Below are 108,395 nucleotides of genomic sequence, written 5' to 3' on the forward strand. Positions count from 1 at the left end.
ACATTATTAGCCCTCTGACATACACAGTGGCACAGTCGATCTCCGGGGCGTCATTGTAACCCATAATTTTTAACACTGTCATCTCATCAGTTCCCCAGATGTAAATTTGTACTTTCAAATGAAGGATATCACAGATCGACTCGGTGATCATTTCTAGATTGACCTTGTAGATTAACACGAGAGAGGGAAGAAAACATTTCTAAATAAGCGAAATAAATGTCCATGGCGATTGCATGGATGCCACGCCACTTTTCAGGGGGTAAGACCCATAGGGAAAGCAAAAATGTTTTTTTGGATGAACAAATTCCTGTGTAAAGTTTAAATGAACAGTCCTCATACATGTCCCAGGAAATATCATCAAGGTAGCAAGCACAACTAGTAAGCAATTATTCCAGATGATGATAAAATGGTGCATTTATTAGGAAATGTTATTAGAGACCATGAGATTATACGAGAGAAGATTACGACATTTCCGAAGAATGATTCGTTTTAACCCGTTCGTGAACATAAGGCAGAAATAATCATGTATGAGGGACATTCACAGTTATCTGAATGGGATATTTACAAAAGTCCAAGAAACATCAACGTTTTATGTTTTTTCATTTTACAAGTATAGGTAATTGGTGAGAGTTTGTTTTTCTTATGCATAGTTACCTAATTTGATGTACTACGTCAGGAAAACGAAAATTTCTCATTGTATTTCATATAATTGCTCATTGTAAGGTTTTCATATTATATGAGTCTTTCTGGGTTTATGATCTTGTCAAAAATGAAATTATATATTGTTATGGTTTTAGAAAATGTACCCCGGGGGAGCACATTCATGTACACTTAGGAATCCCCAGATAGTTATTGCCATCGTTTGTGTGAAGGTAGTCCTTTGCCCATTGTCTCGGGGTTTGGGTACGTTGTTAGAATAGTCCGGATATTCCCGGTGTGATGTCCCCGCATTTGCTGCTTTTAATCGCTCTCTCAATCCACCATCGGTCCACTTCACCAAACCTCAATTAATCAAACCTCAATTCACCATCCTCTCATTCACCCTATTGGTCCGTCCTTCAACCCCACGATCGGTTTATTCTCGTCCTTTAGTCCGTCTGTATATTTGATCCACTCATTCTTTTATTCCCTCACATTCAATTCATCCGTTCATCCTTCCCGTGCTGACCAACCTTCGTGGAACACATACGGGTGAACGAGTCTCATACCATAGAAACAATTAATCCTCCGGACCAGTTGAGTTACCTTCCCTCATTCCTCCCTCCTTGCACTTCTGCATTTGTCACACGGGCCAATGCTTCTGAAATACGTACTGTACAGTGTAGCATTTGGGTGCACGAAAGGCGGGGCGAGGGTGCTCTTCACTGGCTGGTTCCAGGACAAGTCTCCGGGCTGGTTCCAGGGCTTTGTGAATTTCAAAACAGCTGTTCACCATCATCTCATATCTATCGTCATTCAAAACCTTGATCTTTTCTATGCCCATTAATCCACTCCAAATCCATCTCCTTAAAATTCTCTGTTTTCTTTCCTGAAAGCCCTTGTAGTGTCCATCTTGTTTATCCCATGTACCCCGCCCCAGCGCTCTCCCATCCACAGATGTCCCTGTTCTGCTCTGTTATTGTGCTTCTCTCTCTCCCCCTCTTGTCTCCCGCTCCCTTTATTATATGTTTTATGTGTTAGCTCTCATACGAGCCTCAACAAAGTTTTTTTTTTTCTTTTTAAAGTCGCACTGGACCTACGACGGCACCACACTTACATCACACACTTCTGACACCACACATCGACACTCCCCCACCCATCCTCCCTATTCTTTACCCCTCCTCCCCCGCTTATATTATTTGGCCTGACATAACCCCGCCTCGTTGTGAGGTAAGCGAGGAGTCAGCCCCACACCCCACACTCCAAGCTGCCCCCACAGTCATCCCCACACTTATGTTGCTCTCTTCTTCTTCCTCTTCTTCTTCTTCTTCATGGAATGAAGGATAGCACCATGACCTGTGTGTGTTGGCAAGATTGTATAAGAATACGTGTTGAGGGTAAGTCTACTCTTTTTTGCCTTTTGACTTTGCTTGCTTTTGCTATAAAAACATGCCCTTTCACCTTTGATTTCGCCACAGCCAATAAACCGAAGGGCAGGCTGCAAAAAGTCTGGTGCATGCGGCAAAAGAGTTTGAGGTGGTGAAGGATTTCAAAGATGGAGGAGAACGTCTGCCGGAGATGGAGGAGTTCATATCAGAGTCTCACCTTTAGTTCTGAAATACTTTGGGAGATGGGGCTTGAGGGCAGAAAAATTTCTGCAGGGACGATCTCAGCTTTCCAGAGACCCACTCTGATGGCCCAATCCTGCAGAGTTCCTTATATTATGACAGGTGGATGAGCATCCAGCAGCAAATGCCAATGTGCTGGAGCATAAAGCACCCCAATAGGCAGGAGACGTCCCAGAATGGGTTGCCGTACAGGGAATGGCAGTCCAAGCCATGCACCACTGAATCTCAATGCAGGATCGGGTTTTGAGTCCATTCCACATCCAATCTCGTGACTGCACTTTTCGATTTCATGGTTACACTAATATCCTGGTTGTCTTTTTGTCTGAACTCATGTTTTTGTGTTGCCTAATCTCATGTTTTTGCATTTTGTACTGTTAGGTTTCACGTTTTCACAATTTCATGAACATCTATCTATAATTCCAGTAATCTCTGTTTGTACGTCTGTACGTTTGTACGTCTGTTTGTCTGTGACCGCTGTTTCTCGACAACCACGGGTCCGATATACTTTTAACTTGCCAGGTATATTGCTGGGGACCCGAGGATGTGCCTTTTCAAGGTTTCATATTAATCGGACAATTACTTACCGAGCTATGTCCAAAAAACGATTCAACCAATCAGAGAGCAGCGAACGATCGCGTGTGCCGAACGTGGAGGACACACTCTGCCTCGGATGGCACATTTGAGAGCGTATTCATTTATTTCACGTTTGCAAACTATGTTGGCGTTAAACTATGTTTTAAAACTAATAAAACCGAATTTGCGATTCATTCGCTTTCCTGCGCGTTTGTGCACGCGATGGCGATTTCTTTACCAAACTCCGGAAGCCGTTCGCTTTGGACCAAACCATTGCATGTAAATAGAGGGGGGGGATTGTCACCGTACTCGCAAGCCGTTCGCTTTGGACCAAACCATTTCATGTAAATAGAGGGGGGGGATATAATTTTAGATATAGATATAGTACGGGCAATGCCCTAGTTCTATTAATGCATATACCGATTATGCCATTTGTAAACTAAGGTTGTGAAATTGCTGTTCGGAGAGGTTCTGGGTTTGAAGGGTCCAAACCTTCACGGTGGATGATCTGTATGGCCATTTAATCAGGCAGTCAGTAAGCTGGAGGATTTATTAAGATCTCTCTCACTCCCACCCACCTGTGTAAGGATCAATAGAGGCTGGTAAACGAGGGCGATGAAAGTGCCAGGTTCTTCTTGTGGCTCCTCCGTCTGTCCCTGGCTCTTCAAGGCTGGGGGCTGTTGGGACCTGTCGAGCTTGTTTGGTTGGAGATTCTTCCTTAATCACTGGTTTTATCTTTTTCACAGTACCTGGAGACAAGAATCAAACAACGAAACAAATGCAGTATATCTAAAATATTGAGTTCTTTCGACACAATAGAATATTATGCACTTGCAAAGCATTGAGCCAATATTTAAGTTGTTAGTCATTTGTTTTGCCTATGGATATAGCAATGTATGTAATCGGCGTCTCTTCCAGAAATACGTATGTAGGAAGCATTCTCCAATCTAGAAAATATCCTCCATAAACACAAATCCCTGTTTTGTTGAAACATGGAAGGAAGACATCAATTGCAGGCAGTTGGTCTTCTCAGATTCCTAAGAAACAAGAAGAACCACCTTTAGAGGCCATTTTCCCCCGCAGAGCAGGGGTTGGCCTTTTTTCGGGCACCGTGGTCCCCTTTTTGAAGCAATGTTTTACAGCCGGATGCTCTTCCTGCCACCAACCCTGTTAGTCACCTTTGAGCACACATAGGGAATCACCAGTGAACTGGTACTCAATTTGTCGACCTCGGAAGGATGACAGGCTGAGTCAACCACCCTGGTGTTGAATTCAGCAATCGACTGGGATTCGAACCCAGGATCCTAGGATCCCAAGCCAGCACCCTAACCGCTAAGCCAACACCAGGCTCAGATTCCTAAGCAACGTTAGTCACTATTTGCCGGGTATTAAAATGACATTGAAAAAGATCTAGAATAACGAATGCTATATCGACCATTTTAGGCCAAGAAGCACAAATCCAATAATTGGCAAAAACTGACACAGATTATTAAAACAAGTACTGTACATTTTTGTGTGCAGTTGCATGCACAATTGCAATTGTTTTCTTATTATTACCCTGCGCTCGCGAAGCGCAAAGTGGGGTAAAGCATTCAGTTACGTACGTACGTGTGTGTGCCGTGTCTGCATTTTAAAAATTCATTTTCTCGGCAGCCGTTGGTCCGATTGACATGAAATTTTCACCTTAGGAGGGCCTACCCCTTTAGAATATTTTAATGATTATTATGACGTCATAGGTCACGTGGTACAGGCGCCATCTTGGAAAAACTTCACACTTCTATATCTCTGAAACTACTCCATGGAAAAAATTGAGACCTGGCTCATTGTCAACTACTCCCCATGGGGAATAAGATATGTTAATGATGATGTCTTTGGTGCCTTCGTTATGACGTCATAATTCGACAAATACAACACTTATCCATCCGATCATTATTTTAAAAATTTCAGCAACTGTTGGTCTGATGTGCACAAAATTTTCACCATAGGAACGCCTCCTCCTTTAGAATATTTTAATGACAATCATGACGTCATAGGTTATGTGGTACAGGCGCCATCTTGGAAAAACCGAAAAATGTTGCACCTCTATATCTCCAAAACCGCTGCATGGAAAAAATTGAAACATGGCTCATTGTAAAGAACTCCATATGGGGAATAGGTGTTAACGATGACGTTGTTGGTGCCATAATTATGACGTCATAATTCGACAGGGACAACGCTTAGTCTGATCAGTTTGAAATGTATTGAGCATGATCTATGCAACAATTATATTAGAGAATATAAATTTATGATGTCATCGCTCACGTGGTCTGGCAGCCATATTGGATCAAAGGAAAAAGAATGTTCAAAAACAGAAGAGTTGGCTCGTGCCAAGTTGACTGTGCAGGGTAAGTATTCTATGAATACCATCTTGTTTTATTTGCAGAAGAAGCCTGGTGTTGTCTTAACAGTTAAGGTGGCTTATAATCTCAGGTTTGAGCCCCTGTCGTGCCATTACATAACACCAGGTGGGTTGACTCAACCTGTCATCCTTCCAAGGTTGGAAAAATCAGTACCAGCTGACTGGGAATAGGGAGCACTGCATCAGCAGCACCTCCAGAAAATGATGCAACCAGCAGCCACAGGCTGTATATAAAACATTTGCAGAAGAAACAGCTGACATGGGCATACAGCATGTCTGATAGACCAACAGCCTCTTATTGTGTTTGATCTTCTTTGATTGCATTTTATTGTTTTTGGAAAACCAATATTCTTTCATTATTTACTTTCACGTGAAGTGCTCGTTGGTTGTTATTGTCTTTATCAAAGGATATGAGGCAGAAATAACATTTGGCTGGTCTAGGTGTTTCGAGTCAAGGTAAACCTGACAATAAGTGATCAAGATGAAGTTTAACTGAATACCCCTTCCCGCAATACTCCCTCACATTCCCCTCTGTCCCCCACCACTAATGAAAAACTGACAATATTCCCAAAATTCTAATGTATTGTATAAGAAGTATGATAGGAGGGCGTAGCAGTAGCACACTATCCTCTGAACTGTCTCATCTGGGTTCAATTCTCGACCTGACTATAAACTGTTACCATGGTGATTTGAAAGCCAAATGCTTATTCGTGTCTCATGATGGTCCTTCCCCATTGGGAATATACTTAATACACATGGCTGCGCTATACGACTAGTTTGGAATGGGCTGGTCCATCAGAACTTATGGGAGTGGAGGAAAGTCCCCAAGTTGGTCACTGTTTTTTTTAAACGTTTTTTTCATTTGTGGATCCATTTTTTCTCAATATGGATTTAACATTTTATTTTGTCAGACAGTGTTCTGTAATTGAAATAAAACCTTATAATAGTCTTTCATTGAGGATTAATTGTTTGGTAGATGGAGTGTGGATGACAGAGAGGTAGGGGTTTGAGGTCAGAAAAGAAAATATTCAAATATCAATGCAAATGTCAAGAATGAAAAACTCTGCCTTACGACAAGATTAGAAGTGCTTACTTGCTTGCTTATTATCCAATCATGTCGCCTGGCATACGGAGCTTCTTATGAACCCTCCCAATTTTGTCGGTCTTGGGCCCATGTTGTAATTTTATTTCAGGCGACCTTCATTCCTTTCATTTCCTTCTCAACGGTACGTCGCCAGGTGTCTCTTGGCCATCCAACCCTTCTCTTCCTGTCAGGTGCCCAGCATATTGCTCTTTTCCAGCATATTTCTCGATTAGAAGTGCAAGTATCTTCAAATTATTTATATATTATGCTTGGACAATTTCTGTTATCTTCATAATGCTATTGTTACACGATCATACACTGCTTCAAGGGCATTAATTCTGCAGAAGGTGTTTCATGGCTGCAGAGGACCAACCCTTTACAGGTCGCCACTCTGTCACAGGGTGTTACAGGTTTGGACAGAAATTTTGAATTTGGCCAAGGTGCTGGTACGTCATTTTATACTCTTTTCGAAAAGTACTACGGGATCACCAGTGAAAGCAAGCAGACAGGACACCAACTTAACATCCCATTTAATGATGGCACACTCAGATACAACACCCTGCCTAGGAAGCACCAGGATGGTAGTTTATAATTTGGTCGTGAATCTAACTATGGTTTGACATTCAAAAGTAAGAATGCCACCACTGAACTATGTCAGATCCATAATGTTATCTATCTATAATTCCAGTAATCTCTGTGTGTTTGTTTGTTTGTACGTTTGTACGTTTGTCTGTGACCGCTGTTTCTCGACAACCACGGGTCCGATATACTTTAAACTTGCCAGGTATATTGCTGGGGACCCGAGGATGTGCCTTTTCAAGGTTTCATATTAATCGGACAATTACTTACCGAGCTATGTCCAAAAAACGATTCAACCAATCAGAGAGCAGCGAGCTATCGCGTGTGCCGAACGTGGCGGACACACTCTGCCTCGGATGGCACATTTGAGAGCGTATTCATTTATTTCACGTTTGCAAACTATGTTGGCGCTATGTTGGCGTTAAACTATGTTTTAAAACTAATAAAAACCCCGGGGGGATTGTCACTGTACTCGCAAGCCGTTCGCCGTTCGCTTTGGCGTTGCGAATGGACCAAAACATTTCATGCACCAAACCATTTCATGTAAAGCGTTCGCCGTTCGCTTTGGCGTTGCGAATGGACCAAAACATTTCATGGACCAAACCATTTCATGTAAATAGAGGGGGGGATATAATTTTAGATATAGATATAGTACGGGCATGCCCTAGTAATTAATAATTTTGATTAAAAGTGCCCTCTTAAAGACCATAACAGTGAGCCGTCCATCAACTCGCATCCTTCTCCCTCACATCACAGTACTGCTTCCATGTCATATCCCATTCCTTCTGCAGCTCTATGTCGTGAGTGAATTGAATGTGGTGTATTATGTTGTAGTGCAATGAGGTGCCATACTGTCACTGTCGCTGCTCTCTGTGGACGATTCATCCGAGTGGAAGATTCTCTGCTTCACTCTAGCTGTGCGAGATCGCAGCCGCTGGGTCAACTTGCTCAATTGGTGGGTGACCTGTGCTGGAGTTGCACTGTTGTTGAAGCAGTAAAAATAATGTTTTCATATTAAACAGTGAAGAAATGCAACAAAAAATAGAAAATAGTATAATGAAAACAAGTACTGAACAAAAACAAATCCTTACACAGTTCATTTCGTACATTATCACGAGGAAGAACCTAATAAAAAGCTAGCATATAGAATTTATGGCTCTGATACAAATCTTAATCATTGAAGACAGATATAAATGGGAAAGAGACTAGAAGGGAAAGAAAATAAGGAAAAGGGGGAAAAAAGGTTGCAGATTCATCACAATATTTCACACATTAGTTGTAATACAAGGTGTTTCATAAGAAAAACGCAACCCCATTAAATTTACGTGAAATTTTTATTTTTTGATACAAATTCTTTTCTATTGCATGTTTGTATGAAGCATCATTTGGAGGAAAAACTGCAAACATCATAGAGTCATACTGTTAATTTCAAAGATGACATGGACAATTGAACAAAGGATCTTGATTGTAGAGTCTTACTTTGCCACAAAGTCATTTTAAACAGACTCAAACACGATTCAGAAAGAAGTTCAAGACCAGATTAGCCCCAGATAAGTCTGCTATTTCTCGATTGATGTCGTTGTTGCTTTGTATGCAGCCTGCGGCTGCTGGTTCGCATCATTTTTCTGGAAGCGCGTTTGTTCCGTTAATGCATTGTCCCAATTGCCAGTGAGTTGGTACTCAATTTGCCGACCTCGGAAGGATGACAGGCCGAGTCAACCCCCCTGACGTTAATTCAACGATCGACCGGGATTCGAACTCAGGATCCTAGGATCCCAAGCCAACACCAGGCTTTTTCGATTGATAGAGGTTTCAGTCCCACGGGACAGTACAAAATTAAATTGCTCAAAGTCTGGTCGCCCGAGGACTGAAAGATCACGAGAAAACATTGAAGCGGTCCATGAAGCAGTTTTGAGGAGCCCAATAAATCGCTGTCGTCAATCTCAATAATTGAACTTATCTTTATCAAGTACACTGATAATCCTGAAGCACTAAACGTGTACATGTATCGCATACGATACAAGTGAAGCAAAACCTAACAGACAATGATAAACAACTTCGTGTGACGATGTGTGAATGGTTTGAGGAAAAAAATCATAGGGATCCAAATCTAGTAATGTGTGATTTTCTGATGAGGCCTACTTTATTTTAAGTGGTCATGTTAACTCTAAAACGTGTTTTGGGGTTCTACTTCTCCTGATTAAGTTATTGAAAGGCCATTGCATAGCCAGAAATGCCCTGCTTGGTTTGCCATAAGCAAATCTGGCATCATTGGACCTTTCTAATTCCAAGGTGAAGAAGAGAAATCAGCAACTGTAACCACTGAACGGTACTTGAAAGTTATCCCGAAGTTCTGGGTTGCATTAGCGAGGAAGCGCCACATCGACAGGGCTGTGCAATGGTTTCAGCAAGATGGGGCAACACCTCACACTTCCAACAGATCGATACAGCAGGTACAACAGAAATTCAGTGATCGATTCATCTCTAGAAGGACAGATGTTGAATGGATGCCCCATTTTTGGAACCTCCACCCACCTCACTTCTATATTTTCAACCCACCTCACTTTCTCACTTCTTTATCTAATTTTGGGTGTTACCTGAAGGATGGAGTGTACCTGGGGAGACCTCAGATTATTGTTGACTTCAAAAATGCAATTGTCACCAACAATCAAAGCTATTCCTGTTCAGGAATGTAGCCGAGTTATCGACAACTTCACCAGGAGGATCCATTTGAGCCTTCTGCAGCAGGGCGGATATTTAGGACATGTTTTGTGAACTGTCTTCTGAAATCACTCGATTCGTTTTTGCGTGTTACTTTATTCTACATATTACAAAGATTCTTATGTACAAGTTTCATGTCGTTTCAATGGAAATATAAAAAGTGGAAAAACAACTTTGGGTTGCGTTTTCTATGAAACACCCTGTATATTCCAAATATGTACATGGAATGCGAGGTATTAAGTGAATTATATTGTTTCAATAACTCAGTGATTGCCTCCGCTCCTGAAGGTGGACGGAGTTATGTTTTCATCCCTGTTTGTCTGTGTTTGTTTGTCTGTTTGTCTGTGTGCAGGATATCTCAAAAAGTTGTGCACGGATTCAGACAAAACTTGGTGGACAGGTTGGGTTTGTGACAAGGATGAATTGATTAGATTTACATCCGAGAATGTTTAAAGTGATTTTTCACCATTGAGAAGATGGGGCCAAAAATGATATATAGCACAATATCTCAAAGAGTTGTGCACGGATTCAGACAAAACCTGGTGGATAAGTTGGGTAGGTGACAATAAGAAGCCGATTAGATTTTGGTTCAGGTACGGATCTAGATCTGGCCTATCAGAGGTATACAAAACGTAAATTGTTCAACCTGTTCAGCCTATTAGTGGGATGCCTGAAGGTAGGGGCTCTCCCAAGTGTTCTTATGGTTTGATATGCATTTGGTTTATTTATTTGTGATTCAAGCATACGCCTTTATTGTTACCTTCGCAAGAGGAGAGGGTATTGCATTTGAGTCTGTTTGTTTGTCCGCACAGAATAAATATGATTTTCTCTACAACTGTTGGTCCGATTGCAGGAAATTTTCACCATAGGTGCACCTCCACCTTAGATTTTTAAATGATAATTATGATGTCATCGGTTACGTGGTTCGGCCGCCACCTTGGAAAAACCGTAAAAATTTGCACCTCTTTCATCTCCGAAAGTGCTGCATAGAAAAAAATTGAAACATGGCTCATTATAAAGAACTCTCCATGTGGAATAACATATGTTAATGATGATGCTATTTGTTTTAACACAAAAGCCTTAAAAACCACTGAAAACACGTCCTGGCGAGGGCCTGCAATCTCTGATTGCACTTTCTAGTTTGTTATTTAGTTACACTCCATCAAGGTAGACAAGACTATGATCTTGATGAATTTCCAGTGATAAGTTAATTCAGCAGTTCACTTTTGAGGGGGGGAATACATAGAGGAAATTGTATGCATAGCATGTGATTGGGAGCAAACTGGTTAATAGGGTCCTGTTCAGTTATTCCCAAAGCGAAACAGGTGCCATTAAACTGGTCGTCCCACCGGCCGGCATTAGTTTGTGGATGTTACAGACCCCATGGTGTCCTTCGCGAAGAATAGGCGATCTATTGCCACCATCATGAACAAACTACAAATTCCTGCCTGAACTACTGCTGGGAAGTCAATGGCAAACCACCCAGACGCAGTATAAACCTTGCCAAGAAACTGCTTTGGCAGCACCGACGCTCTGTAACAGACTATCATACATCAGAATAGGCTACTCGCCTGCGGAATGAGTTTTCATTTGATTCGCTGTTATTCATTGAAGCTTCTGATTCCTGTTGGCTGTCAACGACAATCATTCGTAGTAAAACAAACAAATGTTTGCATGAAAATAGATTGTTTTTTTTATTCAAACAGTTTCTGACCAAAGTTGTTTTTTTTTCTGACCAAAGGACGATATAAATTGCTGTTATGTATTCCTACCTGTTTGCCTGTGGGGTCTGGCTTGGCACTGTGAGACATTGCCGAGCAGTGTTGGAGCTCTGTGAAGCATGAATCAGATTTAGAGCACCATCCGATTCAGCTTCAGCACCAACCTCGCCCTCCGAGTCCACATTCTTCACACTCACAGAGGGCTGTGTGACTATGGTGATCAGAAAATAAAGGATGTGCAATCATCAGCCTCTCCGATTCTCATTTCCCTGTTTTTCAAGGATGTGTAGTGTACAAAAAACAATGTTTATGAGGTATATAGTAGTATACCCATGCTGCTATCAAAATGAATGAAGAAGTCATTTTTTTTTTTTTTTTTTTTTTTGTATACTGAATCTAGGCTCGTGAAAGAGCTAACATTTATTTCACAAACAAATCAACCAGACAAACAAAATATACAAAAAGAGGGAGCGGAAGACAAGATGGGGAGAGAAGGGGAAGCACACAACCACAACATTTGACAGCAGGGAGAAGTGTGGGAGGGAGAGGGCTTGGGGGCAGGAGGCGTGGGAAGGGGAGGGGGGGTGGGGGGGGGGTGAGAGGTATAAAACACAAGGGGACCGAAATTAGCGGGGGTAGAAAAGATCAAGGTTTTGGATGGGGGTGCCAAGTAGGATAAGAGATGGTGGTGAACAGCTGTTTTAAAGACCTGGAGGGTGGAGTGGGATTGAAGAGAGTGAGGGAGTTTGTTCCAGAGGTGGGAGAAAAGAGGAATGAAGGAGTGAAGGTGAGCAATAACAATAACATATAATTAGCAAAATTATAATTACTAGGGCATGCCCGTACTATATATAAGCTAGGACGTGCCCGTACGTGGGTGCCCGTTCCTTGCCAAAAAAAAAAAAAAAAAAAAATTTGTGTAGGGGTGTGTGTGTGTAAACATCCTAGGGCGTGCCCGTACGTGGGTGCAAAAAAACATGCGTGCAAACAACAACAACAAAAAAAAACTTTGAAACCACGTGGCAGTAACGACCACAGAACCCCCCCCCCTCTATTTACATGAATGGTTTGGTCCATTCGCAACGACCACAGAACCCCCCCCTCTATTTACATGCAATGGTTTGGTCCAAAGCGAACGGCTTGCAGTGTTTGGTAAAGAAATCGCCATAGCTCGGTAAGTACTTGTCCGATTAATATGAAACCTTGAAAAGGCACATCCTCGGGTCCCCAGCAATATACCTGGCAAGTTTAAAGTATATCGGACCCGTGGTTGTCGAGAAACAGCGGTCACAGACAAACATACACACATACACACATACACACATACAAACACACAGAGATTAATGGAATTATAGATAGACTAGGGCATGCCCGTACTATATATAAGCTAGGACGTGCCCGTACGTGGGTGCCCGTTCCTTGCCAAAAAAAAAAAAAATTTGTGTAGGGGTGTGTGTGTGTAAACATCCTAGGGCGTGCCCGTACGTGGGTGCAAAAAAACATGCGTGCAAACAACAACAACAAAAAAAAACTTTGAAACCACGTGGCAGTAACGACCACAGAACCCCCCCCCCCCCTCTATTTACATGAATGGTTTGGTCCATTCGCAACGACCACAGAACCCCCCCCCTCTATTTACATGCAATGGTTTGGTCCAAAGCGAACGGCTTGCAGTGTTTGGTAAAGAAATCGCCATAGCTCGGTAAGTACTTGTCCGATTAATATGAAACCTTGAAAAGGCACATCCTCGGGTCCCCAGCAATATACCTGGCAAGTTTAAAGTATATCGGACCCGTGGTTGTCGAGAAACAGCGGTCACAGACAAACATACACACATACACACATACACACATACAAACACACAGAGATTAATGGAATTATAGATAGATTACACTAATATCAAAAAGAAAAATGCAGTATTTGGGGTATGTCAGTCCAAGGGAGATAATTTCACATTTTCTGCACTTTGTGCAACCATTACCTGAAGTCCTCCTTTGGTATGCAACTACTGGATTAGACAACTGTGAAAATGTATCTGTCATGCAAAGGCCTCTGTGAAAGCAAAACTGAAGTGCAGTAAAACCCTGACATTCGTGGATTCGACATTCTGCAGATTCAACATATTGGTGGTTCGTAAAATGTGACGTGCTCCTACATTCGTGGCCCTGTGCTTCGCGTATTCGCAGGTGCAAAAACTCCCCCCACCAGCCGTGCCCATGCCCATGACACTTCTAAAAGCATCTTGCATGCGTCATGCATAAAACCATCTCCAGCCACGCATTAGCCATTTCCCACCAGCCATGCAAATCATACTTCTAAAAGCATTTTGCATGCGTCACACATAAAGCAGCTGAACGTGTGCATACAACATCCCCACCCACCATCTCCCACATCTTAATGTAGCGAATCTTAAATAAAAATTGGAAACAGCAGCTGCTGTTTTTGTTCTTGTAAAATGTATTTTTAAATGAAACTAATGATGTGCATTCGTGTTCGTATGATTTTAAAATTTTCACTTATGAATCACGAACCGCCGGGAACCTACCCCCTTTTCCCCATTGAAACGATGCCCCAACATTCACGGATTCAACATTCGCGGTATTTTTCAGGAATGTATCCCCTGCGAATGTTGGGGTTCGGAGTAGAGGCTAACTGTCAATAATGGCTGAAGGAAAAAAAAAAGATAAAAGCCTATATTATAGTTGAGGCACTCTGACCATGAGGTGGTAGTTGTGATCACTGTGATAATGATAGCAAAGGACTGAGAGATTAAATAAATGTTTTTTTCTTCAGCTAAGTCTTCACCTGATTCTGATGAGAGGCAATTAAGGATAAATTGTGTGCATGATGAGCTGTGATATGGCTATAGATGCAGTATCACAACCAAGAGGCCACAACTCTCACAGAACAGGCCATAGTGGTTTCCCACTTAAACGAAGAAAGAAATTTATATAAATCCTGGAAGAGCATGTGCTGAAGCATGCGGTACATTGAATTAAAACAAGATTAATGCGAGCACAGCCAAATAAGTTAAACAGTGAGAAAGACATCACAAAGAGGCATGGAACATGACAGACTTGATATTTTATTGAATGCCATAAACATCACACCTATGACATATTTCTTTAAAAGGTTGTTATTTGGCAGCACTTTGCTGCTAAGTGTCTAACTACTTGAAGATCCTAGCAGCCCACCTGCTGTGAGTCCCAAGTTTCAAATGGACCTGGGATCATGAAAACTTGCTAAAGCACAGCAATCAGTGTATTACACCGTTGTACAGCAAGTGTTTGTAATGTGCACCTTGTTGGACAGGAGCGTCGGGCGAAAAGGCTGGATTAAAGAATCCATCCTGAGAACTTCCAGGTGGCAGATGGATGGATCGAGGAAAAGCAGGAGGCTGAAGGGTGCCAGGTGATTCTAGAGATTGTGCAGAGTATGTTGAAGTGGCGAGTGGAAGAGGCCGGATTGATTTTGGAGGGCGTGTGATGCGGGTTGATGGAACATGCAGGGTAGTATGGGTTGATTCAGAAGGTGGGGAATTGAGACTTGATGTAGCTGGTGGTGTATCATGTGTTAATTGTTTAATTCCGGTGTGTGCAGCAGCCACTTTGATTTGGGTTGATATGACTGGCAGTGTAGTGCGGGTTGATCCATATGGTGACTTAGTAAGATTTGATGCAGCTGCCTGTTTAGTGTGCGTTGATGCAGCTGGTGGTGTAGTGCGTACTGTTGCAGCTGCCTGTTTAGTGCGCGTTGATGCAGCTGGTGGTGTAATGCGTACTGTTGCAGATGCCTGTTTAGTGCGCGTTGATGCAGCTGGTGGTATAGTGTGTACTGTTGCAGCTGCCTGCTTTGTGGGTGTTGATGCAGCTGGCGGTGTAGTGCGTGCTGTTGCAGCTGCCTGTTTAGTGGGTGTTGATGCAGCTGGCGGTGTAGTGCGTACTGTTGCAGCTCCGTGTTTAGTGGGTGTTGATGCAGCTGGTGGTGTAGTGCGTACTGTAGCAGCTGCCTGTTTTGTGGGTGTTGATGCAGCTGGCGGTGTAGTGTGTGCTGTTGCAGCTGCGTGTTTAGTGGGTGTTGATGCAGCTGGCGGTGTAGTGCGTACTGTTGCAGCTCCGTGTTTAGTGGGTGTTGATGTAGCTGGTGGTGTAGTGCGTGCTGTTGTTGTCGTTGGTGTAGTGCGTGCTGATGCAGCTGTTGGTGTAGTGTGCGTTGATGCAGCTGGTTGCGTGGTGGGTGTTGATGCAGCTGGCGGTGTAGTGTGTGCTGTTGCAGCTGCGTGTTTAGTGGGTGTTGATGTAGCTGGTGGTGTAGTGCGTGCTGTTGTTGTCGTTGGTGTAGTGCGTGCTGATGCAGCTGTTGGTGTAGTGTGCGTTGATGCAGCTGGTTGCGTGGTGTGTGTTGATGCGACTGACGGTGTGCTACGGCTCAATGCAGGCTCTTTCGTGTGACGAACAGACGTTGGCTGCTTTTTGTCCATCGTTCATACTGTAGGAGGGAGGGGTGGTAGAGTGGTAGATAAAAATTAATTAATGCTGAAAATGAATTGGTATTAAAGAATCAAGAATGAACACCCCATTATTTGATGCATAAATAAATAAATGACAATTACCATCTCATGGGAGATGAAGAGATGAAAAAAAAGAAAAGACACTCTGCCTCGTTCCTTTCCTTCCTGGGGTAAAATGCAGCCAATTAATAATGCTAATACAGTAATCAAATGTGAACATGTTGAGATATTATTTGTATTACAAATCAGATGCAAAATATCGGTTGCAGTTGGGAAGAATCTGATCCATATTCAAGAAAATAAATTAAATAATCACCAAGTAGCACAGCGACCCAGCAAGAAAAAAAAATATGGGCAATGCCCCTGGGCTCACCTCATAAAACCAGGTAACCACTGGTAGGTGTGGACGAAATATGTAACGCAGAAGAAAGTAAATACCTATTTTGGGAAGCAAACCCCTGATTTTTTTTTTTTTTAATGCTGTGAATGAACTTTGGTAAATCACAGGTGATGAAGGTTGTGGTCAAGTTTAATCAAAATTGTGTGTGTAGTTTCAGAGAAGAGGTTCCGAGTGTTTACACGCAGCCGATTTACTCACTGCCTGACCAACGGACCCCACGTGATGCTGATACCTCACATGAACAATTTTTGTTCGAGGTGAGCTAAAAACTCAGGTAGGACATCTCGACTACTATGTGGTCTTCATGGAGGACGAGCTGAAGACCACGTGGTGGCTGTGCTCATTGGTGGTATTCTAATATAATTACTTTTAACTTTGGAACGTTTTATTTTTAACTTTGGAGATTATTTTTAACCGAATCCGTCCAAACTTTTTTGAAATATCATGCGATATATAGTTTTTGCCCATATATCTCAATGGTGAAGAATCACTTTTAAAATTCTCAGATCCAGATCTGGATTCGGATCTGAACCAGAATCTAATCGGCTTGTTCTTGTCACCTAACCAACTCATTCAACGAGTTTGCTCATAAGTCATCCACAACTTCTCGAAATATCGTGCTATTGATCGTTTTGGTCCTAATCACAAAATGGTGAAGAATCACTTAAAAAAAAATTTTTTTATTGTATCCGGATTTGGATTTTCACCAACATCGAATCGATTTGTCCTTGTCACACACCCAAGCAGTCCACCCAGTTTCGTCCGAATCAATCTTTAACTTTTTCAGATATCCTGCTCACAAACAGACACACAGGGGTGAAAACATAACCTACATCCAACTTCGATGGCGGAGGTATGATAACTTAGTGTTACATAACACAAATCGATGGGCAACAAACGTATAGCATTGTTAAATATGGTAAAGCACTTAATGAACTCGGCAAATAAACATTCTTACTAGTTCTAAATTATAATTGCAGCACAGTATTTATACATGATATATATATGGTACAGCGTATCTGAGTTATGACGCGCCACACTCTCACCTGACCAAGGCCTTCAACCTCAATCCGTTGCTATAGAGACGAGGTCCGCCGTTGCTATAACATCAAGCAGCACCCACGTTGCATCGCTCAACCAATCAGCGCTCGGCATTATACACGGCCCGCGGTGTTGTGGTTGTTGCAATACGTCTGTGGTTTATAATCAATGGAATAAATTTAAAACTGTATTTTTCTTTCCGAAATTTGGTAAATTATTTTTTGGTGTTGGGGATCCACACAGAATTCAGATTTATATATTTAACTTGAAACAACACCCTGTTGTTTGGAGGATCCGTGAGCCGGATGTGTCGTATGAAGTCGTGTAAACATGGAGGGTTGACGACGTGTTTTAATTTTTATTAAACCCGATTACATGATAAATAAGACATAGTGACTTAATGGTATAAATTATACTGGGAAATAGCGTCTTTACTATTCAGCATAAATTATTTTTTAGATACCTTTGCATTGATATTACAGCACGAACAACAACAGCAACAACAACAACAACAACAACAACTGTAACTGTAACTGTATTTCCGCATTGAAGGTATTGCTGGACTGAGTTTAATATCCTTTACTGTATTCGGTATTTTGCCGTTGTCGTTCGTGCAACTGGTGCTGTATACGATTTACGTGGTACTGGTAAATATTTCGCCTCAGGTAGTGTTATATCCATGTTGAAGTCTATATAAAGGGTTGTTTTCTTTGCGCGGTAATTAGGGGTGGCGTAGCTGCTGTTTAATACTTATTGGTGGAAATATCGTCGTTGCGCGGTCGCCATCTTGCACTGCGTCGAGCTGAGACATTTTTGAGCATCGTGATCTTGCATTATGCCAGTGAGATTCGATCTGAATGGAATATGCAAGTTAGTATGTAAGTAAGTTATTTGTAAAGTTGATAGGATTTTTCAAGTTAACTAAATGAGACGCTAAATAGCTACAAACGATTATAGTTTATATAGAGCTTCGTAGATCTGACAATGAAGTAGATCTGCGTTTTCTGATCGACATTTTAAACAACCTTTAAGTTTAACTTTGGAACGACAGTAAATTTAACAACGGCAAATGGCTTTTTAAAGTCAAAGACGGAAGTTATTTTACGTTGAAATTTTGTGAAATGATTTTGTGTGATCTCAAAAGGGATGGAGATGATACAGTATACCTGTATCATTTTCAAAAGGTGGACGCAATTTTGGGTTACTTTGAGTCAGCGACTGCCGCCGCCATTTTAGCGCGGTGAAACCAACTCTTTAGCAATGATTCAAATGCCGTTGCTTTTTGAGATGCTGTTCGTAATTGATGTTGTCTCGTCCGCCTAAAATATCGTTCAGTTACCTGGAAAATCGTAGCCACGATGACGAACATCGTTATGAGGTGTAATTGAATGTGATTGGGCCAGAAAAGTATCCTTGTAATCATCTAACATATAGGTTCTCAAAGTGGTCCCTACCGCCCCCCCACCCCCAGTGGGCGCTGGGAACTTTCAGTTTCAGGGGGCGCTCGAGAGTCCACGGGCGGCAGGGGGGCGCTGGCAATGATTTGGGGGGCACTGGCGATTTAGAGGAGCAGCGGCGATTTGGAGCGCTCATTGGGCTTCCTGCAGTCTGAACAGGTTACCCGTCGCCATTCGACAAATTGGCCATCCAATCAACGACCACATTCTTTCCCCCTTCGCATGGTTTTTATGATCACATATTCGCTGATGTCGTGTAGCCGTAGGTATTTTCTTGTCCATACATGCTCACACAACAAACATGATAGTGTATGACACCAGCGAAATACTATTGGCCGCCAATGCGGCCAATAGTACAACACTAATTTTTGTCACGTGGTGCCATTTCAACCAATCGGCTTGCAAGAATCTTTTTATGCGGGATATAATACACTCTATTCGTGCTGGACTATTCAACGTGCCCGGTTCAACTTTACAGCCTGGTCTGGCCAGCACAGACATTGGGCAAGGTATGAACAGTCAGTGTTAGTGCTGGTGTTAGTCTTTCGACATTTTGGCGTGTTGATTTCGTTATTCAAAAAAGCTTCACGTCCGGTCGGCTTCAAGATGTCGGCCTCAAAGAAAAAGTGTCGTCAGTATTCCGTTGAATACATCAAGTATGGATTCATTCCATCTCCGACGAACAAACAGTTACCGATGTGTTTGTTGTGTGGTATCACGCTGTCCAATGAAGCAATGAAACCATCTCGACTGAGCGAGCACCTGAGTAAAAAGCACAGTGATGAGGCCCGCGCAGAGGTCAGCTATTTCCAATCGCTGAAAGAGAAATTTGAGAAGCGATCCACGGTAACGACGATGTTCAAAGCCAGCCAAAAGCTCGTGGATAAAGGACTGGAAGCGTCGTATAAGCTGTCGTTGCTCATCGCCAGATCTGGAAAACCGTATTCAATCGGCGAACAGTTGATCAAACCAGCTGTTGGGGAAGTGATAAAAACCGTTATGGGCCAGGATCCGAATCCAGTTCTCTCGTCGATTGCGCTCAGCAATGATTCCGTGGCCAGGCGGATTGATGAAATGTCATCGGATGTAGAAGATAAGCGGTGTAGTGAGCTGGGAAGCGCACACTTCGCCATCCAGCTGGATGAGTCCACTTTGCGTGACAGTGAAGCTCTGTTACTCTGCTACTTTCGCTTCATCCGTGATCAGGAAATGGTGGAAGAAATGTTGTTTGCCCGCTCTCTCCAGACCGATACGAAGGGTTCTTCCATCTTCCAAACGTTGGAGAAGTACTTTACTGATAAGAACATACCGATGGAGAACATTCTCGCTTGCGCGACGGACGGGGCACCAGTGATGGTTGGCCGCCAGCGTGGTTTTATTGCGCTTCTGAAGAACCAGGTACCGTCCGTGTTCGCCATTCACTGTGTCGTGCACCGCCAGCATCTTGTAGCAAAAGCTCTCAGCACCAGACTTCATACATCACTCCAAACAGTAATCAAAGCAGTGAATAAAATCAAGGTGTCGTCTCTGCATGATCGGCTGTTTCGTCAGCTTTGCCAGGAGAACGATGAGGCATTCGAACGGCTCCTGTTGCATACCGAAGTTCGATGATTGTCCAAAGGCGCTTATTTGACCCGTTTCCATGCCCTCTTCTCAACAGTGGTCGAGTTTCTGTCGGAAATTGATACGGAGCTATCGGAGAAAGTGAATGCGATTGAGCATGATGTGGCTTACCTCACGGACATATTCAGTATACTGAATGATGTCAACAAACAACTCCAGGGTGACCATATGACGCTGATTAAAGCAAAGAAAGTGATTGGCGCGTTCGTAACCAAAGCGACTCTGCACAGGGAAACCCTCGGCCGCAGAGATATGTACCACTTTCCCCGGTTGGCAAAGGAAACTGCTGTTTCTGATGAAGAGCTGCTCGTTTATTGCAATCACCTTGAGAAGATTCGTGGAGATATGGAGCAGCGTTTCAGAGACATGCTAGAACTGTCGGTGCCAGCATGGGTGATAAACCCATTCAAATGTGACATTCCAGATGTGAAGCGTGAATTACAGGACGAAATTATCAACCTCCACAATGATGATGAGGCGAAGGCAAGATTCTCGCAGCATGAATACGGCAAATTCTGGATTCTGGAGCGGGGCGAATACCCCGCAATGTGGACAGAGGCAGAACTGCTGCTGATGGCGTTCCCCACATCATACCTCGTTGAAAGAGGGGTCAGCGCCGTGATGGTGCTGCTGACCAAGTATCGAAACCGCCTTGACATTACCAAGAGGGGCGATCTGCGTCTCTACCTCACCGAGATGGAGCCAGACGTTCGTAATCTCGCAGCGAGTCACCAGGCCCACCCTTCACACTAACTGTGTTTGGGCCTGTGATAACAGATTCCCAGTTTCCCTCACCTGGACCTGTTCTGCTGAAACATTGTAAGTCATGCAAAATAAAATAAAACGTAAAGTAAAATATTATTCAGAAAATATTTGGCTTCTGTTATTTTTGCTTCCTATCTACATAAATTCTGGGTGTCCGACCACGAACGATAGGACAAGGGGGGCATTGGGCCGGTCCAAGAGGGCAGAAGGGGGCGGTAGTCCAAAAAAGTTTGAGAACCACTGATAACAAATGTTTGGATTGACGATCCCAAGTCATGGCCACCATTGCTGGCAAGAATCTGTAATTCAAATCGTCTTTTTAAAATTATTTTTCAGCATTTAGATGTATGAAATGACCAATTCAAGATGGTTAACCACAATTGTGTCCCCAAATGCAAATCGGACTCACGGAAATACAGCAATATCATAAATATCCGTGGATGAGAGTTGTCGAGTTCATACCATTTCCTGTCATATATGGGGAGCCACAACAGTGGATATCTCACGTGTACACACATGCACACACCCACACATACACACCTGCACACACCCACACACACACGTGTGCACACACACACACGCGCACACATACACACACGCGCACACATACACACACATACACACACGCGCACACATACACACACGCGCACACATACACACACACGTGCGCACACATACACACACACACACATACACACACATACACTCACACACACTCGCACACATACACAAACGTGCACACACCCACACATACATACACGTACACATACACACACGTGCACACACATACAACACGTGCACACATACACACACACACACACACACACACACACACACACACACACACACACACACACACACACATATGCATGCACACACAGGCACACACATACACATACAACACGTGCGCACACACACACACACACACACACACACACACACACACACACACACACACACACACATACACACACACACACACACACACACACACACACACACACACACACACATACACACATGCTCTTGGGATGCAAAAACCATTATCAGAACAACTTCACACACAACAGCACAACAAAGTATGCAAAGTGATTCATTGAAACATCCCAGTACCAGAAAACTCATGCAAACACAAACCAAGGGCAATCATTGAAAATGAGTATGTCATGCTCATGTACGACCTGATGATTCAATTGAGCATAAACATAGAAAACAAAGCATTGAATCGGGACATTGTACTCAGGAACAAAATGGAAAAGACAGCATTGATGATTGAGATATCAGTACCCACCGATTTTGGCCTAAAGAATATAGAAATCAAGAAAATCACCAAATACCAGGACCTCAAAAATGAGGTCAAGAGATCTTGGAAGCTGAAGAGCATCCAAATTGTACCAGTGATAATTGGAGCAACAGGAATGATAAAGAAGAACCTCACTGAGATTTAAAAAACATCCCCAGGAATATTACCACAAATGAACTCCAACTGGAGGCAATCCCGGGTTCAGTGATTATTCCCTTGGAGCAAAACTCTGAAAAAGTTGGTCTATGAACCGTGACCCGTTACCGCAGCGAAGATGGATGCTTTGGGTCCTGGGGGGATTCTGTTCCACCTCCTGATACCCGCAAATGGAGATAACAACCAATGACACACAGATACACATGCATACACGCACACACACACAAATACACGCACACACAAACACAGACACGCACACACAAACACAGACACGCACACGCACTTCTCCTTTTACCAATAGATGCAAAAATTTAGAAAATATATCTTGTGGCCCTGCCACCAAATAAAATATGGACTTGTAATGGCACCCACAGCCAATGCAGCTCCCACTCCCACCTTCTATCCCCATCCCAAACATTATTAAAAGTACCATTTTTTGGGGCATATATGTCAATACTTTTTCCTGGAAGGCCAGGCCTCGACTTTTACTCGGAATAGACTTATCAATGGTTTCGGACATTGAATTGCATGAATGAATTTTTTTTTGCCAAGTGTGATATTTTCTGAAATATACTGTATAATTGTTAATTTTAAACACAATACAACAAATTCCCACTTAAAATCGTGGATTTGTTCCTAGAAAGTGCAATGTTAAGCAAAACGATGTTAAGCATACAAGATAATCCCATGGACGTAATGTTATAATGGGGGGATGCATTCCTAGGGCATATTTTCGGTCATCCTAACGTAACTTTAACCTCACTTAACTACAAAGAGAGAAATATTAAGCCAATCAAGCTTTGTTGTTGGCTTCACCACGTGGTGCCAATTTGATTCTTACAGATGCATGAAGAAGTAAATGTATTTTATTTGCCAGATGTAGGGCGCCCCTTTATATTAACTTTTTGAGAGCATTACTTGGTTCCTCCTAAGAACACAAGGGTAGTCCAGCATGCACACGAGATTTTTTTTTTTGAATGTCCTTTCTTTTCTATACTTTGCCACATACCATATATAAAGGGGCCTTTTCTACCCCCCAGGCATTTTTCCCAAGATGCATTTTAAATACGAACTAAATGCCTTTGTTCATTGTACAAGACTTTATTGAAAACGATATAAAAGACTTGAAAAAGTAAGATGAAGAAAAATATTCAACCCAGACAGGATTCGAACTCGCAATCCCCCGGTTGGGAGTCAGATTTTTTTAATTTTTTTTTTGTATACAGAATCGAGGCTTGTGTAAGAACGAACACATTGAACATGAAAACATGCACAGACACATAAAACATACAATTATGATGATGCCTTATTGATGACATACAAATGATGCCTTATTGATGACATACAAATGATGCCTTATTTATCCATTAGGCCATTGGGCCAGCACATTGGAATTAAAAAAAAATGTTTTAAAGTGATATAAAGTGTGTATATATGTATATATAATATACCAGTAGAAGCCGAGAAACAAATTTTCAGTCCCCATGTTAAAGTTGCATACAGAGAAACTATCCCATATAAAGGGAGGAGCGCTTTGCGCCTCCCTTTGATTATTCAAGACGATATAAAAGACCATGAAGTAAGAAGAACAAAAAATGATTCAACCCAGATGGGACTTGAACCTACACTCCTCCCCAGCTTGGGAGTCTGACGCCTTATCCATTAGGCCATTAATCCAGCATATTAGATTTGGGTAATAATATTTTGAAGAGTTATAAAGTGTGTGTGTATATATATATATATATATATATATATATATATATATATATATATACGTAGTGTGTTCAAAATGTATCCGACCTTTATTTTTTGTGCGTAAAAAACAAGAAGCTAGGGAGGCGTTGATTGGTGCACGTATGTAGGCGATCCTAATGCGCACGCGTGAATTTTTTCCCACCTGCAGAAGCTGTCATTCGACGGCAGACCGCCGATGAGTGAGGACATGTAAGTGAACGCCGTCGGATTTTCGTTTTTGACAGAATGACGGAAAAACTTGAACAACGCTACTGCATCAAATTTTGTGTTTCATCAAACTTGCATCAAAACTGTAACATGGTTTCTGGGTCGTACCCATAAACCCAGGACTCATCGCCAGTGATCACTGTGTTGAGGAAGCTGGGATCGCTGTTCACAGTCTCCAGCATGTCCTGTGCGATCTCCAAATGGAGTTGCTTCTGCTCAATCGTTAGCAGCTTTGGTACGAACTTCGCTGAGATTCTCCTGAAGCCCAAATCCTCCTTCATAATGGAATGAACGGTGTTGAATCTTGCGGATCGTTTCCACTTGGGAATCGCCAAGCTTTACACAAAATTTGATGCAGTAGCGTTGTTCAGGTTTTTCCGTCATTTTGTCAAAAACGAAAATCCGACGGCGCTCACTTACATGTCCTCGCTCATCGGCGGTCTGCCGTCGAATGACAGCTTCTGCAGGTGGGAAAAAATTCACGCGTGCGCATTAGGATCGCCTACATACGTGCACCAATCAACGCCTCCCTAGCGTCTTGTTTTTTACGCACGAAAAATAAAGGTCGGATACTTTTTGAACACAGTAATATATATATATATATATATATATATATATATATATATATATATATATATATATATATATATATATATACAGTGGAACCTTGACTTACGAGTTTAATTCGTTCCGTGACCGAGCTCGTAACTCAAATTGCTCGTATCTCAAATCAAATTTCCCCATTGAAATGCATTGAAATGCTATTAATCCGTTCCAGCCCGCCAAAAACCACACCAATTTTTTTTTAAATATACAGTATATATAAAAATATCTCGCGCTTTATATTTCACCTGTATGCAGCATACAAGTTGGCAGGATGGCCTGGACTGGAGGTACGCACACTTGACTCTAAAGTCTAAACTGTCCAGCCTGGGTTTGAATCCCGACCCAGCTATAACCTGTCATGGGTGAATCACAGGCAGGGTGATTCATCAATGTGTGTACCGCTAAACTGGGCGCCCCGTTTGCGTCCCATTAGTTGTTGGATGTTAAGGATCTCACCGTGTTTTCCACAAAGAGAAGGCGAGCTATCGCCGGCACTCTGAACAAGTTGTGGCCTGGCATGGCATGAACATGAAAACATGAACATGAACATGAAATGTTCGACATGAACATGAAATTTTCCGAAATAACCAAAATGCGAAAACTAAAATGCATCGCTATACGACAGAGATACGTACTGTACTTGAACGGCAAGATAACCACGTGACCAGAACCTACCTGGCGGCGTAAACTCGAAATAACCAAAATGCGAAAACTAAAATGCATCGCTATACGACAGAGATACGTACTGTACTTGAACGGCAAGATAACCACGTGACCAGAACCCACCTGGCGGCGTGAACTCGAAATAACCAAAATGCGAAAAAAAAAAATGCAGCGCTATACGACAGAGATACGTACTTGAACGGCAAGATAACCACGTGACCGGGTGGCGAAAGCTCGTAACTCGGATCTCGGCTCGCATCTCAAAGCAATAAACTATTTGTTTCAAAAGCCATTAACTAGACCTATTGGCCGATGTATATTCCAAGTTTCAGCTCGTTACAATGTATAGCCCTTGAGATATGAGCACCAACACATTTTGGGTGGATGGATGGATGGACGGACGGACAGACCACCAACGTGATTTTGAGGGTTTTGTAAATAAAACTCAAGAATGCATAAACGGACGTTGCTGAAATTTGGAACATATTACCTCGATGCACAAAGCATTTACTTCTGAAATTTGCAGCTAATTTTGTTCAATAGAAGCCGAGAAACGTATTTTCAGTCCCCACGTTAAAGCTGCATTCAGAGAAACGATCCCTTATATAAAGGGAGGAGCGTTTTGCTCCTTCCTTTGATTAGCCAATTGATTAAGAAATTAATTATTTTATGATTATTCTTTATTTATTTTAATTATGCAATTGATCAATTAATCAATCAATTATTATACAACGCTCTCTACCAAATCCGAAATTCATGTGCTGCACTGCGGCACTGCCGGGCACCGTTGTGTGCTGGAGGATATGTTTTTATTTATTTGTCATGGGGCGGTGTACTTTGAATGTAGCTCTACTTGTTTTAATTCCCTTTACAATTTCTTCTTTTTTTTGCAGATATCAAGGTAATAAAGCAAAATATAAAAGGTTTTAGTGATTGACTAAGTTTGTAGAAAACAAGCAACCTGACGTAGAGTGAAGAACAAGTCTTCCTTATGAAAGCTAGTGTCGATCACCAAACCTGATATTTAATTTCGCTTGAACATTGTTTATGTCTGCAGGTCATCATGGAGGGAAGAACATTGAATTGACAAAGGGAGGTGATCGTATGGATAAGAGAAAAGGATGACAGTTTTGCAGGTGAGGACAAATTTTAGACTTGCCTGGATGAAATATCAACTGAAGTTAAAAGTTTGTTTATTTATTTATCTTACCAAACTCGCTCTTCAGATCCTTGTTTTCCAGATGTGTGCAGCCAAAAATGCCTTTCAACAAAGGGACTTGTGATCATCTTGAAGAATGAAGATTTAAGGCCAGATGAGGTATACATAGTTTAGTCGAGTTTGGGTATACGTGAAGAATGTTTTTGTTCGATGTCTTTCTTGCATCATAATTTGGTGCCTTTCAAAATTTCATTATTCCAACAACCAAGAACAATTATTGCCGACTTGCTGATTTCCCTCGCTGTACTTGCTTTTTCAGCTGTCACAAAGTGTTTGTGGCGTTTTTCCAGGAGTTTTTCGGAATGTTGCGATGGGGTTGAGAAACAGGATTTTCTTGTATTTCTTAACTTGGAAAAAACAAAGAAAGGAATCCACTTGCACTTCATTTGATTGAAAGGCAACCATGTCATGAAACATTGATCTCGGTTTAACCCAGGTTTGTTACATGTGTAATCTTACGCATTTAAAATGATGGTTGCTAATTTTTCTCTTCTTATGTGTAAGGCCTTCACAAGGCTAACCTCCGCTCTAGCAGGGAAAATGGCCTTAAAATGCCTGTTGTTGTTGTTTATGTGTAAGGCCTTCGCATTTGTGTAAATATGCTTACATCATAGGAACTGCTTGCTTTGAATCTTGTAGCACATGGAAGCTTATGACACTCTCTGCAGGTGAACACAACATTGAGGAGTGATGCAAGAATGGCATCAAAAAGGTGGAAGATGAATGAGAAGGTGGAAAAGAGGACAGGGGTGGATTGGACAGCCATTGTACTCACCTGCCATAGAAAAGAAAATGTGGAGATCTATCAAAAGGGTATGTTTACCTGTCACATTACCCGATATGATGGTGCAGACGTATCGCACTTGCCTTTGACCTGATTTTAAACGAGCAGGCTGGTGCTTCACAGGCAGGGTATTACATCAATGAGCACCCTGTCCCTCAGATGGACGTTAAGCTGGGGACCCATCTGCTAGCATTACTTGGACATGAAACCAAATCACTTCAGATCCACATTGTAGATGGAATAGTGAATGGCCAGCTTGATGTCACCATCAAAGGTGATGTGCTTTACGATGTAGTAACCTCTGCTGGAAGTGCACCTATTATTATCAGTTATACTTCTCAATTAGCCTGGTGTTGGGCTAGCGGCTAGGGTGCCAGCTTAGGATCCTAGGATCCTGGGTTCGAATCCCGGTCGATCGCTGAATTAACGCCAGGGGGGTTGACTCAGCCTGTCATCCTTCCGAGGTCGGCTAATTGAGTACCAGTTCACTGGTAATTCCCTGTTTGTCATAAAAAGCCGACAAAAAAGGGTTGGCGGCAGGAAGGGCATCCGGCTGTAAGGCTGTAAAACATTGCTTCAAAAAGGGGACCAAAAAACAACAACAACCACGGTCCCCGAAAAAGGCCAACCCCCGCTTGCGGGGAAAAATGGCCTCTAAAGGTGTTTTTTTAAAAATACTTCTCAATTCAATAACTATGTTTTTTTCATGTAGTACTTCAAAACTTCCACCTTTTTGATGCCACAGCCTTGCCAGTCATAATTATGACTAGCATGGCTGTAAGAAGAGACAACCCCCCCCCCCCCCCTAAATCAAATAGTGTAAATATAATAATAATTGTCATAGGGTTCATAATATTTGATTGGATATGTCAAATTCTGAAGTTATTTCGTTTGATTCTGATGTGCCCAAGCAATGCTCTTTAATGCCATCTTATTGAATTGTTCCCTAGAACTGGAGGAGAGACAGGAGGCAGGTGCTATCCCCGCATCTGCACTGATACTGGCTGTCGAAGACCCGCCGGGAGGAGTGGGCAGTGGGGGTGCCACTCTGAATGCACTGCTTGTCACTGCTGAACACCTGAGCGTGCTTGCTGGACACACGGTAGACATATATGCAATAATAATATAATTGAATAGAACAACATATAGGTGGTAGTGGACAAAAAATATCTAAGCACCTGGGTAAATGAGGGACACCAAGCAACGGTTTCTACACAGGCGTGGCCCAAGTATTAATTCAGCAAATAACATACCAGCATGCTTCGGGTCATATATAAAAATGCTGCACATGTCTGATTTCCTATAATTATGACAAGCATGGCTGCAAGAAGAGACCCCGCCCCCCCCCCAATTCCGCTGCAAGAAGCGACCTCCTTCCCCCCCCCACCCCCCCAATTCCCCCAATTCCCCCATCCACAAAGCATGTGTGGCCGTCCAATGTTTTGATGAGCATATGACACTGATGTTATCCATATGTCACAGCCTTCTCAGTCACTAGATATGAACCCAATCGAGCATTTATGGGATATTCTGGAACAACGCCTGAGACAGCGTTTTCCACTTCCATCAATCAGGTGTGATTTGAATGACTTTCTTGTGGAAGAATGGTGCCGCATCCCTCCTGCGGAATTCCAGACTCTGGTGGACTCTATGCCACAGCCCCTACAGGCTGTACCGACCACATGTGGTGGCCTAATGTCCTATTAAGTGACTTTACATTGGTGTTTCCGTTTTTTTGTCCACTACCTGTATGCTCCCTTTCAAATAACTTCAACACTAGAGAAAGCCATTGGCCCATCAAAGCCTGTGCTATGGTTGCCATCCTATGATTGTTTGTTTATACTGTACTCTATCCTTTTTAAATGCTGAGAATCGAGCACGGAAAGCGCACGTCTTTGGTATGACTCGACCGGGGTTCGAACCGCTGACAACCCGGACTCAGAGCGGACGCTCCAACCATTACACCACCGAGTGTGGTTGTGGAACTACTGTATGCTGTTTGTTCCTGAATGTTAACCAAAAACACATTGCTCTCGGTCGGAGAAGCATATTTTGAGGACAAGATATGGTATTTTGACCAAGCATTTGCATAACAGCCACCATGAATTTTTGTGGTATGTTCAAATATGTCATTTATTAAGTTCAAAATGGTGATTTGATTTGTTCATTTAATGATTGCTGACGGTAATGTGGTTGTTTTGCAGTGCGTTATATGTTGGTATGTTACTGTGTCGTATGTTCTGACATTGCACAGGTTGTGTCTCCTGATATACTCGCATCTGCCCACATCCTAATCTTCCACACGGTTAGTCAGTGACAATGTTTCCCCTTTCTATTCGCTGCAGTTAATACAATTTTGAATGTAATGAAGAGATGTGCATTTCAGTATGTATGGATGTGCTTTGCGCTATCTTGTAGGGACGAGATTACCCGTTTGAAGTGCTCGGCCGCCCATTTACATGCCTCCCTTTACGTCGGCCATCACATGAAACACAGCACCTCATATGTAATTTGGACCATCTCCATCACACCTTAACCTACCAGGTAAGGAGCCTCAGCAATGAATTTCCACTTCTCTTTTATGTACCTTCACATCCCCTCGTATCTAAATTTTCCACCACATTATAACTTGTGCAATGTTTCTCCTTGCTCTTTCAGTTGGCTTCAGGCAGTCCTCCTGGAGTATGGGTGTGCAGCACAGATATGCTTCTATCTATCCCTCCTGACATTGGTACGTATTGGAGCTTCAATAGGAAGGGTTGGATGGTAGATGGTGACAGGTGACTTTGAGACTGCAGAAAGATGACTGCATGATGGCTTTGACTTTGAAAGATGAACTTGAAGCTTAAACCCCAAAAATGCTTTGCAAATTCCCTGTTGCACATCATTAAGTTACTTTAAAATCTCCTCGAAAGTTGTTGGGGGTGGAAGAAGGGCTAGTATCTAACACGTAATGGGATTTCAAATTCGTTGTCCACAAAATATTTTGGGGATAAATAATGGTTTGAAAGGAAATCGATGAAATACATGCTTGGTGGGATAGATTGCTCATATGTACATACAGGTTATTCTTGTATTGAGCTTCATTGTATTTCCTTAGCAAATCCATCCTGTTGGTTTAGAGTTTTCTTGGGAAGGCTCAGAAGGAGTGCAAGTGCTGGCTGTCCCAGCCTCTGCCGAGTACGCGCAGCACCATGGTTTGTACCATGCAGATAATGAGGTAAGTTGCTTATCTGTAACGACATTAAAAATGAACGAATCACAATGAAAAATGAATGCCACAGATCATTTGGTTAATGAATTTTGCCTTTTATTTCCTTTTACTGCAACATCTATTTTGCTTTTCCTTTGTCCGTATGCAACAGAATAGGGTCCTGGATATTATCTATAAAGGTACTGCTGCAGACATGGACAGGTGTCGTTTGCCAGATGGAAAACTTCCACTGGTGAGTAATTTTTCTGCTCTTGTTTTTTTGTGCTCAAACTATGGTAGGTAAACTGGTTGTAGATAATTACAATGGTGATGATAACTCATCAGAGCCCCTAAAGAAGAACCACAATGACTGTGTGTGTGTGTGTGTGTGTGTGTGTGTGTGTGTGTGTGTGTGTGTGTGTGTGTGTGTGTGTGTGTGTGTGTGTGTGTGTGTGTGTGTGTGTGTGTGTGTGTGTGTGTGTGTGTGTGTGTGTGGTGTGGTGTGGTGTGTGTGTGTGACTACTTACTTTTTTTTTACTTTTTCCTCATGCGAAATTTGCATTTATGTTTATTTAAATTATACAATGGACCACAAAATGTAAATGTTTCATGATATTTGTTATATTATATCACCTTTATCTATCAATATTGTTGAAATGAAGATCAAATAGCTGTATGTTGAAAAAGTCAAAACTTTACATGGGGTGTACTTACTTTTTCACGTGACTGCATATATATATATATATATATACTAGCTGAGGTACCCGGCTTCGCCCGGGTTGAATAAGAATAAGACAAATATATGATGAAAAGAACATGTATATTTTAGAGCAATATCACAGTACATTTCCTACATGACGTTTTTTCAATTTTCAATTTCTCAAAACCTCTGGGTATACAACATTTCTGGTTTTCTTACGTGGTGCCAAGACATAAAGATTGCTTGGTTTTCCAACCCTCGAGCAGCCCACGTACAGCTGGCCATAGGCAAACACAAAACCGTTTATTCGTTCTTGGCGCGATAAAATGGCGCGAAAAATATATTCCAACAGTTGAAATCATCCAATCCACATTGATCACGTGGATCAGTAATTTTATCCACGCCTATGTTTTATCCACGTTCACACGTCACGTGACGTTTTGTTAACTTCGTTCTTTTAAAACGTTGTTGTTTTAAATCTCAACTCCAAAAACAAACCAAAAAAATATTTTCAACAGTTGAAATAATTATTGTTTCCAACAGTTGAAATTTAATGAAATTTGAATTGGAATAAAATCTCAACTAAAAAAAAAAACCGTTTATTCGTTCTTGGCACGAAAAAAGGCACGCATTTTGTCATTATGTGCGACTTTACGTCACTCCTACGGACGGACGTGAAAACATTTGTTTTCCTTAAAATATATATTTAAAATAAATAAAATAGTACATAAATTAACAATAAAAGAAGCTAAAAAAACAATTTAAAATACAATAAAAAGCACATTAAAAATAATATAAATATGTACGTACAGTATACTGTACATACGCGCAACCGCTGATTCGCATTCAAAACAGAGGCGACGTACAGTATTCCTTTACTGTGTCTGTGTTAGCCATGGGTCCGAAGAAGGATAATGCTAGTGTTTCCAAGCGTAATGTGGTTACGATGGACGATAAGGTAAATCTGATTAAAAGGTATGGAAAAGGTGGAAAAGTGTCGGTGATAGCGCATAGACCTTATCGCGAATCGGAACCGCAATGCGTCATGGGATCGGAAAGGGGCAAATACGCCGCCACAAACTACGCCATGGAATTGCAGCTGGCCCGGTTTTTTAAACCATTGATATTAAAATAAAAAGTAGCCTATAACCACCGGAATTTTATGCTGATTCCGAATCTGTGTCTAAAACTTTTCTCCGATGTGTAGTTCTTGAGTTATAAGCGGACATCCAGACAGACAGATATAATCCTGTTTTTTTTCCTGTAGACAGACAGACAGAATCCGTACATTTTGCCATGCCACCTGTGATATAATCCTGTTGTTGACTTCTTGCTGCGACAATCAGTGACATGGTTCTTTTAACAAATAAATCACCAAAGTGTAAAAGAAACTCACCAGATTGATATACTGTGTTAAGAAAGTAAACCCAAGTCAAGAAGAAAAAAATATTCCATATTAAATGCCAAGTCTGTATATATATGGCGTGGCAATATATATATATATATGGCATGGCAAAATGTACGGACAGGTGCATTTGATGATTGGCTTCACAGTCGGGTATACAAGGGTTGTTGCGTTCTGTATTAGTGGAAAACAACTGCTGCACGTCTCCAAAAGTTATTGCCGCTTCCTCTGGAGATGGTCCATCAACTCGACAATTCTGTTTGTCATGGAGTGGTGGCTTTACGAAATTCCGGCATGAAACAGCGTGCTACTGAGCGGCAGTATGGCATCACTCAAGGTCAGGTGTCAAATATCCTGAAACGAAATGCTCAGAGGGGTGTTGCTACTCCAATACCGAGGTCAGGACGTCCCCGCAGAACCACAAGGAGGGATGATCGCCAGCTTCACCGGTTAGTCCGCAATGGCCGTACCAAGTCAGCTAATCGGCTTAGGGCTGAGTGGCAGCAATTGACAAATGTGCCTGTATCCAGAAGGCTAGTCAACCAACGACTGGTTCAAGCAGGCTATCGTGCCAGGCGTCCCCTGAGAAAGCCACGCCTGACCAGACAACACCGCCAGTGCCGATTGCAGTGGGCCAGAGAGCACCGTCAATGGCAGCCAGGACACTGGAATCATGTGATCTTCAGTGACGAGTCTATATTTCTGGTCTATCGTCAAGATGGCCGCGTCCGAGTGCGCAGACAAGTGCATGAAGCCTACAATAAAGATTGTATAGTGCCAAGAGTCCAAGCTGGAGGTGGTGGGGTGACCGTTTGGGCTGCTTTTCATGCAAGGGGGCAAAACTGACCTGGTTGTTCTGAATGGAAGCCTGAACCAGTTCAAGTACAGGGCCATTCTGGAAGAAACATTGCTTTCATTTGCTCGTGCAGCCTTTCGAGGAAACTTTGTCTTCCAAGATGACAATGCACGGCCTCATCGTGCTCGCATGATCCAACACTTTCTTGCTGACCGTGGTGTAGAGCATATGGAGTGGCCTGCCATGTCCCCGGATATGAATCCAATAGAGAACTTGTGGGCAGAATTAACGCGTCAAATTGACCACTTGGACCAGCAGCCCACCTCTGTGCGTGAATTGCAGCAGGCTATTGTCACTGCATGGCAAGCGATTCCTGTCCAAACCTTGGCAAATCTCGTGAACAGCATGCCTCAACGTGTACGTGCTCTTCTGAATGCTCGTGGGGGTTACACGAAGTACTGAACTGTAATTTTACTGTCCGTAATCCCAGTCGTAATTTAACTTTTGTTTTTGTTAAAAAAAATTTTGGCTAATGTGCAAAATAAAGAGATACTTCTGGAAAACGTACAGAAGTTTAACACAGTACTGTCCATGAATTGAGTTCGATATCAGTTTACATCACTTTCAAGGATCAATTTATTTGTTTCGAAATGTCAAATGTGGTTTTTGTTTCTTTTAAAGGTCACATTCACAAAATCTAGAATAATTTCAACATAATTCCAATGAACTTTTGGTTCTAAGACATCTTGAAAAGTAAGTTCACCCCCACAAAAAAAAATTCCATATTAAATGCCAAGTCTGTGTGTGTGTATATATATATATATATATATATATATATATATATATATATATATATATATATATATATATATATATATATATATATATATATATATATATATATATATTGTTACAGACGCGGTTGTGGATGTTAGTTTACCGAGCGGTTTGGTATGGCCGCGTCTGCACAGTTTACCCGATTATACTCGAACCTTGGCCGAGTCGCGCTACGCTAAATCAATTGAGGAAAGGACACAGCGGCTGGGTTAAAATGACACGACACCAGGGGTACGGTTCTCAAGACCTCCGGAGGAGGTTATAATATTGCGGAAGGTTAGATTACAGGGATGAGAGAGACAGCATAGAAAGGTGGGCACTTAAACACGGTCTTATCTTAGCCCCGACAGACGACAGATAAACGGGACAAGACTGACTCACACGGGGATTGATGGCAAGGAAGGCGGGTAGTCGATGGCTCAAGGTGCACTCTTGGCTCAGGGGCAGAATCGACCCGGTCCGGTCCAGAGATGCGGGAGGTCTCTCAGCGCTCGGAGGTTGCGACTTGTCTTTCCAAGCTGGGGCGCATCTGACGTCACGTCCGGTAAGTGGCTGCGCATATCCGGCGGGGAGTGACACGCCCTCGGCTCGTTAGCTCCGCCCCAGATGGAATCGGCCTGTTGCTTCTTATTGGGTGCGGGGGTTACCCGGCTCCGCCCTTGACGAGGAGCTGACAGCCAGCCCCTTCGTGGTAACCCCGTGGGCGCACATGGCAATGGCGGCTAACCAAGCCGGTGTGAGGACGCACACTCCCCGCACCGCGGCCGCGCCGCCCCCCGCTGTGGTTGTAGTTGTTGTTATTGTTTCATGAGGAAGATGGGAGGAGGTATGGGGAGGTCCTAAACTCACTACTGGTGCCATACAATCACATTCTGGTGCAACGAAGAGTCAGAATTAATGGAAACGAGTCCTTAACTGACATAGACTAAGAATAACTAGCAAGATGTCCGAAAGTTGTCTACGTGAGATGCGGTGGACCTGGGCACGACATTTAATGGGGGAAAAAGGGGAAGGTCGGTTCTACAGAGTGTTGTTTACAGACAATGGGACTAGGGAATGGGGGATTGGGGATAGTTGGGGAGTATTGGGGAAATAGGGGAATATTTACAAGCGGATATGGAGGCCAAATCCCATATCCGCAACAATATATATATATATATATATATATATATATATATATATATATATATATATATATATATATATATATATATATATATATATATGTATGTATGTATTGTTACGGAATCGGGCGACGGCACTCCCCTTACCGAGGGGGGTTTAATCCCCTCGTTTTTTTTATGCTGGCCGTCTCCGTTCCTGGACCCACCCCGCTCCTTTGTGGGATAGGATTGGCCAAGGTGATTGGTCAAGGGATTCCCGGACACCTCCGCCAATCCCTCCACAAAGCAGGTGGGTGGTCCCGCTCGAATCCCGGACAAGATGGTAATTGCCGAGCGGTTTAGCAATCCAGAATCTGAGCCATTAGCAAAGACTAACCTGATTGTAAAGCGGTTCTGCCAAAATCGTGCCACAGGTACTCGATCAAGAAATCACGAAAGCGATCGTATAAGAGAGGAAACCAAAGTAAAGGGAGAACAAAGATTTATTAACTACGTACAAAAACCCGAAGAGGAAACAAAAGAAGGGGGCATATACAAGGGAAGAAGAAGAAGCAGACACAGGGCAAGCTTATGCAGGCTTAACTTATCAAACGCCCAGCACAGAACAAACACACTTACACGAAAGGATGGAATGGCAGGGATGGTATGGGAAGGCAGAGAAGGGTCCCGGCAGATGGTAGGCGTCGAGGTCCGGCTCCAAGCGCGCGCTCTGGTCCACGCTTTGGGGTCGAGGCGAAACCCGGCAAACAGCTCCGCGTATCGTTGGACGCGACCGGACAATTATATAGCGGGGGAAAGCTGGTATGTTGCATACGCAATTCAAATCTCTGCCGGTCAATCTCTCCGTGGCTCTCTTTCTGCCGCTCACCTCTGCTCGCTCCACTCGACCTTGACCTTGACCTCGTAAGTAGTCCGCGGCGGCGCTTATATTGGCCGCCCGCGTATCGAGCCGCCTGCCTTTTGGAAACGCCCACCGGTGAGCTTGCCTCGGCCTTGGTTTGTCGCGAGGGCTCACCGGTCCCGCCCCTTGATGAGGCGTTGGCAGAGCCACGCCTTGTTCCTGGCGCTTGGCTAACTCCTCCCCCTTCTTCTCCAAGACGACCGTGTGCGTAATGGCGGCGCACGGGTTAGAAAATCACTCGCACCCTTTTGAAGGGAAAATGGGCCTACTCTTATTTGATTGATGCAAAGCAGATTCAACTATTGGAAACACATGGCCTTACCTGAAACACAGAATAACGATATAACTATAGAGAGGTCCTATGATTTTCTACGTGTTGCAATGTGGACTAACTAAGGTGCGATTATTTCAGTTAACAGCCAATTAAGGGGAAATGTACACAGGGGTTATTTATAAGGAAATTTAATACTAAATTTACATGTGAAGGTTCTAAAAACCGCAACACAGCACCCTCATTCCTCACGGCACGGCTCGGGCCGAAAAAAACTTTACTTAATGTGACACGCAGGTGTAATTTCCCTCTACAATTAATCTGACCCTGAGTGCGACAGTTTTAAAACACAATTAAATATGTCCCGCTACTACGTTGCATCCTACCTAACAGATTCACGCCCACAGTTAACCGAATTGCGGAATTAATTCTCAAACTATACATTTAGCCGGTGAGGAGCATTATTTACAAGTGACATTATTACATTATTTACAAAACGCAACCCAGGACCTGTCATTTTTGGAAACAAGGAGAATCCTGTGGGAGGGAGCAGACAGCATGCACTGCATCGACACACCACCTCACATGCCCGTGGGATGCAGAATTGAGATTCTGTCATACATCCCCGAGCATGCAAACACCAAAGCACCAATCAAGAGCACCAATCAAAGCACCAATAATAAGCACCAATCGGTGCTACATTGCACAACACAAAAAAAAAAACACAACTGGTTGTCTTCTTTCTGCTCCTGCTCTGCTGGTCCGTCATTCTTGATGTTGTTCTTGCTCCTGCTGTTCTTGCTTGCGGCCTATTTGATTGTAATAAATAAAAAAAGAAAGGCACACAACGCGTCTGTTTTTTTTTTTAAATTATGGCCAGCAGGGGGCCAACTATGGTGGTCCACCTGCATGGCTTGGTGCCACCTCACCAAGGTCCGCAAGCGAAGATTTCTGGCCGCAATGGCCGGTCCTAGCAGAGGGGCCAGGCCCCAACACGTGGGGTTCATAAGTGGTGCTCGGCCACAGAACCGTGGTCCATAGGGTGGTGCATGGCCGCAAAACGTGCGGTCCATAAGTGGTGCATGGATGCAGACAGCTGGCAGCGGGAATTCGGGCACACAATTGCGGGCTCCCGCACGCTCCCCCTCAGTGCCCAGAGAGCACGATCCATGGGTGGGGAAGGAAGACAAATCAGCAGCGTTAGCGAGGGGTAAGGTCACAAGGGTACATATCAATCAAGGTAAAGCAGAGCAAGGTGCACACGAAGAGCGAGCGGAGAAAGCTCGTCCCTAACGTACGCCACCCCACCTGTCACGTACTCTACCCTCGCCCCTTACCCCGTATTTACAAAATCATTTACAAATTCGTCACTATCGTCACGTCTTCCCCATATCTCCCCGAATCCAAATTCGTACCAATCCCAATGTCTAACCAAATTTGCCATCACCAATTCATCATCAATCCCTCTTAAGGAGGAAGAGATGGAACAACCAGCACAATGTCTCACCCACGTCATGATGCGTCTCACATTTCCAAAAACATTTGCACAAAAACAACAAAACAGCCATGGCATGGTGGGGAGTTCTGTCACCTCAGGTGAGTGGGTGTAGATGGTGCGAGGAGATTCTTAATCCTAACTACTTCCTAAATGACATTAACACACTTTACACTACCCGAGGTCTTTCCCTGCAAAACCATTGGCCATCTTACTCTATGCGGTTTTAAAAACCAAACTCCCATTGACCAAACTGTGGTGCTCATCAATTTGGGGTCTCACTCCCCCGATTCAACTCCGTGTGCCTTCGCACAATTTCAGGACTGGGTCGTGTGGCTCCCCTAACAGGTCTACCTACCTGTGCGCCTCCGCTACTGAAGTTGCCACCCGAGCTTACCTGCTCCTCACTAACCTACCTGGGGAAGGCCCTCCCTAGCGTTTACCCCCTCGGTGCCCTCCCTGGCACTGGGCTACCCGGGTCCTTCCTCTGGATCCTCGGGCCCCATTGAACTCTAACTGGCTCCCAGAGCCTACCTGCGGCCTCACCTGGCCGACGGACTAACAGTGGCGGAGCGCTCAACCAACCATACCTCCAACAGGCCACACGCCCAGCCATTTCCACGTCACTAATGCACCCATCCAAACACCATTCTTCCACACGCACCACGGATGCCAATATCCAACCACAATTTACCTATACCCTCTCCCTAACTCTTAAACTACCCTCCCCGGGTATTTGTGATGGGGGCCCATCTTCCCCATCCACTCCCTTCGCACCAACCACTCCACTCCACGTTTTCCACACTACTCACTCCACACCACGTTTTCCACACTACTCACTCCACACCATCCATTCCATACTCCATGTATCCCAGACCATTCATTTCATCCAACCATTCTCACCTGTATTGGCACACCTGTGCCCACACACCTGGTACCACCTGCACCCTCCTTCCTCCCAGGCTTCTTCATTCACTCAATACAATGCACAATCACAATTATTCACTCATACACTGCTCCATACACTTTCACGCTCAATACAACTCACAATCACCTCACACATTTCACAATTCGCTGCTCCATACACTTCCAATTCACACACACAGCATCATCTGATCTACCTGGTGCCCTTCTAAAACTCGCGCTTCCCCGTCACCCCTTATACTATTGCGCTCCCTCGTCGTTATAATCCACCTAATCTATTCTACGTCCCCTCTACAGGTATCATGTCGCTACTTAACTCTACAGTTACCTATGGTCAATTCTAAGTCCCTATACATTTATCCAAGCCCTCCCTCGACGAGCTTACACTGCCAAAAACCCCATAACTAGTGCTCATGTGCCCGGGGATGTGAGGGATGGCAGAGTTGCCATCCCACCACATCGGGCATCTTCCACTATCAATTTTGCCATCAAATTCCAATTCTGCCCATCAAATTTGCCAATCTTTACCAATCATGCCAATCAAATTTTGCCGATCAAATTTCACTACCCCTACCATCGTCCTTTATTCTGAGCCTCGGTGCGTCGTTACATGCTCAAAGCTCGGCTTCGCCAAGCCGAGCAATGAACGCGGGTGGTTTGCTTACCTCGGTTGGGTCCGTCCGGCACTTGGTTCAGGGAAGGAGGTTTACTCGGGCCGAGATTCCAAGGTCCACCTCGGCGCGGAACCTTTCGGTCTCCCGCTCGATGGCCCAATCTCGCCCGGCCGGAACGCCGCAACCACAAGGGGTCGCCGTCCCGACCCTTCCTACCTGCCCTCGAACCGGGCCGCCCGCCCCGCTTATACCCCCATTCCACTTATGCCGATCGACCCCGATCTGCACAACGGGAACGATCCTATTTGGAACGGGATCAATCGGCATGATCGTAAACGGAACGTCTTCGATCTTTGTCGATCAGGACAAAAAAATAGATCGGGGCGATTTTTTTAACATGTTTAAAATTTCCATCCCGATCTGAAATAGCGGGACTGATCGTGATTACAGCGTGAATGCAACGTAGTCCATCGGAATGATCGTCGTTAGAACGGCTTGATCGTAGTTAGAACGGCTTGATCGTGATTACAGCGTCGTTGCAGCGGGAGGATTATCTTGTGCCGTTTCGACGACGATCGTTACCTATCCGTCCCGCTCCAATGCCGATCAAAGCCGCTGTATATAAATCGGTCCGGATTGCATCAGCCTCACCCGATCAAGTATTTCGACACGACAATTTTTGTCAACGTTGTTAAGTGGAATTGATAACTGCATGAGCCAAATGGCATTGCCCAATAACCCCATGGTCTAAAATTAAAAGCGGTACAAGTTAAACAAATATTATTAATGATCAATTTTACCGCTTTTAATTTTATGACCTTTTAATTAAGTGAATGCAAACTTTGATCCCCTCTACCCAGCAAAAACTTGTCAAATTTTTAGCTTTTATTTTGAAGACCTTTCATTTTGCAATGCATTTTCATCCCCTCAACCCAGCAATAATAACTTCTCCCTTTCCAACCAACACAAGGCAAACATTGAATATCAAGTTTCATAATGTTTATTGTCACATGAATATCAATACAAATCATTATCAATGCAATACATAACAATACAACAATGTCCTCCAAAATGTCTTTCAACTCCTTCCCATAGTGTCTCTAATGATGTCTCACCATCCTCTCCTGCCATGGAACTGCACCAGCAGGGCTGTTAAAATAGTCTCAGTACCTCCCTCTGACGCTTGGCCTCTACACTGTCCCTGTTGCCTCGAACTGCCTGCTCCACCTCTAACATGTTGGCTTGATCTCTCCATTCACCAGGGATGATGTTGTGTCGATAATCCTCCTGGTCCACCTCGGCATGCTGAATACTTGGGAACCGGATGCGGAGCATGTTGTGCAGACAGATAGCAGTTTCGACCAGGTCACGCACCACCTCAGGATACTGTTGTAGTGTCTTGAGCAAGCATTGCCAACGGTTTGCCAAGATGCCAAAGGCGTTCTCCACCACTCGTCGACCCCTTGAGATGCGGTAGTTGTAGACGAGTTGTTCAGGAGAGAGTCCACGTCTGGCATAGGGTTTCATCAAGTAGGTGCGGAGAGCAAAGGCATCATCTCCAAGGATGAAGAATGGCATCTCTTCATCATCGTTCCGCATGGCCAGGGGGTCGGGGAATCCAATGGTTTCATTCTCTATGCACTCTTTGAGCTCCGAAGCATTGAAAATCTGAGCATCTGACATGTGTCCCATTCCACCAACGTCCAGCCACAAGAACTTATAGTCGGCGTCCACCAGTGCCATCAACACGATCGAGAAGAAGCCCTTGTAGTTGTGGTAGAGGCTGCCTGAGTTGGGTGCGCATCTGAGGGCGACGTGTTTGCCATCAAGAGCTCCGAGCACATGAGGGATGTTCCATTTACTTTCGAAATCATCAGCGACTTCTGTCCATTCTTCTGGGGTGGTAGGGCACTTCACCATTTCTTCTTTGAACTCTGCAACGATGGCTTGACACACCTCCGGAATGAACTTGACGATGGTGTTTCTGCTGACCCTGAAGTCGTAGGAGAGAGTTGGGTAGAGGTCTCCTGTAGCCAGATGCCTCAGGGTGATGGCGAGCTTCATTCCAGGTTGTAGGGCCTTTCTCAGCCTGGTATCTTCTTTCTCAATCCTGGGGGTGATTCTGTGGAGGATTTCATCAAAGAGAGCAGGTGGCATCCTCACAAAGTTCTGGAGAGAGTTGATGTCCTCCAGCCTCAGTTCATTCATCAGGCGGTCGTAGTGCCCAAACTGCAATCTTCTTTCTTCTGTCAACCATGGCCGGACCCAGAACTGAGGGGCTCTTCTTCTTCTTCTCATTCTTCTTCTCACTTGAGCAGCTCTTCTTTCATTAATTGCATATTGTTGGAGAAGTAGAGCGAGCTGCAGACGGCCATTTCTCTGATGTTGATCCATGGCTGTCTTCGACGATACTGATGATCGGCAAGCAAATCGGGCCCTATTTATATGGATCGGGACCTGAAATCTGCTTTTTAGTCGGCTTAAAGGCGGGAATAGAGCGTAGTTAGATCGGTTTGGTCGGGAATGACGTAGTTGAAACGGCAATAGATCGGCAGCATCGGCGTTGGATCAGTTTTAGATCGGCGGCGATCGGGAATGCATCGTGTCAGAGCGGCGGCAATCGCGAATGCAGCGTGGTTACAGCGTACGCGAGCGGGAACACAGCGGCTCTAAACGGCTTCGATCGGGTCTTCAGGGACCCGATCTACCCACGATGAGCGTGGTTACAGCGTAGTGATCGTAATCGGAGCGTACTTAGGACGTAGATACAGCATAGATGACCAGTTTTTTCCCAAAGTGTCCCGATCGCTCCCGACCTGGAGATCGGGGCTAATCGGGGCCAATCGGCATAAGTGGAATGGGGGCATTAGCAGAACGCGGATGCGACCGTGCAGGGCGGGGCCCGGCGTGTATCGCGCACGGCAGTTCTTTTGAAACCGCCGTGATTGCGATCCCCGCCGGTTCCCGCAGTACCCAAAGCCCGGCACGGACCGAGGGCTCGCGTCGGCTAACCGTCGGTCTAACCGCTGTCCCGTTTAGCGTCGATGCTCCCCGTACATACTCACACCACTCGTTCCTCTTCCTCATCACACATCCAAGTGTCTCCATACTCTTCGCTATTGTACTTCCTCTTACACACCACCCAGGTACACTCATTCCACTCACAGACTTCGGTACACACCTGACCACCGCACACCTTGGCACACACTCGTCGTTCGCGCACTTCATCAACACACCTCCTCGCGCCCACTCCTCGGTTACATCCTCTGTGACAACCAGGGGTGTGCACTCTTTTGCACACCCAATCACGCGCTCCAATGTGCCCTCTCACACCCGCGCCACCACCAACTCAGGTGTACATTCCCGCACATGCTCGACCATTCCAGGTGTGCATTCTTTCATTCCAGGTGTGCATTCTTTCATTCCAGGTGTGCATTCCTTCTCACCTGCCACAACCAACTCGTACTCCGTGTCACTCTCACCACCACACTCTGTCGTGCATTTACCCTCACTCTCGACAGCACACTCACTCCTCGGCACGCACTTTTCCCTCACACACACCTCTGTTCCACACCTTTCTTCCCCCGTAACGTCCTCCGTAACACTCACCACAGGTGTGCACTGTTCTGCACACCCCATCATCACAGCACACCCTTGCTCACCAATACCCCTCGCATTCCCCATAGTCGGACCTCCTTGCACACCTCCTCTTTCCACACACTCTGCACCTGTCGCACACCTCACCAGCGGCCTCTCACGAACGCCCGGGTCTAAACCAACACCCAAGCTCACTGAATCTCCCCTCACACCATATACATTTCCGAGTATATCGCCACTCACCTCGGCACCTCTTCTTCGCTCCTCCTCCGGAAATGCAAACTCTTTATTTGGTCAGTAAGCACATCATCATGCTGTGAGCACAGACCTTGCACCAATTCCATCACTTCCTCCTTCAGCTCCTTTTTAGTCTCCCTCCGTCTCTTTTTAATTTCACTTACCCCTTCTTCCACTTCCTCTAATTTTTGTCTCACCTCCTTTATTTCCCGGTGCGCCCCCTCAATTTCTTCCTCTAAGGCCACCTTGGTCGTTTCTATGTGCGTCCTTACCTCCCGTTCTTTTGTCTCTATTGCCTCTGTCACCTCGTCCAACCTCTTTGTCAACCCCTCGTGTACCATCTGACATTCCTTCTTCGTCGCTATCGGTTCTTTTTTTATCTCTTTTTGTGTCGCTTTCAACCCTCCTATCACCGCTGTGTTCTTTTCCACCTGCTCCCCTAACTCCTTTTGTCCCACCGTCAGCTGCTCTACTCACCGCGTCAGGTCCTCTATGCCCCCCTGTAACCTAGCCGTACTATTCCTCACCTCTTTCTCCATGCGCTCCTCACCCCGCTTTACCTCCTCGCGTACCCCCGCGACCTCTTCGCCCACTCCACGCCTTATCTCCTCCCCCATCTCTCCCATCTCTTTGGTAGATGCCGCCCTCATCTGCTCCAAATCATTCCTCTGGGCATCCAATTTGGTTTCCAACCCGATTTTCACCTCCTCTAGCTGATTCCCCATCTGTTTAATTTCCCGGGCAGATTGCTCCCCTATTGCTCCCCTATAGGCCTGGTGTTGGTTTAGCGGCTAGGGTGCCGGCTTAGGATCCTAGGATCCTGGGTTTGAATCCCGGTCGATCGCTGAATTAACACCAGGGGGGTTGACTCAGCCTGTCATCCTTCCGAGGTCGGCTAATTGAGTACCAGTTCACTGGTAATTCCCTGTTTGTCGTTAAAGGCGGCAAAAAGGGTTGGCGTCAGGAAGGGCATCCGGCCGTAAAACATTGCTTCAAAAAGGGGACCGAAAAAACAACAACAACCACGGTTCCCGAAAAAGGCCAACCCCCGCTTTGCGGGGAAAAAATGGCCTCTAAAGGTGGTTTAAAAAAAAAATTTATTGCTCCCCTATGTCCCTCAATTTGCCTTCCATCTTGTCTTCTAGCCCCGTTAACCCATTCTTCACCCCTTTCATCCCGTTGTCTAACCCCTCAAATTTGTTGTCTAACCCCTCAAATTTATTGTCTAACCCCTCAAATTTATTGTCCAACCCCTCAAATTTATTGTCTAACTTCCCAATTTGGGCACTGGTACCCCTTGCTTCATCCCTCATTGCTCCCATCATTCTGCTTTCCATTCCCTCACCCGTCTCGACCATAAAGGCCCTTATTTGCTGCATGAATAGGCCCCAGTCCATCGGCGCCGCTGCTGCGGTCACGTGCGCGGCGCCATTTGGCGCTGCTGCAACCTCGTGCGCGACGCCGCCATCTTGTGTGCCTGAAATCCCCGCTACCGAACCCTCATTGCCTTCTTCTTCCCATTCCACCCCGGGATCCTGGGTTGCCTCTAACCCTTCTTCTAACTCCCCTACCGGCATCCGGTCGCCTTGATTATCCATGGCACGATTTTAATTTGGATGTTAAAATTAAAAATTTCAGCCGCTCGTAATTTCGGGTGCGTTAAGCGCACTTCGGGTCCAAATCTCACTCTCGGACACCAATTGTTACGGAATCGGGTTATTGTTACGGAATTGTACGGTCGGACACTGGGACCCACTGTGAGGTTCCTTCAGATAAATAACATAAAAACACATAGCTGTATTTGGTTCGATGTGGACGATAAAACAAAAGTTGGACAGGGAAAAACAAACATCTCTGTGCACGTTATAGCAACGCATTTTTAACCATCATGCATACCAATTAATTAACATATATTAAGGAGATAACTGAACGATACTAAGCAGTTTTATTCACCCCATAGGATCATTCCTACAACACTATGATAATTAATAAATGAAAGCATTTATCAAAGAAGGTAAATATCTATAGGTAAAGCGTTAAGTGGAGAGGTTGCATTGCCAGGTTGGCCGACTGTCTGGACAGCTGAGGTCATGCATCTACTGATGTAGACCCAAGGCTGAGGTTGTTGACTCTGTTTGGAGAGGTTCTGTTCTGAAAGGGTCGAAACCTCTGAATATTGGAGCCAAGTTGATTATCCTGGCAGTTGGAAAATCGGTCAATTTATCATATATCACCAAAGTTCTTCCGTAACCCTTCCTCTACAATATTGAGGCGTACGAGAGGAGCAACGTGACAGAGGGTGTAAACTAACAGTGCATGGAGCAGCAGGGCAACACACTTTAGGCATCCACAGCTATTTTGTGGTTTGAGATGAAAACAAAGTTAACCATAGTGTGTTGTGTGTGCATGGAATTAGTATCGTTTTAAATGTTCATGTAATGCTTTAGGAATAGCTGTTACTGTTAAATAAATCATTTTAATTGTTATGAGGAGGAGCTTTATGGAAAAGAACTGTGCATGTTTTATTTTATTTTATTTGTACTTGCAGGTAGCGGGGGTTGCTTTTTGGGAAGCAAGAGCTGCTGAACGCTTGCTTTCACTGCACGTTTCTTCCCCACTGGATGGCTGTACATATCAAGGCATTGATTCGGGAGCTCAACCATTCTCCGTAAGGTTTTGGTTTTGTTTGCACCAAGCTTCGCATTACTTTCTATATGCGAGTTAGGGTGCATCAAACGCCCTTAGGTTCTTGGATTTTAATGTCTATTCTCTCAAATGTTACACTTGTTGGTAGAAGTATGTATGCAAAAAATAAATGAAATCAGAGGTGGTCCTGGGTGGCCACCGGCCACTTTTATATATTTAGGGCCATTTTCGGGGCCGCACTATGTAAAAATGTTTGATTTTGTTATTTTACACCCAAACCTAGTCATGTTTGGTATCAAATTGAAGGTCTTGATGAGAGGAATACAAATATAACAATTTTATGCAAAAAACGATGGTTTGATAATTAGTTTGTATTTTTACATGAATGAAATCGGAGGTCTAATCGTGGGTCCCATACTAGTAGTCTAATAATATCCTTTATTTTCTTTCAGATGGCAGATAAGAAGACCAGATTAGCAAGTGCCATTTTTGGTCTTGGCAATGCTTTTACAGAAGCAGATGGTACATTGACAGGAGTCCGCCTCCCAACTTGCCGGCAGGTTCTTCGATGCGTGATGTGGTACATCCAGAAAGAAATATGTGAAGGCAAACAAACTCAGCCACTGAAATGGAAATCTGCCAGCATCGTCCTTATCCAGCTGAAAAAATTCTACACTAAAGCAAATATTCCTATGCTTTCAGACCATCAATGCTGCAAACTAATACTTGACCTTCTTAATGACAATAACAAATTGCGTCAAATACCTGTTTCTCGCCGAGAATCTCCAAGCACTTTGGCTAAGTTGCAAACCATGAATGAACGTCTTGATAAGACCTTTGGTGTATGGACAAAAGATGCAATGACAAACATTAAGAATGAGGAAGATAGAGTATTTTTAGAGTCAATGAAATCTGACAGAGTAGCCTCATTTGGTGGTGTTGACAAGAAGAAAGTTGATAAAGATCATCGAAAAGAAAAACGCCTCTTAGCGGAAGCTTCAAGACGAGAACGTCATGAATCATCCAGTGTACAAGAGATGACAATTAGTTCTGTATGCTCTGATGATAGTGACTCTGCAGATAGCTTGGAAGAAACTGAAGAAGAGGCGATTCCAGAGTTTCAAAGGAAGCGTAGTCACCACAGATCAACATATGCAGGTACATCTGCCTTTATTCCTCATGATATTCTGAAAAGACATTCAGTTGTGTCTGTTGCTACTCGACTAAACATAACTCCTGTTCAACAGGTTGCGCTCACCAAAGCTGTAATTCAAGAGGCAGGAGGTGATCCACGTCGTGTGGCCAAGTCGTACTCAACTGCTGATAAGGCTCGACGATCAATAACAAGTGCTATCGCCAAAGATATTCAAGAAAATTGGATCGCCCCAACAGCTGCAACACTTCACTGGGATGGCAAGCAGATACCAACGCTCACAAACAAGAATGTCAAGGAAGAAAGATTGCCAGTGTTGGTTGGGAATGCCACTGATGTAAAGCTACTGGGGGTGGCTAGATATCCTCCTGGAAGTGATAGGTCATCAGGTGACATCATTGCCGAGCACACTTACACGTATCTACATTCATGGAAGTGCAAACAATCAGTTGTCAACTTATGTTTTGACACAACAGCATCAAACACTGGACACGTTACAGCTGCCTGTGTTACCATTCAATCAAAACTGGACCGTGCTCTTCTGTGGTGTGCATGTCGCCATCATGTTGGAGAGGTAATCCTGGATCATGTGTTTGACGTTCTCAAAATTGAGGCATCAAAGTCTCCAGAAGTATCTTTGTTCCAAAAATTCCAGAAGAATTGGGAACGCATATCGCATGCAAAGAATGAAAGTTTAACCAAAATTGACATTTCCATGTACAATGACTATGCACAACAGCTGCTTTTATCCTGCAAAAACAAGGTTTTAAGCACAATCCGCACAAGCGCTTCATACTGTAGGGAAGACTACAAGGAAATGGCACAACTCTGCCAGGTAGTCCTCGATGATGATGTCACAAAACAAGGAACACTCCACAGACCAGGGGCCATGCATAAAGCAAGGTGGATGTCAAAGATTCTTTATTCCATCAAAATATGCCTACTTGAAGAGCAAATTTCTCTACTACCTCGAGGAACTGTAACAACACAACATCAACAGAAAAAACTGAAGGAGTTTGTTGTTTTTGTTGTTTATATTTATTGTGATTGGTGGCTCATATGTCAGTCTGCTTCAAATGCCCCATGGTTTGATTTGTGCTTTTACAAGACTCTGCTCAACTATAAAGCTGTCAACTCAACCATTTCAGTCAGCGCTGTGAAAGCCTTTGATAGACATTTGTGGTATTTAACCCCAGAACTGGTTGTTTTGGCACTGTTCAGCAATGCAATTCCTCAAAAGGATCGTCGTGCCCTTGCAGATGTGTTACTGGCCATACAACCAGATGAAATGCCAAGCACTCCAAAACACCGCTACGGTTCTGGATATGGCAAACCGTCATTTCCAAAAATTACAGAAGCGACAACCCTGGCTGATCTTGTGAACGAGGACTCGTGGTTTACAGTAAACCTTCTTCACCTAGATATGACCTTCCTAACAGAGGATGTTGACACTTGGCAGAACAATGAGCACTTCAAGGCAGCCAAGTCCATTGTGGATGGGCTTAATGTTGTGAATGACCCTGCGGAGAGAGCAGTAAAGCTCGCAACTGATTTTGTCTCAACTGCAAGAAGAGAAGACCACTTCCAAAATCTTCTTCAAGTGGTTGAATGTGACCGCAAAGCGAGGCCAAATTTGCGGAAACGAGCAAAGTTGGAGTAGTGACATTGGCGTTGTGCTTAATACATTTTCAAACTTTTAATCAATGAAAGTACAATACTACAACACTGTACTACAACTTTGTAATATGAAGAACGATTTTGGTTAATTTTACATTGACATGTAAGGTTGTTTTAACTGTTTGATATTAGGCATTTAGTAAAAGTAGGACTTTACTTTTGTATATAGGTATAATGGTTAATTTTACATTATCTTGTAGTTAATTTTACATTATCTTGTAAAGTAGTTTAGCTGTGGCCCTAAATGGCCCTAAATATATAAAAGTGGCCGGTGGCCACCCAGGACCACCTCTGATTTCATCTATTTTTTGCATACATACTTCTACCAACAAGTGTAACATTTGAGGGAATAGACATTAAAATACAACAACTTTTTGAAAATCATGGGGCGTTTGATGCACCCTAATGCGAGTGTGTGCACTCTTTGTGTATCCATTGCTCCACACAATGCTATAAACTCAGATTCAGCAGCACCTGTCGTTCAGTACACATATGTAGCTGAGCTTTATCTGGGTTAGTACAACAGCGTTTATTCCCATCCAGATCCATATCGTTGTTCTTCTTTTGAATCTTTATATGCATTTATTAAAACTGGTCAACAACAATTCAAGCCATTGACGTGGATAGAATCAATGTCCACTGTGGGTCGAATATGAAGTATTTTAATGGCTTGGAGAGTTTATCAGAAATCAAAGCAATTACGAAAGATCAGCAATTACAAGAGTACAGTAACACAGCAAACCAGTACACAGGAACAATCTCCGAAATCTCTGAATGAATGGCTCAAACTCACTCTTATATAGGATTTTCACACAATGGTATCGGATGTAAATGTGCAGGTGTATGGTAGGGAAATATGGGTCATGAGCCATCCTATCTGTTTTCGAGGTGACATCTTGCGTCAGCAATGCACCATGACAATCAAGGGAAAACGTATGAGAATGGGTAGATGAAGCAAGACGTCAAAGTGAGAGGGGTTTTGCCGGAACTCAGGACAATCCCTGATTGATATCTCTCTCTTTCGTACTCCCTCACACCATCCTTCCACTCAAACCGAAGGTTTGTTTATGTCTCGTGGTGCAAGTGTCGTGCAACATGCCCCCTCCCAAGGCCAGGTGACATTTTCCCTACCTCTCCCACAGTCATCGTGGCGCCTCCGTCTATTTACCTCCGCCACCGAAGGTGGATGGAGGTTATGTTTTCACCCCTGTCTGTTTGTTTGTCTGTTTGTGAACGAGATATCTCAAAACGTTGTGGACAGATTCGGATGAAATTTGGCAGAGAGGTAGGGCATGTGACATGGACGAAATGATTAGATTTTGGTCAAGATCCGGATTCGGATCCAGCTACTATAATGTTTTTAAAGTGATTCTTTACCATTGGGAGATCGGGCCAAAAACGATACATAGCAGGATATCTCAAAAAGTTGTGGACGGATTTGGATGAAACTTGGTGGACAGGTTGTGTGTGTGACGAGGAAGAATCGATTCAATTTTGGTGAAGATCTGAATATGGATTCGGATATGACGATTATTAAATTTTTAAAGTGATTATTCACCATTGAGTGATATGACTAACCAGGCGGAGGTTTGTTCTCTACTGAGTGCCGTTCTCGTTCATTATTTATTTTGTCCCTTTAACCCACATATGCAGTCCAAGTTTATATGAAATATATATATATATACACTAATAGTAATAAGTACTAATTCCTAATTAACTTCATTCATATCGATTATAAAGAAGGATAAGTAATGTAACATAATTGTTTGTGGCATTTTCGCAGCTAGTTTGGTTTAAAATATAAGTTTCGCATCATTAGATTTCAGAATTAATTCGGAAAGTGTTTCAGGTTAAATTTTCCTTCCACACCATGCATAAAATGATCAAGTCCAAAGATTCGCGTTAGCACCAATGACAAACCTAAACTTAGATGCTGTCATGACATGTATATTTGTTTTATGTTCTTTTAAAAATATCTTTAGGGAAGATTGAGCAGTGTAATCATGAAGAACTAATCAACGATTAAACTTACTAGCTTTTATGGCACGAGATATTTCTGCACTTTGTTATTATTTACATATTTTGATTGATATTTGATATATACTTACTTTTTCCACATGCGAAATTTGCATTTATGTTTATATAAATTATACAATGGACTACAAAATGTAAATGTTTCATGATATTTGTTATATTATATCACCTTTATCTATCAATATTGTTGAAATGAAGATCAAATAGCTGTATGTTGAAATATGTTGAAAAAGTCAAAACTTTACATGGGGTGTACTTACTTTTTCACGTGACTGTATATCCTCTGGATGACGTCATGTGGCATTGCAGCCATATTGGATTTCATGAAAAACTTCTAAAATGCACCTCCTTCATTTTGGGATCAATTCAGTTCAAACTTTGCATAATTGGGTCCGGGCTGCCGTTGTCAAGGACGTTGCACACTTGTCCAATCAGAATGGGGCGTCTTGGTCCCCGGGGCATCACTGCTTGCAGTTTTGATTTCTTCTTGTTTCCATATTTTTTCACAGTAACATCCCGACATCCTTTTTCATAAAAAAAAAAGAAGTTTTTATTACTTGTTAAAAAGCTTTCAAACGACCGCAAAGTAAATCGAATGAAATTTACTGTGAATCATTTACTCGATTTTACGTCATTTCCTCCATCCTGAGGAAGTACATTTAGGACGTCAGTCAGCGTTATCTTCATTCTTAACATACTCAGCATTAGGCCCACATAAGCTATCCTGGCAAATAATGAACAGCGAATGACATGGGACTTAGTTCATTGTTGGCCACATATCACACTCTGCTTGACCCACACTACTGTCCCATCGAGTTTGGTTACAATGGGTACAGGCATAGCCGAGATATAACCATACATTACCCACGATGGTGTGGAAAGACAAATACACGCAGAGACAGAGACAGACAGAGCTGGTCATTCTAATACTTCGCTAACCCCTCCGGAACCGAGGTATAAATCGATTCTTCGCCTGAAAATCTGTCACTATATTGTTACTTATTAGCCCTCCAATAGAAAGGGTCCCCCACATGAGGTTTGCTGGGGGCCACCCACATACCCAGCGGAGGCTCTGGGGGAAGGTTAGAGATTGCCTTAGAGGAGATAGAACTGTGTAGAATAGTATGGACCACATGCGAGTAGGAAGCCAATCTTGATGCAAGAAAGTAGGGATCTGTTAGCTTAAGTGTTGTGTTTGAATGTGCATGATACGAGGGTCGTGTTTGTGATAAGATAGAGTTTAAAGTTAAGGAAACGTGTGTAAAACCTCATGTAAACATCCATCGGGCGTGCCGGGTGACATTTCTTCAGAACAATGTTCTCAACAGCCCAGAAAATCGAAGCAGAGATCCATGGGATTCTGCTAGTCAAGGAGAGAGGGGGGTTGATCTCTAATCGTCCCCTGCACATGCTCAACGCCTGGAGGAGGGGTGGAGAGTTGTCAAAGGAGACGTGGGAGGAGCCAGGGCTGTGGGTTATGTGAGGAGAATTGAGCGGGAACAGAAGACAGAGAAGCTCTCATGATAGTGATGACAATCAAGATTGTTTGGTGAGAAGAATTGAGAGTGGGCAGAGAAGAGCATTTGTGAAGAGAACTGAAGGAGTTGCGAGGACAATTGGAAGGAGGAGAATTGTAAGGAGGCCATCCTGTCAGTCTGCCTCGGTCCTGGTGCTGTCTTCATCCTCCCCGATTGCCTGTTGATCGTCCTGCCCGAATCCTTATCACCTTTTTGTCGTCCTGTTGTCTTCTCATCCCTGCCCATCTCCTCATCACGAGCTCCGTGCCAATCCTCCCATCCCCCGCTGCCACCAGAGATAAGTCGCCCGGTTGTGTCCCTCATCCCATCTGTGCTTGTGACTGGGAGTGATGCACCTTAGTTTTAATCGGATTTATTTCACCCTTGTTTACCTCATTGTACATAGTTATTATTAAATTCATTTTTCCTGCGTGTTGTTTGTTCGGGAATAACCCCGTTTGGTTTATTAAAAGCTTTAAGCTCCTCGTCATTCCCCTCAGCTGCGCGCGCGAGCTTATATCGCTATAATTCAGAGCAGGGAGCCGAGGAACATCCACGGAATGTAAAGTGTGGCTTGAAGACCTCAACTCTCTGTTGAACTTTTATCCAGTGCCATTTGTACTTGGTGATGCATGTACTTTAAAGTTTTGTTTAGCTCTATTTTTGGTATTTGTAGTGGAAAACTATTGTAAGACTATGGTGTATTTTCTTCTGCAGCTTTCCCTTTTCTTTGACATCTTGCTTGCCATGGCAACAGCTGTCTCAGAGGAAGAGTTTGTAGCTGGTCGGCTTGGAAACAGATGTTCTACCGAGATGGTAATCGGGGTACAGGCCCGGAAAGTTCTTAGCCAAAACCTGCGTGGAATGGCACTCACGATGAGTAGGTTTATTCTGTTTTGTTTGCTTCTCGTTTTCTCGGTGCAACTAACTTGTAATGAAATTCTGTGCTGTAGTATCTCCAAAGCAATGAGCAGGATACGTCTTTTACATATGAAATGTAAAACGTCTTTTACGTCTGCCACAGTGTATGTTCCTGGGGCTCAGCATCTCTACTTGCAGCCAGCGGCCTCTCCCCTTCTGTCCATCTTGCTTTCTGCAAAGATCTTCGCTATTCCCAAGGCCTTTGACCATGATCCTCTTGCCCACTCTCACATTGCGGTACAGCGCAGTTGATGGCAGTGTGTGCAGTAAATATGTGTAATACAGCATTTCTCTTGTGATTTGATTTCATTTTATTCGTGAATTTTTAGACCCTGGTGCAAGAAGTCATTGACACATTAATTTATTTAATTAATCATTTTGTTTTGACAAAATGCAAAATGAATTTTTTTTTTCTTTCTGAAAAATCAAGTGGATGATGAAATACAAGTGGTCATACCTGACCCAGTTATACAAGTGGTCACAAATGTATTCCCAACCTGACAATTTTTACCCAGTATGCTTCATTATCAGCAAGGACGGCCACCCTCTTTGGAAAACCTTTTTTTGTACCGTATCTGTGAAATAATACACATCTATATAATAATAGCGTAAGGACTCGACTTTGTTATCCCTTTTACGCCGCACCCAGTGACCCGATGCCCACGGCACTAATGGAGTTACGATCTACGAACCGCGCTCTTTGTTTATCACGTACAGCCATACTCGAAAAATCTGAATTAGCCGACGTTGGGGCCCAAAAGCATCCAATTAACTGCCGATACGACGCCATCGTATTGGTGTCTGCTGGGCGAAAGCGAAGCGAGCCGTCCGCTGATTGGACAGTCGAGTGGTGTGAACATGGGTGGTGTGAACCAAATGGTCTTTTTATTCCCTTGAACATTTTAAATTAGGATATATAAGGAAACGACTTTATCGTCATTTTAATAAAGTTAAATGGAGTGACGTTGCGATACTCGGGGTGCGTTGCATAAATCCTCGTAACTCAGAGAGGTGTAGCAGGTGGCGAGACGTAAGGAAGCTTAAAGATAACGAGCTGAAAACAGACGAACGATATGTCGATCTCTTTCTACACCGAACGGAAATAAAAGTATGAGAGCGGGAAGGCATGGCCTGAGCACTTCGAGCAGAAAGGACTGATTGGACTTAACTTAAAGAGAAAAAATTGGAGCTTAACGGAAGAAGAAGATCCCATGAGCGCTCCCCTATGCCATCCATAATGGTACACTCTATCCATACACCACATCCTCCCTTCCGTGGATGTTCCACGGGTTTCGGCTAGTTGAAAAAGAATCCAGGTTCCTTTTGAAGTTTGTTGTTAGATTTTGTCTACCGATCGGAGTGGCTACATATATCTTACTATACTTCACCAAATGTCCGTCTGTCTGTCTGTTTGTCCGTTCGAAGGTACCGTAAAAACTGCTGAACCGATCGCAACGATATTTTGGGTGGATAATCCTGGGATCTCCAGGAGTAAAATAGGCCATTTAGTTTTTCCAATTTCAGCTTTGGTCTCCAGCATTCTCAGGTTTGGACTCCCACATAACATTCGCGTTCGCATAACGTTCATTGTGACGATGTTTTCATTGTGACGATGTTGTTTTCCCGGGTGCCGCACAAACGGCTGCACCGATCGCTGCACCGATCGAACTCGGTGACCTCGGACAAAGACCTTTTATAAGGACACGGGTTGAATCCCTGCTTGAGAGAATTCTAACCCATTTCAACTGAAGGAAACACGTATCGGGAGTACATACGACATAGCGATTGTGAACACGATTATCGATCACGATTCACGATCACGATCACCACGATCATAATGTATCGATCACTGTGGGATATTTGGTGAATTATAGTAAGATACTATTTAGATTTTGATGATTTGCATGTGATATGATTTAACGGATGTTTATATGAATCGTTTAAAATAAAAAAAAGCCTTCAATTTCTGATATCTTACCTTTTCATTTAGGCCTCCCAATTGAAGCCCCGCCCATAGGGCGGGTACTGTTGCTAGTAGATGTTAATATAAGGCATGATTAATGAGTCGGAGGCCGAACATAGTCGTTGATTGTCCTTTAACAAAACGGCTTATTTTGTTTCCACATTTTAATAATGAATTAAATTAACTTTTCTTCATCAATCTTTTTTCTTTTCTTTTTTGAACCATTTAATAAGGGAATCATCATCCTTGTTTTACTTTTCCACTTGAATTGTCAGGCCAAGGACTCGTCATCTGTAGATTCATTTAGCATTTTAAGAAGCTGTGGCAATTAACAGAGTTTAAAGCGACATTGACACCTATTATCTGTTCTTTGAACGTAGGCCGAAGCATGGGTGAGCCCAGGAAGTGTGGTGCTGAACAGCATTGTTGGTCCAGGCCTGCATGTTGAGGAGGGAAGTGCTGTGCTACATTGCCAACTTGAGGTAAAATTCCTATTGGAACTGAAGGTTTCTTGCTCTCTATAGCACTTTCTTTGCCTCATTGATATAAATCAATTTACAAGTTTTACCATGATGTTGCAACCAGCTTGGAAAAGAACAGTTTTGTTTTGAATTGATTGTTGTGAAGAAATTCTTGCATAACGAAAGCATCCCTTTGTTAACTTGCAGTTTCCACAACGTGTATAATTAAAGCCTCTCCAAGAAGTTCTGTCACTCAAGCTTTTGGGTCTCACTATCTGCCATGATCTTTCCTGGGAAAACCACATTTCCAATCTGGCCTCCAAAACCAGTCGCCAACTGGACATCCTCCGTCGTGCGAAGTCCTTCCTTGGCACACCTGAGCTCCTCACCACATGCAAGGCTTTCATGCATAGCTCAATGGAATACTGCTCTCCCCTCAGGGCTGGTGCTCCTGCCTCACACCTAGCTCGGCTTCACACTGTAGAAGCCAAAGCTTTCAGGATCATTGGAATCTCCCGCGATGAAGCTGATTCTGAGGGCCTTTCACTCTCTCACCGCAGGCAGGTTGGTGGTCTTTCTGTCTTCTACCGACTCCTCTCTGGCCTTGCTCCCCCAGCTCTGTCTGTGCTCTGTCCCCCAAATATTCCTGCAGGTCGCACAAGAACTGCCTGCAACCATTTCCTGGTGAAACTGCCAAAATCAAGACTCTCTGCTCACCATCACTCTTTCATTCCTCTTTTTTTCCGCCTCTGGAACAAACTCCCACACTCTCTTCAATCCCACTCCTCCCTCCAGGTCTTTAAAACAGCTGTTCACCACCATCTCCTCTCTTCCCCCATCCCAAACCTTGATCTTTTCTACCCCCGTTAATTCACCCCAAATCCACATCTTTCAATCCCTGACTTCATTCCTGAAATTCCTTGTAGTGTCAATTTGTTTTGTACCGTGTACCCCTCCCTCCTCCCCCCCCCCCCCAAAGCCCCCTCCCTTCAAACAGATCTCCTGATGTCCCTGTTCTCCACTGTTGTGCTTGTGTACTTCCCTCTCTCTTCCCATCTTGTCTCCCCATCCCCTTATTGTTTTACGTGTCTGTTTATGTTTGTTGTGTTTTATGTGCTAATATGTGTTTGATGTGCTAGCTCTTAAACGATCCTCGATGTTGTATCCAAAATAAATAAATAAATAAATAAAAAGTGTCGCAGGTTTGTTCACTCCGAGTGTCTATAAAGTTATTGGTTTCTATCTTTATATTCCATCCACTAAGGCTCGACATTAACCTTTTCTTTTCTAGGGCACACACTTATTGTATTTTTTTCCGGTACCTGAAGTCAAATTTTGGGTGACCGAAAAAAAAATATTTAAAAAAATGAAAAGAAGACCGAAAAACTTATTTTCAATGAAATTCAAGTTTAAAAATGTATATTTATGCATACACTGATCACTCAAAAGTCTAAAACGCATCAACCACCCTTTGCTTAATAGAGTGGGTTTTAAAATGTTAATTTCTTAAAGAGCAGTAAGATATTTATTTTGATTGAACTTCATCTTCACTATGTTAGATGTACACAACCCTTACACTGATACCGGAATTAATATAAGCCTTGGAATCTTGGGATGGGAAGTCCCATCATCAGACCTCGTAACCGAGGGCACATTCTCCTCTCGACCCCTCTCAACTTGTCCTCCTCCTGCTGCATCAGGAACACTCGCCTCTCGACTTTAAACCCCACTCTCTCCATTTCATCTTTTATGTCGTTATTTTAGTCGAAATGGTTTCCCCTGTCACTACAGTTAATTTTTTTTTCAGAGGTATACGAGCTGATTAGTTGTTAATTGAGCATTTCCAACATTGAATTCCCCTTTTTCAAAAATCCTGCATTGGAATTTTCTTGACATCTATGTAAACACCTTCCAGAGGTTGTTCTATCCACCCTTTCGTCAAGGGCTTCAAGCAGGCGGTGTGTCGCCATCTCATGTCATCCCCCATTATTATCCACAATCTTTATTATACCCATTAACCCTTCCTCATCCAATCGTTAAAGCTTGTAGATTGTTCCTCCTCTCCCTCCTCTTTGCCTTCTCATTTCCTTCTCATTCAGTCCCTTCATTTTTGTGTCTAACTTTTACCATGCTGCTCTTTGTGTCTGTTCATACTTTGTCATCTTGCTCTTCCATGAAGCTCGATTTTGTAAAGGAAAGCTTGTTCTTCTGATAACATGATAAGGAATACTTTTAAGGGTAGATTGTTAAAAAGTAATAGTTTCATATTCAAACGTTTTAGTCATGTACCTTACTTTACCATAGGGTGCCATAAAAGTTGGACATCACTGCATGCTTTCTGGATTGGGCCCAGAGGCCTGTGATTCATTGAGTGGCCTCAATCTGGCCAGCATCACCATTCAGTGTTGCAGTGTGTGCATCGGTGGGTCAACCCAGAAGCTTTACATTATGTTGGGCACCAATGATTCATTACAGGTCTGTATATGTCTTACCATGCACAATCATTTGTGTGGTTTGAAATGTTATACTTCCCAACACTGCAGCCAAATGTCCACAAATTTATAAATCGATCACGATGCAGATGTTCACCAATTGTTGACGGGATTTCATTTGTCGACCTTTCAAAACACTCACTGCATGCAGTCACTAGCTGCATCACTACCCCAACTATAAAACCACACGGATTAAAGATGACATGTTGATTGACGTATTCCTAATTCCTCATCACTCAAGATGACCAGCTTCATCCTATTGCTCTCACTAATGAGCAGCACACATCATCGCTGAGAAAGGAAATACTCAAACCGATGCAAGTTGACTCTGCTTTGTTCTTGCATTAATCATTTGCATTGCTGTTTCAGGTATCATTTGATGCGCCGGGTGCTACTTTCCTCAACCGGCCGTGGCAGGAGTTTATCCTCCACACTGGCATCCGGTCAGTCAGTATCATGGCGTGGATGGTGTTTTTCTGTTTGTTTGTTTGTTTGTTTTGACTATGCCTTGAAAAAGAAGAAGCGATAAAATCACGGATTGGTAAAATAAGCAAATACAGTCGTTGTAATTGGTAAACAAATGTTCAGTTACTTCCATAACATTTATTTACCATCATTATTGCACATGTATTTCCTCACAGAAAAAGAATGTCTGAGAAGATCACAGTGAATAAGGTAATATTGATTCAACAGGTGATGTAATGGAAGGAAAGTCAAAGCATCATAAGCGTAACCAGCAGCCACATCCTCTGTCGAGGATTCTCTGATATGATCACTCACAGCAGAAGGTGGACCAGCAGCAACATCGACCTGAGCAGTCCTCACCTCTGACTGCCGGTGTGTCCATACAAACTATTTCCAGTAAATCTTCCAAATCCACAAGGCTTCCTTGATGTGGAACTCTGAGCTGCGTCAGGTTCTTATCTCTGCAGTCTGGCACTCCAAGTATGAATAGCAACAGGCCTTCCACTACCAGGCTCTAACCTTCACATTTCAGAAGCAAATCACTATATCAATTCATTTTGAACTCACCTGCTACCTGCGTGTTTTCTTTCTACGGTTCTGCAAGCTCCAACATATGTTCACTACTGGCTTTTCCTCATTTGACAACAATATGTTTGCCCAAGATATGCCTGGCTCTCGACTTTCTAAAAGCCTAGATATCTCTTGACCTTTGGTCCACTTCCATCTTCCATTCATTAGTTGCTACCAAGATCCTTCATCACTCGCTTTTCTTACATAATGTCATACTCCTCTACTCTCCCTCTTTCAGAAGTCTGCCTTGTTGCTCATCTTGCAGCACCGTTTTTAGAACTTGCCTCACCTCTGCTCCCAGAAAAATTAAACAATTAATCCTACCTGTCTACTCAACCCAGTCTGTCAAATCTGTGACGTTCCTCACCATCCCCATGTTCACGTCATCAGAGCCGAGAGGATTAGGTGTTTGATGAAATGATGTATGAAAGTTGGGAACAAGTTTTTCTTTCCTGCATTTTCGATTAACCAAAGAAAACGAACCACCTTTAGAGGCCATTATTCCCCGCGGAACAGGGGTTGGCCTTTTTCGGGCACTGTGGTCCCCTTTTTGAAGCAATGTTTTATGGCCGGATGCCCTTCCTGCCGCCAACCCTGTTAGTCGCCTCTTGCGACACACAGGGAATTACCAATGAACTGGTACTCAATTTGCCACCTCGGAAGGATGACAGACTGAGTCAACCACCCTGGTGTTAATTCAGCGATCGACCAGGATTCGAACCCAGGATCCTAGGATCCCAAGCCGGCACCCTAACCACTAAGCCAACCAAAGAAAAAGAAAGAGCAAATTTTTTGGCACTTTTGGTTTGTCTTACAGCACTACTAGCTCGTGTAAGGAAGATTATATTGAAAGTGTACAAAATCTGCTTACATTAATGCAAGCTGTGTATTTCGAACGCACAACCTTGTGTACCTTTCGGAGAAAACTTTCATAAAGCAGGTGCAAATTGACACCATAGTCCGAAGACCCGGGAAGTCGGAGGAGGTTTGAAGTGTAGAGTTCTTCCTCATCAGGCATTCGCCATCTTCTGGTAGTCCCACGATGAATACATATCCTCCGCCAGGATGTATTTCCTCCAGACACAGAAACGATGTTATCAAACTTTACCATCTTAGAATTTCACACTTGATGCAGCTATCAAACATTTTAACAACATCCTTACCACCTGTAGCAGATACTCGTGTTTAAAAAAAATAATCTGTGAGAGCAGTAAATGGCTTCCTGGTTTTGTTTGTTTTTGCGAGTGATCATTCTTGCCAATATCGTTGTCCTGCTTTTTTTTGTGAGATGGTTTTGCAATTACTCGAGTTGACTGTACGGTGCTTACGTATCCCACATTGCGCTTTGCCAGTATACTTCAATATGCATAAACATGCACATTATTTGCCTTTGTGGGAAAATTAGTATGCAAATCAAAAGTAGCCACAATATAAATAGCTGACTGCTCATGCATACGGAAGTGGAAAAGGGGGATTTTCTATACCAATTGTCGCTACATTTCAGTTGTGAACGTGACCAATATGCATGATTTAAATTTTACTTTTTCTAAATACAGGAATACACAGTCACACAAATATGTTCCCAGATGCGTGATCAATAATGCTCCTGGACAAAAAAAAAATGATGAGCGCGATGGCGTGCAAGAGCGAACATGCACCTTAAACACGAGCCACTGCTGTAGTAACAGACATACCACAAAGTTGCACAAAAATATTCAACCCTAACTTTGCTATTCTGCAGAAATCAAGCACCTCATTCATACAAGAGAGCCACTTCATAAAAACACAACCTGCCCCCCTTCACGTGAAAAATTAGAACAAATCTGCATTCTTCATAACAACATCATCCAGCAAATAAAACGACAAAAGCAACAAAACTGGCAACAATATATCGAATCTTTAAACTTTAAAACTAAATCCAAACAACTTTGGCAAACAATTTAAAACATTCACATGTCCAGCTTTACCCCAACCCCAACCCATAAAGCACTAACACATACAGCAAACACCATTCCTACTTAACAAAGAGCAAGCTGACCTCCTCATAAAATGTTACTCACAGACAACCTGGAGACACACTTGCAGAGACAACAGACATATAATTAAATTAAATGTAAGTGATTTAACCCAATTAAACAGTGATGAAGTTCCTCCTTTTACTTTAGAACAAATATCAGACACCATTAGAAAACGTAAAAACTTATCCCTAACAGGCCCAGATCTTGTGTTCAATTTACACTTAAAACTTCTTGGTACACACGACCTCCAAGCACTAACAAACATATTCAACTATTCATGGCGTCACGATATTATCCCATGTATATGGAAACAGATTGCAATCAATCCCATTCTAAAACTGAACAAGGATCCCAACCATCTTGCCTCTTTGCACCCCATATCATTGCTCCGTTGTACAGCAAAGTACTTGAGCACTTCATTCTCTCTCTCTCATATTAACTCTCATCCTCATCTAGCTCGTCACCAACCCTCATTCTCCAAACCACAACTACTTATCTCACCACCTTAATGCAATTCATTTCAGATGGACTTCACAACCCCAAATCCCCCAGACTACCTTCGACATTGACAAAGCTTTTGACACTGTACCTAGACACACACGCGTACAAAATATCATCACAACAAACTTTGGATCTCAAACTTTTTTTCTTCCAGGAAAGCACGTGTTCCAATCAAGAACACCTTTTTATCATATAAAAACATCCCAAACAGTCTCCCACAGGGAGTTACCGTTCCCCAGCACTTTTTAACCTCTTTATGCATGACATTCCAGAACCTCCTCCTCATTTGACAATTCCTTACTTATGCAGATGACCTTTCCATATCAACAGAAGACAATACCATAAATACAACCACTCACTTACTCCGACAATACGTAAAACAATTCCAACACTGGCTCACACTTAACAGAATCACCATCTCGCCAACTACTGTAAATCAACAATCACTCTACTAACCACAAACAAACGTGAATCCAATTAACACTCAACAATCCCAATATACAACCAACAACTCTCCCCTAAATAAAAAAACCTAAAACTAGAAAGCATCTCAAAATGCGAAGCCCATCCGCGTCCGTTTTGTACTTGAACTAAATTTGACGAAACCAACAGTTAAAAAGCAATTGTACTTTTATTCATTAGTGTTCTCCATGTTCTCATAATAAAGGTTTGTTGGAGATTTTATGACAAAAGCTCAATTAGTAAAAATGTTGTAGCTTGCACAGACACACTGAAACTCAATGGCAAATAAATAAACACGGAATCCATTAAAAAAAAAAACAGACATCTCATGCTTGACGTGTTGTGGGCGGAGCTAATAAGGGATCATTATAGTCACCATGACTTTGTCCTTTGACATTTTCGCCCAATTATTAATTAGTGTTTTCCATATTGTCATAATAAAGGCTTGTTGAAAATTTGATGACAAAAGCTCAAATGGTGACAAAGTTATGGCCTAGACAGACAGTCAAAAAATAGATAGCCAAAAATGAAACTGCTTTTGCACTTACGTGCTGTGTGGTGATCACAACTGCCAAGTTTGGTGAATTCCCACAAAACAATTAAGGAGGAGATAGCATAACAGACAGATGGAGGCGATTCTAATATCTTTCCTCCTCCACCGCCCCCACCCCATTCTCCTCCCCCTGCTTTTATTTATTTATTTATTTATTTATTTGTGTTCGGATAAAAAATACCCTGCACAATAGTGTTGTGTGATGTCATGACAATTGACATTTGCAGATAGTGTTTGAGCTATTCCCTTTCATGGATCTCTTCAGTGAAGCAGACCTGTGGAGCATGGGGGATGTGGAACGCTCGCTCTGGACTGCTCGGCTTTTCCCAGTATTGTTGCCCAGTGGCCCTGCTACTCTCGATGCCATTGTGTGGTTCCTGGAGTCATTGACGGCTGAAAAACCACAACACCACAAACTTGCTCAATGGCAGTCGGCTTGGCGGCTTCCTCTCAAAGAGATCCTTGGCAGGGTGAACAGCAGATTGGCCTGTATGGCTCTGCGTGAGGTCTTTGTGAAATCCACGAGAGCAACTATCGCGGCAGGACTGGAAGACTGTGTGCCACACAGCTTATTACCGACACTGCGTGCTGCGCTCTCTTATGGTGGCATGAATGAAATGCTGGAGACTCTGGATGATGGTACGTCTTCAGCTGGTGTGTGTGTGTGTGTGTGTGTGTGTGTGTGTGTGTGTGTGTGTGTGTGTGTGTGTGTGTGTGTGTGTGTGTGTGTGTGTGTGTGTGCGTGCGTACGAGAGGGTCTTCGCTCAACATATATATTTTCCCACATATGTCCTCTCGCGAGATCTTGGAGACGGCGGCAGGGATTTTCGAAGCCCCACACGGTCTCCACGTTTTTCGAAGTTAAGTCTGTTCACAATTGTATTTTGTCGAAACTGTATTTATCTTTCGGTGTGTGAAGTTATTGTGTGCAACTTTGGTTGTTTCTCGGTGTTTATCTTTCATAAATTGATCGTCTGTTTGCCGTGTCGCGAGCAAGGCCTTGTACAGTGTGCACTGTACAACCTTGAGGCTTTGTTTTTCTCTCAGTGGTCCGTCGTTTGTGATCCAATAACTTTCGTTCTCTGTATTCCCAGTCTTTTCACCCATAGCCTACTTCCTTGTGTAAATCTCAACTCAAAAAAAAAAAAAAACATTTCCTTCTCTGTTCTCATTCGTTTATTCATTCTTATTCGTTCGTTCGTTCTTCGACCACGTGTTTCTCCCCCATTTCCCCAGATAGTTTTCACTCATTAACCTTCAATGTTTACACTTTCCCCTCAAGTTATGTATTCCGTCATATTTTATAACACCTTTTTCTTCTTCTTCTTTAAAAGGCTGCTTTCGACTTGCTCACCAAATCAATTCATCCCAAAAAAAATATCCATCTCCTATAGTGCCTTTGTTCTACATTCCCTAAACTCTCCTGCACTCCATCCTCCATCCAGCGTCCTTAAACGTATTTTTAACTCGAAGGTCACAAGAAACTCATTTTGCAATAAATGTTCGTTTCCCATAAATCGTACACTTTCAAAAATCCAATCTCACCCCTCCCCTCCAAATCTTCCCCATAACCCCTCCCCTCCAAATCTTCCCCATCACCCCTCCCCTCCAAATCTTCCCCATCACCCATCCCTTTCAAATCTCCCCCCTTGCCCCCTCCCTCCTAAACTACTCCCTCACCCCTCCCCGCCAAGACGCCCCCTCGCCCCTCCCCTCCTAGACTCCTGCCTCACCCCTCCCCTCCAAATCTCCCCCATATCCCATCCCTTTCAAATCCCTCCCCTTGTCCCTTCCCTCCCAAACTCCCCCCTCACCCCTCCCCTTCAAATCTCCCCACCCTCATTGCTTCTCAATTTCCCCCCGCTCACTCCCCCTCCTCAAAGCGTCCTCCCCGCTTCTTCCCCCTTCAAACTCTCACCTCCATCTCCCCCAACCTTCTGCCTCGCTCTTCCCCCTCCTCAAATAACACCTCATTGTGGCTCACCCAATCACCATCAAAACTTTTGTCCGCCCCATCCTTCCCTTTCTCCGAGCTATTCTGAAATCTCTGACACACCTTCAACAGCTCTCCCTACCTCTTCCACCTCTTCCACATCTTACCCTACCCCTCCTCCCCCCTGTTCTGTATCTGATGCTCCCCCTTCCTCTTCATTAACGGTATGGACCTCAAACATCCGGGGCCTTCGTTCAAACTTAACTGATCTCTCCATACAGGTTGCTTCTGTCAAACCAGACGTGATCTGCTTAACAGAAACTTTCCTCCTTTATGATGTCTCTGATTCCATAGTATCTCTCCCGGGCTACTCCCTCCTCCGGTATGATAGACCTGAGCCTCGTCCTGGAGGCGGGGTTGCTATCTTTATCAAAAACTCTCTTCCTCACTCGCCCTGCACTGCACTCTCTCCACCTCACCCCCAGGAATACCTCTGGCTACGGCTTCCCCTTCGCTCCCACCTCTTGTTCATATGTGTGTTGTACCGTCCACCAAACAGTGATGACTCCATCTACATCTCGCTGTCTGATGATATGGACCAACTTCTATCTACTCATCCCAACTCTCTCTTCCTCATATGTGGTGATTTCAACTGTCATCATGCCAGTTGGCTGGGTGTGGGTACCTCTCTCACCAGCCATGGCTCCTCAGCAAAGGACTTCTGCGACTCACTGGGACTGACACAATCTGTCAATTTCCCGACCCGGATCTCAGTCAACGGAACATCTTCTCTTCTGGACTTGGTTATGACTAACTTCCCTGAAAATGTCTGCTGCTCTTCTTCTGCTCCGATCGGATCATCTGATCATGTCCTTGTTAAAGTGGACATCTCTCTGACCATCCTCAGGGAGCCTGCTCAGCGTCGACGAGTCTGGCATTTCACTCAGGCCAACTGGCACGGTCTTCAAGCAGCCATCAATCATCTGGACTGGTCTCCCATCTCTACCACCTCTGACATCAACTCATCCTGGGAATTCTTCCAAAGTAAATTGCTCTCTCTCATGCACAGATTTATCCCATCTCGTCTTCAGTTGTCATACCCTTCCTCCCGTCCATGGTACACGGAATCTTGTGGTGAGGCTGTTGCCCAGAAACAACTTGCCTTCGTCTCCTGGAAAGCAAATCCAACGGAAGGAAATCTCATTTCCTTTCACAAAGCCCGAAACAAGTGTGTGTCCACCCTCAGGAGAGCCAGGAAACAATATCTCTCCGTTCTCAAGACCGAACTCTCTTATCTGTCTCCCTCTTCCAAATCCTGGTGGCGTCTGGTCAAATCCGTTTCTGGTGTTTGTTCCCCCTCCATCCCCTCCCTTACCTCAAACGGCTACACAGCTGACTCCGCACGTGAAAAAGCTGAATGCCTCAACTCTGTGTTTGCCTCTAAATCTTGTGTCCCAAACCCATCCCTCTCTGTACCCACCATACCCAGTCGTACCCTGCTGCTCCTGGACTCCGTGTCCTTTCCTCCTGACAAGGTGGAAAAGTTTCTGTCAACCCTCGACTCTGATTCTGCAACTGGACCCGACGGCATCAGCCCACGGGTCCTAAAATCCTGCTCTGCTGCTCTATCTCACCCTCTCTCTGTTCTCTTCACCCTCTCTTTTGCTCAAGGTCAACTGCCATCTGCTTGGAAATCAGCCAACATCACCGCTTTGCACAAAAAAGGTGCAAAAACAGATCCTAGCAATTACAGACCAATCAGCCTTCTCCCAATTATCAGCAAAGTCATGGAATCCATCATTGCTTCTGATATGAAATCTTTCCTCTTCTCCAATGGCTTGATCTCTGATCATCAATTTGGTTTCAGACCAGGTCACTCTACTCTGGACATGCTGCTTCTGCTGTCTCAACAATGGATGGAGGTCCTCAATGCCAAACAGGAAATTAGAGCTGTCTCCCTCGACATATCACGTGCCTTCGACACGGTCTGGCACCCCGCTTTGCTCACCAAACTCTCCTCCTTTGGTATCCATGGAAATCTCCACGCATGGCTGGCGGACTTCCTCTCTAGTCGTCGTCAACGTGTGGCCCTGAATGGGTTTCTCTCATCTCCTCTTCCTGTTCAGGCTGGAGTTCCCCAAGGCAGTGTTCTGGGCCCCGTGCTTTTTCTGGTCTTCATCAATGATCTCTCTGACTCTCTCGAAAATCCTCTCTATCTCTTTGCTGATGACTCCACTCTCTGCCGCTCCATTCCTCTTCCCTCAGATCGGCAGTCTGCTGCCTCCTCACTCTCTGAAGACCTGGACAAAATCACAGACTGGTCAAACAAGTGGAACATGTCTTTCAATCCTGACAAATCTCACACTCTTACTATGTCTCTCCGAAAAGATCGACTGGACAACCCTCCCATCTACTTTCTCAACAATCCTCTCCAAGAAGTTCTGTCGCTCAAGATTTTGGGTCTCACTATCTGCCATGATCTTTCTTGGGAAAACCACATTTCCAAGCTGGCCTCCAAAGCCAGTCGCCGACTGGGCATCCTCCGTCGTGCGAAGTCCTTCCTCGGCACACCTGAGCTCCTCACCACATACAAGGCTTTCATCCGCAGCTCAATGGAATACTGTTCTCCCCTATGGGCCGGTGCTCCTGCCTCACACCTAGCTCGGCTTCACGCTGTTGAAACCAAAGCTTTCAGAATTATTGGAATCTCCCGCGATGAAGCTATCTCTGAGGGCCTTTCACTCACTCACCGCAGGCAGGTAGGTGGTCTTTCTGTCTTCTACCGACTCCTCTCCGGCCTTGCACCCCCAGCTCTCTCTGTGCTCTGTCCCCCAAATATTCCTACAGGTCGCACAAGATCTGCCAGCAACCCTCTGATGGTTAAACTGCCGAAATCTCGGCTCTCCGCTCACCTTCACTCTTTCATTCCTCTTTTCTCCCGCCTCTGGAACAAACTCCCTCACTCCCTTCAATCCCACTCCTCCCTCCAGGTCTTTAAAACAGCTGTTCACCACCATCTCTTATCTTCCCCCATCCAAAACCTTGATCTTTTCTACCCCCGCTAATTCACCCCAGATCCACCTTGTTTGAAATTCCAACTTCTTTCCTGGAAGTCCTGGCAGTGTCCATATGTTTTATACCTCTCCCACTGCCCCCTTCCCACGCCCCCCCCCCCCCAAAGCCCTCGCCCTCTCTCAGATCTCTCGATGTCTCCATGTCTCTCGGTCCCTGCTCTCAAATGTTGTGTTTGTGTCCTTCCCCCTCTCTCCCCATCTTGTCCACCGCTCCCTATGTTATATGTTTTATGTGTCGGTTTGTCTTTCTGTGTGATTAATGTTCGCTCTTTCACGAGCCTCGATATTGTATACAAAAAAAAAAAAAAAAAAAAAAAAAAAAAAAAAAAAAAAAAAAAAAAAAAAAAAAAAAAAAAAAAAAAAAAAAAAAAAAAAAAAAAAAAAATATGTCAATTAATTACTTATAATCCTGTTCATTTATATAATTGTGTTTTTACACCCCCAGTGGTGTTTGTAATAGCGGGCACGGATTTGTCTCCCCATTGGAGGAAGACGAAGACCCTCTCGTGTTCAGGCCGTTGGTGTTCCTATGGTTGGTAGTGAGTGCCCCAAAGCATTGACGGAAAGAGAGTGGCAATTATATGTGTGGGAAAATTGGATGCTTGGTCAGAATCTTTCTTAGCGTTGTTAGTTAGCGTTTGTTTGTTTGTCTGTTTGTTTGTCCGCACAGAATAAATATGATTTTCTCTGCAACAATTGGTCCGATTGACAGGAAATTTTCACCATAGGTGCATGTTTTCATGATTCTTTCCTGTATATTTTTTAATGATAATTATTATGTCATACGTCACGTGGTATGGGCGCAATCTTGGAAAAACCGAAAATCTTTGCATCTCTATATCTCCGAAAGCACTGCAGAGAAAAAAATTGAGACATGGCTCATTGTAAAGAACTCTCCATGGGGAATAACAAATGTTAATGATGATGTCATAGGTGCCTCCATTATGACGTCATAATTTGACAAGTACAAAACTTCATCCGATCAAGACGAAATATCTTGAGCGTCATCGAGGAATAAATTGGTGGAGAAAAAAAAAAGATGACGTCATTGGTCACATGGTTCGGTCGCCATGTCCGTTTTAACATTAAAAGCCTTAAAAACCACTAAAAATGTCCTGGCGGCGGTCTGCAATCTGATTGCTATTTCTTGTTTTATTTATTCTTTAACCCTTCATAATCCCACAACCTCCACTCTGTACCTCTTTGTGATTTGTGTTTTAACGTTGTTGATTTTGTTGAACATACATGACTTTTCAAAGGCTCAATCCAAAAATACCTTACCAACACAAATCGACATCATGAATTTGCTTCATTTACAATGTATAGTAAACGATGCACATTTGTATATGGTGTTAACTTGTATGTTAGATCACGGATATTGTGATTTTTCCTCGTATTTGCTGTGGATGTAACATTTGCTGGTAAAATGACAGGATCCTACTGTTTTATTTTTTTATTTTGATTTCTGCATTATGCTCTGAGTTTGACATCATTATGATGGCGATGGTGTGATGTCATGAAAATAGACACATTGATATGCTTTAAGTCCTTAATATACTTGCGCTGCGTAAATACAACAGTTCTAAAGCTATTTGAGGTGAATGTTATCTCACTTAATGAAAAATACTTTTCTGATGATCTTGTCACTGAAACTCCATCAGTAAAGTGATCTATAAATCAGCATCCACATTGTTAAAAGGAGTTGTGCAACAACTTATGGGGGTTGTAACAATTTTTCAGGTTTAAATAAACCTTCAATCACCACTTAAATGATGAATCCACAGCTGCTGGTGTATGATGGTTATTATCCTCACACTTTTTGAAAAAAAACGGAGAGGTATTGTAATTGGCTCTGTCTGCCTGCCTGTCTGTTTGTTGTCTGTCTGTCAGTAAGCATGATGGATGGACGAACGATCTCTTTCTAAACAGTTATGCAGAAATTAACCAAAGTTGGTAGTTATAATCACCACATGGCAAGAAGGTGCGAGAGCAGTACCACTTTTGGCCCCGTCCGCTTGGGTGAGGTAAAAAGGTCGAATACTAAAAAATGCAATTTTTACAGGCACATTGTTTAACATTTGAATATGAAACTTGCATATGCAATCAACATTGGGGATGTGTGAAATATGTAACGATTTTTTGGATTTGACCCCCGGTTCATGCCCCATGGGGTAGGGAATTGGGGTTATAGGGATCAAAACCTGAAAAATGTTAATCTCAAAATTTTATATTGGGTCATTCTTGGTGGAACTGTTTTCCATCTTTTAACTTTGCTTTCAGTGGGAAGCGTGAGGATTTGTGATGACACACCATCGACTTCGCTCTAGCTTTTCTTTATATTCATCATGTGGCCACAGTTGATAGTTCTCTAACAGATTGGATTATTGTTTGCAGGTATCAGTGTCATAAATATACGATAAATTCAATAAAAATGACATCATTTGATGAGATGACTTTTTGGTTAATGATAACATAACTTTTGAAAAGCAAGTCACCTTCCATTGGAATGCTGATTGGTTTTCTTATGCATATGCTACTCACTGTTTTCTTCTCTTGCTGACAGTGGCAAGCAAAACAGTGGCACCAGGTGTGCTAGCTCGTGCGCTCGCCTGCCAAGCAGATCTTCTGGCAGCTGCGGCTGGTGGGAGGGGTGGCCTGCGGTGTGGTCCGGCCAGCAATCCTGCGTGGCGCACGGCTTTGCGAGCACTGGAGGCTGGACAGCAGGCTGAGGGTGTGCGACAGCTAGCAATAGAACGTCAGCATTGGTTGGCAAGGTGGGTGACATTCCGAACGGTTTTTAAAAGTCATGGATGCTTTATATTTGGAAGGCTGCATTTTTGTAATTCAATAATTGGTGATTCCTTGACATCACAGAACTAGAACGGCACTTGGTAGAGCGCATACCTCCGCTAGGCTGAACAGTTTATGTTTTGTATCCCACTGATAGGCTGCATCTGTATCTTCAAATTTCAATCGGCTTGTTCTTGTCACCTACGCAACTCATCCACCAAGTTTAGTCTGAATCCGTCCACAACTTTTTGAGATATTGTGCTATATATAGTCATTAGATCTACCTCTCAATGGTGAAGAATCACTTTAAAAAATTAAAGTATCTGGATCCGTATTACGATCTTCACCAAAGTCTAATCATTTTGTTTTTGTCACACACCCAACATGTCCACCAAATGCATCCGAATCTGTCCACGACTTCTTGAGATATCCTGCTCACAGATAAATAAACAGACAGGGGTGAAAACATATAGACATAGAGATGGCAACCTGCAGCTCTGACCTTCTTGATTTGCATGCCCACCTTGTGGTCGATTGTCGGATCGTTGTTTAGTACATTGCCAGATATGTAAGGTGTCCAGCATGCTGTCTTCTCAGGTTGTAAACAGATTTTTGTTTTGTGTACAAAGTCTATGGTCATGGAAGAGCAGGAAAGTAATGTGACTCAGGGAAGAATGTAACCTAGGGGAACAACATGTGGATGTACCAAGCAAAGGAATTCATAAATTAACTGGATGGTATTCATAGAATACTTACCCTGCACAGTCAACTTGTTGCGAGCCAACTCTTCTGTTTTTGAACATTTTTTTTTCTTTGATCCAATATGGCTGCCCGACCACGTGAGCAATGACATCATAAATTTATATTCTCTAATATAATTGTTGCATAGATCACGCTCAATACATTTCAAACTAATCAGACTAAACATTGTCCCTGTCGAATTATGATGTCATAATTATGGCACCAATGACGTCATCATTAGCAACACCTATTCCCCATATGGAGTTCTTTACAATGAGCCATGTTTCAATTTTTTCCATGCAGCGGTTTTGGAGATATAGAGGTGCAACATTTTTCGTTTTTTCCAAGATGGCGCCTGTACCACGTGACCTATGACGTCATAATAATCATTAAAATATTCTACAGGAGGAGGTGCTCCTATGGTGAAAATTTCGTGTCAATCAGACCAATGGTTGCCGAGAAAATTAATTTTTAAAATGCAGACACGGCACACATACGCAACTGAATGCTTAACCCCGCTTTTCGCTTCGCGAGTGCAGGGTAATGATGAAAGAAAGGAGGAGAGAAGAGAAGGGAGGAACATTGTGATCTGTGAGTAAGAGAGCTTTGGTGAGGCAGGGCAAATGTTGAACAAACATTGCGGGTGGAGAGACGAAGGTTGACATGAGATGGTCGTGTACTGCCACCTTGAATCCCTGGAGGGGAGTGGGATTGCACCGCATCAGCAATGTGGTTACACAAGCGGGAGAAAAGAGATACAAATGAGTGGAAATCGACAGTAAATCTAGATTTTGGTAGTTTAACGAAGAGTGGTTACTGGAAGAATGTATGCATCCTTGGAGAACTAAGGAGGGTTGGAGGGTTAATAGAGCACAGAGAGCAGGACCAAAATAGAGGTGTTAAAAAAAAGAAGCGACACACCTGTCTGTTTTGGGAGAGCAGCAGGCCTTGTGCTTGAGCTTCTTGGTACGAGATGATAATGATACTCAGCTGTGGATTCCACAACATCCAGGAGAGAGAGGGGTGAAAACCCATGGCACTTGCCCATAGTGCAGAGCAATATTCCATTGTGCTGTGGACAAGGACATTCTAGGTTGTGAATTGTGAAAAAGTTAAGATTTTCCAAGCAAAGACTTGGCAAAACAGAGGATGCTCATTCTGCGGCCGGCCTTGGAGGTCACGTTGGATACATAGTCTGTCCAGGAAAGGTCGTAGCTGATTTTGAAGCCCAGAAGGTAAAGAGACTAAACCTCTCTCTTCCAGTGGTTCATTGTGGAAATGTTTTGGTTGGTCTGTGAGGTGACGCTTCTGGAGAGACAGTGTGAGAGAATGAGATTTTCCTGGATAAAATGGAATATTCCACATGTTGGACCATCATCTGACCCTTTCCAGCTCAGCAGAGAAGGAAGCTGCTGCTGTTGCCATTCCAGCCCCGTCATTGGGATATGGTGCAGTCGGCAGATCAAAATCCTGTCCTCTCTTCTCCTAATGAAAGCTAGAATTCCCCCAAGGTAGAGTCTTTGGTCCAGTCTCCACTTTATGCCTAAATGGCATAAAACGGAGTTATCCATGGCATCTGTTAAGTAACTGAAATATATAATCTATCTATAATTCCAGTAATCTCTGTCTGTACGTCTGTACGTTTGTTTGTCTGTGACCGCTGTTTCTCGACAACCACGGGTCCGATATACTTTTAACTTGCCAGGTATATTGCTGGGGACCCGAGGATGTGCCTTTTCAAGGTTTCATATTAATCGGACAATTACTTACCGAGCTATGTCCAAAAAACGATTCAACCAATCAGAGAGCAGCGAACGATCGCGTGTGCCGAACGTGGAGGACACACTCTGCCTCGGATGGCACATTTGACAGCGTATTCATTTATTTCACGTTTGCAAACTATGTTGGCGTTAAACTATGTTTTAAAACTAATAAAACCGAATTTGCGATTCATTCGCTTTCCTGCGCGTTTGTGCACGCGATGGCGATTTCTTTACCAAACTCCGGAAGCCGTTCGCTTTGGACCAAACCATTGCATGTAAATAGAGGGGGGGGATTGTCACCGTACTCGCAAGCCGTTCGCTTTGGACCAAACCATTTCATGTAAATAGAGGGGGGGGGATATAATTTTAGATATAGATATAGTACGGGCAATGCCCTAGTAATAATAATAATAATAATAATAATTCATTTATTTTGTATAGCGCTTTTCCAGAAGCCCAAAGGCGCTTTGACAGAGTGGAAAACATAATGCATAACAATACATGAAAACAACAATTGCAAAAAGACAAGAATCAAGAAAACAAACAGCAGCGATATACGGCATATATATAAGACAAGAATCAAAAAGACAAGACAAGAATCAATAGGGAAATATTTAAAGCAAAAGGAGGGAGAAGGAGAAGAGATAGTCAGGGGTTAAATGCTGTGGGTTGAATGTTGAATGCAGCGTTGAACAGGTGGGTCTTTAGTGATGTTTTGAATGTGGTGAGTGAGGAGGAGTCTCTGATGGTGTGAGGTAGTGAGTTCCAGAGGGTGGGAGCAGCGATGGAGAAGGCCCTGTCCCCCCAGGCTCTGAATTTGGTCCGGATGGAGGGGGTCAGGAGGTTGGTACCAGCAGAGCGGAGGTTGCGGGTGGGAGTGTGTCTGGAGAGGAGGTCAGCCAGGTAGGATGGGGCCAGGTTATGGAGGGCTTTGTATGTCAAGAGGAGGATTTTGTACTGGATTCTCTGGGGGATGGGGAGCCAGTGAAGCTTGTAAAGGACGGGGGTGATGTGGTCACGGGTCCGGGAATGAGTGAGTAGACGGGCAGCGGAGTTCTGAATGTATTGGAGTTTATTGGTGATTTTTGAGGGTGAACCATAGAGGAGGCTATTGCAGTAGTCCAGACGGGAGGTGATGAAGGCGTGGATGAGGGTTTCTGCAGCCGTGGAGGAGAGGGATGAGCGGAGACGGGCAATGTTTTTCAGGTGAAAGAAGGCTGACTTTGTGATCTGTTTAGTGTATTTGTCGAAGGAAAGGGTTTGGTCAAAGATGACGCCAAGATTCCGGATGTGAGGGGAGGTGGATACTGGGATACCGTCGATGTTGAGGGCAAAGTTATGGGTGGATTTTGTGAGCGTTTTTGGGCCAATGATGATTATTTCAGATTTATCACAGTTAAGCTTGAGGAAGTTGATTTGAAGCCAGGATTTTATTTCAGTGATGCAGTTTGTCAGGATAGAGTGGGTGTCGGTGGAGACGGACTTGGTGGAGATGAAAAGCTGGATGTCATCGGCGAAGCAGTGGAATTGGAGACCATGACGGCGGATTAAGTGACCGAGCGGGGACAGGTAAAGGATGAAGAGGAGGGGGCCAAGAACTGAACCTTGGGGGACACCTTGGGGGAGGGGAGCAGTGGGGGATTTGCAGTTATTGATGGAGATGAACTGGCATCTGTCAGAGAGGTATGATTTAATCCAAGAGAGGGCAGTGCCGGTGACGTTAAAGGTGGATTCAAGTCGGGTGAGGAGGATAGTGTGATCGATGGTGTCAAAGGCAGCGCTGAGGTCGAGGAGGACGAGAATGTTGAGGTTGCCAGCGTCAGAGGAGAGGAGAAGGTCGTTGGTGATTTTGAGGAGAGCAGTTTCAGTACTGTGGTTGGAGCGGAATCCGGATTGGAATGTTTCATACAAGTTATTGGCAGAGAGATGATGTTTGAGTTGAGTGGCTACAGCGCGTTCCAAAACTTTTGACAGAAAGGGTAGGTTGGAGATGGGTCTGAAGTTGTTTAGGGTGTCAGGGTTTAGACCAGGTTTTTTTAGAATGGGGGTAACAGCAGCAATTTTGAGGGAAGGTGGGACGATGCCTGTAGACAGGGAGGAGTTTATTGTTGCAATGATAAGTGGAGAGAGAGCAGGGAGGGAGGCTTTGACAAAGCTGGAGGGGATGGGGTCAAGAGTGCAGGTGGCAGCTACATATGAGGAACAAGACACTGCCGTGGGAATTCCAGCTACATAGGAGAGGCGAAGACAGGATCCCAACAAAGGCGACACACTGACCGTGAGTGGAAGAAGTTGTCAAGTCAGGAATGAAGGCAGCTTTGTATGTCAAAGGCAGAAAGTGGGGTGCTATCAGCACTTTCAGGTGTGTGTGTGTGTGTGTGTGTGTGTGTGTGTGTGTGTGTGTGTGTGTGTGTGTGTGTGTGTGTGTGTGTGTGTGTGTGTGTGTGTGTGTGTGTGTGTGTGTGTGCGTGCGTGCGTGCATAGCAGGGCAAGGCCGAGATGACTGTTGAGCTGCTTGGGGGACGCGATGTCTAGCTGCATTATCTCTTTTCAAGTGTTTATAGTAAATGTCAAGTGATTACATGTCATGTATTTACCAATTTTTAAGTATTAATCTATAATAAAAAAACCAATTTTCATGCAGTATGTGTTCATAATTGAATGATTGTCTTTATGTATTTTTGTACAACGGTTTGGGCTTTTCACCTGATTTGGTGGCATCCTGATTATCAAAGGTGATCTTGATCAGTTTTGACAACTTTGACAGAGCCAAAAACTCTGATCAGTTTTGTTCACATGCAGAACATCTTCTAATATGGAGACGTCACTGTGCTTGATAATGCCGCATGGTAGGCCTGAGCTGCTTGTGCGAGCCGCACGACATTATGAAGGAGCAGTGCAGCGGATTGTTGAGCTATCAGTGGGAACGGTGAGGCGCTGGATACGACCTTTACCTGGTGCAGCACCAGCTCCTGGTCGCTGGATCTGCGCCAGTTGTCCTGCGCGAATTGATCTTGCAGGTACGGTGAATTTGACAAGCAGATGGTGGCTGTAACTGGTGTATGATACAGAAAATCATGGTGAGCATGCTTTTTCAGGTGGCTGGAGTGATACGCCACCATTAGCTTATGAGCACGGTGGCACTGTGCTCACTGCCGCTGTACGCCTCAACGGGGTGCGACCTATCGGTGCCGCTGCGAGACGCCTGGAGCAGCCGGTATTGCTACTTGCCAGCCATGACTCTCTACCCGTAACTGGAGAGGGAGGTATGAAGTGCTGGCCTCGTTGGCAAGTTGGATCTTGGGATGCTGAGTGCACCAAACTGCAGCACTTAGAAGATTACCGACATCCTCATGCTCCAGGTGTGACATGAGTCGGGCAAATTAGGTTGGCAAATCGAAACAAAAATTGATAATTTGTGTGGTTGAGATAAAGTAATAGGAGGGAGACTGTTGTGGTAACAAGTGGGTGGGAAACTGCAAGTATTTTTGGTTATGAAATAATGCCAAGGCGCATGTCCTACCTAAGCCAACCCTTTTACTAATGACCTGGTGTTCGCAAGAATCAACGCCACATTGTACGGCCAGTTTAAGGTTTTGTTTCTGCAGCTTTAGGCCTCGATTAGCCAGATTCATTTTTCCTTTTTTGTTGTTTTGCCGTGGCCTTGGCTGAGACCACTCCTATTTATGCATGATAATTGACGGAGATCAGAGCTTTCCTCAAAAGCAGGTGAGTCTGCTTTGGCAATTCCACGCCCATTTAGCGATGAATTGTCTTCGGAGACCGCAAGTCATCCGCCAGGAAAGACGAACAGATATTTGCTTAGGTTTCCGATGTATAGAACCTACAACGACATCTGTCGCCAATGGTAACTTCCCCTTTTACTTAGGATTTGGGTCCGGGTGAATCCCGGGGAAAATTACCGTGATGTTACAGCCTCCTTACGAGGATTTCGCGCCAAATTTTCAACGGCCACAAAGTTTAACCCACGCCATGGTTATTATTCCAATTCACCAACCACACACCAGGCTGAAACTCCATTTGTGATAACATGTTTAATTGATAAGGCAATTAATGAGGGATAGGGAGAACAGGAAGAAGACACACATATCACAATTCACACGATAAACCCATGCACCCACAAATTTTGACAGCTTCCACAATAACTGAAAACACTTACACCACGTATATTCAGACAGGGAGAAGTCACAAGTCAGCAAAAGAAAAACCTGCTCCTTATGTGATGCCTGTGTGGGGTTGGTTGGTTCAAGGGGGAGCTTGGATTGAGGAGCTCTTGGTGGGAAGGGATGTGTCTGCCGGTGGCGTGTCCCAGGCCCGTAGCCTTTCCTCGGCTGTCCTTGGCTGTTCAGCTCTGCTGAATATTGTCTTTTGGCTGTCGTGCCCACCCACTGGACTCCACAGGATGTCTCTCACCCACCCAACTCCCTACTCTGTTGCCGACTCTCCAAACTTACTCAAGCTCCTCTCACCTCACTGATCGTCTTGAACTCCTCTAACCAAACTGCCCATCCCGAGCTGCCGCAAAAACTGCCCCTTGGCTTCCCTTACCTCGCAACCATGCGCCAATTGGTTCTCTGCCCGGTATCTCGAGCCTCTCAACACGCCCACAGTTGTGAGCAGTTCTGATGGTTTGCAGCACAGGCTGCAGTTCTTAACTTGGTGCACGAGGCATACTCTGGTCATCCTTGGTACCATGGGGGGGAGGGAGGGCTGGGCTTGCGGAGGTGTTTATAATCAGTTCACTTTAAAGAAAACAAATGCCCATATTGCATAGGGAACAATTTAAAGACTTAACGAGGGGAATGCTGGGGAAGCTTGTAGACACATTATGGTGAAGAGGGGTCATGATTAGCATCTCCTGAACAAACTTCAACCTGTGCTCTATCATTTTACACAGGAAGCACAGACTTATGCTAAACATGTATTAATAGTATAACTAATCTATTTTACACCTGTTATGACTATTTTACATTTTATATTATTTAAATCTATTTTACACGACAGTACTTACATCCCCGTAACACTAATAAAATAATATTAAAATCTCCATTTCATCCAAGGCTATAAATTATCAAGGTGATACAAGATGGTAGTTGTATTTTAAACACAAAAGTTAGTGCACTTCATTTTTATGAATTAGCTTTGTAGTAAAACCTATTATTTACACCAGGAAATTTTTTTATCACTTCATTAACAGCACAGGTGATAATAACCTTTTTCCTGATTTCATCACTTTCTTTGTCCTTTCACTTAGCGGCACTGCTCAAAGCGGCGTGCGTGGTCAGTGGCCTGGTTGATCCACATTCCACAACCAGCCTGCAGGAGCAGCTAGTCGCAACCACAGGTCTCGAGCTTCACGCGTGGTCTATACTTCCTCACGGCTCCGGCCTAGGTATGCGCTGTCCAGTATTGCACACAATCATACTACATTCAAAACCATTATCACGCCGTTACTAAAGCTTTGTGCACACCAATTAATCGTGTCTTAGTATTTCCACATAAGTTATTATTAATAGCATCACTTTTTTTTTGGGACTTTTATGTGAACACTGACGATATAGGCAACTTGATTTTTACATGTGAATTTTGATATTTACTACGTTTGGCCGATTCAATGTTCCCATCTTACTATAATTCACCAAATGTCCGTCCGTCTGTCCATCCGTCCGTTCCCAGGTACCACAAAAACGGCTGAACCGATCACAACGAAATTTTGGGTGGGTAATCCTGGGACCCCCTGGAGTAAAATAGGCTATATTGTTTTTCCAATTTCAGCTTTGGTCTCCAGCATTTTCAGGTTTGGACTCCCGCCTAACGTTATTGTCCCGGGTACTGCAAAAATGGCTGCACCGATCGCAACGATACACCTCCATGCCCGTGGGATTCCCACGGGTGACCCCACTAGTCTGAACAATGTTCCCATCTCATGATGTTGGGAGCCCAGGTTTTTTATTTTAATTAATACCATAGCAGGTGGGGTTGAGCCGAAAAACCAAGAGCGTGCGCCTCCCAACGGGTGAAAAAAAACAAATAAAGAATACGGGGAAAACGTTGGATGGGGATGCCACAGATGATTATCCCACACTAAAATTAAAGAGGTGAAAGGTCTTCAGGGAACTTTGCAGAAAAAACAACGAATGTTCCAAATGCCACCATCAGTGCAAAGTAGTGGCCTAAGAAGGGTCTCCCAGAATCCTGTGCTCGGTGCAGCACCTGTCTCTACCTGGCAGGGAAGGGGACCCAGTATTATGCACCAGATTACGAGGCAGCCTCACAGGGTGCTACACCCAAGGTTTGGGCCTCTAGCTTTCTAGCGGCAAACCTGTGGGAACACCAACTTCAACGTGCAACGTACCCTCCAGCAGTCACTGCAGAACCAGGAATGCAACCCGTAAGGCAGAAAGAACTCCCAAAAACCTATAAATCCCCCATCTGACAACTTGCCTCAAGAGCTTGTGGTAGAAAAACCTGATCTGATTGTGGAGACGCACTCAAGAAAAACCCAACAGAAATGTTCCACTCAAGACTCCTAAGTGACAGGTGTTGGTACCGCCCCGGGCGGCTGTGAGCAGCCTGCTACTTAAAAACAACGCCCAACCTGAGGTTAAAGGTTAAAGCCCGGGCCTGCAGAAAAGCCTTTGCATGTTTTTGTTCATTGTGTGTATGGATATATACATATTGTTACAGACGCGGTGGTGGATGTTGGTTCACCGAGCGGTTTGGTATGACCGCGCCTGCACAAGTTACCCGATTATACTCGAACGTTGCCGAGTCGCGCTACGCTAGGTCAATGAAGGAAAAGGACACACGGCTGGGATTCAAATGACACGACACCAAGGGTTCAGTTCTCAAGACCTCCGGAGGAGGTTATATTAGGGCGGAAGGTTAGATTACAACTACAAGAGGGACATCATAGAAAGACAAGCACTTAGACACACTCTTATATTAACCCCAACAGACAACAGATAAACGGGACAAAACTGACTCACACGGGGATTGATGGCAAGGAAAGGCAGGATCGATGGCTCCAGGTGCACCTGGGCTCAGGGCAGAATCGACCCGGTTCGGTCCAGTCCAAAGATGCGGGGAGGTATCGTCGCGCTGGGGGTGGCGGTGGCTTCCTCTGTTCTCCGTAGTTCAGGCGCATCTGACCTCACATCCGGTAAGTCGCCGCGTATATCCGGCGGGGAGTGACACGCCCTCGGCTCGTTAGCTCCGCCCCAGATGGAATCGGCACGTTGCTTCTCATTGGGTGCGTGCGGGGGGGTTACCGGCTCCGCCCTTGACGAGGGGCTGACAAGGAGCCCCTTCGTGGTAACCCCGTCGGAGCGCATGGTCATGGCGGCTAACCGAGCCGGTGTGAGGACGCACACTCCCCCCGCGCGCCGTTGTTGTAGTTGTTGTTGTTTCATGGGGAAGATGGGAGGAGGTAAGGGAAGGTCCTAAACTCACTACTGGTGCCATATAATCACATTCTGGTGCAACGAAGAGTCAGAATTAATGGAAACGAGTCCTTAACTGACATAGACTAAGAATAACTAGCAAGATGTCCGAAAGTTGTCTACGTGAGATGCGGTGGACCTGGGCACGACATTTAATGGGGGAAAAAGGGGAAGGTCGGTTCTACAGAGTGTTGTTTACAGACAATGGGACTAGGGAATGGGGGATTGGGGATAGTTGGGGAGTATTGGGGAAATAGGGGAATATTTACAAGCGGATATGGAGGCCAAATTCCATATTCGCAACATTGCACCCTTCTCTACCCTCGGGGCGTCCCGACCCGATAAATTTTTACCTATTTTAGTGTGGCACTCAGATGTAGTTCCCTCTACTATTAACTCTACCCTGAGTGCGACAGTTTTACAGATATTCACAAATGAGTAAATATGTCCCCCTGCGACGTTGCACCCTTCTCCTCTCAGAAACACACCCACAGGATAACCGAATTGCGGAAAGAATTCGCAAACTAAACATACAGCCGGTAGGGAGCATTATTTACACAAGACTACGCTGATATTTACACTACGATCCAGGACCTGTTTTTGGAGGGACACATGCAGATGTTATGCATAGAGAGAGCACGCATGCCAGCATCGATACACCAACCCACGAGTGCTCTGTGGCCTACGGCCTTTAATAACGTGCAGAGCACCCTTTCCCAGCACGAAAAGCACCACCCCATCACACAGTCAGCACCATCCGGTGCACCAATAAAATGTTTAGTGATCATTGTGTGGTGTCGCAGCCGGCCGAGGTTCTGCCGCTGGTCTTGCCTTCGTGTGGTGCACTTGGCCTTCTTACTTCCTTCAAAAAAATAACGAAAGGCACCAACCGCGTCCATTTCTGTATTTTGGCCTTCAGTGGTGTCAACTATAAGTGGTTCACCTGTATGGCATAGGTGCCACGTTGACCCATAGGTCCATCCACGGGTGGTGCTCGGCCGCATAAGAACTGCGGTCCATTGTGGGTGGCCACAAACATTGCGGTCCATATGGTGTATCGATCCCGGCAGCAAGCAGCGAAAGTGCAGGCCCACAACTGCGTAGCCAGCACCTCTCTCTCCTCTCTCTCTACCCCAAAGCCAGATCCTCGGAGGTGGGAGACAAAAGAAAAGACAAGTGAGTAAGGTGGTAAGGGCGCAAAAGTGCACGCAATATAAGATGATGCACACTGGGGGCACATGGGAACCAGGTGAGACAGGTACGTTCCTACCGTACGCCCCCCCCCCCCCCCCCCACCAGGTAACCTACATGGCCCCTCCCTTACCCCTTACTGTATCCACAAAACACAACACTACCCATAAACATCTACTTTACAAATCAACAAACGTTCCTACTGTCTTCCCCGTTCCTCCCATATACCAAATTCGTCTTCTCTCCCTCCTAACCAATCAAATTTGCCATTTTCAACTCTCATCAAAATTTGCCATCTCCAACTCAACATCATAATTTGCCATTACCAATTCATCATCAGTCCCTCCTAGGGAGGGAGAGATGGAATCACCCCAATGTCTCATCCACGTCGTGATGCGTCTCACAAATCCAGCAGCAATCCTTACTTCCTGCAACACAAAACAAAGAAAACACAGGTGTGGAGTCATCATCATCACCACAGGTAAGTGGCTGCGTATGGTGCGACAGGTTCATCAATCCTAACTATTTCCTAAATGACTTTAACAACTTTACACTACCCGGGGTCTTTCTCCGGCCAAACCATTGGCCCTCTTACACTATGGGTTCTAAAAACCAATTCCCATTGGCCAAACTGTGGTGCTTTTCAATTTGGGGTCTCACTCCCCCGATTCATCTCCCGGTGCCCTCGCACAATTTCTGGACTGTGGCGTGTACCTCTCCCAGCGGGTCTACCCACCTGCACACCTCCACCACTGCAGTTGCCTCCGAGCTTACCTGCTCCTTACCCTAACCTAACTACCTGGGGAAGGCCCTCTGGTGCTCTCCCCACTCGGTGCCCTCTCTGGCACTGGGCTGCCCGATCCACACCCGGGATCCTCAGGCACCCACTCACAACTACCGGCTCCCAGAGCCCACCTGCGGCCTCACCTGGCCGACATCCTCACAGTGGTGGAGTGCCCAACCAACTACACACACTAACAGGCTACACGCCCAGCCATTTCCACAACACAAATGCACCCATTCACAACACCATTCTGCAACCGCACCACAGATGCCAATATCCAACCACAATTTACCTGTACCCTCTACCTAGCACTTACACTACCCGCCCCGGGTATCCGTGATGGGGGTCCACTCTTCCCCCATTCACACCTTCGCACCATGCACACCACTCCGTACCACTTACTCCAACTCTCTCCACACACCTGTACTTGCACACCTGTGCTCTCACACCTGGTGCCACCTGCACCCTTCTCTCCCCAAGCGCATTCGCGCTGATCCACAACACTCACTACTCACACACTGCTCCACACACCTGTCCAGTTGCACACCTGTGCAATCACACCTGTTCAATTCTCACACAGGATCATCTCATCTAACTACTCCCTTCTGAAACTTGCGCTTCCCAGTCGTCCCTTTAAACTATTGCGCTCCCACGTCATTATAATCCACACTAATCTACCTGCGTCCCCACTACAGGTATCAGTCACTAACTAACCTTAACGTCACCTAATGTCATCTTCGCTAGGGCCCTATCAATATAACCTAACCCACCCGGGCTAGTTTTCACTGCCATACACCCCATAAGCTATTGCTCCTTTGCCCCCACCATGGGAAGGGTGGCAGGGATGCCACCCTTACCCACCGGGCCTATCGCTCCTCAATCCCCCAGTCCTCTGGCACTAATAAGCCCCCCTTATTCAGAGGTACTGGGTCCCGCCTCGGCATCTAAAGCCGAGGCAATCCACGGGGGCGCCTGCTCGCCGGTGTAAGGTCTTATCCAGTCGGCGTGGACGATCCGAGGGAGGGCTCGTGGCCCCATTTTGATCTTAATGACCACGTCACAGATTTGCGACAGGACGACTCCTGGGCCTTGCCAGGGGGAGGTGAGCTTTGGGCACCTTCCCTTCCGCCTCCGGGGATTAAAGAACCAAATCTTCATCCCCGGAGCGTATTGACTCCCCTGGCTCCGGTCGTCGTACCTGCGCTTCATCTTTTCCCCCGCCAGATGGAGTTGGCGGCGGGCGAAGGCATGGACTAGCTCCATGCCTTCCTCTAGGTGACGTGCGTACCCCTCCCTCGGCGGGTTAACCACCGTGTCTGGCACGGGACCGCAGAGCAAGTCGGCGGGAGCCCGTAACTCCCGCCCATACATAACCAACGCTGGACTGCATGCGGTGGCCCCGTGCTGGCTGGTTCGGTAGGCCATAAGCAAATAAGGGAGATGTTCGTCCCAGTCATCCTGACGGGTGGCGGTGAACAGTGCCAGTTGTTGGATTAGAGTTCGGTTAAATCTTTCCACCATCCCGTCAGATTGAGGTCTTAAAGGCGTTGTTCTGGTTTTCCGAATTGACAGGAGACTGCACACATCTTTTAGCAATTTGCTCTCAAAATTTCGTCCCTGGTCGGTGTGCAACTCCTGTGGAATCCCATGCCGGCACACAAATCCTTCCACGAAGGCCTGCGCTACCACCCCTGCTTCTTGGTTGGGGAGGGCGTAGGCCTCCGGCCACTTGGTGAAATAGTCCATTACAACGAGGATATACTTATTACCTTGGCGGGTGCGGGGCAGCGGTCCTAGAATATCCATAGCCACCCGCTCAAGGGGGGCCCCCACCTGATGTAATTGAAGGGGGGCCCTCATCCTCCGTGCTGGTCCCTTTTTGGCAGAACAGGCGTCGCATCTCCGACACCAGTCCTGTATGTCGCGCCCCATATTCACCCAATAGAACCTCCGGCGGACCCGAGATATTGTCTTTGTCCTGCCCAAATGGCCGCCGGAGCGGGTACCATGCACCTGTTGCAATATGACGTTCTTGAATTTGTCAGGGACTATCACCAGCCAGGAAGTTCTATCAGAGGGAACCTCCACCCACTTGCGATACAAGATGTTGCCTTTCAATTCCAGGGTCTGCCACTGAGCCCAATATGCCTTTGTTTGTGCCCCGAGGGGGGTGACCTCTTCCCCCTTTGGTCTTTGCCCCAATTTGACCCATTGGAACACCGGCCCCAGAACAGGATCCTCCTGCTGGGCCGTGCTCCAAGCCAACTCTCCAAATTCTTCGTCCGCGGTTAGTGGCAAAATTGGCCCTCTCACCCGGGTTGCCCGGACAACGAGGGTCGGGTCCGAATCGCCCAATTGTTCCCTCTCCTCGTGTCTCGCACAAAATTTGCAGTTTTCCCCCAGACAAGGACGCCGAGAGAGTGCGTCCGCATTACCATGGGCCTTCCCGGCCCTATGGGCCACATCAAAATCGTACTGCTGCAACTTTTCCAACCACCTTGCAATTTGGCCCTCCGGTTCCTTGAACCGAAGGTGCCATTGCAAGGAGGAATGGTCAGTTCTAACCAAAAATTTCCGCCCGTACAAGTACGGGTGGAAATGGTTCATGGCAGCCAGCATAGCCAATAACTCTTTGCGAGTGACGCAATAATTTCTCTCGGGCCTACTTAAGGCCCGACTATAATAACCAATCACTCTCTCCACGCCCTCCTGTGTCTGAGACAAAACTGCGCCCAATCCTTCCTGGCTCGCATCCGTGTCCAGGGTAAATGTCCCGTCACTAGTGGGGTAAGCTAGAAGGGGTGCGGATGTTAGACACCCCTTCAATTTTTGGAAGGCCTCGTGGCACTCCCGTGTCCAATTAAATCGCGTCCCCTTCTCCGTAAGCCGGTGGAGGGGACGGGCCAACTCCGCAAATTTCGCCACAAAGCGCCGGTAGTAGGAGCAGAGTCCCAAAAATCCCCGCACCTCTTTGATGGTACGTGGTGCGGGCCACTCCTCTACCGCTTTAATTTTGTCTGGGTCCGTTTTTACCCCCTCGCGGCCGATCACGTGACCTAGATAGGCCACCTCTCTTGCAAACAAAGTGCACTTACTCGGGTTCAGCTTCAACCCTGCCTGTCTGAGGCACCCGAACACCTGGTCCAAATTAGCTACTGCCTGGGGGAACGTTTGGGCATGTACCAGGACGTCATCCAGGTACACCAGGCATGATTGCCATGGCATGCCGCCTAGTACATGCTCCATCAATCTTTCAAAGGTGGCGGGGGCGTTACACAAACCAAACGGCATCACAGTAAACTGATACAGCCCCTTACCTGTGGAAAATGCCGTTTTCTCCTTCCCTGCCCTATCCATCTCCACCTGCCAATACCCACTCTTGAGGTCCAAAGTTGTGAACCAATTTGAGCCCGCAACGGCATCGAGGGTGTCATCAATCCTTGGCAGGGGATATGAGTCCTTGAGTGTCACGTTGTTTAGCTGGCGATAGTCCACGCAGAACCGCGTGGTCCCATCCTTCTTTTTGACCAGCACAACAGGTGACATCCAAGGACTTCCCGAGGGCTCGATCACACCTGCGTCGAGCATTTTTTCAACCTGCTCGTCAGCTTCCGCCCTCTTGCTCCAAGGGAGCCGTCGGGCGGCCTGACGAATAGGCCGGGCCTCACCGGTGTGGATCTGATGTTTCACCAGGCCCGTACGTCCAATATCCTCGGTGGACAGGGAGAAGAGGTCCAAATGGGACCCAACCAGTTTGTGTAAGGCCTCCCTCTGGGTACCTCCCAACTCTACGCTACTACGATTTACCATCTCGCAAATGGGATCGGGCCAATTCCTACTTGTTATTGAAGGCTCCCCCCGGGGTCGGCTCGGCTGGACGTTCTCGCCCCTCACTGTCGCGACTTCCTCAACTGGGGTGCAGCCAGCTACCCTCGTGCCCCTTACTATAGTGCGTGGTTCTGTACTCATATTTATTACTCGGACGGCCACTACCGGTCCGTCCGTTTTTACAAGGGTGCGGCCCACGATTAAACCCGGTATGGACTGCGCTGCCACCGGTTCGACCAGGCCGCAGGACTCCTGCCATGTTGGGCGAGCTGCCCACCGGGCCGGCACTATCGCCTCGGCCCTTGGGGGGATGGTCACGGCCTCGGAAGCCTCCAGCTCCGCTCTCTCGGCCGTGCTCACTCCCCCTAACGGTAGCTCTTCTACTCCCACCTGCAGGATCCCCCGGCACAAGTCGATTTTACAACCGCTGGCAGTCAACAGGTCCAACCCTATTAAACATGGGTCGCACACCTCCGCCACCCAAACATCTATCTCCCTCCTTACCGACCCTAACTTGAGGGTCACAGAACCACGCCCTATGATCGGGGCCGTTACCCCGGTAGCAAGCTGCAAACTATAATTTTGCAGGCGCTGGATCTTATCCCAGCCACCTGCGCTCGAATCAAGGACCACAGGGCTGATGATCGTGGCGCTAGCTCCTGTGTCCACTACGGCGTCTACCCCCACGCCGGCAATTTTGCATCGAATTGTCAGGCTACCGGTTCCAATTTGGCCACAATAAATGACCTGTCGCGTCAATGAGGGCTCTCCTCCATCCTCTTCTGCCGAACACCGCCCTACGTGCCCGACACCTTCTAGTTTCCCGGGGTCTGGCGGGGGGGTGTCTGGGGTCGGCTAACCCGCTCCCCCCTTGGCGGAGTTGAGGACCTCAACCGCCGGGGATCATCCCGGCGCGCGGCTCGACAGTGCCGCGCCAGGTGACCCAGACGGTTGCAGGTATAGCACCTCACCTGATAAGGTGCTTGCCTCCGGAATTCCAAATTTCCCCCCCTGTAGGTCCGAATTGGATTACCCGCTCGTGGTCCACCGCGGGCCACCTCCGGGGCCGCCTGCCATGGTCCAGGTCCCGCCAGGCGCTGGTCCACCAGCCTCCGGACCATGCCCGCCAGGTCAGGACCCACGTCGGGAGCGGGCCCCCTAAGGGGTCCGCCCTCCATCGGGGGTCCTACCTGGCGGACCGCCATTGCGAGACGCTCGCCCCCCCGGGCCAGGGGCCTCGCTGCTTCCCAACGGGCCGCAGCGTCAGCCGCCTGGCTGAGAGTCTGCGGGCGCCACATGGCGAGCTGTTGCCGGAGCTCAATATCCGGGAGGGCCTGGATAAAATGGTCCAGCGCCAGGCTTTCCCGGGAATCCGCTGCCATGCTAGCATGTGCGATCCCCACAGCGCGGCGAATGTCGTGGGCAAGTTCCCCGATGGCTTCCTGGGGCTTGCGCTTTCGCAGCGCGAGCTGAGCTTTAACAAGCTCGCTCTGCTGTTCAATGCCGAATCGATTAATTAGGGCGTCGCGGAGGGCTGGCAGGGTGAGAGCACCCGCTGGTAATGCCGTCAGCACCTCCGCCGCCGCGCCGCGCAATGCGGCCACCAGGTGTACTCCACCTTCGTCCTCACCCCAACCGTTGCCCTTACACACACAGTCAAACTGCGCCAGGTACGCGCGTAGATCACTCTTGCCGTCATACGGCGCGAGTGGGACCTTGTGGGACCACCTCGTATGCGAGTCGTTGCCCGCCTGCCGGACCCCGTGCGTCGCCCCTTGCGGGGTCAGCGCGGGGCCGAACCGGCCGGGCCCCCACAGTACATTACCCCCAAGGGGCTCTCGTGCCTCCCCGGTCCCTCCAACAACTACCCCTGTTGGTGTCGATGCATGGGTCACACCTCCGCAACCCGCTACCCATTCCATACCACCACAACCTTGCTCACCCACACCTCGCACCTCTCGTTCCATACCCTCCGGACCAGCCATACACCTCACTCGTGGCCTCTCACGAACATCCGGGTCTATCTCGACCCCCAAGCTTATTAAATCACCTGGCGCATCATACGCACGACCATATTGGTCACCACTTACACCGGGTCCTCTTTCTCTTCGCTTCTCCTCCATCACCTGCGAATCCCTCATCCGGTTAATGAGCACATCATCACGATCCGAACACAGACTTTGGACCAATTCTTTTACTTCCTCCTTTATCTCTTTCTTATCCTCTCTCCGTCGCTTTTTAATTTCGCTCACCCCTTCTTCCACTTCTTCTAATTTCTGCTTCACCTCCTTCATCTCCTCGTGCGCCCCTTTAAGTTCTTCCTCTAACTCCACTTTATTTTTTTCTATGTGCTCCCGCACCTCCCGCTCTTTAACCTCCATCACCTCTACCACTTTGTTCATTTTTTTCGTCAAGTCCTCATGTACCGTCTGACACTCTTTTTTAATTACCCCTACGTCCTTTTTCATCTCCTTCTGCGTCGATTTTAACCCCTCTATTACCGCTGTGTTCTTCTTTACCTGTTCCCCCAACTCCTTTTGTCCCACTGTCAGTTGTTCTACTCCCAGCGTCAACTCCTCTATACCCCCTTGCAGTTTTACAGTCCCCTTTCTCACCTCCTTCTCCATGCGCTCCTTACAGTGCCTCACCTCCTCGCGCACTCCTCCGACCTCCTCACTCACCCCTCTTCTGATCTCCTCTCCCATCACTTGCATCTCCTGCCCAGATGCCACCCTCATCTGCTCCATTTCCTCCCTGTGAGCATCCAGTTTGGTTTCTACCCCCATTCTGACCCCCTCTATCTGCTGCCCCATTTGGTTAACTTCCCTTTCCGCTTGGTCCCTCATGTCCCTCAATTTGCCTTCCATCCTGTTTTCTAACCCCTCTAACCCATTTTTCACTCCCTCTATCTGATTCGCCTGGGCAGCCATTCTATTTTCTACCCCCTCTAACCCCTTCTTCACCTCTTTTATCCCGTTGTCTAACCCCTCAAATTTGTCGTCTAACTTCCCAAATTTCTTGTCTAAACCCTTAAAATTATTGTCTAACCCCTCTCCGGTACCCCTCGCTTCGTCCCTCATTACCCCCATTTCGTTTCCCATTACCCCCAATTGCTCATTCTGAGCCTCCATCCGGTTCCCCATTACCCCCATTTCGTTTCCCATTACCCCCAATTGCTCATTCTGAGCCTCCATCCGGTTCCCCATTACCCCCATTTGGTTTCCCAACCGCTCACTATCAGCCCTCATTCCCACCATTTGTTCCATAAGGGCCCTCATTTGCAGGAGGAAAAGGTTCGAATCCACCAGGGGCGCTGCCACGGTCGCGGGCGCGGTGACCAGCGAGGCGCCATTTTGTGCGTCTGCTACCCTCGCTGCTTCGCTCTCCTCACGTCCCTCAATTTGGTCCTGGACCGACCCTGCCTCACTCTCCACTACCGGACCCCAGCCGACTTGGTCTGCCATAGCGCGACTTTCAAAATTCGGGTTTTTATTTCCGTATAACAAAATCAAATTTCGCCGTTATAATTTCGTCGAGCGCAGTAAACGCGCTCCGGATCGATTCTACCTCCCAAAGTTTGGGCCTAACAAATTTAGTCCCGGGTCCGAATTCCACTCCTCGACACCAATTGTTACAGACGCGGTGGTGGATGTTGGTTCACCGAGCGATTTGGTATGACCGCGCCTGCACAAGTTACCCGATTATACTCGAACGTTGCCGAGTCGCGCTACGCTAGGTCAATGAAGGAAAAGGACACACGGCTGGGATTCAAATGACACGACACCAAGGGTTCAGTTCTCAAGACCTCCGGAGGAGGTTATATTAGGGCGGAAGGTTAGATTACAACTACAAGAGGGACATCATAGAAAGACAAGCACTTAGACACACTCTTATATTAACCCCAACAGACGACAGATAAACGGGACAAAACTGACTCACACGGGGATTGATGGCAAGGAAAGGCAGGATCGATGGCTCCAGGTGCACCTGGGCTCAGGGCAGAATCGACCCGGTTCGGTCCGGTCCAAAGATGCGGGGAGGTATCGTCGCGCTGGGGGTGGCGGTGGCTTCCTCTGCTCTCCGTAGTTCAGGCGCATCTGACCTCACATCCGGTAAGTCGCCGCGTATATCCGGCGGGGAGTGACACGCCCTCGGCTCGTTAGCTCCGCCCCAGATGGAATCGGCACGTTGCTTCTCATTGGGTGCGTGCGGGGGGGTTACCGGCTCCGCCCTTGACGAGGGGCTGACAAGGAGCCCCTTCGTGGTAACCCCGTCGGAGCGCATGGTCATGGCGGCTAACCGAGCCGGTGTGAGGACGCACACTCCCCCCGCGCGCCGTTGTTGTAGTTGTTGTTGTTGTTTCATGGGGAAGATGGGAGGAGGTAAGGGAAGGTCCTAAACTCACTACTGGTGCCATATAATCACATTCTGGTGCAACGAAGAGTCAGAATTAATGGAAACGAGTCCTTAACTGACATAGACTAAGAATAACTAGCAAGATGTCCGAAAGTTGTCTACGTGAGATGCGGTGGACCTGGGCACGACATTTAATGGGGGAAAAAGGGGAAGGTCGGTTCTACAGAGTGTTGTTTACAGACAATGGGACTAGGGAATGGGGGATTGGGGATAGTTGGGGAGTATTGGGGAAATAGGGGAATATTTACAAGCGGATATGGAGGCCAAATTCCATATTCGCAACAAAGCTTGTAAAATATCACCCCTCCTCCCTCCGTGGTGGTTGTATAAAGGTCAAAGGGCGTTCCCGTAGTTAGTCCATAAAAACATACATGCAGGACACGATATATCTTTTCTTTTGACAGTTATATCCTTATTATGTGTATTAGCGTAAGGCTGTGTCTTCCATTAATTGAAATACTCCATTGCACCAGTGAAAGAGATAGATTCCCTGCCATTCCCCCCTTTCCGTCAATTGCAATTCGAAGCGCCTTCCGCATTTTGGTCGGTTTTTCCCTTCATCCGCCATTGACCACGAGGCAGGGTTGGGGGAAGGAAGGCGTTTCCCCACCTCGTCAGAGAGGGGAGGAGTGAGCCAGCCCCACTCGACCAACCATGAGCCAGGGGTTTGGCTGGAGAGGGCGGAGGAAGAACTTTTGGGGGAGGTTCGCCAAGGTTGAGGGGCGGGGCCTATATAACCCACGGCGCGACGCTCCCCCAGGGAGTCGAGTCGAGCTTGGAAGCAGAAACGGAGATGCACTTTTGAGTCGAGTCGAGCTTGGAAGCAGAAACGGAGATGCACTTGAGAGTCGAGCTTGGAAGCAGAAACGGAGATGCACTTTTGAGCCGAGACAAGGAGGGTCACAAAGAGCTGAGTTGGTCATCAGTGGTTGCGTTCAGTGGTTGCGTTCAGTGATTGCGTTGAGGGGTTGCGTTGGAGACGGAGTGGTTGGACCAAACAAAAGAAGAGAGGAGAGAACCCGTCACGCCAGACCCCCCACCAGCGCGTCGGCTCTGACCGTGATCCGACCCGTGATCCGACCCGTGATCCGACCCGTGATCCCACGCACACGACAGGATCGGTGACATCAGCGGCCGTCGAGGTCCAGCCCGACGTCCCGTGCAGGATCAAGCTCCAGCCAGCTCCGTGCCGTCCTCCCCCTCCAGCCACGAACCTCCTTCCAGCCAATCCACTCTGCAATTCCCCGTGTGAGTCGTCTTTGTTTGTTCTGTCCTGGGGTTAATTAAGTCTGTATAACGATAAGCTAGTATTTTCCCTGTGTCACCTGCGTCTTATGTGCTTGTAAATAAACGTGACTGCTTTCTTTTTGCTTATGTGTGTAAATAGTAAATAAATTTAGTAGTATTTCCAACCTTTTTGTCTTCGTTTTCCTCTTTGCATTGCGTCGTTTTCGTCTTTTCCCTCATTGAGCAGCTGGGGTGCGATACGGCCAAAGTCTGGGTGAATCGGGTGAGTTTTGTTAGGTCGCGGTCTTACACCACCGCTCGGTCTATAACATCTAACCGCGATCTGTAACAATGTAGTTCCTCCTGACCTCCACCAACCTGAGGTTAAAGGTTAAAGCCCGGGCCTGCAGAAAAGCCTTTGCATGTTTTTGTTAATTGTGTGTATGGATATATACATATATATATTCTTGCAATTTGTGTTAAAGTATTGTCCTATTGATGTGAACCAGTCTCGCTTTCCAGTTTGAACATGTTTCACAATCCAGAATAACCTTTAGAATAGATCATAATATGATAATCCTGCCACAATAATCTCAAATATAATTAGTCGCCACATTCGGTCTTCATGTACTTTTTTTTCATGGTTTGGGTAATCAAATGAATGTAAAGAACGCGTGAGTGTGATTTGTAACACATTTAGTTTTCCGGTATGGTGTGTCATTGTGATGCACAGGTACGAGCAGCATCCTTGCCGGTGCAGTGCTGGCTGTGCTGGGAGAAATCCGAGGCACACCTTACGATCGGCATTCATTGCTGCATGCTGTGTTGCTTCTGGAACAGGCACTCACTACTGGTTTGGATTGCTACTAGTTTGTACCATTTCCTGCACATATGATGCAAGCTGCAGATGCTCTCACTGTTTTGGGCCATGTCGTTCTCCATTATGGATTGCCTGGAATGAATCGATTGTTAATTCCTTTGATCATTTCTTGCAATATCTTGTCACTTTCTCACTTCAGTCTTCATAACACTTTTCTGCGTTATATTTTGTACATGGTACAGATAATTGTTTAAAATGTTGTGTATGCATGGGGGATGCCTTTGTGCAGGGGGTGGTTGGCAAGACCAATTGGGAGGTCTGTATCCTGGGGTGAAGCTCGGGCGTTCTAAGTCCACGTTACCTCTTCACGTGGAGGTGCAGACATTGAATCCACAACACACTCGTATTTTGGAGGAACGTCTGGTACTTGTCTACACTGGGCGCACTCGACTTGCTCGCAACTTGCTGCAGGTTTCTCCTCTATTTACCTTTTTTTTGCAATACCGCTATTTATTCCTCGGGCATGCTTCTTATTTGTATGACTATAGGACAGGTGTTTGAAAAGCAGTTTAAAATTCCATCACTTAATCTATTTGGTGTTGGCCTAATGGTTAGGGTGGCGGGCTTGGAATCCTAAGGTCCTGAGTTCGAATCCCGTTGACTTAACGCCAGGTGGGGTTGACTCGGCCTGTCATCCTTCCGAGGTCGGCAAAATGAGTACCAGATTACTGGTTATAGAGAGGCATTGCATCAGCGGCAGACGCGCCCACATAAAAATGATGCAACCAGCAGCCGGGTGGCTGCACACGAACCACCACTTAATCTATTGAACAAGCATTAAATGTGGCTTATATGGCTTTTCTAATCGTCATGTAGACATTGAATGGACGACACACAAGGAAACGCAAACACGGAAGGAGGCCACTCAGCCCATCGAGCTCGTGTCATCTCCACATTCCCAACAACACAGAGACACAACACTATCTCTATACCCCTACATGAGACGGGCAGAACGGGATAGACATGTAAAACTACTTTGAGTTAGGCCGAGGCTAATAGACACCTTTTTAATGCAAATGACCCTCACTTCTCAACACCCTCATAGGCAATCTTCGCTTCTGTGAACAGGTATGCTATCGCACCTCATTCTCGGTGTATCCCCATGCCATATGTTTACATCATTAGGAAGGTATCGCCTGATGTTTCATGATGATGGAGGCCTTCCTTTAGCTGAATAAATGATCTCAAGCCAACACCAGGCTCGGCTGACAGTTTAAATGCTCTAATGGTGGCGAGGTGCCATTTTAAACCGTTTATTCGACACGTGGCTTTTTGATACCTAGGGTCCGTAATAAAACATTTGTTTTGGTGTCAAAGCCAGTGACCAATTGCTAATTAATAGTAGGATCACCATTTAGCTTCAACCCATGAGAGACTTACGATTGATGCATTAATTTAACGAGCAACGGTACCTGCCCTAGGGGCGGGGCTTCAATTGGGAGGCCCAAATGAAAAGGCAAAATATCAGAAATTGAAGGTTTTATTTTATTTTAAACGATTTATATAAACATCCGTTAAATCATATCACACGCAAATCTTCAAAATCTAAACAGTATTTGTAGAATTTCAATAAAAGCCACATCACTGTTCATATCGGTAAATATTATTCCATCGTATTTGGAAAAACTGGAAAATTGGAAAAATTGGAAAATTGGGGAAAAAATGGAAAAACAATATAGCCTATTTTACTCCAGGGGGTCCCAGGATTACCCACCCAAAATTTCGTTGCGATCGGTTCAGCCGTTTCTGCGGTACCTGGGAACAGACAGACAGACATTTGGTGAATTATAGTAAGATGTAAAAAAAAATAGACATCAAAATAATTGTTTTGCATGAGTTTCGCCCCCAAATTGCCATTGGGTAGAACATACCGAGTCAGTCGCCCATGATTGGTTGTTTGCATTGAATCCTGAAAGATTTTCACGAATCCTAAAATTCTCCTGGGATTTGCAGCGGTACACGTTTGTTTTGCCGGCGAATATCACACCAATGTTTGTCCCCGCTATCACATTGGCGAATCACCTCTGGATGGCTGACTTTACCATGTGACTACGTATTATAGGCCGAAGCCATTTGGCCTTTGGTAAACCGAGTGATTTATTCAATAGATAGCTGATCATGCGTTTGTCACAGGATGTCATACGTCGTTGGTATGCTCGACAACCAGAATTGGTGGCAGCTGTGGACGAGTTGGAAGACACTGCAATGAAATGTGCAAAGGCCTTCGAGCAAGGTACGAGGCATTACTATGATTAGAGCATTCCTGAGCCACGCCCTCTTTTTCAATGGAGTGTGTACATGATAAAGTGTGTACATGATAAAGTGTGTACATGATAAAGTGTGTACATGATAAAGTGTGTACATGATAAAGTGTGTGCATGATAAAGTGTGTGCATGATAAAGTGTGTGCATGATAAAGTGTGTGCATGATAAAGTGTGTGCATGATAAAGTGTGTGCATGATAAAGTGTGTGCATGATAAAGTGTGTGCATGATAAAGTGTGTGCATGATAAAGTGTGTGCATGATAAAGTGTGTGCATGATAAAGTGTGTGCATGATAAAGTGCGTGCATGATAAAGTGCGTGCATGATAAAGTGCGTGCATGATAAAGTGCGTGCATGATAAAGTGCGTGCATGATAAAGTGCGTGCATGATAAAGTGCGTGCATGATAAAGTGCGTGCATGATAAAGTGCGTGCACGATAAAGTGCGTGCACGATAAAGTGCGTGCACGATAAAGTGCGTGCACGATAAAGTGCGTGCACGATAAAGTGCGTGCACGATAAAGTGTGTGCACGATAAAGTGTGTGCACACGATAAAGTGTGTACATGATAAAGTAAAATGTCATGATCCGTGTCTTTTCTCAAGTCCTGCTATGTCTTTCACTTCCATTGTCAGAACTCACTTAGCCATTGGTGCGTGTTCAATGTGTTGCATGCTATCTGTTCAAAGGATAGCTTGCCTCAGTTACAATGTGGGATATCTGAAGATTTGGAAAATAATTTGTGAGGGGCAGGGAGATGGAGCAGAGACGCGGACGTTTTCTATAACTAGCCTTGGCGTTTTCTTCTCACCTGGCAATATTCATTCTGCATTCCAGGTCAAAAAAGCTTGTTTGGGTTGTGAGTCGAGTTAGTTTCTTATGACAATTTATACCATGTGTTGACTTATTTTCACTTTGATAAATCTTTTCTGATTTGTGTATTCCTTCCTGGTAGGTGATGTGGAGACCATGGGAGTTTGCCTGCAAGCTTACTGGAAGCAGAAGGTGGCTCTAACCCCTGGTACAAGCCCTTTGGCAGTGCAGCACATCATGGCGGTGCTCTCTCCCCTCGCACTCGGCCAAAGTCTTGCAGGCGCTGGTGGTGGTGGCTTCCTTTTCATGCTTGGCAAGCAGCCGTGGCCAGCAGACGCTGTGCGATCTGCACTTTCTGCACTGCCTGTATGTCACTGCAGATGTGCGTGCACACACGCACGCACGCACACACACACACGCACACCTTCATCCCCAGCTTATGTGTAGGTACAAAAGGTGATTTCAAATGCAAAAGAATGCACTTGCTGCAAGAAGCAACAATTTGTTTTTATGGCATAAAGTGCTCTTCTTGAAAATGCAAGGGGACACAAATTTTGGTGTTGCTGTCCCATAAAGTTGTGACATCGGAGGGGTTGGGGAGGGGGATTATTTGGTGTTTACTGAGGAAATTAGTTCATCTGGTACCAGTATTAGTTGGTGGACGGACGGTGTCCTTCTCGAAGAGTGGGCAAGCTATCGCTGGCACCCTGAACTAATTACAAATTCCTGCCCTAACGACTGCTGGGAAAGCAAGGGCAAACCACCTTGTTTAACCCATGCTCAGGAAGCTCCTTCAGCCACACCGATGCTCTGTGGAGAGACAGACAGACACAGACAGAGACAGAGACAGAGACACACACAGAGACAGAGACACAGAGAGAGACACACACAGAGACAGAGAGAGAGAGAGAGAGAGAGAGAGAGAGAGACAGAGTCTCAAAAGGTGGAGGAAGCGAGCAGGTAGAAGCCAAAATATTAAACCGTTAATTAATACATCACCACCGACTTGGTGAGGCTTCATCTATTCAAGTGAAGGTCTTTCCTCTATTGTAAAAGTCTTGTCTTTTTTAATTCTGTTATCTTCAAGGTTTTGAGCATGTCTGTTTCAATACAAAGACAGGCTCACATAAGAGATTTACAAACGGTTTACTTAGGATGAAAACATTATTTATTCATATTGTGTAATTAGTAAATCGCAGCATTAATAATTTTCTCCATGATGCTTTCTATGAAATTTCATTACATATGGTAAGAGTATACTGAATAAGTTGTACAAAGGGGGACATATGAACATCACCTATAGGGGAAACAAGGACTGGAGGTGAACGGGCAACAATAACAAATGCTCCACATGCAAATAAAAGGCATAATTTAAAATAAGAGTAAATGAGTTTAAATATCTTGGGTTCAGTGTAACATCTGATGAAACGTAACAAAAGACATAACACCAAGGCAGGTTCTGTGTCATCCGATAACGTTAGTCATTTTTGTGGAAAAGGAGGGATATATCAAAAGACGTGCAAATGAAGATATTCATTGGAATAGTTTCACCCACCGATTTTGATTATACATGTATTAGCAAAGAACCCGTCCATTAATTCTCAGCACAGGTATAAACTGCCACCCTGGCGTTTCACGTGCAGGGCGTCGCATCAACGAGCCGGCCATCGGAGGCCCGTTAAGCCCAGAGGACCTGTATATGCCAGCAATGGAGGCTCTGGTGGACGTTAAATATCCCATGATGTATTTTGCGAAGATGGGCAAGTTATTGCCAGTGCCCTGGCTAAATTCCAACTTCTTCCCACCTTCAGTCAAATGTCAGGCCTGGCCAGGTTCTATAAAGAGTTGGCCAGTATTGTATCTTCCGGCCGACCTCATACGCTACTGGTCAAAAGATTTAGAACACCTCAATTTTTCCAGTTTTTTAAATTGAAATTTACGCAGTTTAATGTCTCAATGCACTTTGAAATTAAGCATAGAACAAATAAACAATTGGAGATGAAAAAGAAATCATAGAATCATTTTGTTTAAGAAATTTTAATTTTAATTTTTGACTCAGCAAAGTGGCCACCTTTTGCATATATAACCGCCGAACACACTCGTGGCATTCTTTCTACAATGGAAATCAAATATTGTTCAGGAAGTTCTTCCCAACACTGTTGCAGAAGTTCTCACAAATGTGTTTCACTTGTAGGTTGCTTTGGTTTCACCCTTCTGTCCAGTTCATCCCAAACCAGCTCGATGGGGTTTAAGTCTGGACACTGTGCTGGCCATTCCATGATATGAAGCCTACCGTCTTGTTCTTTTCCTCGAAGTTAGTTTTGACATAGCCTGGAGGTGTGTTTAGGGTCATTATCTTGCTATAGGATGAACCCCTGACCAGCTCGGCATATACCAGAGGGTATTGCATGGTGCTGCAAAATGCTGTGGTAGCCCTTTTGGTTCAGGGTGCCAATCACTCTGTGCAAGTCGCCAACTCTGGATCCAGCAAAAGAGCCCCAGACCATCACGCTTCCTCCTCCATGTTTGACATTTGGTGTCACACACTGAGGAACCATGCTTTTGCCTACTCGACGGCGTACAAAAACCCTGCGCGATGAACCAAAGATTTCAAATTTTGATTCATCGGTCCATAAGACCTTCTTCCAGTCTTCAGTAGTCCACTAGCGGTGCTTCATGGCCCAGGCAAGCCTCTTTTTCTTATTTTGCCATCTTAGCAATGGCTTTCTTACTGCCACTCGACCTGTCAAACCTGCAGCCCAAAGTCTTCTCTTCACAGTTGAAACTGAGACTTGCTTACTTCGACCAGTGTTAAGCTGTGCTTGATGCTGTTGTCCTGTGAGCCGCCTATCACGGAAGCTGTTGACTCTCAGAAACTTGTCTTCTGATTCTGTTGTGGCTTTGGGTCTGCCAGACCTCTTCCTGTCAGAGTTTCCTCCAGTTTCCAATATACTACTTCCTGCAGTGCAATATTAGCCTGGTGTTGGCTTCGCGGTTAGGGTGCTAGCTTGGGATCCTAGGATCCTGAGTTTAAATCCCGGTCGATCGCTGAATTAACACCAGGGTGGTTGACTCACTGACTCAGCCTGTCATCCTTCCGAGGTCGGCAAATTGAGTACCAGCTTGCTGGGATGAATGATCCGGTGTGTACCCCAATTTAGAATAGGTACACCATATCCCTGCGCATCGTAAGAGCATGACCAAGGGTTGGTGTCAGGAAGGGCATCCGGCCATAAAAACATTGCCTCAAACAGGGCCCCATGAGGTCATGGGGCCTGCAAAGCTAACCCCTGCTCTAGCGGTGAAAAATGGCCTTAAAACGATCATTCATTCATTCATTCTGCAGTGCAATATTGTTTAAATAATGCTTCAGAGGGTGTAATAACAGTCTGTTCCAATACTGCTTTTATACAGACAGGGGGTTTGTAATCAAGTAATCAGCAGAGGTTGGGACACCTGTCGGAATTGTTTGCATCATCTTTCAAGGCTTAATTTACTTCCATTGCTGCAGAACAGCTGTAAGTTGTTAACCCATTACTTGTTCCCTGAAGAAGGCCTTTTCTTACAATATAACTGTGCAATTTACATTATTTTCCCGTTTTTGCTAACATAAGCTTTTTTTTTTCACCTCGAGCAGTTTACTGCTTACCTTTGTACCATTTCAGGTTATTCACTGGACATTAAACTGCGTAAATTTCAATAAAAACTGGAAAAATTGAGGTGTTCTAAAACTTTTGACCGGTAGTGTAAGTCGGTTGGAATAATTGGCACTGTTGGAGAAAGGAAGGGTTACCTTCTTAAATCACAAAAGGGAAACTCCTTGGAATACATGCAACGCATTCCCCTTAAAATATAATTTTCTTAGTGTTTTGAGCCTTTTTGTTGTTGTTCCGGTGTCATGTGACTTCCTGTATGTGTCTGTCTACCTGCACAGGGTGCAGAAAATCTACAGCTGTACAAAGTTGCAATAGATCAGGAAGGACTCGTGATAAAATTTGAGTGACCTGCGATCTCGCTGACGAGTTCAAGAGAAACACTCAAGAAAACCTGCACCACGCGTCCATCCGGCCACCAAGGAATTCCCTTCGATTTAATCCTCTGTTACTTTACAATATCAACGACCAGTTGCACATACTCTCCCCTACCTTTTCCCACCACCCTCATTCTCAACCTGCAACTTCATCTTCTTTCCCCACATTCCAATCCCACTAAGTGCACATCTTGCTGCCATAGAACACAAGACACACACACTTGATGAGAGACCAAATATATACTTGGTGTTTCTAAATCTTATTTCTATGAGCAGGCACACAGGATGGCCGAGAGGTGCGCACACTTTCGTCTAAGCTGTCCAGCCTGGGTTCGAATCCCAACCCAGCTATAAACCGTCATCCTGGTGTTTCACAGGCAGGTTGATTCATCAATGTGTCCAGCGGACAGCCATTAAACTGGCATCTCATCTGCCGGCATTAGTTGGTTTTTGCTTTTCTTGCTTGACTTGAAAATCATCTCCAAGTTGTTCATGTATTTCAAATACTTTCCTTCATAATTTTTATGTTTTGTTTTCTTGTCATCAGTTTCCTTTCTCTCACTCTCCCACCTTGTCTTGACACTGATATGGATGTTGGGAGTGGTAGAGTACTCTAATGATCAGTACTTGAACCGCTTTTAGCTCACCTGGAACAAGCATTGTTCAGGTGAGGTATTAGCATCGCACAGTGTCCATGAGTCGGGCTGGGTGTAAACACTCGGAACTTCTTCTCCAAAACTACGCACACGGTTTTGATGAAACTTGACCACAACCTTCATCACCTGTGATGTACTAAAGGCTGTTCACGGCATGAAAAAAAAAAGGGGGTTTGCCCCCCAAAATAGGTATTTACTTTACTATCCGTTATATATTTTGTGCACCATCCACGCCTACCAGTGGTTACCTTGTTCTACCAGGTGAACCCAGAGGCATTGCCCCTATTTTTATAATACAGTGCCTCCGCTTAATAAAACTACCTTGGGACCGGGGTTTATGTGGTCTTATGAACCAATGGTTTTATAAACCGAGACTTGCAGATTAGCCGACAGTTTTTAAAAAAAATTTGTAACATTTTCGGTATTTCTGCACATATCAAACCAAACAGATTGTACAATATTGTACAATACAGTACACATGGCCTAATTATTAATGAATCGCCAAATGTCTGTCTGAACAATGAGCTATGCCCTCAAAAGATACCTGACGTCACCTTGAAATTTTTCAAACCCTTCCATGTTGTCAAATCCGTGCCTCTCAAGACCGATTTGCAGACTGTGAAGACAATCCCGCATTTCAGCATTTGAAGGAGTGCCTTCGACATCTTCATTAACTTCTTCAGTGGTGTCATCAGATCCTGACCCGGTGAATTCATATCGTTGATTTCTGACACAATTCCTTCCAAGACCGTTTCATCTTCCTCTTCGTTCTCCTCTTCTTGCATAGGTGATCATGATTGTGAAGTTTCGTGTCGATTGGATATGGTTCGTTTTTTTGATCCAATATGGCTGCCAAATCACATGACTTGTGATGTCATCGTTTTCACACTATATGCAGCAAAGGTATTGGATGATACTTGTAAAGTTTCGCATCGATAGGTTAAATGGTTTCAGAGATATATTTTTTTTTATATTTTCCTTCAATCTAATATGGCTGCCACACCATGTGACCAGTGACATTTTTTTTCAAGCTTATACTCCCATGGGTAGTCGAACATATGTTTATAATTCCGCATTGATCCGTTCAGCGCTTTCAAAAAAATTTTTTTTAAACATTTTTGGTTAAAATCCAATATGGCTGCCAGATCATGTGACCTATGACATCATCATTTTAAAACTTTATTCCACAAGGCTAGTAGATCATGTGCTTGGAGTTTCGCATCGGTCGAGTAAGCCATCTGGAGAAGAGGTTTTTTAAAGGTTTTTCTTTTCAATCCTATAAACGTTAAAACGTTTTCTTTTCTCTTCTGGTGGCTATCTGTGTCACTGCTGATGTTCTTTGATATCCAATATGGCTGCCAAAACACGTGACCGATAACCTCATTAATTTAATTCGCCAATACAATTTTTCTGTAGATCACCCTCAATAATTTTCATAATCTGATAAAGCGTTCTATGTATCGAATTATGACATAATGCAGGCACTGATGATGTTACATCATTAATACTGCATTACTTATTCCCCATGGGAAGTACTTGACATATGCCAAGTTTCAAATTTTTCCATGCAGCGGATTCAGAGAAAAAGATGTCCAAAGTTTTTTCTTTTTTCCCCCAACATGGCACTTCCAACTCACACCACGTGACCTATGACATCATAATTAATCGGACAATTGGATTAGATCGAGAAAGCAGCTGCAGAGAAAATTATTTTAAAAGAAAATAAACATGCAAAAACAGCAGAAGTATAATGTTGTGGTTTTGGAAAAGTCACCCCCTAGGGAGCATATCTATTTACACTATAGGAATCCCGAGATAGTTCTTTCTTAGTTGATGTAAAGTTAGAACTTTGCCATTTGTCTAAACTCTCTTTCTTTCAATCTACATTCGGTTCGATCTCCGGTCCCTCTGCTCGTTCGGCCCTTCACTCTTTCATTACCAACCATAACCTCCATCCAAACTCAAACCGGCAACCGACTCCTCGATGAGTAACAAGTAATTAGCAATAATCCTCCGGATCAGCTGTCTAACCTTCTTGTACCTCTATACCTTTGTCACCCAGAATGTCTTCTCAAACACACCAAATGCAAGGACCATGATAGTGGGAGCCACCCCTTTTTGGATACACACCAATGGGAAAACCAGCTGGGATTGGAAGATGATTGCGCACGGACTTTCACGTCTTGGAAAGCCACGCCCTGCCTGGCAATTATAAAGCACAGGGCACGACCTGGTTCAGGGAGGTGGTGATCTGTGGTGAACAACTGGCAGTGGAGTGCAGCTACGATGACCTGTGACGAACTGGTGTGGCGCCTCAGAAAAAGCTGGGTCGTGTGTGGAAACCTCGGTACGGGTATGGTAGTGTATGCTCGAAGGTTCGCCTGCCGGAACGAACCACACTGGGTCGTGTTGGGTCCAGGATAAGCTGCACTGGGTCCAGAGTGAGGTGAGGTGAGGCGCTGTGACGCCACTCCTACATTAACACTCCATCACTGTCCTCATTAAAAATCCCTCCTCCCACCTATATTATTTGGCCCGATCCATCCCTCTGGTGGCATGAGGTAGGACTGGAGTCGTTCCCATACTCCAAATTGCCTCTTTCATTCTCTTATTCCTTCCTATCTTCCTTGCAGAATGAGTACCTTGTCCTGTGTGGATTGGTAAGACTGGAGGAATACTTGCTTTGGTTAAGTCTGCTCTTTTGTACCTTTTTACTTTGTTTGTTTGCTGTACATACCTGCCTTTTGCTTTTGATTTCTCTTGGTGAATAAAGAGCTATAAATAATGTGCTTTTCACCACTGTTTTGTTATAAGTAACAGTTGTGCATTTTCCATCTCCTCTCTCGTCCTTCATTGATCCGCCAGTGTGTACGTAGTGAATAACCGGAAGTTCTACCCCAGTACCCCACTGTTTCACTTCGGTAGTGGTTTTCCAGTGCTGCACTTGTATTCCGCTTGGGGTTAGAGTTAGGGTTGTTAGGGTTAGGGTTATGGTTAACTAAGTAATGTAATGGCTGATCCGAGTGCGCGATCCTAGGTTAGTTGGGCCATGTTGCACCCGAGTAAATGGTGTCAGACAGGGGACCCTGGGAGATTTGGCCATCTGATTGACATTTGTCGTTGGTCTGACCTGACATTCTGCGGAGTCACCTGTGGGACTTTGGCCGGTCAGGGGAAGTTCGAGGGGTTTCCCATCATGAAGAACCCCGGTTCCAGAACAGTATAAAACTAGAAAGAGCATTCAGAGATTGCAGACCCTCGCCAGGACCTGTTTTCAGTGGTTTTTTTTTAAGGCTTTTGTGCTTGGGGAAAAAATGGCGACCGAACCACGTGACCGATGACGTCATTATTTTTTTCCTCCACCAATTTATCCCTAGATGATGCTCAAGAAATTTCATCTTGATCGGATGAAGTTTTTTACTTGTCGAATTATGACGTCATAAAGGAGGCACCTATGACATCATCATTAACATAAGTTATTCCACATGGAGAGTTCTTTACAATGAGCCATGTCTCAATATTTTCTATTTAGTGCTTTCGGAGATATAGAGGTGCAACGTTTTTCTGTTTTTCCAAGATGGCGGCCATACCACTTGACCTATGACATCATAATTATCATTAAAAAGTTATACAGGTGGAGTTGCACCTATGGTGAAAATATCCTATCAAACAGACCAACGGTTGCAGAGAAAATCATATTTATTCTGTGCAGCCAAATAGACAGACAGACAGACAAACAGATGAAAAATCACTGATTGGAGCGACACTTGGCAAAAGAGAACAAAGTAGAATGGCACTCGGTGGAGCATCCTTTTGACCTCACAAATATATAATTGGTGGTTTAATAATATGTCCTGATATGCAAATCGCCTTCAAATTTTACGTTAATGGGATGAAAATTGACAATTTTATAAATTTGGCCTATGTTGACCTCAAACATAGTTGGTGGTTGAATTCAGTTCGCAGATATGAAAATCCTTTTCAAATTTGAAGTCAATCGGATGAAAATTGAGGATTTTATAAATTTGAAATTGTTGTTGACCTTTGGCCTATGTTGACCTTTTGACCTCAGATATATAGGGTTTTGTCGGACCACGAACTCTACCATTTGGTGAAGTTTCGTGAAGATCGGTTTTAAAATTGTGACGTGTAGGCAAGTATAAGTGAGCGGACAGACAAACACACAAACAAATCGGTGATCGACATACTTGTGAAAATGTTCTTTTTTGCCAAATAACGGACTCCAAACGGGTAAAGAACCAGAAGGGCAGTCGGTGGAGCTCACACTTCCGCCATGCAATGCCTGATCCAGTAGAATATATCAGGCCCAATTCATTCCAGATTATCTTTAATTAGAATTTCAGATAAGGTATTTATATCATTGTGCAACATCCGTCCGTCGCCGATTTGGACCTTTCCGGGCCAAACCGCTGGGCTGATCCGGCTGAAATTCGGCAGCAGGTTCCGCTCCTGACTGGCAACAGGGATTGCAACGCTCCTTCCGGTCACATGATTGGAAGTGTGTCAACATGACGGACTTGGTAAATTGTTTTCAGAAATCTTTTTCTCCACAACCACCAGTTAAATTCTACCAAATTGATTACATTAGGACAGGGTCCTGATGTTAAATTGCGGGGGCTACCCCGATCATGTGACTGGAAATGTAAAAATGGCGGACTTAGTCCTTCAACCATTTTTTTCTCCCGTCCCACCAGTCAGAATCAGAATCACACTAAAATACGCAGTTTGGCGCCTGTCTGATGATTCTTTCACCGCGACACATTCGATCGTTATTTATCCAATCCCAACCAAACTTGACAGGATGACTGAGGGTCACACAATGAAGGTTGTAGCGCATTCATTTGCCCCTCCTCCCCAAGGGGGTGTTCCCCATCATTTCTGCTAATGAGGTTGCATGTTGAGGTGTATATCCATGTTAAGTTAGCTTTATCGTGGCGTTTTCCCAAAGACTGCTTTACATAACAAAACGAATGATAATAGTAAATAGCATAATATTAATGATATTACAAAACTAATACTAATAACATCCCACCCCCACAAGGGTTTTTTCCCCTATTTGAACAAACGAGTCAATGTTTATAAATAGCTTATCATAGTCAGGTTCACTATCAATAAATTATATTTCGTTCAAAATCATGGTAGATTAGCAAACCTATACATTTTTGGAAAGGTTATAGCATAAGGAAACTAAAAATCAATGTTTACATTTGGAGAGATACCTGTATGGCGGCCATTTTGGATTTTCAAAATGGCCACTGTAAAATACATATTTTGTTCTATTTCTGCCTCTAATTACCCTAAAAACTTTAAAATATACTAAACCTATATTTTCAGGGACAAGGAATCCAATGAAAGTATCAAATTAGTGTTATGGGGAATGGTAAGACACGAATCAAAGGTTTTGAATTGCAAAATACTGTCTTTATATTCGCGATAAGTTGCATAATCAAATACATGTTATCATTTTGTACAGGCAGTTAATAACATCAAAATGTGTCACAATAATTCATATCACCAAACATACACAGGCAGTTAGCAAAATCATATATACACATGCAGTCAGTATAACTTCACATCTACACAGGCAGTCAATGACAAAATATACACAGGCAGTCAACGGCATCAAACATACACGATTACAGAATATGCCATTTAGAGTTCGTCATCACTGTCCTGTGTGTCGTATCCGACAATATAGTCCGCATCGTTTTCACAGTCCGTTCTACACAAGCAAAGGTCGGTCAAATTGATTGGCAAATCGAATTGGTCGAATGGTCGATCGAATCGAATTCGATGAATCGAATCGAATCGAATTGGTCGAATGGTCGATCGAAGCGATTGGTCGAATGGTCGAATTGGTCGAATGGAATTGGTCGAATTGGTCGAATTGGTCGAATCGAATTGGTCGGAATTGGTAAATGTAAACATTGATTTTCAGATTTTCCATGTAATAACGTTTCCAAAAATGTATAGGTTTGCTAATCTACCATGATTTTGAACGAAAAAACATAGTGAATCTGACTATCATGGCGTTTCCGTGTGAGCAACAGCCCAACGACCTCAACCAGAAGTAAAAAATAATATGACCCGACTGCAAAGCCGCAATGAGCCGGCGAAGCCAAAGCCTCTTGCCACTATTTTACCCATCACTAATGCATCAGTAGGTTAGGTAGTAGGTAGGTGTAGTCGGTACCGTACCTAGTTCAAAATGACACCATTTGCATTCCGGATGAGATTAAAATTTATAAAATTTCCTTCTTGATTAATTCGGAAAATTCCGTCTCAACTTCGGATATTTCCGGCCGTGAAAAACTATTCCCTATGGCCGCGATTTCTAAAAAAAAATTCTTCGTCAATTTTAGAATATTTGACGCCGTTTTCAGCGTCCGAAACGCGTAATAAGCTTTTTTGAAATGTTTTTTCAAATGCTCGAATCTCATTGGTTCCGGTGTTTGGTGACGATTTTCGTTGAAGATAACCAGGGCCCATGTGGGCCCGGGGAACGAGGTTGGTCTTAAAGTATTTTAATTACAAATTAGAGGTGCATAAGAATGTGAATCAAACAAAGACGGGTGAAACAAACTCCTATTGAACTTTTTCGCAATTGTTTATGCATACTTCCGCATCCGCAAGATGGCGGCCTCCATGGAGCGATTTGGTGCGTCAAAACTTCGAAATTCTCAAAGGATCCAGCAAAATCTGGCTTTTCAACATCATACGCGTTTATTCACATTTCACAACACCGGCTTCGCCGGCTATAAACCATAAGCACGTTTGATTAGCTTTTTAAACAGTCGCTAATGTTTTTTATAACAATAAACAAAGAAATTTGGAGGAATCCGGACATCACTTATCACGTCGCCGAACACACCCGATCGTAGATCTACTGTAGTCTATATACCCAAGGAATAATAACATGATCCATCCTGCCGCGAACGTGGACTTCTTCCAAGGCGTTTTTTGTGGTGCTTTTCCAAAGTCGCTTCTCATTACAAAAGTAACTAGAATCCGGGCACTCGGTAGAGCGCATACCTTCGCCGCAGCTACTGTTCTGTACTTGGCATGGGAGTGTATGCGATGTGAAACTTTATGTGAAATGCGATCGATTTTTAAAAATCAGAATTTGAGCAAATCTATTTCATTCGTCTGTTAATATGCCTCCC

General features: G+C 44.8%; 3 protein-coding genes across 7 annotated transcripts in view; 1 reads left to right on the forward strand and 2 right to left on the reverse strand.

Annotated features, from left to right (window-relative positions):
* The window catches only part of LOC137436488 (cyclic nucleotide-gated channel beta-1), a 64,840-nt gene extending 53,794 nt beyond the window's left edge, over positions 1–11,046 (reverse strand). Inside the window, exons 1-3 of the mRNA XM_078786254.1 lie at positions 11,003–11,046; positions 7,754–7,881; positions 3,419–3,589 (exon numbers count right to left, since the gene is read on the reverse strand). Coding sequence (XP_078642380.1) covers positions 3,419–3,589; positions 7,754–7,881; positions 11,003–11,046 — 343 coding nt within the window. The remainder of the gene's footprint in view (positions 1–3,418; positions 3,590–7,753; positions 7,882–11,002) is intronic.
* Positions 11,047–11,168: 122 nt separating this feature from the next.
* Positions 11,169–16,187, reverse strand: LOC144894172 (uncharacterized). Its single transcript, XM_078786255.1, has 4 exons — positions 15,956–16,187; positions 14,644–15,831; positions 11,395–11,554; positions 11,169–11,253 (listed from the first exon to the last, which is right to left on the reverse strand). Exons 2-4 carry the CDS (start codon positions 15,821–15,823, stop codon positions 11,169–11,171), a joined length of 1,425 nt encoding a protein of 474 aa, XP_078642381.1. The 5' UTR covers positions 15,824–15,831; positions 15,956–16,187.
* A 1,620-nt stretch (positions 16,188–17,807) lies between these two features.
* On the forward strand, positions 17,808–104,007 carry FCSK (fucose kinase). 5 transcript variants are annotated; one of them, XR_013624922.1, is made up of 28 exons: positions 17,808–17,846; positions 26,887–26,965; positions 27,071–27,147; positions 27,308–27,484; positions 27,717–27,861; positions 28,783–28,934; positions 30,087–30,137; positions 30,251–30,376; positions 30,491–30,563; positions 30,955–31,052; positions 31,198–31,278; positions 46,475–46,594; positions 53,671–53,833; positions 53,978–54,111; positions 56,218–56,319; positions 58,603–58,773; positions 59,160–59,233; positions 63,625–63,998; positions 70,930–71,140; positions 76,514–76,680; positions 76,759–77,022; positions 78,936–79,073; positions 93,303–93,422; positions 93,679–93,860; positions 95,583–95,682; positions 96,668–96,891; positions 100,460–101,998; positions 103,274–104,007. XR_013624922.1 is itself a non-coding variant. In XM_068130329.2 (27 exons), exons 5-27 carry the CDS (start codon positions 27,747–27,749, stop codon positions 100,522–100,524), a joined length of 3,321 nt encoding a protein of 1,106 aa, XP_067986430.2. In that variant the 5' UTR covers positions 17,808–17,846; positions 26,887–26,965; positions 27,071–27,147; positions 27,308–27,484; positions 27,717–27,746; the 3' UTR covers positions 100,525–104,007. The 5 variants fall into 5 exon arrangements, 2 of the variants coding, with proteins under 2 accessions (XP_067986430.2, XP_078642613.1); XR_013624923.1 differs by lacking the exon at positions 17,808–17,846 and adding an exon at positions 17,849–17,941 and having other exon boundaries at positions 27,056–27,147; positions 100,460–100,932; XR_013624924.1 differs by lacking the exon at positions 17,808–17,846 and adding an exon at positions 17,855–17,935 and having other exon boundaries at positions 100,460–100,932.
* Positions 104,008–108,395: the final 4,388 nt, after the last annotated feature.

Source organism: Myxine glutinosa, chromosome 11 (genome assembly GCF_964187855.1).
Source record: "Myxine glutinosa chromosome 11, kmMyxGlut1.1, whole genome shotgun sequence".
NCBI lineage: Eukaryota > Metazoa > Chordata > Myxini > Myxiniformes > Myxinidae > Myxine > Myxine glutinosa.

What these genes read in the sequence shown, in the direction of transcription:
- LOC144894172 (XM_078786255.1), bottom strand. Translation starts at nt 15,823, where the DNA reads ATGGACAAAAAGCAGCCAACGTCTGTTCGTCACACGAAAGAGCCTGCA. An exon ending in CGACGCTCCTGTCCAACAAG is followed by an intron (nt 11,555 to 14,643) that starts GTGCACATTACA and finishes TGATCACCATAG; the next exon opens with TCACACAGCCCTCTGTGAGT. An exon ending in CAGACCCCACAGGCAAACAG is followed by an intron (nt 11,254 to 11,394) that starts GTAGGAATACAT and finishes TGTCGTTGACAG; the next exon opens with CCAACAGGAATCAGAAGCTT.
- FCSK (XM_068130329.2), top strand. Translation starts at nt 27,747, where the DNA reads ATGGCATCAAAAAGGTGGAAGATGAATGAGAAGGTGGAAAAGAGGACA. An exon ending in GCACCAATGATTCATTACAG is followed by an intron (nt 58,774 to 59,159) that starts GTCTGTATATGT and finishes TTGCTGTTTCAG; the next exon opens with GTATCATTTGATGCGCCGGG. An exon ending in TGCGCGAATTGATCTTGCAG is followed by an intron (nt 76,681 to 76,758) that starts GTACGGTGAATT and finishes ATGCTTTTTCAG; the next exon opens with GTGGCTGGAGTGATACGCCA.